This window comes from Cucumis melo, chromosome 7 (assembly GCF_025177605.1).
Source record: "Cucumis melo cultivar AY chromosome 7, USDA_Cmelo_AY_1.0, whole genome shotgun sequence".
In the NCBI taxonomy this organism is placed as follows: domain Eukaryota; kingdom Viridiplantae; phylum Streptophyta; class Magnoliopsida; order Cucurbitales; family Cucurbitaceae; genus Cucumis; species Cucumis melo.
In genome coordinates, this window is record NC_066863.1 from 25,404,160 (window position 1) to 25,516,679 (window position 112,520).

The 112,520-nt window shown below is 31.2% G+C and overlaps 9 protein-coding genes and 1 long non-coding RNA gene across 19 annotated transcripts; 6 read left to right on the plus strand and 4 right to left on the minus strand.

Moving 5' to 3' along the window:
- Nucleotides 1–3,576: 3,576 nt before the first annotated feature.
- LOC103493219 (D-2-hydroxyglutarate dehydrogenase, mitochondrial) lies at nucleotides 3,577–13,007 on the minus strand. 5 transcript variants are annotated; one of them, XR_007822198.1, is made up of 15 exons: nucleotides 12,651–13,005; nucleotides 12,233–12,552; nucleotides 10,847–10,948; nucleotides 10,453–10,500; nucleotides 9,163–9,233; nucleotides 8,553–8,671; nucleotides 8,195–8,290; nucleotides 7,998–8,107; nucleotides 7,267–7,347; nucleotides 5,596–5,696; nucleotides 4,883–4,991; nucleotides 4,552–4,657; nucleotides 4,432–4,473; nucleotides 4,179–4,304; nucleotides 3,577–4,071 (listed from the first exon to the last, which is right to left on the minus strand). XR_007822198.1 is itself a non-coding variant. In XM_008453893.3 (15 exons), exons 1-15 carry the CDS (start codon nucleotides 12,772–12,774, stop codon nucleotides 3,982–3,984), a joined length of 1,689 nt encoding a protein of 562 aa, XP_008452115.2. In that variant the 5' UTR covers nucleotides 12,775–13,007; the 3' UTR covers nucleotides 3,577–3,981. The 5 variants fall into 5 exon arrangements, 4 of the variants coding, with proteins under 4 accessions (XP_008452115.2, XP_016901179.2, XP_050943139.1 ...); XM_008453893.3 differs by having other exon boundaries at nucleotides 4,388–4,473; nucleotides 12,651–13,007; XM_017045690.2 differs by lacking the exon at nucleotides 10,453–10,500 and having other exon boundaries at nucleotides 4,388–4,473; nucleotides 12,651–13,001.
- An 8,702-nt stretch (nucleotides 13,008–21,709) lies between these two features.
- On the plus strand, nucleotides 21,710–28,853 carry LOC103493221 (beta-galactosidase 3-like). Its single transcript, XM_008453897.3, has 19 exons — nucleotides 21,710–22,296; nucleotides 22,393–22,488; nucleotides 22,586–22,698; nucleotides 22,816–22,882; nucleotides 23,305–23,397; nucleotides 24,953–25,096; nucleotides 25,220–25,308; nucleotides 25,439–25,544; nucleotides 25,618–25,705; nucleotides 25,854–25,972; nucleotides 26,072–26,236; nucleotides 26,328–26,506; nucleotides 26,662–26,771; nucleotides 26,840–26,949; nucleotides 27,137–27,247; nucleotides 27,326–27,439; nucleotides 27,531–27,733; nucleotides 27,846–28,167; nucleotides 28,280–28,853. Exons 1-19 carry the CDS (start codon nucleotides 22,129–22,131, stop codon nucleotides 28,421–28,423), a joined length of 2,541 nt encoding a protein of 846 aa, XP_008452119.2. The 5' UTR covers nucleotides 21,710–22,128; the 3' UTR covers nucleotides 28,424–28,853.
- A 494-nt stretch (nucleotides 28,854–29,347) lies between these two features.
- LOC103493222 (protein RTE1-HOMOLOG) lies at nucleotides 29,348–31,270 on the minus strand. Its single transcript, XM_008453898.3, has 3 exons — nucleotides 31,121–31,270; nucleotides 30,244–30,535; nucleotides 29,348–29,814 (listed from the first exon to the last, which is right to left on the minus strand). Exons 2-3 carry the CDS (start codon nucleotides 30,523–30,525, stop codon nucleotides 29,404–29,406), a joined length of 693 nt encoding a protein of 230 aa, XP_008452120.1. The 5' UTR covers nucleotides 30,526–30,535; nucleotides 31,121–31,270; the 3' UTR covers nucleotides 29,348–29,403.
- A 108-nt stretch (nucleotides 31,271–31,378) lies between these two features.
- Nucleotides 31,379–40,757, plus strand: LOC103493223 (protein MICRORCHIDIA 2-like). 2 transcript variants are annotated; one of them, XM_008453900.2, is made up of 18 exons: nucleotides 31,379–31,622; nucleotides 31,696–31,770; nucleotides 31,956–31,990; nucleotides 32,389–32,467; nucleotides 32,544–32,633; nucleotides 32,756–32,831; nucleotides 34,374–34,452; nucleotides 34,559–34,687; nucleotides 35,880–35,978; nucleotides 36,406–36,513; nucleotides 36,606–36,749; nucleotides 37,733–37,825; nucleotides 38,059–38,110; nucleotides 38,211–38,322; nucleotides 38,714–38,849; nucleotides 39,290–39,387; nucleotides 39,953–39,995; nucleotides 40,151–40,757. In XM_008453900.2, the coding sequence occupies exons 1-18, from the start codon at nucleotides 31,379–31,381 to the stop codon at nucleotides 40,247–40,249; spliced, it is 1,791 nt and encodes a 596-aa protein (XP_008452122.1). In that variant the 3' UTR covers nucleotides 40,250–40,757. The 2 variants fall into 2 exon arrangements, with proteins under 2 accessions (XP_008452122.1, XP_008452124.1); XM_008453902.3 differs by lacking the exon at nucleotides 39,953–39,995 and having other exon boundaries at nucleotides 40,151–40,357.
- Nucleotides 40,758–53,878: 13,121 nt separating this feature from the next.
- LOC103503109 (protein SHI RELATED SEQUENCE 1-like) lies at nucleotides 53,879–55,309 on the minus strand. Of its 2 annotated transcripts, XM_051087184.1 has the most exons (3): nucleotides 55,149–55,299; nucleotides 54,388–54,902; nucleotides 53,879–54,304 (listed from the first exon to the last, which is right to left on the minus strand). In XM_051087184.1, exons 2-3 carry the CDS (start codon nucleotides 54,893–54,895, stop codon nucleotides 54,015–54,017), a joined length of 798 nt encoding a protein of 265 aa, XP_050943141.1. In that variant the 5' UTR covers nucleotides 54,896–54,902; nucleotides 55,149–55,299; the 3' UTR covers nucleotides 53,879–54,014. The 2 variants fall into 2 exon arrangements, with proteins under 2 accessions (XP_050943141.1, XP_008465489.1); XM_008467267.3 differs by having other exon boundaries at nucleotides 54,388–55,309.
- Nucleotides 55,310–72,817: 17,508 nt separating this feature from the next.
- Nucleotides 72,818–75,593, plus strand: LOC103502900 (probable pectinesterase 53). The gene is made up of 4 exons (XM_008467022.3): nucleotides 72,818–73,200; nucleotides 73,283–73,472; nucleotides 74,785–75,227; nucleotides 75,308–75,593. Exons 1-4 carry the CDS (start codon nucleotides 72,884–72,886, stop codon nucleotides 75,483–75,485), a joined length of 1,128 nt encoding a protein of 375 aa, XP_008465244.1. The 5' UTR covers nucleotides 72,818–72,883; the 3' UTR covers nucleotides 75,486–75,593.
- Nucleotides 75,594–88,364: 12,771 nt separating this feature from the next.
- Nucleotides 88,365–88,928, minus strand: LOC127150168 (uncharacterized). The gene is made up of 2 exons (XR_007822200.1): nucleotides 88,793–88,928; nucleotides 88,365–88,709 (listed from the first exon to the last, which is right to left on the minus strand). It is a non-coding gene; the product is annotated as an uncharacterized LOC127150168 (long non-coding RNA).
- On the plus strand, nucleotides 88,778–96,939 carry LOC103494359 (zinc finger CCCH domain-containing protein 44). 2 transcript variants are annotated; one of them, XM_008455489.3, is made up of 11 exons: nucleotides 88,778–89,348; nucleotides 89,810–89,889; nucleotides 89,988–90,172; nucleotides 90,556–91,459; nucleotides 91,552–91,679; nucleotides 92,687–92,746; nucleotides 92,865–92,915; nucleotides 93,880–93,950; nucleotides 94,317–94,474; nucleotides 94,561–95,217; nucleotides 95,377–96,939. In XM_008455489.3, the coding sequence occupies exons 1-11, from the start codon at nucleotides 88,975–88,977 to the stop codon at nucleotides 96,327–96,329; spliced, it is 3,621 nt and encodes a 1,206-aa protein (XP_008453711.2). In that variant the 5' UTR covers nucleotides 88,778–88,974; the 3' UTR covers nucleotides 96,330–96,939. The 2 variants fall into 2 exon arrangements, with proteins under 2 accessions (XP_008453711.2, XP_008453710.2); XM_008455488.3 differs by having other exon boundaries at nucleotides 94,561–96,939.
- Nucleotides 96,940–97,716: 777 nt separating this feature from the next.
- On the plus strand, nucleotides 97,717–104,910 carry LOC103494360 (uncharacterized). 2 transcript variants are annotated; one of them, XM_051087185.1, is made up of 15 exons: nucleotides 97,718–98,180; nucleotides 98,793–98,874; nucleotides 99,101–99,577; nucleotides 100,156–100,324; nucleotides 100,440–100,592; nucleotides 100,929–101,026; nucleotides 101,156–101,247; nucleotides 101,421–101,491; nucleotides 101,588–101,723; nucleotides 102,585–102,644; nucleotides 102,724–102,806; nucleotides 102,885–102,961; nucleotides 103,079–103,149; nucleotides 103,523–103,580; nucleotides 104,349–104,910. In XM_051087185.1, the coding sequence occupies exons 1-15, from the start codon at nucleotides 97,948–97,950 to the stop codon at nucleotides 104,469–104,471; spliced, it is 1,983 nt and encodes a 660-aa protein (XP_050943142.1). In that variant the 5' UTR covers nucleotides 97,718–97,947; the 3' UTR covers nucleotides 104,472–104,910. The 2 variants fall into 2 exon arrangements, with proteins under 2 accessions (XP_050943143.1, XP_050943142.1); XM_051087186.1 differs by lacking the exons at nucleotides 103,079–103,149; nucleotides 103,523–103,580; nucleotides 104,349–104,910 and having other exon boundaries at nucleotides 97,717–98,180; nucleotides 102,590–102,644; nucleotides 102,885–102,934.
- A 1,538-nt stretch (nucleotides 104,911–106,448) lies between these two features.
- LOC103494361 (protein FMP32, mitochondrial-like) lies at nucleotides 106,449–110,134 on the plus strand. Of its 2 annotated transcripts, none has more exons than XM_008455491.3 (8): nucleotides 106,449–106,793; nucleotides 107,072–107,366; nucleotides 107,490–107,621; nucleotides 107,771–107,830; nucleotides 108,683–108,759; nucleotides 108,876–108,932; nucleotides 109,045–109,111; nucleotides 109,685–110,134. In XM_008455491.3, exons 2-8 carry the CDS (start codon nucleotides 107,103–107,105, stop codon nucleotides 109,802–109,804), a joined length of 777 nt encoding a protein of 258 aa, XP_008453713.1. In that variant the 5' UTR covers nucleotides 106,449–106,793; nucleotides 107,072–107,102; the 3' UTR covers nucleotides 109,805–110,134. The 2 variants fall into 2 exon arrangements, with proteins under 2 accessions (XP_008453713.1, XP_008453714.1); XM_008455492.2 differs by having other exon boundaries at nucleotides 106,450–106,793; nucleotides 107,124–107,366.
- Nucleotides 110,135–112,520: the final 2,386 nt, after the last annotated feature.

Below are 112,520 nucleotides of genomic sequence, written 5' to 3' on the forward strand. Positions count from 1 at the left end.
TAAATGTATTATGTACATTTGGGCAATCAATAATAATCAAAACTAGCAATGGATAAACTCTATAAATAGCTCTTCACATTTTTATTTGTTAAAATATGAGAATGAAAAGTGAATATCTTCTCTTTCTTTAAGTGACCCTCGTTTTAATTTATGGTTTTATATTATTCTTTGTCTTTGTCTTTGTCTTTGTCTTTGTCTTTGTCTTTGTCTTTCTTTTATAAGGGATTTTCTATTATTCCATACAATTTGGATATCTTGACTAGATTAGCATTGGATCCATGGCCTTGTAATCAAATTTCTTCTCAATTTTTATATAAAACTCCTCCTTTTAGTTAGCCCTTCGTTACATTTAGAAGTCAAATTCATTATATATATATATATATATATATTGAAGTAGTCAATGGACTCTTCAATGTGATCACTATGTCCTAAATTCCTAATTCATCCTTTTAACTTCTATATAAATAATTCATACCTTTATAAAATTTCTTTCTAATATGCATAGGAAGATCCAAACCATTTAGTTGAACACGAGGATTAAAATGGATATCATATCTCAATTTATCTCAATTTTATAAATATAACAACAAAGATATCGATATTGACAAATATTTTTGTAAATCATGAAATTTATAGAATTTATGTACATTAATTATAAATATTTTACTCCTTATACTCAATAGAATATTCCTATTTATATTAGATAAATGACGTTTTTATGTCTACAAAAGTAGATGTAAATAAATGATGTTTTTATCTCTAATATAATAAGTATTTTACAAAAATAAAATAAAATACATAATAAGATAAGAGATCAAGAAAGTAAACTTGTTTATATCATCTTTGATTCTTTACTTTTACTATTTTTATTATTTCTTACTTCAAGACTAATTTATATAAAATACCCTCTTCAAGCATCAAATCAAATTGTTTAATGGTTGTGAAGTTTTTGAATCTTACCTATCCGTTAAATCATCCTTGAGTTAACAAATTCTTCTAAATATAAAGTGAGAGATTGAACCTCAAATATTTTAATCGAAACTATATACGTAAAATTTTTCTTTGATTAGTAACAATAAACTTAAAATATTGTTCAACAAAGGGGAAAATAACAAATATATGAAAGTTGGAGCAAAAAAGAAATAAAATTATTGATGAAATGGTGTTTGCCCCTTAGACACATAATGGATTAAATAATATTTTGAGGAAGAATTTGAAGTGAGATTCACTCTTATCATTTAATTGGTAGCGGGTAAAGTTATATGCTGTAATGCAATAATTCAACTTTTTGGTGGGAGAATTTGATTCTATTTCAAAATATCACATTATCTCTTCAAGAAAGGAGTCAAAATTCCAAAATTTTCAATCATATTTGGTTGAAGAGGGACCTGTCAAATATATTGACTCAAAAAGAAAAGAAAAGAAAAATGAACCTATTTACTTATTTTGGTTATTTCCTTATACTATTCTTACTTTTCAATAATGTTTTAATTCCTTCCTACATTACTTGAAAAAAGGAAAACAAAACAGAAAAAACAAAAAACCTTTATACAGAGTTGTGTAGATCTCTTATGGGTCCGAACTTTCAAAATTTTTACGAGAATAAAAAAATAGCTATGGTTTGTAGGGATGAGGATGATGGACTAAAAAATCAAGAATTTTTATTTTCAAATGTTGAATCGATCCAATAAAAATCGACCGACCGATCCTTACTCATCGATGTCGAGGTCAATTTGACACTTTACTAAACTGACTATGGTTGGTTCGCGGTTGGTTTTGTCAAAAAAATTGACTCTGATCGACCAATGATCACCCATAATGATTTGTAAGATTTGAAGTTTTAATTTTGCATTTATTGTTTCAAAAGTTTAATTTTACCTCTTATCTTTTCTTTAATATTTGCGAGTGTCGGACTGTCTTAGTAACCATTCCATTTTGAACGAGGTGTCAATAAAATTTAAAAGAAAAGGAGATCGAAGAATCTTAGCACATTCAAAAGGTGTGTTGCCCGAACGAGCATGCTTACAACTATGAGAATTGTAATTCGAATTTCATACACATGTGGTACTATAGAAAAAAAATTTACGAAGATCATGTTGTATAATTTAAGAGGTGAGAATAAATTTGGAAAGTTGGGATAAAATGCAAAATTTCTTCTATCTCAATCATGAAAGCAAATTTTGTGAGAGTAGAGAAAGGACGGATGGAAATCGAGGTCTGTGCCCCACCATTATTAGGGAAAAAGAATTAAGGTAAGAGCATGGATGGAGCTAGAAGAGGAAGACGATGAAAAAGCCCTATGATAGTCAAACCTAGGGGCACTAGGGACTATTTATTTTCTTTACAATCATCTTCATTCATCTATCAATCATTTTCTTTCATGGTTTCTACCAGCCCCACTCTTCCGCAACTCTTTTCACAGACATATTCCTCTTGTACTCATTGAAACCCAGCTCAAATGTGATTAAAACCTTAAGCTCACCATCAAATCTGCCTATTGTATCCAATATTTTTTTCAAACAATTAGGGTACTTGAAGTAAATTGTGAAATAGTAAAAAAACACAAGTTAGAAAGTTAAAAAAGTTGTGGACTAAACAAGGAGTAGAGTTCACCGTTTCTACTCCTTTAAGGATCAAACATACCCTAATTGCCCTCTTTCCTCAAACTTCTAGAAGTGTGACCTTCTTGTTTTTTTTTTTTTTTTTTTTTTTGAGGCAGAGTGACAAAATTCTTTTGGAACTCCAAATTGGGATTGGCATATTCCAAGCTTGATTAGAGATGGACTTAGGTAAGCTGGTCCTCCAATAAACTAGAAAAAATTTATTCCCCTAATTTTGGTAATTTTCTAGAGTAAATTACAGTGCAAGGGAATACACATATGTGTACATACATATACATATATGTGTATATATGTATATATTCCTGATTTTAGTAATTTTCTTCGGGCTTCCAAGTTTCTTTTCTTCGTTGTTATATATTGCCTTTGTTTTAGTAAATTAAATAAATATATACAAATGTTTGAGACTTTTTAGTTTTCTTCTGGTTTATTACCTGAAATTCTTAAAAGGAAAATATCATATGTATATTATAAGGTCCCAAAACCCAGTTCGGAAAGATTCTAATACTAGGTTAGAAACTTTCCATAATGTTAAGTCCATAAAATATAAAACAAATTACTATATCATTTAATAATGTGTTAAAATTATAAATGAAAGGAGTATACAAATCTTAGATGGCTATCTACCTAGAGAGAGAAAGGAGAGAAAACCAGTTTACACACATGCAAACATGCGTCTATCCAAAGCTACACACAACTTGAAATTGGTGATCTGATTCCCTCTAGACTATTTGTAATGAAAAAAGATAGAATAAAATCCTACAGGCTTCCAAAAAGAGGATTTGGTGAACATCATTCCAATAAGATAATTTTCAAGCGTACAAAAAAACAAATTAGATATCAAAGGTGAAGTCCTTATAAAAGAAACAGGGTTTTGAAAGCTACGTTTTCTTAGTTCTCGAAGTTTTTGTTAAATTTTCAAAAATATGTTATTGAAGTTACACTAGAAAACAAAAAAGAAAGAATACTTGTCAAGTATGATTTTTCTCAAATCAATATTTCAACTACACATTTCAAGTTATTTTTACATATACGAAAGTCAACTGAGAGGCAGATTTCTCAAACATGACAGGTACTTAACTATAATGCAATGCAAGCATTTAATGTCTGATATATCAACGGAAGCTCTATACAACAGAATTGACATCTTACTTTTATGATTGACCGCCTACAACATCCCTTCAGAATTCTGAAGCAATATTTGTTAGATATGTGCATCTTTTTGAATTTGATTAGGCGTCAACATACGAACCCGTTTGTCGTTGGTTCTTTATTTCTCAAGCACCTATCTAATGCTTTGCTAAACTCAATCACTCGAGTACTTATTCATGATAAGAAGAATCGAGTCATGAACCTGGTCAGGTTAGGAATGAAGGGAGTGCGGCAGAACTTTATAGGGGTTGAGTATGCCACGAGGATCCAGCAATTTCTTAATAGAACCCATGATTTGTACCTATCAGAATTAGTGAGCGTTTAGAATGTAATAAAACTAAGACACATACTTCAATAAAATAATAATTAAAAAGTATGGAAAAATCATGAAGTTTTTAAAATACGAACAATTTCAGGTGACTTGCTGTAAGTAATCTTGTTGGCTTTCATCAATCCCAAGCCATGCTCTGCACTGATGCTTCCACGATGGTTAGAAGTCCACTCATAGACGAAGGGTTCAATTTGTGCAAAAACCTGAGAAGTTATCAGACATAATTAAAAACTGATACATAGTACCTAAAAGATTTCAGCTGGACAGGGTGAACAGATGAAATTACCGCATCATCATATTGCGGAGTTGAAATATTCAGATGCAAATTACCGTCTCCGAGGTGGCCGTAACCAATCACTTTAGCGGAGTTGCCTAAAGAGAGCAGATTTTGAAGTGCCTATAAGTCGTGGTCTTGAAAAATCACAAGTTCCTGCAAGGAATACCTCTTACCAAGTCTTGTTCGCATTTCTTCAACAAGATCGTACATCTTCTCAACAGGTAACGACAAATCATACTTGTAAACAGCCCCTGCTTTCATCAATGCCTCTGGAATGCCCTAATTCAAGACAATAGTCAAACTAGAGAAGATAAAGGATACAATCAATTGAAAATATAACGCAAGCCCTTTAGTTTCATATTGACGTTCAATGCCTTGGTATCTTGAAAATAATCAATAAGTGAGAATAGAGGTGCTCTAAGGTATTTGAGTGCCATCTAGCATTCGCTCCCTAAAACTGACAGCAATATTGATTGAAGGCCACTGTATAGCAGGGACAAATACCTCACGGATCTGCCAAAAAGAGGATATTTGGTTGATGTCTTGTGCAAGAACACCATCAGAGACTAAACCACCTTCCATTGAACGAAGAAGAAATGCTTCAAGCTTTTCCCTGGTAATCCAAGTAAAAGATAGAACCAAATAAAATTACCACAACATGTTAAAGCAGCAACATCTTTAATTTTCCAGCATGACAGGCTCTAAAATGATGAAGGTTCTGTTTAATTTGTGAATTATGTAGAAGAAAAGAAATTGTAGTCGCCTGTCATAGACGATGCATTTCTACTTGAGTTTTTGTTTGATTTCAGAACAATATTCAGGGCATGGAAATGATAAGTTTTACTTGCCATTTAAGGTTTCTAAGGCAAACAATAATATTTCAGTACGTCTTTGACTTTCTATGCCATTTTTTTTCAGTACTAAACTTCAAACACATTTCATAGTGTTATTTTAAAGACTTGAGAAGCAAACAGAGATGTGTTAACAAACCCAGCTACGAACAACAGCTTATGTATTTCCATTTTAATCTAGGTCGATTATGGATATCAAAGATTTCAGAACTCAACATTTTTATTTTGTCCATTTTCCTCTCTTTTTGAACTTATAGGTGATTCCCAATACATATAAGTATGACGAATTATCAAGGATATCTTTTATAACACCAATAAAGAACTGTCCAAGCAGATAAATGAATTAAAAGCTTGTAAAAGGGTTACTTGTCATATGATTCATCAGTGCCTGTTGTTTCGAGCAAAACATAAAAGTTGTGCATTGTCGGAGGCAATGGATTACGAATACCCTCTAAATGATTGAGAACCTATAGACATAGAGTGAAGTGAGTATCGCTTTGAAAGTACAAAAGGAGAAAATAGAAACATATCTCTTTTATAGATAACGAGCACAAAAATAGTTCCCTAAGAATGAGTATAAAAAGGTGAAATATGTAAATCAGTAAATTAAAACACTAGAGGCAAGCTAAGGAAAAGGGCCGCCTCCTTTAGGGGTTTTTGTCTATTCTTTCAATAATGAAACCCTAAAAGGAGAAAGGCCTAGGGTACTCATTCAGGGGAAGTCTAAATAAAAAACAAGCCAAATTTGCAACCAAAGCCAAGAGCGATCTCTTCCAGGAAGGATGCCTCGCAACTAAAGCTAGTGACCTCTAATGTACCATAACTAAAATTAAGCCGACACAGCTCTTCAAATGTCTTTACGATATTATAGAGATTGTCAAGATTTTCCTCAAGAAAAGAATGGTGTGATAGCAAGGGATTATTTCAACAAGTCCAGGAGCCAGCATAGATATTTCACAACAATATTAAAGAGAGAATAAGAGAGAGATCCAACGGGCGAATGACCCTTGTAGCTTGGATTTCGACTTATAGTGATAAAATGATCTTTTATGGGGATGCAAGCGCAAATCCAATTCCTCCACAAAGTACCAAAGCCTTTAGCAAGTAGAATAGCCCCCAGTAATTCACAAATTATTCTGGTAAAAGATGGTTCAGGATCAAACAAAACAACATTTTCTTTTCCATCAACAAGCTCATTTGCAATAAGACAGCATGCACAATTTATTTGTCTATCAGAAACAAAAGCAGATTGAAACTTGGTTAGAGTAGAAGATAGAACTGTCTGGAGAGAACTTTTACCACGATTTTGTGTCTACAAGGACACAGGCTGATAGGTTTAAAATTGTCAACAACTTTACATTTTATTTCTTAGGGACAAGGCAAACATAAGTAGTTGAGGCTAGCAAAAATACGTCTTTGAGGCTAGCATTAATTCACTTTCGGAAAAAAATCATAAAACATTCTCAATATTTGCTTAGGAATCTCAATCTATCAAGTTTTAGGCTGTTCCATTACTATGAATCCCGATGCAAGACAAGACCAGCTTACCGTGGTGCTTGTTAGATCCATAAGAGTTAATCGCATTAATAAATTCAGGAAAATAATTACACGCTCATAATAAATTCTTAAATCAATTAAGTCAAAGGATAACACTTTTATACAGCTACGAGTGGTTAATGATTAATATTTATTGAAATGAATTCTTGGAACATTCGAAGAACAAATAAAACAACCTTCTATTATTAAAATCCTTCAGCAATCTATAATTGTTTTAGAAACAATTTAACACAAATCAGATTCAATTTTGTCAAATGCATATTACTTGTGTTCAATGTTTTTATTGTCTCTAAAAATTAGGATAAATTGTTCATCAGATCATGCATCGTAAAGGCCCTTGACTTTTAACTGGTATTACCACATCCAAATGAGAAAACTATCCCCAAAGACTTCTTAAACTATTAAGTTTTTTTCTTAGAAAAAATAAACTATTAAGTTATCCACGATTTGAAGAAGAAAATAAGGATGAAGAAACCTCACCAAATCCATCGACATGTTATCCAGGAATTCAAATGCTGAAAGAATCTCCCCAAGTTTCCTCTTTGCATCCACTAGAAGTTTCTGTTTCATAGATGAGTACATAAATGTCAGGAAAAAAATATAAGTGCTTTTGCAAAGAAAGAAGCAAACAGGATTTTTTTTTCCTAATAAGAGAAAGGAGAAGCAAAAAGGATTCGTGAAGGCCAAAGGATTAGTTTACAATAACAATTTAGACTTGATAATTGAAGATTTTTTAAGTGGTGTTTGAGGCAGTGGATTAGTATTATACTTGATGATTTTTATAGTATGTGGATAATAGTCCGTAAGTTGTAATAGAATGTATTCAAGGTGCAGACTATGTTAGTCTGGATTGTAATAATTTGTGTTCAAGGTACATATTATTTTAGTTTGGATAGGATTTGAAATAGTAATATTGTGGTTAGTTGTATGTTAAAATAGTTGAAAACAACAACTATATAATTGGAGCCCTAAATATGGAGTGGACTTCAACCCACTCCACCCAATTGAAGTTGGTGGCCCAAACACTCCTTTGATGGTTTTACCAATTTGTTTTGAGTACTCATGGTCCAATTTTCAATTAACTTCCATCTAGCCATACACATTAAAGATTTTGAAAGTTGTGCTACTATTGGTTCATAATTCAACTGGATCAAAAAAATTATTGAGAAAAAGTACATTTATGCTGAACAGAAAAACCAAAGGTGGGATACCTGGCAGCTTGAGTAATCTTTACAGCCAAGAAATGCTACATTAATAGCAGGTAATTTAGGTGGGGTAAGAATTGAAATCTTGGTTATAATGCCCAACGTACCTTCACTACCTACAAGATAAAACATAATTGGTGCTGATACAACTTCTTATAGAGATCGTGGATTTATAGATTAAAGATAAAATAATAACTACACACCTATAAACAAATGCTTTAAATCATATCCAGTATTATCTTTTCTTAAAGTTCCCAGCATGTCGAGTACTCTACCATCTGCTAAAACAACTTCAAGTCCTGAAAGGTACAAAAACATACTGAGGATATAAGCTTGAGAAGATATTGCAAGCACCAAATTCAAATTCCCACATTTGCAACTGCAACTGAGTCAAAGCCACTTATCAGATCCCCCATCAAAGCTTTATCTCCTCTAGAATTCACTTCTTTAACAAGAACAGCTATATGCATCAAATGCTACTTTCTTTAGAGTATAAATTAAAAGAAGAGACGTAATTATGTATTTATATCATGAATCAGAACGACCATATACAGTCCTTACCAAGCACACTGCCATGAAGAGATCCATAACGAACAAGGCGCAGACCACCTGCATTGGTAGAAACATTTCCACCAATCTGGCAGCTTCCTTTAGCACCCAAGTCCAGTGGCATTATGAATCTGAATGAAGGCATAAAATATCATGAAAATAATTTGATGCTGAGCAGGAAAAAGAATTCTTCAGCTAGGCAGGGAAAATGTGCAGGAAAGTGAAAGAAACTAGTAAATTTGACATCATGTTATATTCATTGGCCCAATCATCAAGAGTGTTACATAGTTGTAGAGCCTAGAACAGACCAGTCATATTTAACTAAGGTCGTTGCATTAAGTGCATTACCATTATCGTGGTCATTACAATACTAATAGGTATCAGGTAGAAAATTGGAGAGTCATTTGTAAACACTTTTGCACTCTGTCCAATTGCCAATGCCAATAATGAAATTGATGTACATTTTTCATTTGACTTGTAGATTATATAGTTTATTTTCCAGGAGTGCCATGTGTTTATAACAGAATTATTTGCATTTGAATAAGGAAGATCAACATTTATATGTTATTTTTTAATTACCAAAAGGAAATTTTCCAGAAGTGTACGTTCGCAGGAGTCTTACCCTTGGTTATCCAGAAAAGAGGACAAGTTTTCTAAGATTCCACCGGCTTCACAAACAAGTATGCCGCTAACCTGAAGAACCAACAGAATAAATACCAAATAAGTATTGATGACATAATTACTAAAGAAGAATAGTTATGTTATGGTGAATCCATGATGACAAAGAAGGGATATCTAACCCAAACGATTTATGGTGGATTTAGTGGCAAATGATGTATTTTAAAAACTAAAAAGAATTTAACAAGAACTAGTAAAGTAACTCACTACATCAATTCCTCTCTCTCTCCCTCCCCCCCCCCCCCCCCCCCCCCCCCAAGTACAAAAAATAACCAAGATAGGAGGAAGCAACAGAAGCTTCCAAAGTTGCCATTGCCTTTTTTCTACGTTTATGACATGCTCCAACTGAAATGTCTTGAATTGATCAAAACACCGATAAAGCATTCAAATTTCACAAATCTTCTACTATTTATGCCAGGTAATTAGGACCCAATACCTCTGTCCGGCACATGACTGTTGATTGCAAATCATTGCTAAAAAAATTTATGAAATGCACACGAGTCAACTGGTCTAACCTCAAAAATCCCTCCAAATGCACATAAATCTTCACTAAAATAATTTCCGACTTCTTTCACAAAACTGCCATCTTGATTTGTCGACCCAAATTGGTAAGGAATTTGATTTCTTTTATTAAGAAACGTTTTTTCATTGAGAAAAAATGAAAGAATACAAGGCATCAAAAGATAAACCCATAAATATGAAGCCATCAAAGAAAAGGATTTATGGTTCTTATCCAAAAAAAGAAACAAGCAATCAAAGAAAAGACCTTCAGTCCTGTAACACAAGACCTAAGAGACCAATCCACTCCAGGATTTTTTTCCATCCCTCAAAATATTCTATTGTTCCACTCTCCCCACAAATCCCACAATAAAACACACCTCACCTAAGCAAGCCATAAGAATCGACCCTTGAAAGGTAAATGGAGGAGGAACTCCTCGATCATCCCTACAAACCTCCAAGACTAACAAGCGGAAGACCAAATGCATCCAAAGACTCCAAACAAAATATGCACAATCACAACTCCATAAGATATGATTTAGGGCTTCCTCGACCTTCCGGTAGAGGATATAATTGGCCAACCAACAAGTGCCACTTCCTTGAGGACCAACAATTTACAAGATCTTTCCCAAGAAAAGGTGAAAACGGTGCTTCCAACTTCTTGTTAAAACTTAAAGGAAATAGGGAGAGTAGATATAAAGGGGAACTTGGAAAAAAAATGAAAAGTGGTGTTTACCTTGTCAAAAGATACAATATCATTCATCAATCGAAGGTTAATTATTACCTGCAAAAAGGTACAAAAGAATCCCGTTTGATAAAATTTCAAAAAGAAAGCTATTCAGAGATGATGTTACTCAATGGATGAGTTTTCTGCACTTAATGATATTACTCACATAATATCATAATTATGCATCCCCACAAAATTTATCCATATAAGTAAAAAACAATCTGATTGTGCACATGTTGGTAGACGGGCGAGAGCAACCAGACTTTTACCCAATGGCCAATAGGATATCCCAACCTCCAAAACCAAAATAATTATCTAGATCATAAGTATGTAATGGGAGATATGTGCTTCATTGATCAGATGTTGTATAGAAACCAAATAAAAAACTAAACAAATATATTACTTCATCAAAAACTGGAACACTTCCGCCAACAAGACCAGTATTTCCACCTTGGGGTACAACAGGCAAATCTCTGGAGTTGCAATATTTAAGTATCTGAGAAACCTGAGAAAAGTAGTCAAACAAACACATCAATCCTTAGTTAACTAAAAATATGTGTCCAAAGGCATCTCATTAGAAGAGAAAAAATGGAAAATTAAAATATAAGCGAATTTTTTTTCCCAATTTGATTCCATTCTACGGCTTTGTCCTCCAGCAGAAAAACCAACAGTACAGATCAACAGAAAACTTCAACATACTAACGTCCAGCTTTTATAGTGAGCTTCCTTAACACACATCAATTTTAAGTTTAACCCAATCTAAGGCTAAACAACAAAAAATCTCCAAAAGATGAGAGAAAAATCTCTAAATTCATTCCATTTCAATCTATGATTAAGAAAAATCTCTAAATACGTCTACTTATAAGATTTAAGTTAACAGCAGAAGCAAATGCCAAGTTAGCATGTTAGTGATATCTATTGGCAATAAGCCCTACTTGAACCACGGGATAGTCGCTACAAAATGTCTTTGATTTTGAGTTCCCACTTACAAGTTCACCCATATATTTTCTTAAGGAGTTCAATAACCAAGCTCCATTCTTGGTTATTTAACAATGCCAGAATCAAATCCTTCATAGTCTTCTTCAACTTTCAAATTGTAAGAAAGATATAACTGAGCTAGGTTCCACATTCACTGCATCCCTTACAAGCATCACTTCTTGGTTTTGAATACCATTTTTTTCTCAGGTTACCATTAGATGAGTATTTAAAGTGATAAGACTGAACCTGAAGTAGCACAGTTAGTATATTGTAGGGGTGAAATTGTTACGAAATGGTTCCATGTCTTTTACAGTTAGAGACATGTTGGCCTAAATTTATATCAGTCGAGGATGTGGAAAAAGAGTCATTTAGCATAGATTGAATGCTATTGAAGAAATAAATGCTATTGCGGAAAAACAGAATCCATCAAGAGAAGAGATGAATGCTATTGAACCAAGCAAAGAAAGAAAAGCAAGCAAAGTAAGCAAAGAGAGGAAAGAAAGAAAGGGAGTTAGAGAGAAACTTTGAGTGAAAGTGAGCGAGTCTTTTAAGAGTAAAGAGTGTTCTCCAAAAATGTTCATTGTTTGTAAACTTTCGTAATAAAAGTTTCTTTTTACCAAGTCGGTGTCTATTTCTTTTGTGACAATTTCTTCAACATTCTACAAGATTAACATCATGGCCTCATTTTTCAATATATTTCAACATTCCATAATTCAAACCATTAGTCATTAGCTTCAAAACTTTGACTTAAACAAGCCATTGACTATAAAGAAAAACAACATAGCCTCAACTCAATGAAGAAGAATTAAACCTCTTCTGTGCTCCTAGGTTGTAGTAAAAGCTTACTCGACCCTCTATACTTCCGCAACCAATCAGTATTTGCATCCAAAAGCCTATCCTCATCCTGAACTACATTTTTCTCCCCCAAAATACTCCGGAAAAACTCGATGTCATCAGAATTCAGCCTCGAAAAGGAAGGATTTCTCTGAACCACTGACGATAATGAAGTAATGCATCTGAACCGAAATCCAGAAGGCACTTTAAAATGATTGATCGCAGAAGCCTGAAAAGCTTTTCTGCATTCCCGAATTGAACCAAAATATCGTGAAATTGGCGTGCAGAAAGAAGTTCCTAAATATGACGGAGAATGAAAGAAAACCAAGTTAACAAACTAGTAATGCATATCAATGGATCAGATTGCAGTGAAATCAGCGAGAGGTGAAAGAAACCTGAACGGAGAAGCGAGTTGTTGTGATGAAGATTCAAAGGCTGATGTGAATGAAAAATTCGAGAGTATACGAAGAGAAAACCGGGAGATTTCTTCCTCATCGTAGCCATCATCATCATCATCATCCAAAGTTTCTCTGTAAACTGGTTTTAATTTCGGGAACTGATAATATCGAATTACAAATGTGAGTTGAAATAATTTCTTTTAATCTTGTAGTTTACGTTTCAACGAAGGTGAGCGAAATCTAAAACTGGAAAGCCAAATGTTTACGCATGCTTGTAAGGCGACGTGGATGGATCAGCTCGGACAAACCAATCAAAAGGAGTTCTCCGAGTATCGTTAGAACGAAATAGTTTCAATACTTTCTAGTTCATGCCATTTTAACGAATACCAACTATTTATACATCGTCAAAAATTGTAAATAGTTGGTTCATTCTTTCATTTTTACTATTCTCTTAAAATGAATTTCACTTTTGTTTGTAATAATATTTGAAGTTTCATAGTCGATTTCTAATATATAACTATGGTTGTGGTTTTTGTACCGTCTTATAATTATCTTCAAGATAGCACTTATCGGAAGTGTCTTATGATTACTTATTCATCTTTTCGTAGTATTTGAATTCTTATTCATTCTTTTTCCCAACAATTTTCTCCATAGGTTGGGACATGGTATCGTGGGAGTTGTCTCATGCAAGAAGAGCCAAACTCCACCTCAAACTTTTATGTGCATAAATCAACTCTCACGAGTGAGGTATACACAATCTTAACTCGTGCTCCACTGCCATGTATCTAAACCTAATTCAATTATCAAGGTTTGTGGAGAAAACATTATCATTTTTTATGCATTTTCAAAAATAGCAGAATATTGAAACTATTTACAAAATGCAACAAGATTCATCAAACTCTTTCAAGTTTATTTAAGTTTTTTAATTATATTTTGTAAATAATTTCATTTTTCTAACGTCCATAATAATTCTCCATGTTTTTTTTAGTTAAAATTTCTTCTTTTAAGAGAAAAACTGGACTACTTTTCTTAATACATGTTGTTAATAGATTAATAAGAGTATTGTTCTGATATATAACTCTTCTATAGAGTTCATTAATATCCGAACTCATTAGTTTACCCCCATCTATATGAATGATCGGTCTCAACTCAAGAGGAAGATCAGGTAATAAACATAAAACTATCCAGTCTAGTTTTATATTTGTTCGAATAAAATGCTTAGCTAATTCCATATGTCTAACCAAAAAATCCTTTCTTCTTCCAACTTTTCGATCTTCCCATTCATTACCTGCGAGTCCTTCTTCCCCTGATTCTTTCCATTCTACCAACGAATAATCTATAATAAGTCGCAAATCCAGATCGGCTAATTGTTCTCGTATAGCCCTTGCTCCGGTAGAAATTTCTCGATTTTGAAATGTATCGAAACCTTCGGTAGTAAAAAAAGTGGAATGTTGTATTACCAGGATTGGATTAACTCAAATAAAACAATTAGTCCAAGTAGAAAAATCTATTCGTAACCAAAGTAATTTACTTAATTGATTTATTTGAGTAAAAAAGAGTTCATATTTAGGGTTTAAATCTAAGGTAATTATTGTCACACCCCCACCTAAAACACGTCCCTCATGTTCCACGTGTAGACGCGACTTAGGCAACTCCAATGCCTCTAAGTGAAGCGTCGAAACGCCCCAAACTTAATCTTAGACTTGAAATTTACTTAATGAGATCTTGCTTTTAAGTTTTTTCTTAATAAGAACTTGCTCTATGATATGAAAGCGTAACGCCTTTAAGCTTAAAAGAATTCAACAATTTTATTTTCCCTTTGATACACGTGATACAAATACAAGACAACATTTAAGTAAAAACAAAAATTAAACTCCTAAACTCCAATGCCTTGCAATGATCCTTATCGCGTAGTAGCTCGCCTTCTCTATGTGGCTTCCTTGCTTCGCTTACATGAAGAAGGGGAACTTAAAATGTAAGCCTTATGCTCAGTGAGTGACAATCTAGGAAAACCTTTTCAGGAATACAAGTACATGTATATCATTTTACAAATAAACTCCTTAACGCCTCAACATGCGTTGAGGACAAGAGATATCACATTAGCCTCTATTTATTTCATTCATCTAGGCATTGGACATCCTCAACGCATAGATCACTATGAAGATTCTCATTTCACTACTAGTATCTTTGTGGACCCTCGTTTAATTCCAGTTGCAGGGTGGTTAGCTCGAATGCGAACCTCTCAACACATCCAGTCACTTTCTCGCCATGCGGACCACTCAACGCATGGTTGCTTTGATTCTTTATATGCACATAACAACTAGCTCATATAGGAATAAAGCTAATGGCTTACTCGCATACAAGCATTACATACAAATTACAATCATAAGAACCACACATTAACTTATCAATATACTTTCAAACCGTCATGCTTTTCATATAAAACATAAACAAGATTATAATATGCATTATATTACATTATAAAGAAAAGCTTAGAAAACTTCAGAAATTTGTGCTCTTTCTTTATCACTCACGAAGTCAAACGCTTCCTCCTAAATCCTTCTTAACACCTAACTTACTCCTTGCTCGATATTCTCTTGACAGAGCTTTAACACTTAGAACTTTCTTATAACTTCATTTGAACTCACAAGGTCTATTTATACTAACTCAAAACTGGATTAGTCATTCTTGAATTCATCTTAGCTCGCCAGCTCTTACTTAGTGCCTTACATGTGGTAGTTTAGTATCTCTCTTAATCCATGCTTAACTTAAACTTAGCACGTGTTTAGCTGACTAATCATTTAGGTTTAACACTTAATCAACTCATCCTCGCCTAACTCGTCACCTGATAATTAGTTGTGTTTGTTGTCACCTTCCTTTTTCACGATATCTTGTCTTAGCGTGTTACCTAGCTTTATTACGCGTACTATCCTTCCTCGTTTCGCCTAGCCAAAATGCATACTTCTTCAAAATGCATAGTACTTATACTTAGTATTTTTTTTTATAACTCCCCTCCTTACAACCTCCTTACTCTGCAACGAAAATTTCACAATTAAGTATATAACAAAAAAAAATTAAAAAATTGAAAATATAACAAAGTTTACTAGTGATAGAGACTTCTATCACAGATAGATTTTGACAGATTTTGTTATATTTGCACATTTTTTAAAATGTTGCTGTATATACTAATATTTTAAATCTAATAATTATATTTGTAATTATCCCTCTAATCTAATTAAACCCAAGAATAAACTTAATAAGGATGTCAACCAAATCCAAAATCTAATTAGTTGAGCTGGATCATGTCCATGAATCAATCAAACTCAATCCCAAAAGCCCAAAATGAGAATTCTATAAATAGAAAAATTCTCCTTCATTTGAAAGATCAAAGAATTTTAGAATTCATAGAGCCTAAAGTAAATTGTCTCAACAATTAAAAAAAAAAAACACATTAAGCTCTTAAAAAATAGTAACATTCTTCCAAGATTTTATCTTCAATAACATTAACATGCTTCATCCCCTCAAATCAAGCACACAAATTTAACATAAAGAATTAAAGAATCAAAATCACAAATCGAATCACTCCAACATAAATTAATACAAACACACATTTTACTTTACAAAAACACGTTTATATCGGTAAACCTGGTTCGAATAATGACATTTCAACGTTGCTGGTTATTATTTGGAATGTATGAGTCATTATTATTCTTATCCACACCAAGCAATATGCTACCACATATGGTCTCTCTTATTGAGTGTTATCTCAATAATAATGATATATGGTCGTTTACCTTCTTTTTATCAAACTGTATAAACGGCATTGGGCAAAATGATGAAATCAAAGGGGTCCGGCATGGCATCATTTCATAACACCCCGCCAAATGAGGACTAAGATAAAAGCGTGTAACTTTTAATCATTTTTCTTCCAAGAAAAAACTAAACAAATAATTTTACCTCTTAACTAACAAATACCCTTACCCTATTTTAAAAAAAAAAAAACCAAAATAAGGGTGTGATTTAAAATTAGAGTTATAGATGAAAATTGAAGCTTTGAATAGGAGTGGTAGCGTTCGAGATAGATCTTCAATATGTTTTTTCAAGATGATATCTCTTTGAAGTGTGGAATTCACACGATCTTTGTCACCATATTAGATAAAGAGTAATACTTACATGCAACTTATGTAACATTGCACACCCTTCTTCCGTCTATTCCTTTAATAAAAAAATTGTCTTGTGGTAACTTGTGATTGAACACATATGAATTTAGTTGACATAAAAATAAGACACTTTAAAAAGTTAAACCGAGTAATTTAATAATATGTTCTTATATAAATTAGTATCTTACCTAAAGTAAGCATTATTATTGAATCTAATTAATTTTTCTTAAAGTACGTTTGGATTGACTTTCTAAATATTTATAAATACTTATCCTTTTGTACTTATAAACACTTAAAAAGTCAATCCAAGTAATATGTACCTAATCATCCTTATTTTTAGCAAACTCAGAAGAGAATGATAATGCATATTTTACAATTCCAAAAACTTGTGACACAAGATATCATATCAATGCATAATTGCATTAGCATGTGTTTGATCTACTTTGGAAGTGTTTATAAAAGAACTCAAAGTCTTTGTATATGCATGTATATAAATTGTTAGTGTTTGGTTAATGTTTCACTTTATTTATTTTTCCATTTAAAAGGACATTAATCTCACTCTTTGCATAATTGAATTTGATCTTTTATGAAAGTCATAAACTTGATCATTAACTTACATCTTAGGTTCAGTAAAAAAAATCAAATTTTTTTAGTTATGCTTACAATATTTTACAGTGAGTTGATCAATACAAAAATAGTGATGTGCATTCAAACAAACACTACTTGAGAGTTAATGGTGGAACAATTAATCCTCACCCCCATTGACTTTATGCAAGTTTTGATTCTAATTTAGCATTTGAAGTGTGCATTTGCTTGTTAATAATTACTCGGTTATATATCAAAACTTTTGTTATATATACTGTTTCCATTGAATTGGAAAGACTATATTAATTTTTCTAATTTTGACCTTAGTGTGTTTTTGTTGATAATATGACCTTAGTGTTTTTTTTAATCACTATTTGAAAGAAAGAAGAAAAAAACTCTTTCATAGTTCGTCGCTACTACTCATCTAACCTAACATTGAAAATTTTAAAAAGTGCTTTTAATTGGAAATAACGACTTTTTTTTTTATCTTTTCAAAAAGTCATTTAAAACATAGTGCAGAATTACTTTATAGTTTCTATTAGTAGCACGTTATACACCATAAAGGAACAAAAAAGAAAAAGGAGTGAAAAGGAAAAGCTTCATGCTTCAATTCCCAACGCCTAATTGCATTACAAGGGGGAGATATGATCACGTTGGGGACTTGGTGAATGCCATTTTATGGGACAGTTGGTATCATAATCAACTTACATCTTTTGATTTTATACCTAATAAACTCCTATTTTATTTTGGAGGAAACATCATGAATGAATGAATAGATCTTATTTAACTACGTTTGTTTTTATTTATTTGTATTTCCTTATCATTAATGAAATGTCAAATCTACTAATCAACAAACGTAATTCGATTGTGGTGCTTGAAAATTACGAGGAACCCACTAAAAAATAATATTACTCTATGTTTTTGTTATTGTTAAGAATTATGAATATGTGTCATTTATTGTTACCATTACAAACTAACCCTAAATGGTACTGTAGAAAGACAATGATACCAAAAATATAAAATAAACAAAGGGAAGACTACATTTTTAGTCTCCAAGTTTTAATGAGTATGTGCGATTGGTTCTTAATTTTTAAATTGTATCTTTTTAGTCTTATGTTTATAAAAATAGATTTGCTATGTAATCCACTATCTTCGGAATGAATTTTTTTTAGTTATTTGGTTTTTAAAAAATAAGTTTAAAAAGTCTTGTAAGTATTTTTTTATTCAATTTTTTAAAATAATTATATGATATTTAAAATTAGAAAAATAGTTCCAGAGATGACAATATTTTTAGAAATTATTTTTAAATTTTAAAATGTCATATAATTATAAAATTATTTACGAGACATTTTGAACCTATTTTTAAAAACTTAGGTATAGTTTGAAAATTCATCGACCCTTATTCTTAAAAACTTAGACTAAAAAGATACCGTATTAAAACTCAGAGACCAAAACTCGCATATTCTTCAAATTTTGAAGACTAAAAATATAATATTTGTCAGTAAACAACTTCAATCATAATCCTTAAATAAATGCGATTAAAAAACAAATCAATTATGTTTATGACTGAAACACATAACAATTGATTAATCGATCATTAAAATTTCATTTCGAATGCGGATATTTAAGCATGGCTTACGGATCAATAATATGTATAAACATTATAAACAAAATTAGAAGATTAAGAGACACAAAGAACTAAAATTTAGGAGTAAATTTGTGATTAAATCATGTCGTTAAAACGTGTGATCTGCACTAACCCTAAAAACTAAAAAGGGAGAAAAGGAAAAAGAATGGGTGGGAATTTGACTATAAAAGAAGAAGAAAGGAGAGGAAAGGGATGAGTCGGTAGGTGGGGTTGGGTTTGGTGATGGTTTAATTAATTAATGCCGCCTTTTCCCTTCCGTCCTTCGCGCCGCTAAAGGCTGTGCTGTGCCAATTCAATTTTACTTAAAACACCGCAACATACCATTCATAAATCATAATTCCATTTCCCCATCACGTGCCACTCCCTACTTCCTTCCTACCATCTTAAATAAATATACCATCATAAATACTCCCAATAATATACCTTCTTTTTTTTTTTTTCATTCTTTTAATTTTTTTATCTCATTCTATTTTGATTTATAGACTTCTAAAAATATAGTTCGAACTTTAAAACTGACTTTGGTTTTTGTCGTAAAGATAATGTTAACTTTTTAATAGAATGTTGATGTAATTTTTTTATATTTCGACTATTAAGCTCTACCGATATCATATTTGTATTTTTATTTTAATTCGGAAGGGGGACTGAGATATGTAATTTATGGACAAGTTTAGTATTGGAGAAGGAATATTGAATGTACAATAATTGTTGATGAAGGGTACACATTTTAGATATTAAGTTATTATTTGGTTTTTAAAAATAATGAGAAAATATCCCCCTTATACATTTAAATTTTAGGGGTTGTGTTTATTTAAATCCGAGTAAGTAGGATGAGTAAGAATGTTTGAGATAATAATAAAGACTATTAAAATGTTTTAAAAAGGAGTATTTTCAAAAATATAAAAATATTAAAATTATTTATAAAATATAGTAAAATCCATCCAACTCTTTCTAATTCATTTAAGTTTGTTTTGTTATATTTTGTAAATAGTTTCATCTTTTTGCTATTCATAACAAATATCCTTAAAAAATTACAGATAAAGCAAAATTTTTCAAAGTCTACGAGTGATAGAGATTATATTGCAAATATTGGTTTATTACTGACCACCATAAGAGTTCTATCAATTTTATAAGTCTATTATTGATAGACTTTAGTCTATAGATTTTACGACATTCACAAAAAAATTTAAATATTGTTATATAAACTAATACTTTAAATTTAATTGCTATATTTATAATCGTTTTTTATTTACCATAGTGTTATATTTGGAAAAAAATAATGTGAAATTTATAACATAGTTATATTATTTTCTATTTAGGCAAAAATTTTAAGTTTTGTTTTAATTAGAAAAGATTGTGTGGATTTTTACCAGTGAAGAAAATGTTAATTAATGTCTTAGAAGGTTGTGACATCTAAAAATTTAAAATAAAATTTATAGTATAATTTACAAAAATGTATTTAAAAGATACCACTAAAAACTAATTGTAAATACACTAAAATCAAACTATGCAAATAGATTAATTAGTAGGAAGATTGTAGATAATAGATATAGAAAATAAATAATTATAAATATACCAATTAAATTTAAAATATTAACATATATAATAATATTTAAGAAAATTATAAATATAACCCAACCTGGTAGATTCCCTCACTAATAAACTTTATTATATTTACGTATATATAATAGATGACTTGCTCACTTTGCGAAAGTGTAACTTGGCTGGAGGAGCGCACCAAAGCCTCCAATAGACTGCAGACACGAATTCATTTGGTGGGGTAGGAAAGGTTTTCCTTTTCATATATTCTTTTAATTTTTAAGAGAATATATTACATCATACATATTATACTTCATCACTTTTTTCAGTTTATTTCGTAGTCAAATTATTCTTTAGTAATTTTTTTCTAAAGGAAATGATAAAGACATCTTAAAAAGAATTAAGCAAAATTGTCAAATTAACAATGTTAACTAATTTACATCACAACAAAATATTATAAACATAAAATAATATCTTTAATTTTATATGAATTTTCAACAAAATGGATCTTGTAAAGTTGTAACGAAGGGATAATTATATTATATTTAATTATTTCCATCCAAATATTCCCAAATAAACGTTTGACTTATGAAATGTCTTTTTCTTACATACAAATCCAACTAGAAAGCATTCGTGTCGATTTCGAGTTTTTGTACTTTTCAATAATCTCTTATTGTGGGAAGTGCTTGTTTATTATTATTATTATTACTTCTATATATGTAATAATAATAATAGAAAAAACAGCTACCATTACTTCTAGATTATGAAATATCTTTTTCACATTGTTATTTCAAGGTCCATTTTCTAATTATTGGTTGAAAATAGGTAGTGTTATCTATTTATATCTTAGATTAAAAAGAAGAATAATTTCTTAAAAAAAAATAAAATAAATAAGAAATCAAAAAGAGATAAGAAGAAGAGATTACTACCACAATTACTCGATGGTTTTCTGAATAATAATAAAAAAATATTCTATCAAAAAATAAACAAATAAATATTTATCGTAGTGTATTGAAGAGATTTTGGATATATTCTACCATATCTCTACCTTTATTGAAAAAAAAAAATCTCTTACTTCACATGTATTTATTTATTCATACAAATAAAAGAAATTGGGAAAAGAATTACGGTCCTAAGTTGAATGTTGATTTTTATATTTGAGTTTTAGTTGCTTATTGTACGTAAGTTTTTAAATTATACATCTGAATTTGTAGTAGAAAAAACAAAGAATTGAATAGTAGGGAAACATTTTCATAGTAAGCAATACTAGGATTGAGTGTGTACCTATCTTTATTCATAAGACCAAAAAGGGGGAAAGTGTTTGTGTAATTGTGTTGTATTTAGTGTGTGTGCGTGTAGTGTGTGTTTTGGAATTAGGCAGCCAATGCAGTTTTCATTCAACTCTCTCTGTAGCCCACTCTCTTAGCCAACGCACTCTTTTCCTCTACCCCTCTCGACATTTGTTTCATTTCTCCCACTTTCTCATTCCCTATATCTCTTTAAACATCAACAAATCTTCAATTCAAGGAGCTTAATTTGATCACCAATGGCGGCCCATTATTACTATTTCCCTCTGTTTCTAATAGCCTTTCTCTTGGCTAATTCTCACTTCATTCACTCCACTGTCACATACGATCGGAAGGCCATTCTCATCAATGGCCAAAGAAGAATCCTCTTTTCCGGCTCCATTCACTACCCCAGAAGCACCCCTGAAGTATGTATATTGTAATTCATTCATTTCTTCTTCTTCTCTCTATTAATCAATTCATTCTCTGATTTCACCTCTGTTTTGATTTCTGTCTTTTTTCAGATGTGGGAAGATCTGATTCTGAAAGCCAAAAATGGAGGCTTAGACGTTGTTGAAACCTACGTTTTCTGGAATGTTCATGAGCCTTATCCCGGCATTGTAAACTCTTTTCTTAATTACTTTCTTCATTCTTCAATCTTCAATCTTCATTTCACTGATTTTAATTAATGCATTCTTTTTTTCTTTTGGGTTTCAGTACAATTTTGAAGGAAGATTTGATCTAGTGAGGTTTATTAAGACGATACAGAGAGCAGGGCTGTATGTCAATCTTCGCATTGGACCTTACGTTTGTGCTGAGTGGAACTTTGGGTCAATTTTCTTTCTCTCTACACAACTCTTGTCTTAGAAACTTTGTTATATCTTTGTAAATACTTTCAAACCATTTGTCTCATTTACAATAATTTTTTTTTTTTTTTTTTTATACAGAGGATTCCCTGTTTGGTTGAAGTATGTTCCAGGGATTAGCTTCAGAACAGACAATGAAGCTTTTAAGGTTTTAATATCTAAATCATTCTTTATACATCGAATAATATTGGTTTTCTTTGTATTTTTTTTTTTAAAAGAATTAACACAAAATAATATTGTGTTCTCACGTGACAAAGTTTTCTTATTTAAGAAAAAGAAGGAAAGATTATTATTTTATTATTTTATATTTTTCTTTGGCTACATATAGAAATATATTTAGTAGCTACATATAGAAATATCACGCTGGCCTTATTGTCCTTGTCTTAACAAAATTTAGAGATGAGAGAGTAAGATGGTGGTTCACTTGAGGAATCTATCTAGATCCTTGAATTAAAGAGGAGAGTAAGGAGATGATTAGGTTACATGCACAATAATTAGTGTATTGATATTGCAATGTATAGAATATAGATAGTAACTTTGAAAAGGATGTGTTTGGTTATGGTGATATAGAAGGCAATGCAAGGTTTCACGGAGAAGATAGTGGCGATGATGAAGAGCGAAAACCTTTTCGAATCACAGGGTGGTCCCATCATCCTTGCTCAAGTAAGATTTTCTTTTTCTTCTTTCTTTCTTTACTTTAATTTTCAAACTAAATTATAGAATCTAATATTTTGTTATATTTTATAAATATTTTGTCAAAATTGTCATTTTTTACTATTTTCGTATTATTTAATTAGTTGTTTCCTTCTTTATTTCTGCTTTTTCTTTTTGGGAAAAAGTATACATATTTACCAACTCTTAGTCAAACCAAGTAGTTCTTAGGCGTTGTATAAATATATATAGGATATTATAATTTATAACAAAGTATTTTGACTCTTCTTTTTGTAGAAAAAGAAAAGTGTTAGTGTAAAAAGTTTAATTTGTTTTGTAATTTTTCTTCAGAACTATGTATTGTCTTTCATATTTTATTGATGTTTTCACCAACATTATATAGAATTGAAATCTCAATATTTATTAAAAATTGAGAGCTGGATATTTTTATTTGTTTACTACGACATTTTAAACATTTTCTAAAAGATTAAAATCTTTTGCTATTTTCTTTTTGGAATTCTAATATGTTTTCACATGTATTGTTGTTTTTTCTGATGTATAATATGAGACTAAAAAAATGAATATTTTAACGTATAGTAAAATAAATCAAAGTATTATAAAATATAACAAAAATTATTATTATTAAAAAACTAAAATAATGAAATTTTGTTGTATTTTGCAAATATTTTAAACAATTTTGTCATTTACAATAATTTTTTATTAAAAATTTAATTTAATTTTCTGTTTGTGGCGTTTCTCCTTTCGTTTGAATCAGTTGAAACTAGTAACAAAATTTACAGTTTCTAAATATAATGTCGATTGTTCGGGAACAACAAATCTGTGACTCAAATTCCCTTTCACCTTTAAGATAGAGTCTTACTTTCTTGATATGATAGATATCGTTGAACTAAGCGCACTTTAACAAATCTACCTATCTTTTATTGTATTTTAAAAATGATATACACTTGGAACCAAGAATTTCAAATGCGGAACATTTTGGTTTAGTCTTTTTATTTTTTTAATCTATTTACTATACACTTTCAAATGGTTTTTCCTTTTGAAAACTATAAGAAATTTCATTGGTGAATAAGTTTTGCTCGACCCTAAAATCGAATAAATATGAAACTTTACCTTGTAATAAAATTTTGTTTGAAAATAGTTAAGAACAGTATTTCTGATGTCTATTTAATGAATTATAAAATTGAAACAATTTTCTAGAAAAACAATATCAAAGTTCAACTTTTGTTGAGATTAGTGAATTTTGGTCTAGCATTGACTTTGCAAATGGATCAAATTAAGTTTGAGCAAAACTCAATTTCATTGAAATTAGTGTTTTTTTCTTAAATTACTAGGTGAATTAACAGGGTAAAATTGCCAATATAACTTGTATAGTTTACTTATAAAAATTGACCCCTCTCTACATTTTCTTAGTTTGTTCCTTCTATATTTTTAATATTTCAAACATTCCCTTACTTCAAGATTGATTATCTTCAAACTCCATTTCTTATGGTTAGAAACTAGTTTAGTGAAATATGAGAAAAAGAACATGGTGTATGTGCTACTGCAGATTGAGAATGAGTATGGAACAGAAAGCAAGTTATTTGGGGAAGCTGGTCATAACTACATGACTTGGGCAGCAAACATGGCTGTTGGACTACAAACAGGAGTTCCATGGGTTATGTGCAAGGAAGAAGATGCCCCTGATCCAGTGGTAAGTAACTCATTCCACTCTCTTTTATTATTTCTTCTTCAAAATTCTAAAATGAAATCCACAAATAGTAAAATAAAATCATGATATTACATTTATAGCTCCACTTGATTTTTTTTCTGATAGATAAACACATGCAATGGATTTTACTGTGATACATTTTCTCCCAACAAACCTTACAAACCTACAATGTGGACAGAAGCTTGGACTGGTTGGTACGTAAGATCTCTACATAGACAGCAATAATGAATGAGAATAACTTCTTACTTCACAGTCACTCTATTCCCTATACTTTTGATTGTTATTCTGGTGTTTGATTCTTTTCTCTTGCAATCAAACATGAAGGTTTTCTGAATTTGGTGGTCCGCTGCATCAACGACCGGTTCAAGACTTGGCATTTGCAGTGGCTAGATTCATTCAGAGAGGAGGATCCTTAGTGAACTATTATATGGTTAGTTGTCTATATTGCTGGAATCTAAGAGTTTCAGAATGTGTGAATATTGATCCTCTGTTGTTTCATTCAGTACCATGGTGGGACAAACTTTGGACGCACCGCTGGTGGTCCTTTCATTACTACCAGCTATGACTATGATGCTCCGATCGACGAGTATGGTGAGAGTTTGACATCATATGCTTATTTCCACATGAATTTTTTTGTCATGAAACGAATAAACTCAGCATAAGAGCTATCAGCTTTAGCAGCATTCCAGCATGTTGTCATATTGAACAAGAAAGATTTTCTCACTCAACTGCTTCACAGGGTTATTGAGGCAACCAAAATATGGTCATCTGAAGGAGCTTCACAGGGCTATTAAAATGTGTGAGCCAGCTTTGGTTTCAGCTGATCCTATCGTTACTTCATTAGGGGACTATCAACAGGTTATCCAAATTTGCATATCTTTTCACAATCCATATTTTTTGTATATTTTTTAGGCTGAAAGTTGAAGATTTTAAGTTTTATTCTTCTGTCTGCATCAGGCTCATGTATACTCTTCTGAATCTGGAGGATGTGCAGCTTTTCTATCAAACTATGACACAAAATCATTTGCAAGAGTTCTGTTTAACAACAGGCACTACAATTTACCCCCATGGTCAATCAGCATCCTTCCTGACTGCAAAAATGCAGTTTTCAATACAGCAAAGGTTTGAGCATTAGAGAAACATAGTATAACTTGATAGGATCTGCAATTAAGGTTGAACTTATCGGCAACTACATTTTTAAACATTCCTCTAGGTTGGAGTTCAAACTGCACAGATGGGAATGCTGCCAGCAGAATCTAATACTCTTTCCTGGGAAAGTTATTTCGAAGATATCTCTGCATTAGATGATAGGTCAATGATGACTTCTCCTGGTTTATTGGAGCAGATAAATGTCACTCGGGACACTAGTGACTACTTGTGGTACATAACCAGGTGACACATGTTTTCTTTCATCCTTATTCCTTATAAATGTAATTTACACAAGCTTTGTTAGCATTTTATATTTCATGGCCAATCAGATAAAACTTAGCAAGGAAAAGTCATCAAACGTTTGATTCAATTAACCAGACGTCTCAACATTTTTACAGCATAGATATCAGTTCATCTGAACCCTTCCTGCATGGAGGAGAATTGCCCACTCTGCTTGTTCAATCGACAGGCCATGCCGTACATGTCTTTATTAATGGGCAGCTTTCAGGTACTTTCGCCTGCCAAATGCCTGCTTAGCATTTATGATTGATAAAACTCAACATCTGCTCTTATTAGGCTCTGTCTCCGGGTCAAGAAAGAGCAGAAGGTTCACATATTCTGGGAAGGTTAATTTACATGCTGGAACAAACAAAATTGGTTTGCTTAGTGTTGCTGTTGGATTGCCCGTAAGTTTTCTTTCCTTAAACATACTTCAAGTTATTTCCCTCTTAACATGCTTTAGTATTTGGATCTCTAGGCCTTGGTCTAGGAGGGAGGTGTTTCCCACCCATATGCACAAAACATTAAGATAAACCTGAACATTGAGTATAAAGTCTTTTCTTAGTTTGCTAATCTTTGTTGTTCTCCATGAAGAATGTGGGAGGACATTTTGAGACATGGAACACAGGAATCCTTGGTCCAGTTGTTCTTTATGGACTTCGCCAGGGAAAATGGGACCTATCTTCACAGAAGTGGACTTACCAGGTACCTAAACTTCTCTTTTTGGGTTTACATTGGTTCAAAAGAAATATTCTTAGTCATTTGAATGCCTCTTTTCAACAGGTTGGGCTAAAAGGAGAAGCCATGAATCTCATATCTCCCAGTGGATTTTCTCCTGTTGAATGGATGCAAGCATCATTGGCTGCTCAAACACCACAGCCGTTAACTTGGCACAAGGTAACAATATAAGAAAACATGGGATTCAAGGCTTACACAGGAATGCAAAGTCTGGTAGAAAATATTGATATTGCATCTCTGGACTATGTAGGCTTATTTTGATGCACCTGAAGGAGAGGAGCCATTGGCCTTGGACATGGAGGGAATGGGAAAAGGTCAGATATGGATTAATGGGCAGAGTATCGGAAGATACTGGACAGCATATGCTCGTGGTAATTGCAGTCGCTGCAACTATGCTACAGCATTTAGGCCTCCAAAGTGTCAGCTAGGCTGTGGCCAACCAACCCAAAGATGGTAATTGTCCAACAACTAATAAAAGTAGAAATAGAATGGAAGAATACGATCCCGAACACCCCTAATTTAGACTTAACTGGTGCTTCATTAAACGATCAAAATTTTGTTTTAGGTACCATGTTCCTCGGTCTTGGCTAAGGCCAGAGCAGAACCTGTTGGTTGTTTTCGAGGAAGTTGGAGGAAATCCCTCAAGAATCTCTATTGTGAAGAGATTAGTGACAAGCGTTTGTGGTGATGTTTCTGAATTTCACCCAACTTTCAAGAACTGGCACATTACAGCAAAATTTCACGCACCCAAAGTTCACCTCAGCTGTGATCCAGGCCAGTATATTTCTTCCATTAAGTTCGCAAGCTTTGGAACGCCATTGGGAACTTGCGGGAGCTACCAGCAAGGAACTTGCCATGCCCCTAGCTCACGTGGCATTCTAGAGAAGGTTCTAAGAACTAATTTCTGTGGATAATCAAGCACTTAGTATTTAAATAGCAAGAAGATCTACATCCTTGGCCAAAATGCAGTTACTTATGCTTTTCCTTATTTTTATACAGAAATGCGTGGGAAAGCAGAGATGTGCTATTACTGTATCCAACAGCAACTTCGAAGACCCATGTCCAAATATGATGAAGAGATTATCGGTTGAAGCTGTTTGTAATCCCACAACTTCTACGTTTCAATCCAACTGGGGGGGTTAACTTGATAAAAATAAAAAGGCGATTTTAGCTACTTATTCGAGCGTGGATTCAGTAATATGACTATACACACAGCACTAGCAAGACTAAGCAAGTAAAGGAAGGGTAAAAGAAAGGTATAGAACAAACAAGAACAGTAGGGTTCAGTCTTCATCCTGGTTACCTGTACAGTAAAAGGAAATTAGTTTCAAATGGTTCAGCAGCTTTTATACAATAGTGTTCATTAGGGAAAAAAAAAGTAATTTGTGTTTTGTGTGGGGGTGATTTGTTCCTTCTAGGGCACTAAGTTGAATCTGCAGCTACCTCCCGTTCCATTTTAGAGGGAGGCAAAAGCTTTTATTTATTCGACTTCATGCTAGGAGGAGATCCTGATGTAACAATGTGATTTCGTTTAATGAACAGAAAAAAAATGTTATTTATCTAGGGGACAAAAGGGAGCAAATAATACTCTACTTACTTTTGCAATGATAATTTCATTCAGACTTGCCTTTAAAATGAAATTGTTTATTCAGCAGACAGGATAAAAATTCTGATTTGAAATTGTACAAACGATTTCATTAGCAACTGTACGAAATTCAAACTAGGATTATAGTATATTATCCATCAAACTTCGATAAAACTGCCATTTTCCCCCAAATACTTCACAAACAAATCTTTAATTCTAAACCTTTTTTTTCAAAACATCAACAAACCAGCACAAACCCCCAAAGTTCACCTAATCACAAAATGAGTCGAATTATTTAGATATTTTGATGTATCATAATCTCTTATCTAATCAGCAATTCATGAACTCTATTGAATAATGGCCTAAACAAGCTGCCAGTAATCACGGTCGTGAGTTATATCAAATGATTTGCCTCCTATCTATACGGTATTAATACGCCATACGAACTGCACGGCACAATAACATAGATTTGGACAAATACATCAAAGAAAACCAATTGACCTTCACTTAACTCGCAGAATCCAATGTGTAATACATTTTACAACTGAACCAAATTTTTGAAGACGTAAGTACCGAGAATGAACCAACCAACCAAGAAGAAAGTGAAGAATGCCAAGAAGGTAAGAAACGTAGTATCCCCCAGTGCGAGTCCAATACTGAATACCACAACAAATGGTAAGAACGTTCGGATAACAGCTCCTTTACTGACCCAGCGACCCTTGAGAAAGATCAGAGCTGCAAGGTTCACCACATTCCATCCACCTGTGCGAAAGCCAAGTCTGTTCAGATTATTAGCCACAAAGGAATGACAATTGCATGTCAAGAGATTGTAGGATCGGTGTTGGAACTCTTGAGTGCTCCTGCGCAATGCATCATCCCATGTTGAAATTTCTCTGCTACGATCAACTTCCCTCAATTCTTCTTCACTTCTATGAGCCGAAATGCAACACTGCACGTCAAGTACATTTGTTAAATCAACAATTAAACAAAAAACTTGAGCTAATGGGTCAAACAAATTTAATATTATATTACTAACGCTCCTCACTTTGAGCTTGAAATATGTAGAAGACCCAAATCAAGCTTAGAAGAAATAAGCTTGTAGGTTTTGAACACAAAACCTTCTGGACTACGTACTTTGATACTACTTTAAATCATCGATTGATCCAAAAACTTAAATTGATAGATGAAAGCAGATCTAATATTATATCACAAACATATGATAAAATCAGTTGGGTAGAAAATGAGCTAAAAAACTAACTAATGGGAAATTAGTTCCTATCACAATACCATGTCATGAATTTTGGTCACACAGCAAAATTGAGGGAAAGATGATTGTAAGGGATTGATCTTTAGTTCAATTGAGGAAACTAGCTTATACCTTATCTCTGTTGATTTGAAGATACCGTGCGACAGCTCCAAATGTGAAGTTGTCCACACACACAAAATTGGGGCCAGCAAAGTCCAAGATTACTCCGTCCTCTCTACCAATACCAATGTGACCAATGAAAGGAACAAGCCAAGAAATAACAGGAAGAGGTGTCCACACAATGCAACATGGAAACCGAGCTCTCTCCGGATCGATCTTCATATGCTGAGCAATATTTCCTTCAATCATGAGCTGATTCTCAGGATCCTTATTTGATTCCATTTCCAAACTCATAAAATGCTGCCTGAAATGAAATGAATACACTTAATTTAACAGAGCTTCAAGAAAAAATTTGACCTAACATTAAACGATCCCAATGTCCTTCCGTCAATTTCATAATCTCAGCAAATCTTATTACCGTTTTGGGAGGATGGTCGCAGAAAGCGAGAATGTAATAGAAAAAGTTTAGACAGAGGCCAAAATTTCATCTTGAAGAATGAAATTAGAGTGTTCAACCAAACTTTCAAACGAATTCATGCAAAGGACGAAGGAAGAAAGAAGAGAGAAAGACATTGTATGAAGTTGAGTAGTAACTTCCAGTATTCATTAGAGAAGCAGCCATAGGCTGGAATTGCAAGCACCCATTAACCCGTATATTCATTCTCGATCACAGAAAACACAAGTGAAAAAATAGGTTAAAAGAAAATCCCTCGGCTACCTACAATCAAATTACGAGATGAAGTTCCCAAATCTCCTCAACTTTAGGGATAGTCAAACACCAAGTGCATAGAACACAAATCAAACAGGTAAAACGAACAAGTTACGCGAAGAATTTGAAGTACAAATAAACAATTTTCTGAAGAGAAGTGTGAAATAAAGTTGAAGTTACCAATCAGAACAATTTTGGTGAAGAATCCAAGAACGCAACTTCTGATCACCGATCAATTTGATCGGTTTCTACAGTTGAGACGAGGGGGGGTTTAAAATTGACTTTGGTATATGTTATATCCAAGACGACCGAAACGACGCCGTTTTCGGCTTTTGCGCTTTTTTCTCAAACGAACTGAGACGAGAAAAGCATCGAGTTCAGAATTCAGAACGTATTTCTAAATAGTTTCTGATCGGGGGAAACTCCGGCGAAGTTCTGATGCCTCGGAAGACGGGAAGCACGCCTCCTGCTGTGGTGGTTTTAACAAGCAGCGACGATGACGAAACTGCAGTAAACACAATGTCAAACAAAAAAACGAAATCTGTTACGAGACTTCAAGAGCAACGAGGCAGTTCTACGCCGATTGTATCATCGTCGGACAATAAAGCCCTTGATTGGCGCAGTTTTTGGAAAGCCGGAAATTTTGATTTCGGCCTTACCGGAAACCCTCTTCCTGATGATGGTTTTACTTTGTTCTACGTTTAATGTTTGTATTCATTTATTTGGTTCCGAGATTGATTATGAAAACAATACAGGAGATTTGGAGCATGCCCGTGTTCATCCGAAGTTTCTTCATTCCAATGCCACTTCTCACAAATGGGCGTTTGGCGGTAATGCTTTTATTTACTCGAAAACTTTGATTCTTCAAAGGCTGATCAATAACTTGAATCTGTTCGGCTCTCTAAAATTTTCTTCTCCCCCTCTTATTACTATAATTACGGCAGTGTATTGGAGTGTTTTGATTCATCTCATCTTTGTCCTATTTAATCTGCATTTTTTTTTTCATTTAATGCAGCAATTGCTGAGCTTCTGGATAATGCGGTGGACGAGGTATATTCTAGTTTTTATAACTTCTAAAGTTTCTTGTACTCGAACACAGTTAAGTTATTAACTATAGTATTAACGAGTCAGTTTTAGCCGGTTCGATACAAAAAGTTCAATTTTGTTTGCATCTTGTCTGAGTGTTGTGGTTCTACAATCAAGATACTTGAATTTATGATTCAAGCAGGATGATTAATAGAATACTAGTTGATCATGTAAAAGGAGAGGTGCAAAGTTCTTAAGTTATTTTAGATGGGCAATAGGTTAAAGTAGTGATGAAAAGGAAAGGCCAAAAGAAGGAAGTCATATAGATGATGTATTATAAAATTACTCATATAGATGATGTATTATAAAATTACTCGACTGTGGTGTGGCCTCCTATAAAGACATCCGTTCATCAATTTCAGATACACAATGGGGCAACGTTTGTGAAGGTTGATAAAGTTGATATAATGAAGGATAATTCTCCAGCTTTGCTTTTCCATGGTATTCTGTTATTCTCGTTAATTTTATTGCATGCAGTTTTAGTTCTGGATCTAATGACAAGTCATATTTTATGCAGATGATGGTGGGGGAATGGATCCTGCTGGCATTCGGAAATGTATGAGTTTAGGTTACTCTTCAAAGAAGTCAAACACAACGATTGGACAATGTAATTTCTTTCTTTGCAAATCCAGAAACTGTTACGATTTCATGATTTATCTTACTTACTTCAGAATCTTGTTAGTGTTTTCGTTTGTTGTTTTCATGACATCCAACTCGCGTGTGTTCCAGATGGGAATGGATTTAAAACAAGCACCATGCGACTTGGAGCTGATGCAATTGTTTTCACTCGTGCGGTTCGTGGAGGGTACTTCTTGTTCTACTTCTAGAACATCTAATAAAATCTTAATTGTGCATTTTCTTTTCGTTGTCTCCTTTCAGTTACATTTACCATTCTTTATCTGGTTGCGTCATTTATTTTGCTTAGGAAACCTGTATGTACAATTTGAATTTAATGTTTTGTCGTGACGTTAGATTCTGAATGAGCAATGGAATGGATTTTTCAGATTCTTTCCCATCACTAAAAAGATGGGAGAGGCTATCCCAAAGTCGATAATTTGATGTATTAGAACCTCAATTTTGTAGAACTGCAGTGTTTCTTATTAAAGAGGAACGGTGAAAAATTATAGCCTTGTTCCAGGGTTTAAATCGATAAGAATAGCATCTCATGCCTTAAGGCTCAATAACTTAATCTAAGCTATCTTCTTCAGAACAGCCTAAAGGCGAGGGTTGATCGAGATAACCCCTCAAAATACTAGTGAATAAGGGTCTTCCAGTTGTTAAAGATCATCAAAAGGCTGTAATTACAAAATCAATTGGTGTAATTTGTACACCACCAAGAAGCTGTATGTTGAACAACAGTCCAAAAGATATTCAAAAGAATCAGACTTATCTTCAAATATTCTGCTATTCCTCTTGTTCCAAATAAACTAGAAAAGAGACTGAGTAGCACATCTCCAAAGGATATTCCTCTATGTCCAAAAGCTCGCTATCAAGCCCATCAATCATCCAACCAGCAAACTTGCTTGGGAGGCAGCACTCCAAACCGAAATTTCTAAACAAGAGAATCCACCTCCTCATGGCGAAGTCACAATGCAGAAACAAGTGGTCTATGGCCTCCTCATTTTTAAGGCAGATGAAGCAAACTGAAGGACTAAGAGAAGAGTATCGAAGTTTCCTTGGGAGCTTGTCTTGAGTATCAATGCTTCTATAGGCAAGGGACCAAAGGAAGGACTTCATCTTTTTTGGAATTTTAAGTTTCCAAACGATACACACCAAGCAAGGAACCAAAAGTCCGAAAGAAATCCCTTCACCCGATTCTTGTGGACTCACATCTCCTAAGAATGTGATCCAAGTCGTCTTCAGTCTTCTGACAAAGAATACAACAAAACAAAACAGACCAACTAACTAGGGTGTCTTCTTCACAAAGTGATCCAAAGTGTAAAGTTTTCCGTGTAAAACCTACCAGTAAAGAACTTGACTTTTTTAGGGATCTTAATGCGGCAAAGTACAGAGAATAGAAAACCAACTCACCTAAGGGAGAAGGATCAATAGGCCTGCAAAAAGAGGAGTTGCACGACAATCCCTCTGAAGGGTTGGGATTCCACACCCTAAAACCCTCTCTCCCCTATCTAAAGAATCATGTGCTAGAGTTTTGATGTCTGAGTTGTTTTGAGTTCATTGATGGGAAGTGATAACATATCTTGGCTGAATATTTAAACTCAAATTTTCATCATCAATCTAATTCATTTTTTATTCCCTTTTGTGATAAGTGCAATGAGTTTTGAAGTTTTGTTTTCAATGCTGAATTAATCCTCATATTTTTCCCTTGTGTTCTTATATCATTTAGGATTGCAACTCAGAGTGTTGGCCTTTTGTCCTACACCTTTCTACGGATGACCAGCCAGGATGATGTTATTGTTCCAATGGTAATATTCTGTCTTTACTATGCTAGTTGCCTCCACTGCCCTCTGCATTTACCATCACCTCCCTAACAGCGAAGTCTTCTTACTTTCTGTCTGGGCTGCATTGCAGATTGACTTCGATATTTCGGGACACTGGGCAGAACCTATAGTAAATGGCTCTCAAGATGATTGGTCTTCTAATTTGAAAACTATCCTTGAATGGTCTCCTTTTTCATCAAAGGAGGACCTCCTGATACAGGTTTGTTTGAATCCATTCAATTTATTGAACTTCCAAGTTCCAAAGTGATTAAATAATGTAATTGTAAGGGACAAAAGTCCAAGAAACATAGTTTCACTATGTAATACTACTTTATCATGCGTAGTGTATGTGGTGTTAGTTTAGACTTCAGATGCAATATATTCTAAATGAATTCGATCAAATATTCACCATTTCTTATATATTAACCTTTGTATGCACAAGTGGTGTAGACTTGTTGAAGTGTTACTAGTGGCATGATATGTGTCACGGTCATGCTTGTCTAGATTGTGTTGTCTGTCCATGCATGCTCATGTTAACAACCATTTCATCATGCTTTTGTCTTATGTATGTCATTATACATATTATTTTACTTTTCATGCATTTTTGTTAGTGAGTGATTCTTTGCCATTTTCATAGGCAAGAGTGACATTCACATCGATTTGTAATATACTATAGGTTGTAAGACTAGTTTTAAATTTTTTCTACACGTAGTTGTATGGTATCTAAGCTGTTGTTCTCTCTTGGTCGCTACTTGCTAGCCTACAACATTCGTTTTCTCAAACATTCTATCATTTGCGAAAATCTTTTGATGTAAGAAGTCTAAGGGTTAATTGCGTAATTAGGTAATATTCTAGGTTAATTCCCTTTTTACCCCCATTGTAATAGGACTCTATAAATAGGAGTTTTCTCCTCTTGTATGAAACAAATTAATCATTCTAATAAAAGATCTACATTCTTGGTTCTTGGAGGATTTCTCCTTGAAGTTACTTAGGCTACATCACCTTTTCTCTAACCCTATCTTCTCGAAAAATGGGGTGGAGGTTGTTATATGCGCATGTTATGCCATTGGCCATTCGAATTCAAATTGATTGACAAGTTCAAAGGTGAGAAGTAGCACACAATTGCTCCAGGAGTCTTAAGAAATTGCAGTTGTTACACTATGAACCCTGTGTTGGCATGTGCCATTACTGATATACTTGAAAGTTTGATTGCCTCATGGTTCTATTCTATTTCAGTTTAATAGTTATTTCATTTCAAATAAAAATGTAGATATAAATTAAATAATGATAAAAAAGCTCCCCTTACTGTTACTGATCTCATATGCAATTTCAAATGAGGGTACCTCTCTCTCTGTCTCTATTATTTTATTTTATTTATTTTATTTTTTGTCTTTTTTGTATTTCATCTGCAGTTTGAGGATATTGGACGTCATGGAACAAAAGTTATCATATTCAATCTCTGGTTGAATGATGAAGGCATTTATGAATTGAATTTTGACGATGACGACGAGGTATTTCTTCCTGCATCATTCATTAAACTTTCATTTTCTTAATTACCATTGTTTGTTTGTAATACAAAAACTGTGGGGATGGAAGATCAAACTTCAAACATCACTTTGGCATAATTACCATTATTTAGTGGATTAATTTTTCTGAATGGTAATTGTGTATTCTGAAAAATGACTATACTCTCCCATTGTTGGGATACAAAATTTTGATTCCTTTTAAGTCATAAGTTTTTTCTTTGTCTAGGAATTTAGTTTTACATTCGTTTATTCTTTTATAAAAAGAAAAGCTAGTTGTGTATTCTAACTTAACAAATGTGCAAAGCTTTCTTAAAAGTTGCCTTAAGAATTTTATCTAAGATACCTTCCGTGTACACTTAAATTGGTTTGCGCGAAAAGCATCCCTAATTTTTTTTTCGATCTTTGATGATAGGATATACGGTTGAGGGATGAAGCTAATCAAGGAGGTTTGAGAAAACTGCGTAAGAGCGTTGCTGAATTGCAAGCACATATTTCTTATCGAATTCGCTATTCGTTAAGGGTAACTTTTCATTTAAATTCTCCAAATTGGTTGTATATTTCATAATAATTTCTTTTGCCTGAAAACTTTTGGATTTGGTCACTGTTCAATAGGCATATATTTCAATGTTATATCTGAAAAGATTTACAAACTTCAACATCATCCTGAGGGGAAAACCAGTTGAGCAGCATAGTATTGCAGATAACTTGAAGTACTCAAAAGTAGTTAAATATAAGCCTCAACTACACGCAGTTCAGGTTAGCCTTTATTTGCTCCGCCATAAAAAATGGTTGTTATAGTTCTCGATCTGTGTTGAAGCATCAAATAAGATTGCCAATATTTTATCACTAAATCATTGCACAATAATCTTCTCTTACAGAAAAATGGAGGCATTGGTGCTAGTGTAATTTTATTATCATTGCATATAGTGTTTTGAAACCTGGGCACTTCGGTGATATTTTTCTTATAAAAACCTATGGTAGAGAGGAAATGGAGGAATCAGATGGAAATTCTTTTGTGTTACAATTTACATCTTTCTCCTTTGTCTCTCTTTCCTTTGTTTGTTTGTTTTTGTTTTTATAATAATTCTATAATGTTATAAGCAATTTCACCATTTGTTCCAGGAGGTCTATTTCTCCCTAATTCATTGATAGCCTTCCAAATTCTAGTCGTTCACTTTCAGCAATAATTGGCCTCCATCCAACCCTTTAAAATGATCAATGTTTGTTTCTCTTCCTTTTTTTTCTATAACTTGCTTAGAATTCAATGATCTCTTTCGCAATACCGCTTCACTGATTGACTTCCCCATTTTCAGATATAACTTCTGAAAAAAGTACTTTCCAAAAGCCTATCAAAAATTTAGTTTGAACATTACCTTCTTTCAGGCACGAGCTCTACATTTTTCTGTGTTATGCTCAATTATGAAATCTAAGAAACTTTCTTTTCAATCTTTTTCTATCTATTGTGTTGTTTTTGAAGAAGCTGCCTTCCCTTTTCTGTCAATGGCTACTAAAGAAAATGTGAAATCTTCCTTTCGTTTCTCTTACACACATAAGTCTGATTGGTTATAGTTCTTTGCTTCTCTTGTTCTTTGTTTTTTTTTTCAATGAGAAACATAGTTCTCTAATGTTTTGAATAACGAGGTTTTTAGAGTTGAATTATCCAATTGCAGAAAGTGTCAAGTTTGTTTTCATTATATATTGTTTATTTATTTATTTATTTATTGACTGTGTGGATTAAGGCCTCGGTGGATACAACCATTGGCTTTATAAAAGAGGCACCAGCTCTTGGAGTTTGTGGTTTCAACGTGTATCACAAAAACAGACTTATTTTGGTAAGTTAAAAAAGACTTAACCATGAAACTTTTGGGTATCCAGACTTGTATTGCTATTTCACTTGGAAAATATTCTGCTGGGCAATTAGCCCGTATGCTCATTATGGGGGAAAACTCAGTCTATCATATTGAACATTCCAGCTTTCTAAAGGGGGTTTCTAGTATTTTGATGTATCTTTTGTAATAGTGTACAAACAGCCATTTTACTAACCAGAATATCACGTCATTTACAGCCCTTCTGGAAAGTTACTGGTGATGGTTCTTCAAAAGGGCTTGGTGTTGTGGGTATTGCAAATTTTCGATTTCTTCTTATTCTCTCTGATCATTCATCAAATTTTTCTCTGAAGTCTAACTATGATTTTTTGATACTGCCTATTTTCTATAGGAGTTCTTGAAGCAAACTTCTTAGAGCCAGTGCATGATAAACAGGGATTTGAGAGATCATCTGCATTTATCCGGCTTGAAACTAAACTGAAGCAAATGGTAATGGAGTACTGGTATGTTAAGTTTCTTGCGTTTCTCAGTCCTCTTTCCAAATACATATGGGTTAGTAGCAGGGTCATCTACCAAATTGTTTCAACTTTTTTGTCTACCTTACAACTTTAACTTTAACTTGGTAATGATTTTCTTCTCAACTTATAGCCTAAATGCTCAAAGATACAAATAGGAGGTCTTGTGCCTAACAGTTTGTGTTTATAACTGGATGCTAACTGGCTAAACTGGAATCTGCTTAGTTGTCCATTCGTGTCCATTTTGTATGGTATCATTGCATAAAGTGCGTTACTGTTCTCTTCTCTAATCAACCAACAGTTTTTGTTGTTGACCATTCCTCTTGATGAAAGTGGAATTGTGGAACTTGACGGGTGTACTTTGTATCATTTGTTGCAGGAAATCCTGCTGTCATTTAGTGGGATATAAGCCCCCGGGTTTATATTATCTGGAGAAGACTAATCAAGTTCCTATTGGACCTGCAGCTAACATTCAGAATAAATTGGCCAAGGAACAATATGATGGTCCTCCCGAAGTTAGTATCCTTGAATAAATGCATTACACTAATTCATTCTATACGGCATTTGAGAATTACCGTTCTTACCATGTTTTGAGAAATTAAGAGGTCTTTCATGATAGTACTCAAAAGGTGTTTGTCTGTATGTTTCACGTTTTTTAGAGAACTCTTGTGTGGACAAAAACAAAGTCACGAAGACTTGTCCAAAATAGACAATAAAATAGACAATATCATACTCTTATGGAGATATGTAGAGTGACGATAATTAGTTGGACATATTAGAGAGATTGATTAGGCAGAAAGCTGCTGTATGAGTATACCTATCTACCACCTGTTAAATTTCATCGATAGTCTATGCTTAAATGTTTTGATGACTAGCCTTGCAGCTCTTGCTTTAGTGAACTAACGTTGATACCGAAGAAGTAACACATTTTTCTTACTTTTGTATACCGTTCCAGGGTTCAAACAACAAACGGAAAACTACCCTGGATTTTGATGTCTCAGGGAAGTCATTTGTTGATCGTATCTGTGAAGAGAATATTGAACTATTTATGAGGTTTTTTTTATCCTAACCCTTTCGTTCATTGTTTTTTGCATTATTTAAATATTAGATACCTTCAAAATTATCCAATTACATGGAGGTACATCTATTTACATTCTTTGCAATAGCTAGACAAACATTGTTAATTCAATCCTCTTTGGGGCTTTAGTGGAATTTAATTGTTGGAGCTCCAATTAATTGGTCAGAGTCTTACAAAGAAATGACCTTCCTTCATTTCTCATATACAATCAATGTTAGAACCCTAGATGTAAGGAGAGGCTATGAAGAAGAAAGGAAAGAAAAACTATTGATAACCAAAAACTAAATGTAGGGAATGAACATAGTCCAGAAGGAAAGAAAGCATATGGGTACATACAACATATAAGAAATTGACTCTCTCTATCTCCACCTTGTGCATTGCCTGAGTGGTATAATTTCTCGCAATTAGCAAGTTATATGTTCACGGATATTGTTCACTTGTTGTGCTCATTCCTTACCTGGTTTGAAGTCTACCTCGATGCCTGTTTCTAGCATTATTTCTCATCTATTTTACAATTAGAATAAAGGCTCTGTTCCACAGGTGCGAAGAACATGCGAGCAAAGAAATTAAATTGCAAGAACTGGTGGGTATATTATATAGTTTACGTTCAAAATAAGGACCTTTTTTTTCATAACCGGTAGAGGTGATCAAATTTGAGGCCATGTTTATTCTTTTAAGTTTTATCAATAATGTGACTTGTAATTTTAGTGAAGCTTCTATCTGCTTGTGATAAATCAGGTTAACAGTTTAGAGAAGAAGCTAAAAGAAACAAAAAAGAAGCATGCTCAACTACTACTACTTGTGGAGGCCAAGAGGAAGCTACAGAATGCGAAATAGCTGATTCATGTCGATGCGATTCTCGATCCAACAATTGTGATGCACCACTGTTAATACATCTAACCTCTCACTTACTTTGCCTCCTACATTCCAGTTTTTATGAAAGCTTCATGTTATGAACCATTTCTCCATGGAGAGTAGAAACCGACTTACTTATATTCTCGATTTGCAATGTATAAAAGATGAAAGAAGTCGTGGATCTGCGCCTGTTTTGAAGTAAATGATCAATCTTTTGAATGCATGAAGCTCCAAGCAACATGGAAGAAGGGTCTGGCAGCTGATGAACCAGATGATTGGTTTTAGATACTTGATAACTAATCCGTAGGCAACTTAAAAAAAAGGTTGTGTTTTCTTTTCCAATATATGTGTGTATGAAATCAAAATGTAGTATTTTGAGTATTGAGAACCCATCGATTGAGAATCAGCTTTACCATTTGGTCCCGCAGAATCACAATCAATTGACGAAACTACCTTATCAAATCAGATATCAGCATAACATTATTTTTAATTTGTTTTTGTTATAGTACTAATATTAGGGTTATTTTATTAGGTGTCTTTTCAAATATAATAAAATATCTTTATTATATTGTCCTTTATGGTATTTTTTTTTTCACTCTCCTACTAAGGTCACTCTTGTACACTTGTATTCATATATTTCTTTTAGTGACTGGAATAACAATTTAAATTCTTTCAAACCCAAGGGGTTGTTTGTCCTCGAGAGAAGTGACGTGGGCTATTTTAGCCTATTCAATGTTTGGCTCTAGTATTATGATAATATTTTGTTCTCACTCCCGTTTCTTCTCTTCTTCACACCCCTCTCTCATTAAGCTTCAAATCTTTACCAGTTGCAGCCATCACAAAAAAAAAAGCAATGGCGACAAAAACTGAAATAATAATCTACATCCCAAACGCAGACTATTATAATTCTCAAATTATTATAAGTTACTCTTCGTTCCAAACGCTTCCTAAGAGTTTTATGGTTTTAATTTCAATTGAAAATATTGTGTCAAAGCAAACATATACCATAGATAATATAGGAATATGATAGCCATTAAGAGGTTTGAAATTTGAATCCTCATACTCCTATTGGATTAAGAAAATGGACGATGTTATCGAGAGCTCGAAACATATATATAAATGTTGTTTATTTTCTATTTCTTTTATTCTAAAACTAGTTGACAGTTATCTACATATTGTCAGTTTTTTTAATCAAAATTAGAAACGAAAGTAAAATTTAGAAATCAAAACTATAAATATTTGTTGAGAAAGTGTTTGATTTTGTCTTCAAAACATGTTTGTTTTGGAAAAGTTGATCAAACTCTTTGAATTTTTGGGGAGCAGGATCTCACAACGTTTCAAACATGATAACTTCATTCTTCCTAAAATATCCCTAAAGTAAAGCAGTCCTCAAAATTTTCACACATGCACTGCCACGACGTGGATTTGGATGGGAAAAGGCAAAAAGATGTGTGTATTTAGCTTCCTAATCCAATCTCCTCTTCATTTTTTTTCCCTTCCCCAAGAACATAGTGATTTGACATAAACCCTAAAAATGTGTTTGTAAGACCAAGAATGTACGTTTGACTGAGGGAAAAGCAGTGCAAATTGTTGAATGGTTTTGATTTGGTATTAGCTTTGAAATGGCATTGCCACATGGCAAAGTGAGAGAGCTAAAACGAATTGGCCCCCAAACAAACAAACAAACAATATCAAATTGATTCTCCAAGTTTCACCAAATGCAAACACATCTCATTCAACCAAATAGTATCTTCGCACTTACTCAAACTAACCCTATATCTCACTAAACCCAAAAAGCCATTTCTTTTGGGAGCTTTGGCTTTGTCCTCAATTATTATATCAACTCTAGCAGTGCTGTCAACTCAAATTGCTTGGGAAAGTTTTAAACTTTCTAATAAATTATTGTTTAAAACCTCAAACAAAGCATGCCTTTTTTTCTAGAAAATTATGATAGGAGGAACAAAGTTTAACTAACAGTGAGTTTTGTAACCATCCCATGATAGAATTAGGGTAGGTATATTGGTCAAACCGACCATAGTCCAAATGAGTTAGGCACACACACACACACACACATATATATGCATCAAAGGTAGGAATTACACCTATTCATTAAAAAAATTATTAGCATAATTTTTATAGCTGAGAAAATTGTACTCTTCTATTAATTGAGTTAAGAATTCTATATGGTGATGAATTTAAGTAACAAAACTAGTTGAAAAATAAAGAGGTAGCTTTCAATATCATGAGCTTCATGGCTGATAAGAAGAAAGAAAAAGACATATTTAAAAATAGAATAAAACGTACGTAAGGGATTTGGGGAAGAGAAGGGAAGAGAGACGAAGTTTTGGTATTGCGAAATAAAAATATATATGTGTGTGTGTGAAAGAGATCTATTGATATTAGGAAAAAGAATTGTCTTTTCTTAAAAGTAAAACCATGTAATTAAAGTGTATGATCCAACCATTAAACTTTGAAAATATAATTGGTGGGGCAAAACATATCAAATGAAAGGGAAAATTAAACGTAACTCAATTGGTGCTAGAAACTATAAGATTCATGGTTCGAATTCTCTATCCAATAGTACTGATAGAATTAAACTTATAAATAGATATCAAAAGATTAATTCAAAGGTATGCTTCTCTTAATTAAAATGACGTAATTTTAATTTTAAGGTTAAGTCAATTTGATTTATGGCTATGCAAAAAATTAATTTTTTTTTTGCATATTGTGCTAAATTATAAAAATATTATTGTCTATTGCTAATAGATAGTGGAATTTTACCATATTTTTGAAAATATTTTGATTTATTTTGTCGTATTTAAAATTATCTCAATTAAAATTAAACACATCACGAATTGTCTTCAAATTGATATGAATCAATTTAGGATAAGATAGCTTCAACAAAATTCAAGTATTTAAGAAGAGGGTGAAAGAATGAGAAATGAACCTAATGGTTTTCATCTATATAGTAACGAATACAAATATATTTTAATTTTTTTTTATCCAAGGTATATATATTTGAAACAAAGTACTAATGGTTTTTTTTTAGAATTAATTCTTTAAATAAAATAAAATATTTTAAATATATATAATAGATTAATCAAATATCATCCATGTCAAATTGTCAAGAATAAGTTACATACTATATTCTATTGTCAAAAATAAATTACATACTAGAATCCAAGATGATTATAAGTTGATGACTGTAAAATGACTATTGTCTTCTTCAACAAAAACCTCGAATGCCTTTAGTGGATCTATCGAGATAAAATAAAGCTTATTATTTCGGTATATTGAGGACCATAACCCTAAGGTTCTTTATATATTAGTTTAACTAAGATTTCATTAAATCCTATTTCTATCCATTTAGTTCATACTCAATTAATAATCATCAACCTTAATTAAATAGATCACATAATAGGTCCACTTAAATAAAATCATCAAATACGATAAATTATTAATTTTCATACATATTTCGCACCTTAATTATCTACATATTATTTAAATATTTATGAAAGGTAGTAGTTAATTTTAAAATAAAATTACCCAAGTTTAAGATGTATTTTATGTAAGCCACACCATTGATAAAAGAGATGGAATTAAAGCCTTCCTTTGGTTTGATATACTAATCCTCCAATTTGACCCTTACAAACTACAAATCACAATCAAATCAATGAAATTTTGCTTTATATAGACTACTATGTTAAATTCAAATAGTACTCTATCTACATTCATGAATTAAATTATGATACATTTTTGCTTCTTTTTTATTAAAATAAAAAGAAAACATTATCACTTGTTGCCGAAAATTTGTTAACCTATAATTTAAAATCACTTTCTAAAGTTTGGAATAATCAAATAATCACTCCAAAACGTAACGAATCCTAAAACTAAAAAGAAAAAGTGATGTTGTAACTATATGTCGTCATTCGCTTTCAACCCTGATAGGTTTTTAAATCTTGTAACTTCGGTAGATTTTTCTACCTATTTGATATATTTACTAATATTATTCATAAGATACCTAATTACTAGACATAAATTATTGGGCTAAACTTTCATTTAATAAATTGATTAACATCTTAAATTTTTTAAAGGTTTGTTTTCGAATATAGCAACATGAACTAACATTTCTTCGAATGTAGCAAAATATCACTTGTCCTTTATCTAATATTAATATAGACTGTGATAACTTATTATATGTATTCGTATGTACAAACGATGATATTTTACTATAACAACAAATATATACGACAACTTTTATCATTTAAAATATTTCCATTTCTAAAGAGGTCAAAAAGCCACTGCAAATCCTTAATAATGGATGGAAAGGAATTTAGCTATTTTTAGGTTTAAATACTTTGTGTGTTGTAATGATTATGAACCCAATTGTCATTGTAAGACTTTTTGTAATGGTGCCATCATAATCTATGATAATTAGAAAGTCCTTAGACTGATGGACCTATCTATTTCAAAATGTTCCAATCCAAACCGTCAATATCATTTGATTTAATTTATGTATCAAACTTTAAAATAGAAACCACTAATATATGGAATAATTTAGTTGTAGTCATTCTATTGCTTCAAAATTGATTAACATACAACTTCGCTATTTAAAAATTTTATTCGGGTATATCTAATAAGTATCTATACATTAAAATATATATGTTCGTCGTTCTCGCATTACTTCCATCATCATCGTAGACGTGTTGTGTAGGCTTGATCTTTTGCCCGCTTTTCATAGAGTTGTCTTAATTTCTGAACAAGATGCATAAAAGTTCATCGCATAATTAAGTAAACATATAAAAAAATAAGGGGCTCAGTTCTCATCTAAAGATTACTTACGCTTTTCCTTTGAAATAATTATCAAATAAAGCTATTTATAATACCTCTTCCATATATATAATTACATGTATAAAACTCAAGTAACATCAAGATAGTTTATAACGTTGAGGTTGCAAAACGCCAAACTAAGCTTGACTAATTGATTATTTATCGATCGATCATACCTAATTGGCTTGACTTGTCCTCTAGAATCAAAAGTTTTAACTTTTTTCTTGTTGAGACTCCCATTTTTTTCCATGTTGCATTTTAGTTTTCTTTGGCTTTGTGCTGGTTCATGGATTTTTTTTTGTCTTACTTAGAACAACCATCAACAAAATGTATCTAATAGGAAACTACCGATTTTTATTTAATAGATCTTAAAAAAAAAAATCTCAAACAAAGTTCTAAACTTTTAATTTATTGTATTTGGAAATTTTAACATGTCTAAGGCAATGAATTTACGAAAGTTTAAGTTGGATATTATGCCTAATAAAATCAATTCTATAGCAAATAAGTGTTTACAGATAGCTTAATAGCACACAAAATTAAAATTTAAAAAAGGAATAATTTCTAACTCTTATATAATTCATAATTAATCTTTATTATTTTAAATCTTCTTTATGGTATTTAGTTGTTAATATTTTTCTTCAACCTATAACATTTTAAATTTTCAAGACAAGGTATTATTATTTGAATTAACATATTATGCTACCTCCAATAAAAATTATTATTTGAATTTGAGATTTTTTGTCTTCAAGTATCTACGAATATGTCAATATAACGGAATTATGTTTTCATAATAACCATTTATTTGAATAATCTATTCGATTTTATTAGACTAATTTTAATAATAAATAATCAAGACTTATTAGAAAACAAAAATTTAAAAGATTATCTGCCTACTAAATAGAAATAGAAAAATTGAAAGATTTGGTACAAACCTAATAAAAACAAAAAGCCTACAAATCACTATTATGATTTAGAAAGAAAAGATCATAAAAAAATTCCAACAAAACGATCTATAATTGTATGAATTTATTAAACGGAGTCAAAATTTTGCCTTCATGAGCCCAAAATTAAAAGAATTTTCCCCTTCATAAATATCTATATTTTTAAAAATTAAGAAGAACATGACGTTGTTATGTTGAGTGACCATATTAAAAAGAAGTCAGCATTATTTGTATTATAATAATTATGAGAAAGATAAGAACATTATTATAATTGAAAGGCAAAATAAAAAGGCCTATACTTTGTAGATCTCATTGAATTGGTTACCCAAAGATTCAGTGAAATCCTTAGCACATCCCCCCACTACTTTTATAACCCTTTTCCTTCCACAACACATTTTTCAGTTGTTTTTTCTTTTTTTCTTATATATATACTAATAATATTTCAATTAGGTTTATTTATTTTTGTATTTATTTCATTCAATTAGTATATTTGTGTGCAGGTGATAAATTTTAACCCACTTTTGATATGCTATAGGACTATTCAAGTTCAAATATATAAATAAATTACACCCCTAAAAACTAATTTAAAACCATATTATATTAATTCATACCCCTTGATGTGAAACATATAATTAAGTGAATAAATTTAAATTATTTATTAATCTTATATTTAAAAAAATCAACGATCATTTCGATTCTTATTTGTCTATCTTATTACGTAGATTAATAAAATTTAAAGGTATAAATTGATATATTTTTAAATATAATAATAATAATAAACTCATGTCATGACCTAAAAGGTAGACAAAGTCAATTATTTTAAGAGGTTAGATTACATATGAAACTGAAGAAAAACTAAAAAATTATACCAACACAACCACGTGTATTCATGTTTGGGAAAATCACTTTAAAAGCAAATCGTTTATACTTAATTGAAATCAATTTAATATTTAATATATTATACACTTTTAAATAAGTTTTTTCACAATTTTAAGTAAAGCAATTGAAATTACTTTTCAGTAATTTAAGCCCTTTTTAGTATAATCACTTTCAAACATTTGCTGTGTTTGTCTTTATTACTACGAATCAATGGTATAGAGAGGATTACGATGCATTTTTAAGTTAAGCTAAGCACAAAAAATAAAACCCTAATCGTGGGTATTACGTTTTCTCAACCTCTCTCTATCCAATAATCCACATTTAAAGATGACCTAAATTAAACTTTAACTAATACAAAATTATGAGTTTCATTATTCACTCCTTATTTCTCAACCACTTTCAGCCAATGGCAACTATATTTTATCATCCAATCCATTCATCAGATACAAATTTGATAAGCACAAAAAATGCACTCAAAATCACAAAAACAAGAAGAAGAACCCTAGCTGCACAAGAACCTCACTTAAGAATAACTTAAAATTAAAATAAACCCCATCTGTATAGTATTAAACAAAAAGAGAAAAATTGAGAATGGCCATAAAAAGTATCAACAACTTTTTTTCTTTTTATTCAAAAGTATCCCCTCATGGCTCACGAGATTGTCTCACGTGTATGGAAATTTCGAACGTTGTTGATTTGGCTTTAAGACCATTTTTCGTAGGTTGAACTCTTTTAGTTATTGTTGATCGTTTGTCTTGTTTAGTTTTATTTGTTTTCTCTATATATTCTTAGAAAGAAGAGAAAATCTTTCAAACTATCTTAATTGAAATTTCAGTCAAAATTTAGAAGAATAACCTAAAGTGGAATGAAGATTAAATTTTGGTTCTAGGTTATTGTACGAATCATCCTCTTTAAGTTTCAATTCATATCTGAAATTCTAAATTAAAAGATCCCTATTCAAATGGTAGTTTGGAAATGTTTAGAAATAAATATTGATATCTAAGAGAGTACAATCATTCCTTTCTAAACATATGATGTATATCATTAGTATCATTACTTATTATTGTTTAAACTAATTCAGGTTTAACACACACATATATATATTCCATACTTTTAAATGTTATCGTTGATTTATTTTGTTTAAATGAAGCAAAATTACTTAACATTGTAGAGTCATTTTCTTCTCTAAAAATTATTGTTTTTAAGTTTTACTGAAAATTGGGCTTTTCTCTAGCCCTTCATTAATAATATTCTAGTTTGGTCTTAGGTTTTGTCCTAAGGCCTAACTAACTGTTTCCTTAAAAAAAAAAAGTTTTACTGAAAATTAAATACATTATTACTGAAATTAATTAAATAAAAATAATAATTTTAAAGTATACATAAACTAAAATTAAATAAACTTTAAAGAATATGTAAGGACTAAAATAGTATTTAAATTTTTTTAACTAATGAGATAGGAAGGAAGGAAGGAAGGAAGGAAGTTGCAAAAAAGGGTAATATATAATTATAGAACTGAAAATGCTATATAGCCCTATTGAATATGATTGAGTATACAAATATAACACATTATTATTATTATTATTATTATTATTATTATTATTATTATTATTATTATTATTATTATAAGAGAGGAAGCATTATTAATTATTAAATAAAGTAATAAAGTCCACTGTTGTGGTGCCACCACCCTAATGCCCTAAACCCAAAACCCTATTCTCTTCTCTTTTCTTTTCTTTTTTTTTTCTTTCTTCTTTTTCTTTTTTCTATTTTCTAATTTTCATTCACGTGATCCCTAAAACCTACTCTTTTATCACTTCCATTCTATACAACTATTTTCATCTTTTCCAACTTTTTAGGGTTTTCTTAATTACTTCTCTTTTTTTCTTTTTTCATAAAATTTTACTTTCTTCCCCCCTTTTTTTATTTCTATTTTCATGATTATTTTTCCTTCATGGGTAACTTTTCTTTTTAGTGTTTTTGTGATATGGGGTGAAAATCAAATCACTTTTCAATACTTTTGTTATATTTAGGGCACATTACATTTTTAGTATTATGTGCTTCTTTTTTCTTTTTCAAAATAATAATAATTTTTATTTTGGTTGTTAATTAATATGAAATCATAATTTTTTTATTTGAAAATCTTTTTAGTCTCATGGTATGCAAAGTATTTAATTAAATATTACACCTCTATTTTTTTTTTTTTTTATCAATTAAGGAATATGTTCCATGATAAAATTTAATGATCAGTAACAAAAGTCAATTTGATTGGTTAAAAGATGAAGAAGCTTTGGTTTAAAATTATGTTTTTAGAAGAGGATTTATATAAAAATCCATGTAAGTATTACAAGCTACTCTTTAAGTTTAGAAAAATGTATATTGATTAATTAGTGATTAGAAGAACTAAAACTTCTATCTAATAATTGTTTTATTTTTAAAAATTCAAACTCAATTATCATTTATTTTTAAAAACAAAAAAACAATAAATAATTTATTAATAAGCAAGAGGAGAGTATTAATCTCACACACACACACACACTCTCTCTCTCTCTCTCTCTCTCTCTCTCTCTCTCTATATATATATATATATATATATATATATATATTAAAATTCAATCTAAAATTTAAAAATTTTCACCAATTTAAAAGGAGGGAACAAAGAACTCATGATTGCTTTGCTTATGATTCAAAGCGAGAAAATAAGATCTTAAAATTTGGAAATTTAAAGAAACCCTTACAAAGTCTTTGCCGTCTTCGTCAATCTCACCATTTTCTATTTCTCTTCATTGCTCCAATCCACCGGCGCCGGCGTCGTCACAATCGCCGGTTGTTTTAATCCAGATCCTCTTGACAAATCATTTCCATATCTGTTTTATCACAGGTTCGTTTTTCTCTTCACTTCTTTGTTCTCCATTACTTTTTCTGCTATGGGAAGACTTTCATATATCTTTAATTTGTTTGATTAAATATTTTGCTTTGGTTTATTTTGTGTATATAAAAAGTTGATTTTATTTTTAATGAATAAGATATATGAGTGTGTGTTAAATAACATAGTAGTAAAAATCGATGAAAATGACATCAAATAGTTCATGAATTAAAATGGAATAAATATAAAATGTTATAGCACATGAAATTAGGATTTTATGTTTATATTACGTTGTATTTTGGAATCAAATATTTGACCTCGAAAATGATAATATCTAGAATGAAATTAGAATTTAAAGTTCGATATTACTGGAAAGCTGCATGGGAGTCGAGACTTTTTGTCCCTAGCTTTTTATGAGTTTATTTATTGTATCTTTTAAAATTACGATGGATTGATTCGGTGACGTTTAAAAAATAATTGGTAATCATTTTTTATACCTAAATATCATATCGTCTCTACTTTAGAAAGATTTTCAAAAAAGTATTATAAACAAAGACATTTTTATTAGTAATGGACATATATCTTCGAAGTTAAAAAAAAAACAATTTAGGACATGTTTTAGTAAGAAATAAGAGTTGGATGAGAGGAGAGTATCCTCCTTGTTTGACCGATGAAATTTTTAATGGTTAAACTTCTCTTAATATCTTTTCGTGACTCTAACGACTGAACAACCTCACTTGATCTTCTCCTAACGTTTATTTAAAACCACTAAAGTAAGACCGTAAAAGTACGACAAAAGATCACAAGTAAGAACCTGCTATACAACTTTTAAAACACAAGCCCTAGAATTATTGAATTAGGACCACACTCATTCACCAACTAGAAGAAAGTTATAAACCAATGTTATATATTAAAAATAATAACAATTATATCGTTGTTATAATAAAGTATATAATTATTGTTAACCTAATTGACATATAATTTTTCTTTACGAGATCAAAAAGATTCAAAATTCTTTACTTTACCTTTGGCTGTACTAAAAATAATACATAATAATTTAAAAAAAGAACTAAGAATTCACACACCCAATTGAGAATTAACTTTGTTATTTTCAATGGCATAGGATAAAGATATGTATAATTTAATTAATGAATAAATTCCAATCTCATGAGTTATTTGTTTATTTAATGTTGGGTTTACCTCTACTGTTAACTATATGGCTGACCATTTTCATATATATATACATAGTTATAAGATTTGTTGTTTAATTAATATATGTTTTTCCTCGATTAAATTCTACAAAAGAATATCTAAGCGTTACTCTCGCCAATTTTGAAAAATTTTCAATTTTATCCACTCTTCTAAATTTATTTCAAAGGAAACATTTTATAGTATTATTTTTCGTTATAACAAAATAAAATGATATAATTAATCAATTTATAAATTGTTGTCGATATTTTTTAAGATGACAATAGATTTATTCTTCAAAGTTCGTGAGTATTCAAGTACTCTTTTATTTGCGTAAGTTGGTTGGTATGCAATGAAACTCCTAAAGAAACCAATGGATGTATGGAAGAAGAGGTTTTCTTCTTCTTCTTTGTATGGTTAATAATTCAAATCTTAAAAGCAGCTCAATTAATTAAAAGATGGAAAACTTAGTTAACTTGGATAAGATAATTAGTTTCTTCTTCATCATAAAGATTCATTGTAATCGGCTAGGGTATATATAGAAAACAAGAAAAGAGTAACTAGATAGATTGACCTAAAAAGTTGTGCCAAAATGTTATTTGATCCGTTTTTCAAAATAAGGTTTCATAACTTTTCTTAAACTTTTTTATTTAATGTCTTCTTCTTCTTTTCCTCTCTTTTAACCATAGTTATATTTCTTTTTCTTCCCTCGTCTTCTCCCCTTACACATCTTCCATGTATTTCACCTCTGCTACAACGATCAACAATAATGTGCAAAGTTTATCCAGATGCCAAACAAATTGAGTGCAAAGGGCAAGAGCGAAAGATGAGCCAGCAAAAGAAAAGAAGTTGTAGATAGGCTTAGAGAAAACTTTGTTTTGAAAGAGTCGATCAAAGTTTCAATTTCTTCAAAAAAAAAAAAAAAAGAAAAAAAGGGTTTTAGATCATTCGTACAAAAACTTGAAAGAAATTAAGACTCGAACAGAAGGAAAAACATATGCAGATGTATATATATGTGTGTGTACATAAAATAATAAATCAAAATCTTGGAGTGATGTAACGTACTAAATTATGGATAATATATACAAGCTACAAGGGTATAAGATTATAATTAAGTAGCATAGGTAGGCATCAATGGAGTGGGTGAACATGCTTATAAATTTGAGAGAACTTTCAAAGTAATTATGCAGCTTTTTCTTCTTTAAAATATATATTGTTTATCAACTTTATTCTTGTATTTGGGATTGTGTATTTAGGTAATAATTATTATTATTATTATGATATAGATACCTACACATGAATTTGTAAGCCCTCCCATTTTATAAATTAAAACGAAATTACATTTAATTAGAACAATTATGTCTTTAATCCTATACAAAACTAAGTTTAATGAAAATCCAACTTAGATGAGAATTTTTTTTCCTTTTTTTTGGACTCTCCAATTCATGCATTCATCATTTTGTAATCTATTTCTATATCTTAACTTAATTTCTCATTATGGCTTGGGGGAGAAATCATTATTCTCAATAATTTAATCAAAGATTAATTACTAAACACTGTTTTAGAAAGAGAGAACATAAATCTAACATATGGTAAGCAACTAATAGTAATTGTTAGCCCTAGAGGTGTGTGTGTTGTGTCTTCTCATTTCACAGTTCCATAATGAGATAATTTCATCACCAATGATCACACGAACCTATTTCAATTACTTCCAATTAAATTGATAAATATGAGAAGCACAAAAAAAATGTTTTTTTTTTATTGGAATATAGCACAAATGAATTAATTAGTTTGAGTGAGTCATTAGGGCTGGAACTAATTAATTAATCCTATGGGAGAAGTTATTGAAGTTTAAACAAAGTTATAAATAATATATATATATATATATATATACATTTTCCTATTGTATACTTCATAAGTAAAAACTAAACAAATTACATATGTATAAACTATAATGTCAAAATATATAATAAGATATCAGGAAATCAAATTGAATGTTAGTTCTACAAATCTAACATCATCAGCTTCTTTTAAAGGTGATAGATTTAAATTCAAATGCATATTAGAAAGGAAATATTAATAGAAAAAGAAAAGAAAACACAAAATCAATAAAAAATTGAACTATTAAAGTAATATTTTTCGAGTAATAAATAACTTGATAGATGCAAACTGTAGAGTAGCTGAAAAAGAAATAAAAACTCAAGAATATGATACGAAGTTATTGAAATAACAAGAATAATAGCTACTCATTTCCTTTATCATCTTTTGTTATAAAAACAAAAAACAGAAAACAGAAATTGTTGATGATGAGAGGTAAAAAGAATATTAATAATAAATAAATAAATAAATAAATAAAATCAGTAATTGAAATAATATAAACATGTCACATTCATAGTTGACTAACTACAGCATTTCACATTTTTTTCTTCATAAAAACATTAATGGCGATTATTGATTGGAATGCTGGATTGCTGATTACATTTATAAAATAAAAATTAACATACTAATTTTTTTTTTTTTTTTTGTTAGTTCATCAATGTTTTGTAATTTCTAATTAATTTAAAAAAAAAACTAAACACATACCAAAAAAATACATCAAATAGAACATTGAAATGAATTATATATTTTTTAGAAAAATTGAAAACTCAAACAAAAATTATGTATTATTGGATGTTTAGATACAAACCCCCAAAAGGTTGAAATTCATTGAAATAATTATATGAAGAAAAATCAAAACCATATGATTTAGATTAAAATAATTAATACAAAAGGGTTATGATAATTTGCCCAACCAAGTACGAAACCAAGAGAAATAATTCAAACCAGGACAAGGAAAAGAAATTGAAAAAAAAAATAGAAAAAAGAGCATCGAAATTCCAACAATGGCGGCAAATTAATGCAAACTCTCCCTTGAAAAATTACAAGCTTAAAAATTTATTCTTAAAAAAAAAATTATATACTTTTAATACAAACTCGAAACTTCAATTCCTTCACTCACTTAATTAATTAATTTTCTTTTTTTCATTTCAATTTCACCTATTCATTGCTAAGATGATGGAGGAAGAAAAAATTGCGTACCGGCGGTGATATAGGTGGAGAGAGGAGTCGGGTAGGGCGGAGTTGAATCGAGCAATGCGGCGGCGGAGGAGGAGGAGGGCGGGGGAGGTGGTTGTTCAGGGCCGTGATCGTAAAGAATGCCTTTAAAAATATGGCCTCCGATATTGACAGCTGTTTGATACGCATATTGGTCGTCGGTTTCGTCCAAGGTTGTCATTCGTACACACCGAAAGACAGCCGGTGTGGTCACTTCCATCGGAAAATTCGCCATGTCCAACCCTAAATTAAAAAGAAAGAAGAATTAATTGAGGGTTTTGTTAAAAGTACCCAAATTTTAAAAGAAAAGAAGAAGAATTGTTAACCTGAAGAAGTGGGGTGGTAGTGGGTGTCTTTAGGGCGTTTGGAGTTGAGGCCGTCGGAACGGAGGAGGCGGTCACGGCGTTTAGAGGCAGGAACCCACGTGCTTTTCACGTGGGTTTCACACTCAAACCCACGGCTTTTACAACAAGTTCTACATCGCATGTGAGCACAATCTTTTTTGGCTTGATTTCCACAGTCTTGGCAACTCGTTACCGGCCCTCCTCCGCTGCCCCCGCCTCTCCCCGATCTCACCATCACCAACGACGATCTTGCTGGCGATTCATCGCCGGAGTAAACAAACCCTTCTCCCCCTTGTTCTTGCGCCGGTTGCTGCTGCTGTTGATGTTCTTCTTCTCCTTCCCATGTTTCCAATCTCTCATAATTCTTGTACCAAAATAACCCCTCGGTTGTCGGATGAATAATTTCGCCGCCGGTGGTTGGAGTGGGAAAATGATAATTGGGTACTCTTCCCCCGCTTCCGCCGCCGTCTAGTGGGAAAAAACCGGCCATATTCTTCCTGATTTTGAATCAAAATCCATATCAGAAAAAAAAAACAACAACAACACAATCTCTGAACGATGATCGGAAAGCAGTTTTGAGAAGAAAAAAAAGGGTTGAAGAATTGGGAATCAGATTCGGAGAGGGTAATTTTTTTTTTATTTTTTTTAATATTTTTTTATTTGATATGCAAAAGTGAAGTGGTCTGCAACGCCGCCATGGGAAACGGCGGTGCTAACTTAAATAGAGAACAAAATAAATTAACTTCTTTCTTCTTTGTTGTTGTGGTTGTTCTTCTTCTCTGTCTTTCTCTGAGGTCTTTCCCTTTCTCTATGCTCTGATTTTGTTGCAGTTTTGCAGAGATGATTGATTACCTTTTTTTTTTTTTTCTTTCTTTCTCTTTCTCTCTCTTCTTTTTTTTAAATAATTATTATGCCATTTCATCTAATTAATTCTTCAGTTTCATCCACGGTTGTCATTTATTTACGTGTCATTTTGTGATTAGCTTTCTTTTTTCTTTCGATGGATATTTGTTTTGTTTGCTTTATGTGAAATTGAATCAAATATCGTCTCCAAATTGTATAAAACAAAATATGGGCTTTGTTGTTGTGTTAATTTACCTTGGATTGATGTTTTTTTTCAAAATTCTTTTTAATAACAATTATAAACTTATTGAGCACCTACCAAACATGGAAATAGTAACAATTATAATTTTTAATATTGTTATTGTTCATCTTGGAATAGTATTCGCACAAACTAACATAAGTTTTAGATATGTGTTTGTTCTCTCTTGCATGTTTTCTAAAAAAAATTCTCAAGGAGATCATCGAATATAAGATTGCTCAAAGCTAAACATGTTTTAACTTTGGAATTCCTTTAGTAACTTTCAATTTTTAAAGTATTTTTCAATTATATTTTTATATCATTATGATTCCTATCATTTGGATGTTATCTAAGTTTATTATTCATGTTCTCTCCTAAATTTAAGATGTTACAAAAATGACCAAGCAAATAAGACAACAAGATTCGAGCTCAATGTGACATCTTGTGACCAAAATTAGCCTCGAGAAGGGAGCCTAACAAAGTACTTAATGGGGCATGTCTCTCACACTTGTCCCCACTCAATGAATTGTCTTAGGCCTTAAATAGAGTCAAGGGAAAATGCTCAGCCTCGATCTTGGTTGAGGCCGACCGTAGCAAATACCAAACAGAGCACACTCCTCACATGCTCAATCTCGACCTTGGTGAGTTAAAGGTTAATACCAATATCGCACTTTCGAAATCCCACTAGAGAGAAGACTTAGGTCAACCACACAAATTATACAATATTATAGCTTTGGTAAAAGTAAGTCTAATCTAAGACTCAAACTCTTTACTTGTTGTACGTGTACACTTTTTTTACTTAAGAATGAGTGATTGTTTGACAAACATCATATACACATATGTCCACAACTTTTTATTCATCTTATAAGTCGTTTTTTTTCTGAAAATACAAACTTATCATTGTTGTCATGTGAAACTCACATGCATATTTTCTTATTTAAATTTTGGTATTAAAAATCATAGGTAATTTTACAACCGTTGTATAATTTATTTTTCTTTGAAACGTTGAGTTATGCTAGGTTCCAGTATAATCACAAGAATTGTTTTATTTTGAGTGATGATATTTTTAAGCGTTAATGGAGATATTATAACTTCAAATAATAATAATAATAATAATAATAATAAAAGATTTGATTTGAAAAAGGTTGACATTTTCTCCGGCCATGAAATTTGTTTTTAATTTCCTTCTCCCATGTGGAAAAAATGTTGCATATAAATTGACAAATGAAACTTCCAAACCTTCCATCTCTTTGTCCATTGCTTTCCTCTTTTTCTTATTCGGTTTTTTTGTGAAGTCAAAAGAAGAAGAATTTTCGTTTGTTGCCCAATTGACAATTAAATTATTTTTCTAAACTTTTATATTTTATATATTATTTTCTTCAATAAATGAAGCTACCTATTCACAAAATTTTCAAATATATATAATAAATAGGATCGTAAAATTCTTGTTTTCTTTTTCACCTCGTTCTCTCAAGTACTTTGTACTATAAGAACATGTCGAGTTGTTATTTTCTTCACAGCATGAGCTATGAATTCATTCAAGTATTCGAGTTTTTTATAGACTCTTAATATATATATTGTAATTTATAATGCTTTCTTTTTTAAAAAAAATAAAAATATAGGTAATTTCAAAAGAAAAAGAAAATAAAATAAAAATTAAACCAAAAACTTAACCTAGAATCAATCAATTAAACATATGGTATACATCTTTTGAATTTTTGTCGACGTAAACATAGTTTAATCTTGTTGGTTGATAAAGTTTAGACAAATATCAATTCATACCACTAGAATTTGAGGATAACATGTCAATTAACTCACCGTTTCAAATTAAATAATTCACTAGAACTCGAGCATAACATAAAAACCTAAATTAATTTACTCACAGCCAGTGTTTTTCAATTAATGTCCTTGTTAGTGTATTTTTTTTAGTTATTTTCACTTAATTGATTTTATTTAAAATTAGCTCCAAATAACTCATAAATAAGCTGAAGAACAGAGAAAGGTAATATGTAGAAATAAATCAATACATTCAAATTAAATGAAGGATTTATCCACTCTCTCTGTGGTTTCTCAAATTTCTTAAGATAACATTAATTTTTACATTTAAACTAAGTCTTATACACTTTTATATGTACTCACTAATAACTCGAAACAAAATTCTATCAGAAAATTTTACTTAATTTATTCACTAACAAATGTTTAGAGTTTAAATTTGATGTATAATTTCTATTAATAGTTAGATATTTAAAAGAGAATGAAATATTTTTTAAGAAAAGTTAATTAATTATTGTTGAGTGATATGTACCCAATAATATAATAATGCAATGCCTAATTTGTAATTTACGTACTTTTAAGTTTTTAACATACCTTTTATTTTCTTTTCTTTTTGGGGCATTAACGTATTAATTTTAGTTTGGCAATAAGATTGATACTTTTTGTATTCAAAAGCAAATATTGACCATTACAATTTTGCTATTTTCAATTAGAGGGGACACTACATTAATTAAGGATTCATCTATACACATTAGGCAAAATTATCTAATGATTATTGGATACAAACTTGAATGATGTTTTTAATTACATTTATTCATGAACTGTATAGTAACATTTTATGTTTTATTTGGATGTACAATAAGAACTTTTTTTTTCTTTTTAATTTAAGGATAGGAAACTCCCAATTCATATATCCTTTCGCAACTGCAAAATGCCTTAATAGCCATTTGCATGCAATGTTAAGACTTATTTACTGCTTTTGGTAATTTAAAAAAAAAATTACATAATTCAATTAACATTAAGTATGAATTATTAATTTTCCCTAAAAAAAAGTGCATTAAATGTAAATGTATGTTCTTCCACCAATTTTATCTATTTCAAATTTGTTTTCGAGGCCTATCAATTTCAATTATCTTCGAAGCAAATGGATTATAAATTTGTTGACTACATCAATCAACATCGCATAAGTCTAAATCGATGTGGTTTATTTCTTTTGTTACCATTCTCGGATAGCAACCCTTGTTTTAAGTATCAAATTAGGTTAAAACACTTTATTCAATTTCCTCTTTTAATTACAATGTTTCTAATAAATATTATAAACTCATTCCTTTCAAATTGATTACATAATAATAAATTCTCAATAAAAATATAGAGGATTTTCCAAATAGTTATATTTATTGTTTGTTACAATATTTACTATTTTTTTTTCTTCATCTTTTCTTTTTTTACTAAATTTACTACTTCTTATTTAAATAAAAATGATTTACCCATCAAACACAAACTATGATAACCTAAAATAAATAGTTTTCACATCTAAATACTTGGTATTATAATTAATTAAATTAAATTAACCAACTCACCGCTAGACACCCTTGTTGTGTAGGCATCTAGTGTAACACTATAGTTTTATTTGTTGAAAAAAAAGTCAATAACACTAAAATAAGGACCAAATTTAAAATTTATTTAAAGTAATATGATGTCTTGAACTTAATTTAAAAAAAAAAAAAAGAAACGAAAAGAAAAACATCAATGTATAAGAATACAAATGGAATTTTCCAAGCGTAGACAGAACAATGTGAAAGTGATTATGAAAACAAAGTTTACGTATTTAATGTAAAAGATCGAGATCACCTCCAAATTATTTGAAAACTAAGTTTTCATTGAGAAAAATAAATCAATTTTAATTTCATAGAAAAGTGATATATATCTATATATATAATTTCATGCAAAAATGTAAGGATAATGAAAACTAAGTCAATGAATCAATCCCTCCAAGTGATTTAGTTTGCTTTTTCTTAATTTTTGATCTTTTTGTAAGTGGACACTTTTCTATGATCAACAGCACACACACATATATAGATATTACTATTTGGGCTCAATAATATTTTGTTTGAAGGCTTATATATATATATATATATATATATATATATATTATCATGTTTAAGTAGTTAAAGATTTTAATTTGACAAGTAATTTTATCCTTAAGTAAGTAACCGTACAGAAAAAAGTTAATAAAATAATTTTGACTTTTATGATATGAAAATTTAAAATTATTATTATTATTATTATTATTAAATGAAATTGTGTGGATATGTGTCACAATAAAGGTCATTCAAATATAACTTTGGAGGGAGATTTTTTTTTGGAGCTATTAATTGAAAGTAATCCGTCAACTTTCAAACTTTTAATTAAATTTTGTAATAAATGAACAGGACCACTCCCTTCTTTTCCATGATCGTAGAAATAAAAGTAACATCTGATTAACTATATTTGATTTTGGAATATATCTTCAAATCTTTAATTTAAAAAAATATACTATATCTAATAAATGTTATAAATAATTTTTTAAATATATTTTAAATAGTTTTTATCAAAAGAGTTTAAATAAAAATAAGAAAAATACTGTTTTCTTAAGTGAATTCAAGCATAATCATGTAAATATTATTATGTTAATAATTTGAAAAATAATCCATTAAAACTTACAACTAACTCTAAAAAAATAAATAGATAAAACGTACAATTAATAATAATATTAATTAAAATTCTAAACTTTTTATGATTTTTACGTAGACATAAAAAGACTTTTTAAATACAAGCAGTAATGTACTTTGTAAAGAAGACTATCGCAAAAAATAATATCAATCAACCGAATGCTCATATGACTTAGTTACTTCTTTAAAGTTTCAAAATCTCACTTCATGATAATAAGATAATCAATTGGATCAAAAAGCATGTCTAGTTTCATGTTTGGCTACAGTTGGACTCAACCTTGGTTGAAGCCGAGCATCTTTCTCAAGTCATATGCCGGGTCTAAAATGATTTCTTGGATGCATTTTCTGTTAGTCATTTGGCAAGGCTTGATCTCAATTTTAGCCGATACGAGCACCACCAATTCGGAACAAGACCAAGCTAAACCTTTTTGTTAGGTCTATGGTTTAAAGTTACTACTCTCGATCCATATTATACTATTTTATTGACTATTAATTTTGTCAGCGTTAGATGTTAATTATTATATCATTTGAACAAAAAAAAAAACCACCCATAAGACGTGTATTAATAAATCCAAGTCTCAAAATTCAAATGCTCCCAAATTGAGTTTTAAATTTAAAAATTTATATAAATATTTAAAGTAAACTTTAATATGTTTAGTGGGACATTATTCGTAAGAAGATAGAAGAAAAAAGAAAAAGAAAGAAAAGTTGTGGTGGGACAATCTTTTATGCAACCATGCACATTTTCCATTTCCATTATACTACGCTATTAATTTTCTTCTTTTCTTTTCTTTTCCTTTTTTTTTTTTTTTTTGTATTTCTCATGATCAATCAATAGTTAACAACTTAATTAGACATATAATTAAATGGTTAGAAACTTGGTTAAGATATAAAATTTAATATTTAGAGGTTTATGTTTGACTGTTTAATAATTGATTGCATACACAACAAAAAGTTTATGGAATCATTACTGTTTTTAAAGTATTTTTTTTATATCACTTAACTATCATACATATATACTTTTGAAACTTGAACATAAACTTAAATTTTATAATTTAACCCATATTTATGTCAAATGAAATTTTGAGTTAGTAATGTTGTAGTAAAGACTTATAGTCAATAAATGTAATCTTATTACATATGAGACAATCATCAATCCAGTTGTGTTTTATTCTAATTACGTGGGATTTGCTAGTTTTACCATATTACTTTTACTGTTATTGCTATCATCATGGTTCAACGATAATGACGACAGTAAATGTGTAAGATTTATAATTCTAAGTAAACGTGGTAAAAAAAACAATACAATTATGTTTGCCATAGATATCTATTACAATCGATTTATTAACAAAGTTCTATTATATGATTATACCAATTTTCTTTATAGATCGATAAACAGATCCGTTCATAAAACTAAGATTAAAGTTGTAAGAAGTTTTAGTCATTCATATTTATGTTAATAGTTTTTCGATTAGATAAGAGATAGGACATGAACTGTGAGATCTTAAAGATAGAAATTCTCTCATTTCACATGTATTGAGCTAACAATAGAGTTGGGAAATAATGCAAAATGTACTTTTTTTTTTTCTTTCTTCCTATTTCCTATCCTTTATTTTTATTGAAGAACAATCAATGAAATGTCTCAATCTAAAAGCCAGCATAGAGAACTTGGCAGACATTTGTTTTCATCTATTTAATTTGATGATGTCACCACAGAGACCAACATCTCATACATATATAAACCCATTTAACTCAAATTAAATCTATGGTGTTCTTTGTATATAGCATAAAAAAAACTCGAAAAATAAATGCTGTTCAACCATGTTGATCCAGTTTAAAATAAATTACAAACCAATGTGTCTTCGAAGATATATGATTATTTTACCTAGGGTTCATTTCAAACCAATGTGTATTAATTTCATATGAAGCAATGACATAAGAAGAAAGATCAATATATTAGTCTTATTATTTTAGAATCTTAACATATTCTAATTAAATATGAAATGTGTAATGAATTATCCAATGATTGAGCTAAATTCAATTTGATAATTTCATTCTAATATTCCTAACATATATTAGACACAACATTACGAGTCATTAACTTAAATTTAACATTTTAATACTCGAGATGAATTCTTAATCAAATTTTATAAAGAAAAGAAAAGAGAGAGAGAAAAAAAATAGAAGGTTAAATAAAATTAAGATGATGGTAAGTTTGAAAGAAAGTAAAAAGGGAAAATGGGTGAGGTTAAGGTGTCATTTTCAACTTTTGGGTTAATAATACAATAGCTGGCTTACAATATTATTATTTGCGCATGCTCTTACCTTTTCTCCATTAGTTTTTTATATGGCCCCTAATCTATAAAAATATATATATATATATTATTCCTTTTTTTTCTTTTTTTTTTCTTTATTTGTAAAAAAAATCTTTTTATTTATTTATAATAATTATTGTTATTAGTTTTTGTTAGTATTATTGCATTATATGTGTATGATTTGTCACTCTCATCTACTTTTCAATAGTTGCAATTTTGTGGCAATTGGTAATCGTTTGTTTTCATTCACGGTTGTTTTCAATTTTGAAACACTATAAAAGTTGTGAATGCAATAGAAAGAGAGTTTTGGAGATACATCAATTTCACTGAATTTAATACAACAATATAAAATGCACAAAGTATTATAACATTTAAATTTGGATTCTCATATTTATTTATTTGATATCCTAATTAGTTTTATCGGTGAATTTGGGTGATCGTTTTTTGTTTTGCATTTCTCGTCAAACCAAATACGAAATAAATAAATAAATAAACGTGTGAAAATATAAATGATACTTGAGCCACCAACTTGAATTCGGTACAATATATCCGAGAGGCTAAAATAACCAACTTAGTTTTACTCGCATGTTTTGTAAACCTAAATATTTTAACGTAATATAAAATTATATATATCTAGATTTGAAAATGAATTTTATTATATGCATGTTTCATTCCAAATGGTTAAATACGAGTGAAATGGAAGAATATCAAGACTACATGATGAAAGAAATTTTGGAATCAAAATGGCAATTATTGAATTCATCTATGGAAATACGGATCTAATTGTATGGTATACATAAATCAAAAAATATATAAAAAAAAACATTCTTTAAATTAAAGTTTGTAATACTATTTTAGACAATTCTACTCTACATCTCAAATACAAATTATATGAATTTACTCTAATCTACTTTTCACTGATTGCAGACTAGATTGTATGTAATCATAAATAATACAGATTAGGTGCACCTCTAGGGTTTTAGAAAATTTATCTAGTGCATTTTTCTAAATTGTAAGGTAAAATTTGTAAATAGGATAAACATTGCAATACAATTCAAGAGAGCATTACCTCCATCAAATCACCCAAGGCCCCAATTTGAGACCCCTAACTTGGTTGTCCATAATACTAGATATCAAATTCAAGACATTCCAAAAATCTACTATGTACAATAGTGCTTTCTTGTTCGAGCTTCTCCTTTGCTCTCATTCCTCGTGTTTGCCCTCCTTCTTATTCTCTCATTGATCTATCCATGCTTGCTCTTGTCGCTTTGAATCCTCGTGGAGGACAATATTGATAATTAACACTTCCGGTAAGCAAAAATAGTAGAGGTTATTGAAATTCATTATTTTCAAAATTTGGACAAATATATTGAAACTTGGATCATCCATAAAAAAAAAAAAAAAAAAAAAAAAAAAAAAAAACTCACTCTCTCTCTCATTTTTCCATTGTTTCCAAAACATGTAATTTCTTTTCCTTTTCTTCCTCTTTCTCTCACATTTTTTGCTTTACGATCTTTTATATTAGAAAGTGGTAGGATACATATATTAAAAGTATTTTGCTTCATTTTTATAATATATTAGAATGTCCTGGTTTTGACCCCTTTATATTTGAACTTTTGATTTTAGATGGTAAAGTCAAAAGTTTCAAACTCATGGGATCTTTTTCGAAAAATCCAACTTTGGAGGAAAAAAAAAAAACAAATTATTTAAGCTAATTACGTTTCTTTTATATTTAAAAATGGAAGCTTATAAACACTATCCGTACTATGATTTTTTTACATTTTATACTTTTCTATTTTAACAGGATTTTAATAACTAAAGACCATAGTTGTTTCATTTTTATAAGAAAATAAGAAAAAAAAGATTGATCAAGTGGCTGTTTGGTTGATTTTTTGTTTTTGTTTCTTAATATAGTCATTAGTCGCGTTTTCAATTGGAAAGATGACAATTTCCTTTTATTTAGTTTCTTAATTGTTTTTAAGACGGAACACTATTGGATCAAATGACAAAAACATTGTTGAGAAAAAGATGGCTTTTCCCGTTATTAATGTGGAATGTGTTATTGCATTGTGTTTTTCTATCTTTTTTAGGAGAGAGATGTTGTCGAGCATGTTCTTCTACAACTTACGTGAGTTTCATTCTTTTGAGATTTTTTTTGGGATTACTTTCTTCTTTTGTTTATATGTGCTACTTTAATTTATTATACATCATTTTTCTTTCTCTATGCCTGTTTAATACTTTAATTTTTTGATTAACTTTCTACCCTTGATCAAAAATCAATCAAGATCAACCATTTAAATAAACTAAAAAAATATGGTTACTTTCTTTATTACTTTCTCGATTTCTTTGCACTTTTTGATCTTTTGTATATAGCCGTTTTGTATAGAAATGAATTCATCTAAAGTTAGAGAAATGTGACGATTTTGATCTTATCCTCAAATAAAGATGTTATTGTTGAAGGGATTTAGGCATTCATGGGCAAATAAAAAAAGTACTTCATATCGCTTAAAAGGTGAAAAAAAACTCTCTAAAAAACATATACTCCATCATAAGTTTTTTTTTTTTTTTTTATTTTTTTTTTTTTATTACAACCCTAGAGTGTGGTTTATAGTCATTCAATGAAATAAGATAATCGTCAAACAAATACTTTTAAAATAATTAAACATTAAACAGATATTAACTAAAATATACTAATTATCTAATAATTGAACTCGAGGAGGGACCATATCCAACCCTTGGGGCAGAGGTATCCAGTAGTAACTGAAGGCTTGAATTTTTCTCATCAAATACAAAGTCGTGATCTAAAGCTAGTCATGTCGATAAAATCTTCAAAGTCGTTGGACCAAATAAATAGCAAGTCATATAGTTATATATACAAGCTCATGGATAAATTCGTAAACGTTGGATGAAAATTACCACTTTGTAAATTAGCTCTATTAGGTTGGTCATACGAATAGAATGTGAGTTGAGAATATTGAGTTGATTATGTTGCTGTCTTCCCTTCCATATGTGTTAAAAAGAAATATTAGTTAATGATTAATTTTGTTGTATGGTTGCTATGTTTTGAATGTGAGTTTGGACAATTATGTGTTATTATTGCATTGTGCTTTTGCATGGTGTTCTTATTTTTATTTTAAATAATTAATATTGAAATGAGAATTATGGGTTAATGATGTCTGCATTGTTCATATTTTGTGGAGAAATGTGGGATAAACAAAAAGTACTTTTGTTTTCTTTTTCAATGGTTCTGTACGAATGTATTTAGATATACATATAAGTACAAGTTAAACTTTATTATCAATGTTATCGTCTCAAGTATTTTTTTGTTATCGATATTTACGTGGGTCTATTGTTTTATTTTAAAAACATCTCGAGACTAATGTGTTTTCCTATTCTTAGCTAATTAGGTTAGTTTGTTTTGGGACTTTTGGAAAGAAGCTTGATTAATATGACTATTTAAATGAATTCTAAAGTGTTCTATCTTTTTAAATATTTTGTTTTATATAGAATATTTGAATATCTTATCAAAATATTTAGCTAAGAGCTGCGAAGCTAACAGAAATATATTACTTCTAAAACTAAAATAATTTCTTTAAAAAATGAAGGTAATGTCGACGTCTGTCTATATATCTTGACGCCATGAGCACAGAGCGTCGAAAAAATTTTCATGTACGTGAAATACGATATCCCACCGCCTAAAGATACAACTGTTGGAAAAGCCTGTTGCTGATGTCATTAATAACGTATCGGCATAGGGGTGTTTTGTTGACGCCACCTCAAAGACATCGGCACAATATCCGTCTATTCTTCAAGAGTCGGTATGGAGCGGTCTATGCTGATGCGTACAAAAAAAAGAGTCGAGATAGGCTATCCCAATGGCTCCAGGCTGACGGATTTTGCCGAAGCTTTTAAGGGCTATGCCGATGCTTTTTAATATCCACAAAAACCTTCTTTCTTGTAGCGTATTCTTATTATGCTATATTAGTTTACTAATTTGATTTTTCATTTTTGTATCCACTCCACTTTATAATAAACAATTTACGATTAATTTATATGTAAACATTTCTTCTCCTTTAATTTTGTAATTAAATTTCAAAATATGATATTATTTTGGAGTTATCTTTTTACTTTTTTTAATTTATGCTCTCCCATCATTTAGTATACATTTAATATTTTCTTACTTTACATAAATGACGAAAATGATCGATTACAATTCAATTCGGTTACGATTAAAGTTCTATTGATTAATTATTATTTCAAAAAATTTCATCAATTTTCATAAAAGTTTTAAAAAATTTCCATCAATATTGATATTTCCATAAAATTAGGATTTTATATTTTCATCGACATCGATAATTATGAACTTTGGCTATACTATAATTATAGGTAACTCCATAATAACTTTAAGTTGGGGACGCAAACATCCCTCTAAATATTAAAACTTTATTAGACACTCTTCTACGATAAAGTTTATCATCAAAAGTTAGGATATAAAATTTAGAATATCTACAAATTTTTTATGATGTCAGTGCTATATTACCTCCATTACCCAGTTAAAACAAACCATATTATATTTATTGGGAAAGTATGAAAAGCTAATATAAGTTAAAAAAATGATGAAAAGCCCAAGTGGAAAATGAATGTCCATTGAATATGAATGGAGAAGAAGGGAAGTGGGGGTGAGTGTTGGGAAGAAACGAAAAATGGTGGCAGAAACAGAAAGAAAGGATGAAATGATTGAGAAGAAAAAAAAAGAGTTGAATAGGAAAAAGAGAGAAATGAAAATGAAAAGGTTAGTTTTAGAGATATATTTGTGGTTTGGGGTTCTGGGAGTGCCAATAATTGAGTACTACAACTACTTACCAATCGATATTCGATCCATCCATTTCTTTCTGTCACTCTCTCTCGAGCCCTGTGTTCATTGTTCCCATAGTTGACTCCCTTCTTTCTACTACATTGTCCTTTCTTCATTTTTTGTTTTTGAAAAACATAAAAAACACTTGTCAAATAGGTATGACTTCTTTAAAAAAAATTGAAAATAAAAAATCGAGGAAAATCAAATAGTTACCGAACGTAGTTTTAAATTAAAAAGATTGACGGTTGGTAGTAAAAGTAGTGACTGGTTTGGGTAAAAGTGTTGAAGCTAAGGTAGGTAGTAAAAATGGTGATTGGTTTGGTAATATGTGAAGGTGTGCTGTGGGATGAGAATGGGATGACATAATAAAATAGAAAATAGAGAGGAAATGAAGTTGAAGTTGAAGTTGATGTTGGCATATCTCAACTTCCACTTTTGTAAAAAACAAACACAAAACACATATCTATGAGTATGAGTGGTCACCATTTCACATGCTTGTTTCCCAGTTGCACCACACCACTACCAACAAACTCAAACTATGCCCTCCATTTCCCCACCCTATATTTCCACCCACTACACTTAGCTTTTAGGGTATCTTTCATTATTGTTGTTGTGCTTCTTCTTAGATCATATAATCTAACTTTATATATTCCTGATACCAATTTGATTTAGTGTCCTTTTGGAGTGTTTAGTCATTGATTGACTTACAAGTTTAGATTAATTGGATCGTGGAGGGAAATAATATTGCAAGGGGATTGAATTCAATACTTTTTTAGTACATTCTTGCTCTAATGCCATATTTAAGTTAAAATTAATTATCACTCTAATCAAGAAGTGAAAGTTAAAATATTAACCATTAACTTGACTAAGCTTTAGCAGAAACTTTGGTCCAAGGTGAAGCCCTAGGTTACACGTATTTACCCTAATAGGGACCGGGTGCTTAGAGCTTGGTCCAAGTGTGATTAAAGCATCTGACTCATAAGTGAGAGTTTGGTGGGTCAATGAGATCGGATTGGTTAACAATATGAGTACTTATATGTGTGATAAAGCCAATATTTGAAAATGTCAAATAAATGTTCTTTTATGTTTGTAGGGTTCGTTCTACCACGCAAATATCAATATCATCTAGTTGAAATCATAAGATGATAATTAAATGATATATTTGATGTGATCTTTTCTCTCGGATCTCGACCTTGTTCTACATGAAACTCTTGGATGGTTTTTAGATTCTCTTTCATGCCAATGATATCAATGAAAAATCAAAAAGAGGAAAAGTGTTGCTAGCGACATTAATATATCACCCGACATCTGACTAAGTAATGTCAAAAACTATATCAAAGCAATACACTCACAAATCACATAGATTTTCTCTGTTATTATAACAATATATCAATTAACACATCCCAACATATATATATATATACACTACTGAACGTTGAAGATCATAATGAATACACTATGACCAGAAGTTCATTAATGAAGTTAAAAAAGAGAATGATTTATTCCAAAAGTCCATTGGTTAGAAATGGATGAAAGTGGTTAAAAGGGAAGAACACAAATGTTTGAAATTGAGAGGGGGAGAATTAATGAAGTAAAAGGGGAAAAAAGAGAGAGAGGGTAAGTCAATGTCAAAAGGCAATTAATTAAGAATGTGAAGGTAAGAAACATGTGATGAAAATTAGAAAAAGACATAAGGTTGCCTCCTCCCAAGTTGCCAAACCAAACCCCATTTTTCACTACATTCCCCCTTTTTAATTCCTACCTCACCACAGGCACCATTTTTTTTTTTTTCTCTCTTTATCATTGGGGTTTATGACACTGAAAATGATATCTTATGGGAATCACATGCCAATGTGATTATTAATTTTCTTGGGTCCACACCACCCCCTTCTTGTCTCATCTCTCTGGCTTCTATTTCCAATTTAGATCCTTAATCTTCTAAATTTTATTTACAAAGGATATATAACTTACCCTCCTCTTAGGTTGTTTAAATATTTGCATATTTCAAGTAATAATTATTATATTAGACTGATCTTGTGAAGCCAAAATGATGTTGTAAAGTCATAAGAGTTAGGAAGATTACGTCAAAATTGTTAGAGAATGGTGAGACGTTATCATAAGTGATGAACAAAAGAAGTACTATAGTATTTGTACTCAACCTTAGCTTATTCTATATATATCATTTCACCAATGCTAATTCAATGTTGAAGATGTTTTAAGGTCCACACTCAATTGAAATAAACTAAGTTTCTTCTCCTTTTGTTTTGTGGTCTCATGTGACATTGCATTGTGTGATTATTTATTTGCTATTTTATTTTATTTTTGTAACTCTAAGATATCGTTGAACCTTCCAACTCTACAACAAGACTAATAAGCAAAAAAAAAAAAAAACAATAGAGAAATTAAAGAAAGCAATAAAAGCTGAAAATACAAGAATTTACATGAAATTTTCATAACTTAAAAAAAAAACCACGAACAAAACAGAAATCCATTATATGTGAAAACTTACGGCAATATCACACATAATAATTTTCTCTCCTAGCTCCAATTACAAAAACATCCTCTCAAAGCTTTTGGCCACACATATCTTTTACCCACACTTCAACTAGGGAATACAAAACAAATTTAATTAGAGTTAGCACACTAAAGCTTAAAGTGCTTCAAACTGAGACGATTGAAAAACTAAAGGCGTAGGCTCCTTAATTTATAGCTTATGACTACTTTTCTAAACCTTCTTAGTGTAGAACAAGCTCATGACTTTTCTAAACCTTTATGTTGGACAACTCTACTTTTAATATTTTGTCAAAAATCCCAAACATTTATATAAAGCTAATTAGACATATAAAGTAGCTAAGCAATTGTTCTAGCTTACTGGGAATGATTTGTACTATGAAAGTGAGGGGCATCATTTATGTAGTCTTCACACATATATGGTAGAATATGATGTTGATTGAACATAGTTTCAATTAGTTTGGGGTGAATTGATATATTTAAGTTCTGTATTCTCTTATACTTAATATGAAAGTATTATACATATATAATCTACAAGACAATACGTATGTAGGGATTAATTTGATTATATATATATATATATAATTAAAAAGTTTAGGGTAATTTTGTTGATTAAGAGAAATAAGAAGTAAGAGTATAGTATAAGATGAAAAATTAAGGAGGAAAAAAGAGTGTTATATAGTTAGAAATAATATAAGAGCCCATTATTTGAGAGTGTGGGTGTGGTGGTTAATTGTGACTAAGTTGCGTCGGATTTACGGGCTCTCTTTAAAAGGAATGGGCCTCCTTTTTATGATCCCCCTCTCCCACTTATTCCCATTCTTTCCCTTTTCCTTTTCCTTTCCTTTCTTTTCTTTTCTTTTCTTTTCTTTTCTTTTCTTTTCTTTTTATATAATTATAATATATATATATAGTAATTTTATAGACAAATAATTTGGAAGATTTAGGTAAATATTTTATGATATTTTTAAATATTGTAAAATAAATTAAAATATTTACAACCTATAGCAATTTTGTTATATTTTGTAAATATTTTGTTAAATTTATCATTTTTTACAATTCTTCTAAATATTTATAATAATTTTTCTAGTAATTAATTTTATAGCAATATTTTTATAAAAAAGTTACAAATATATATCGTCTATTCGTAAGTAGTAGACTTCTTAAATGTTAGACATATTTTACTTATTTTTTTAATTTTTAAAAATATTTGTACATGTACTAAACTATCATTTATCAAAACTACTTTATAAAACCCTATAACTCCTTTTTTTTTTTTCTACGTAGCTTTATTAGTATTGCTTTAATATTTTCGATATTTTCTTACACACAAATTTTCAAGAAGAACGTAGAGAAAAGTCCTCACCTTTTTGACACAAAGTGAGATTCAAACAAATATAAGAAAGAAAGTCTTTAACTTTTTATTCTTTCTAACACATGGTGTAGGGCCAATTTTGAATAACTTTTAAAAATATGTTAAAAAGAAAGAAAAAGGTTTTAAATGTATCTTTACGAAATTCCTCAAATTGAATGAAATTATGTCGCATGAAAAGATTTTAATTAAATTGCTTTGTAAGGTTTTATAAATATATAAAAGCTTACTTGGATTTCTTTTCAAAAAGTGTAGTTTGTTTATAATGGGATGTTGTGTTTGTGTTAATCGGTTGGGCGAACATCCGATATTGTGGGTATGCGTAAAAGTAAAAGATTTTTCATTCTTCTTCTTCTTCTACTTCTTTTTCAAAAATTACGATTAAAAGTCCCCGTAGGACTATTAATTAAGGGTTAGAAACCTTAGCTTACTGCTTTGTAATTATGAAACCAATTGATTTGGTAAAACTACTTTGTAATTAGCAGGATCAAGTGAGACGATTAGCATACAAGGATTGTGTCGATAAAAGTGCCTTCAAGAAGTGATCTTTTTACCTACATTAATCGACCTCTTTGACACCAAATTCTTACATTAAATGCTTAGTAGAACCATGTTCACATCATATGTATAAATATACCAACATAAGTACATATTCACTCTCAACCAAATTGAAAATCTAGTGTGTTTTCATGTCACAATTTTAACATAATGATAACAATAATCTGATGTTGTTACACAGATTTAATTCAAACCAAACCAAAGGGCAGCTTGATAGCATTGAACCCACTGAAAAGTATGCAAAAAGGACAAATATAATATAATATATATATATATATATATATATATATATATATATATGTTACACAAGTATTCCAAATGTTATCTTTTTTATTTGCCCATGACTGTGTTTCTTAAGATTAGTGTTCAACTCTCCATGATGAGGGTGCATGCAAAGTCAAATCACTGCCCAATGTTGTATTGTCATGTTGTAGAACCCCACTTGTCTAAAACAAGAAAACCTTCATCTGCCCTTTCCTTTAGCAGCTTATCCATTGTTAGGACTTATTATAAAGCTTTAGCAAAACAACAATATGAAATTTAATTGCTTTCATCGCTGTCATCCTCCATCCCCCAATATCAAATTTAATTAAGGCTTCAATTTTAAGAGTGTTACAAGTTTATAACTGTTCAATTTAAACACTTCACTACTTTTATTTGAGAGTAGTTTTTGAGAAATGTATTAGGAATGTAACAAGTTTTAACTTTTTATTTTCTATCATATGTCTAGTTTTAAGTTTTAACTTTAAATATTTTTTAGAATTTTCTTTTCTATCATACATCTATATTACACTAAATCACTTAGAATTTAAAAGTTTGCAGTTTTCCATTTCTATATTTAAGTAAATACTCAGTTAACCTTTATGCAAAAAAGAAAAAAAAAAGTTTGTCACTAGCAACTTATGATCTACATATATATATTGTTTAAGCTTCATTTTTTTTTAAATGTGAGAAAATAAATGAAACTATTGATTTTATATCGATGTAAAAATATAAATAAACATGAGCAATATGTGATGAAAATTTAATAGCATTATTGTGTGTATGTGTGTGTGTATATATATGGAATTAAAGTGTTGTGTCCGAATACCTTCCAAGGAAAAGACAATGGAAAATAACATATAAGCAGAAAAGACAGATGATGGGTCTGAAATTTTAATGGCAAAACAGACAATTTGAATACAAACACACACACACACCCTATCTCCAAGATTCCCCAATATTTTTCAAAGCCTCTCATTCCCTCAAAATCACTTCCTTTTATCTACACACGAAACTTTCATTTCATTTCTTGAGCAAAACATGAGGCCGTTGATATTTAACCTTCTCTTTCTCCTCATCGCCATCATCCTCCCGGCCGCCGCCCAAAACTGGACGGCTGGTGGCGGCCGGGGAATGAGAACAGTGCAAGATGAATACTTGAAGTGGATAAGACATATGGGTTCTTTCAAGCACTCTCTTTTCCAAAACACTAAGAACAAGTTCAAGCCTTGTTTGACGTTGAAGGTTTCCAAGAACGCCAAGAATGGTGGTTTCCGCTCGCTTCAGAAGGCAGTGAACTCTTTGCCGATAATCAACCGGTGTCGGGTCCGTATCCATGTTGCTGCTGGAATCTACAGGTCAGTTTCTTTAACTTTCTTGTATGAGAATGTCCATCTCAAGTTGTACTTATTTTTAACTATTGTTGTATATTTTTTATAGAGAGAAAGTTGAGATTCCAGCGACGATGAGTTACATATGGGTGGAAGGTGAAGGGGCGGAGAAGACAATCATTGAATGGGGCGATACGGCAGACCATATGGGAGAAAATGGCCGTCCTATGGGCACTTTTGCTTCTGCAACTTTTGCTGTTAATTCTCCATTCTTCATTGCTACAAACATCACCTTCAAGGTATTAACTTTTTCTTCATTCTTTCTTTCATCCCTTTTGCCTTTGAAATTTTGTCTTTTAATCTAATTTTTGAAAAAGTTTTGATATTATCTTTTACTTTTTATGACTACATATTTAGAAAGTTAAAATAATGGTTAGAATGTCTAATGAAATTTAGAATCTGAAATGGGGTGATACAGTAATTATGACAAACTAAAATTGAGACTTGAATATCCTCTAGTTGGTCTCAATTTCAATTCCATCCTCATCTTTTTTTCGATTAATTGGCATTTAAATTCTAATGAATTTTTGTTTTAACAAATGTATTCTTGCAAAATTTTAGATTTTTGTCGTTGAATTTGGAAATGTCATTTTAATATATATATATATATATATGTATATGTTACTTTTTAAAGTTACTTTGTAACTTGCTTGTACTTTTTAGATTTAGATTCTATTTTTACTAGGATGTATTTAACTTCAACTTGTCATATTTTATTTTTAAAAAAAAAACAAAAAGAAGTTAATCATATTTTACTACGATGTTGAAATAAATTCATTTTCTTAAAAGCACATACTTTTTTAATATGTATGATTAATCAACTTGTATGTGAAAAATTGGATCAATGTTTCATATTATAATTAATTACTACTGCCATTGCTATTTTGAATTTTTAGGATTTAAAAAAAATGATTTTAAAAAAACAAATAATATTGTGGATTTGAAAATTTTCAACCTTTAATTTTTTTTTTTAGTAGAATGAGATAAGTTCAAGAACAATTTAAAAACCTTTGTGAGTTTTTTTAGAAAGTATCTTATATCATAATCCATTGAAAACTTCCAAAATATAAGATTAGTTAAATTAATTAGAGTGTACATATATTTTATTGATGCTAAAAATTCAAATGAAGAATATATAGAAGGAATAAAGTTTAAGTGTCGTATGTAAATGGCAATTTGCTTGTGTGTTTCGATTGACCAAACTGACATCTTTGTTTTGTTTTGTTTTTTTTTTTTCTTTTTTTAATACAAAGACCGAACCGACATGTAGTTCTTGGAAGGACTTGAACCATAATTAAAAAAATATCATTAATAATTAAGATTTAATTTAAGAATAAGAATAAGAATAAATTAATATTTATTGTTCTCAATCGATCTTTATATTTTAATATCCGTACTAAAAATTGACACTTCCCTTCTCTCTCATCTAATTACATTTTAGTCCTCTCATCTTCTTAAATTTTCAAGCTTCTTGTTAAAAACAAATTTAATATAATATGTAACAAATATATTGTTTGCCTTCGTTAAAAAAAAAAAAAAAAAAAAAAAAAGAACAAGGCGAGACTTCCACCATCAGGAGCACTGGGAAAGCAAGCAGTGGCATTCAGAATATCAGGAGATGCAGCAGCATTTATAAGTTGTAGATTCATCGGTGCACAAGACACATTATACGATCACATGGGCCGACACTACTTTAAGGATTGCTACATTGAAGGGTCAGTGGACTTCGTGTTCGGTGATGGCCTCTCCATCTATGATAGTTGCCATTTGCATGCCATCACCAACAGTTACGGTGCTCTCACTGCCCAAAAGAGGAATAGCATGCTCGAAGAAACTGGCTTCTCTTTCCTTCATTGTAAGGTTTCTGGCTCAGGCGCCTTGTACTTGGGTAGGGCATGGGGCAGCTTCTCCAGAGTTGTGTTTGCTTATACATTTATGGATAAAATCATCACTCCTACTGGTTGGTACAATTGGGGAGACAAAAATCGTGAATTGTAAGTCTTTCCTTCGGATACTATTGCAAAATTTCAAAATATATCAACTGTAGATAACTGATAAACTTTTATTACTGTAGGACGGTGTTTTATGGACAATATCGATGCTCGGGACCAGGAGCTGATTATGGAGGAAGGGTTTCATGGTCTAGAGAACTTACTCAGTCAGAAGCCAACCCATTTCTTTCTCTTGATTTTATCAATGCAAAGCAATGGCTTCCAAATTACCACACTCATCTCTCCCATAAACCACATTGATTTTGTCCTTTTCTCATTTTAAATGATTCACTTTTTTCTTTAAATTATGTATCATGACCTCAATATTTTTTGACAAAACAAGTTCAAATTTTTTTTTTCTGTCCAAAATATATTGGTAGGTTCTTTTGATTTTTTTTAATCATTTTTTAAAAATAAGATCCATTTATCCAAATTTAATTTTCTCCTTCCAATAACCAATTCCATTCATTCTAGCTTTACTCAAATAATAACCCTAACAAGAAATAATAATATAACTTCTCTCATTTTTCTAATTAAAAAGAAATTAAATAACCTTTTCCTGACAACCGTATAGGATTTCTTGACGTGATTACTTCTAAATTTAGATAATTAGTTAAGTGAATATGTTTATACAATGATGTAATCAAGTGTGATACGTGGATAATACGAAATATATTTTGACACTAACACTCGTCTTTATCTCTAGAACAATAGTTTACAGTGTAAACTTATGGTAAAGTATTAAATTTTTGCTCAACCACTTTTAAAGCTACAACAAATTACATATGTAATGTACAACTACACCTTGATGCTAACTTGAAATATTTCAGTCTTTTTTTATTTATTAAAATTCTATAGATCCAACAAAATATTATAACAGTGATTCACAGTTTGATTGCGAATAACAGAGTGGTCAATTTGATTACTATTTATAATTACATGTGATTTAAATATTAAATTCTTTTCTTTTTTAACCTTTGAGAATTCATAATCACACGTTTCCATTCGAATGTTCATACATTTTTTTTGTTAGTTGTGTCTTTAAAATCAATATCGGTATGCATAAATAAATGGTTGTGTATCTATGTATTATATTGACATTCGTATATAAATGGGTACTATCGATAACGATTATTGTTGTTAATACTACCTCCATATACATTATTTAGTACTAATATCAATATTTCATTTATTGTGTTTGATAAGTTCTTGCTTTGTATAGACCTTATTTTATTTCACTTATTCGATAGACACAAAGGAAGAGTTTGAGTTTTTAGACATATATATATATCAAATATAATTGTAAGTAGATCAACTTAAGGTTTGAAAAATGAAAATGGTCAAAAGATTAGATACATAAATTGAAAGTTGGTTCGTAGTGTGTTTTATATACAGATTTGAAAGTTTAGACAATATAAATGAGTATTTTAAAAGGGGTGGGGGGGGGAGGGGGAGAGAGAAGACAAAAGTTAGAAGAAAGTACCAAAAAAGAAAAGAAAGAAAGAGTGATGATAATAGAAGGAAAGAGACACAAAAAGAGTGGGGACAAAGGGATTTTTCAGAAAAGGGGAACATGGGACATGTGAAAAGGGCATGGATTAGGGCTAAATGTTCAAAACATGCCTACCCCACAAATGTACATGTGACACCTCATTGGAAAATGAACTTAGGCTCATGTATATTCTAAGCTTTTCGGGTCTACCATACTTATTTTTGTTCTCACTATAAATTTGTTTTCATAAATACTTGTGAACACCACGTGAAGTTTAACTAATCTCATTTCTCATGAAAACTTATTCTACCAAAGCTTCGTTCTACTATTTGTACAATCTTCTATTCTAGATATTGAAAGTTTGATCAATTTTTCGTGTCGTTATTGTACTTAGTAAAAGAATGTTTCCTATGTATTCCAACTTTACCCATTTTTCCTAAATTAAATAGAAAACCTTGTTGGTTGGACTTTTTCCTTCTTTAGTGGTCTCCTTCATTAAATTGTTTTTATGTTAAAGTCATTATTTTCCCTTTCTCCTTTCTCTTTTGGTTCCACGTAATTCTTAAGAATAAAAAGTTTCATTTCTATACTACTCTCTTGTGTGTTTACATTGTTTTGTTGATGTCCCATTCAATTTTGTATACAAATTTCGGTTCAACTTTTGTTGGACACATTGAATATATGATCTCTACATTTACATTATTGAAAAGTAGTTGAAGCTATACCTATTTAATTTCAAATTAGATAGATATATTTCTTTAAAATAATTCATGAAAAATGTTGTATTTGGAGATTACTAAAACAAAACATTTAAAAAAGATTATGTATGGAAATAGAATATTTGTAAGTTAAAAAACTAAAGTAGATCGGTATGTATATAAAATTTAAGAATTAAAATAGTAAGAATAACCTAAGAATAAAACCATGTTAGTTTAGTGTAGTAAAGCAAATATGGATTTAATATTTGAATATAATATATATGCTAGTCTAGTAGTCCAACAATTTTTGATATATTATCCCAAAAAATATATATGGATATAATATATTTGAATTTAATCAAATTAAAAAAATCTATAATAAAAAAATTTGCGTTCAACGTCACCTTACCAAAAAATCGAAATTGATACTGATTTCTCAACATAAACTTAACTTAACTGACATTTGTATGTTCTCAAGAATAAAAAGTATCGAGTTCTAATCTCCACTCCCAAGTTGTATTTGAAAAGATCTTTTTAAAAAAATGTTACTGATTTTAATTTTTCAAATTGAGTTTGTATATCGTTTATTAGGGAAATTGTCAATAATAGAACATTTGACAAAATATTTACACTTCATAGAAAAATCAAGTGTAATAAATTTTTTCTTTTTAGTGGTTTTATTTTATGAAGCGTAAATAGTTTATCAATTTTTTCTATTTTTGAAAAAAAACCATGTTGTTGTTGTTGTTATTTAGTTAAATTATTAAAAAATGTCTATAGTTTGTGTAACGCTCACCGATTCTTAAAAGTTTTAAAATTCTTTAGACTTTCAAAAATGGTTAAAAAGATATTCTTAACATTGATTTTAGATGAAACGGTTTTTTTATTAAAAAAATACCTTTGAACTATCGAAAAGTTTCATAAATATTTTTAAACTTAAAAAAGTTTTTAAAAAAATGCTTTTATTGATCTAAATTTTACACCAATTTACTCACCAACCAAAATTTGAAGTTAGAACATAAAAGCTTACAAAATTTTAAAATAAAATTTCTCCTTTAAAACATACTAAGTAATCAATTTTTTCTTTTAAAAAAATATATTTAACTATTAATTAACGCACACTAAACTATTAATATACAACTTCGTTAAAATATTTAAGTCTTAAAATCACACCTGTTGCTTTCATTATTTTCTTCATTCTTTCTTAGAGTCTATATATACTTTACTAAAGTATGCAATTTTGTTTATGTACCTAATTTGTATCGAAGAAGAAAAAATAGAGAAGTAAAGATGGTCTTAACAACTTATTTAAGATAACAAGACTCTTATTTTCGAAAAAAAAAAGTTTAAAAATATTTTTTAAACATTTAAAAATTTAAAGATATTTTTAAAAGTTCCATGTTAATAGTCAAATATATATTTTCTTTATTCGACTCGTTATAGTTTTAATATGTTTTTTTAAGGAGAAAATTTTATTTTAAAATTGTGTGAGACTTTGTAAAATTTGATCGTGGTCGGTGAAAATTCTATCCAAAAATAATTTTTTCTTTTCTTTTTTTACTTTTTCGAGTTTGATATTTATGAAACTTTTCCATAGTTTTAATTTTTTTTAAAACAAAATTTTAACCGTAAGCATATTTTAGGGTGTAAGGATATTTTCTTATAATTTAATTAGATTGTTGTTGTTGTTATTATTATTATTATGGCATTTGAGATTTTAGGGTAGAAAAAAAACAGGAGGCGGCCCACATACTTTGGGTGTCGGAATTCATAGGACCATCATGTTTCTTCACCTCCAAACATTTCTCAATTTTGAACTTCTTCAATTTTGATTCACCAAATTGGAACTTAAAATAGGTCAATTTTACTTTTGTCCTAATATTCAAATCGATTGAAACATATATATATATATATATATATATATATATATATATATATATATATATATATATATATATATCTTTATTCATTCAATACCAATTTAATGTTATTTTACATTTTTACACATTATTTTCATGTTATCATATTTAATTTGGTTTTGAATTTGAAACCATGTTTTGGAGTTCCTTTTGAATCTAACAAAAAAAAAAAATATTTTGAGTTTTGACCTATTTGAAAACTAAATATCAATCTCCTCTATTCAAAGTATATATCTTACGATTTATATATCATTATTGATCAATATCATGTGTTTTCAAACTTTATAAAATAGTGTATTAAGTAATTATCACAAGAAATTATTTTCCTGTGTTAAAATAGACATTATGAATTTTATTATTTGTACAATTCTTATTGAAGATATTTAATAAACAAAATGAGTGTACATAACAAAAAGTTTGATTTTTTTTTTTAACCCAAAGTAAATGAATGTGTTTAAGTCAAACGCTCAAATTCAAGTGTAATATAGATCGACAAGTCATTTGTAAAATAGAATTAAAATTAAAATTAATATATTCCATTGGTTAGGACTTGATCTCTTTTTTTAATATAATGACATACAACTGTAAATATATTGTATGACTTTGATGCTGAAAAATAACATGCAAATTAGTACAATTTATAATAGCTTTTTCACATGATTATTCTTCCTCGACAATAGATCTATATCTACCTTGCTGTCAATTTCAATAAGGGAATATAATTTATGATGTCATTATGTTAATTTCTTGAAGTATAATTGAAATTCTCAATGATATGTAAAAAAATTATTGAAAATTAGTTTTAGAGAGATAAGAGTTAAAAACAATGCAATTCCAACGTTACAATATAAATAAATTTGTAAATATAATAAAATGTAGATCAAATTCTTAAACATGATAGATTATATCACGAATAGAAATGTATCATGAACAAAGTTTATCACTAATATATTTTATTATATTTACATATACTTAACTATTAATTTTAAAAATAAATAAATAAATAATGATGTTGTTGTAATAATTACGGTTAGAATTTAGTTCGTAACAATGCAACTATATAACAATTCCAATGATTATCATTGTGCGTCATGCATGAATAAATTAGGGTCGATTTTGAATTAAATGCATTTTTTTCAAATGATTAATTTAACAATTAGGTCATTTTGAGGGGAAAAATCACTTATTTGGCAACCACTTAAAAAGGAATTTTAAAAATAAAGTTAGGAAATAAGTTCGTTTAGAATAAATCTTGACATAAATTTTTAGAAAAATGAATTTTGAATGTAATGATTAATATTATACAAGAACTTTAACCAGTCAGCTAATTTTGATGATCACCTCTGACAACTTCTATTAACTAACTTATATCCACTCCCTTGAAGAGCATCATCGACTAACATTCACGCTGATCGACATCTGAACACCACTCTAGATGATCATTGTTGACCAACTTCAACCACTCCTCCAGCAATCGCCTCTGACTACAACTTCTTGTGGCCTTTTCTAACCACTGTCAATTGGTTCTCTAGCTACCACAATCCACTAATAAATTCTTTTTCAGTAATTCGTAATTAATAAAAACATTTGAAAAACTCCAAACAAATATTTTACCTTAAAAAAGTTGTGGTCAAACACATATTTTTTAATTTAAAGAGTTTGTATTATTCAAAGTTCTTAAATGAAAATAATTTTTAAAAACATTTTTCAAGTCATTCTAATTAAATAGGCGTTTGGTTACGTAGCGCAACCCGTAAGTCGTTGCTATTAGTATTACAGTAACCTTGCTTTCCTTTTTCCAAGTATTATAAGCTTAAGGTTAAATAATGACAAAGAAATAGATTAAATTAAAAGTTTGATTAGTTAATTTAATACCAACATCTAATAAATTCCCTTTACCTACATCATAGTTTACTATGCAAATGCATATATTTTTTTTTTCCTTTCCGAGTGAGTAGGCAAATGCATTCAATTCATTGTAAACTATTTAATAGCGTTGATTAATGAACAAATATAGATTCGGTTGACTGCTTGATTAATTAATGATTAAATAATATTGAATCATTGATTATGTACTTTATGCTCTTTGCAAAGATATTTATTGGGATTTCTTTTAATCAATAATAAATTAAACTTTGTTATTAGTTAATTACAAACCATTAAATATATCTAACAGACTAATTTTAGTAGATCCATACATATTAAATGAACGAGAGAAACTCAGTAAGATTGTATTCTAATCAAAACGTGTCAGAGTTTCGAATATTTTACTTTTGTTTGATTTTCTTTGATAATGATACAACGTATTAACAAATAACTACAGCAAATCGTGTTACAATGAAACAACTTTTGAATTACCTTAATTTATAAATGAGGTTGAACTTTAATTTTACTTTGACTTAACAAGTTCTCGAGCAAAATATGTATTAAAATTATAATTATTATATTGATCGGTTACAAATTTAAGCTTTTGTGGTTTATAGGTGTATAAGTTCATGGTTTTTCTCTAAATTTATTTAATAAACGATTTCAAAATAACATTTGAATTAACTTGTGTTAAAGGGTATAGATACACCTATCTTCTTTTTCGCATTGATAGGGCTTTTTAAAATGTCACAAAATCAAGCCGTTAGATCTAACCGTTCTTCAACTAACTCTTTAACAAGTGAGATAATTTGAATCACTAATTTTGTACTAAATTATAAACTTTATTAGATAATATATTTTTCTCTTATTTTTTATTTTTTTGTTCAGATACTTGGTTCATGTTTGATAGTCAATCTCATTTTCTTAATATTTCAAAAATTGTTGTCGGATTTGAAAAAGTAAAAATTAAAACAAAAAAAAATAGTTTTACCTATATATACTCTTTTAGCTACAAGTTCTCCTATATACCAAATTAAATTATGCTTTGTTGGACAATAAAGTATGAATGTTTAATTTAGATTAATGAGTAAACAAAGAAAGTAAGATATCAAGAAGGAAACAAAATCTTACCCAAAGTTTTCAATATTTGAAGGTATAGTCTCATCCAATTAGTTATTTCCGTAGACACATATAGACGCATGCACACATAGAAAAACATGTTGAGTGGACTCTATTTTAATACATTTAAAGATTCGTTTGTCCGTATATCATATATAAAAGGTTCGACACAAATATTACGAATATAAATTGATATCTAACAATTAAACATAAATTCTTTTGAAAAATGTATCAATTGATCTCAACATGAATATTGATATATCCGTAATCCATTTTGAATTTGTACCACCTAGAAGACATCTATGGAGATAATTATCCATACCTATAATCCTTCCCTTCTTTAACCATCGTCAGACTCTTTTTGCACTTAACAGATATCAATACACATCAATATTTTAGTGCTTTAAGCTTATCCAATTATTAACAATAAGATATTCTACTCACGACCTTCAACTATAAATTTTTTTAAGGTTTATCTTGCAAAATGAGTTTGAACAATTATTTCATTGCTAGAAGGTGAATGCATCACTAACATATAGAGAAAAACAATGAGAAATTGGTTTCAATAGCAAAATTATTAAAAATAATGTATCAACTTTTACAAACATTTATACCAGTAATAGATAATAGTAGTCTATTAAAGATATTTTGCTATATTTATAAATGTTTTATTCGTGTTTTTAATGTTTAAAAAAGGTCAATAGTTGAAGGGAAAATGGGAATATAAATGAAATAAATACACACCATGCTACAATTTATATATCAAATAAAAAAAAAATAAGAACATGGTTGCAAAACTTGCACAAACCAACATAATTCCCAAGCAATTTTATTTTTTAAGAAAAGAGAGGCATGCCAAGAAGTTGGTGGAAGCAAATTTATGATGCCTAAATTCCTCTTGCCTCTCCAAAAAAAGAAATCACTATAAAATAATAATCATCCAAGACTAAGATGGCTTTAGTACTATGAAATAATGTGACCTTAAAAAAAAGTTTGGGATCTTTTTTTCTTGAACTTCTAACAAACCAAAGTTCATTTGATACAAGTACTTCGCTCCCCATTTTAATCAATTATTTTCAAATCATACAACAAAACCAAAGACGGAGAAATGGAGGGCTAATTAGTGTTTATATGAGGATAGCGAGACAACCATTAAATAAATGATATGTTCAAAGAATTAACCTCTTAAACTAAAGTTGGATAAATTATATTATTATGCAATCTATAAAACACATTTAATTCTCTTTTTCTATCGAGGAAACTCTAGATAACGCTATATATGAATGTTGTTAGAGTCACTCCAACCCGTTTGAATAAAATCCTACATAGTCACTTTAGATTTCTACTAATTATAAAGAGATATTAACCTAAATTTAATCGTGCTAAAGAATAAACTCTCATCCCACATTATATTTAAGCATATTAAACAAATTTAATTTCAAAACTATATAGCTATCATCATTAAATAGAATAAAGGAACACCTTGACGATGTTGAATAAAGGATTCAAATATCGATGATAAGAACTTATATCAATTCACAACTCTTTGCAAATTAATATCCTTTATTAAACTTTGTTGTCGACATTGAATTTTCTGATTTACCGTACATATTGATCTATTGATGAATATTTTGACTATGTTGTATATATGCACTCAAAATTGTATAAATATTCCCACGTGTAGTTGAAATGTATTTGTTTAAGAAAAAATGTTATAAAATTAAATTTATATTTATATAAAGTTGACTAAAGAATATAGCAAAAGAAAATCTATAAATCCAAACTAAAACTCTGTTATCTAATTGTACAAAACTTGAAAACACAAAACATATGCAGAAAAGGAATTATTTATAAATTGATTGTAATAATTAAGGCTTCAATTAAACACTATTTTTCATTTTTATTTTATTATTTACTTTTTTCTAAAAAAAATAAAAATCAAGTTAAAATTTGAAAATAAAAAAAAGACAGCTTTTTTAAATTGAACTAACAATTTAATTCTTTTATTTAAATAGAGGGAAAAAGAAGATTAAAAAGAACTAGACTTAATTTTTAAATCAATTAAATAAAAATTTATCAAAAAGGATAGTCTCTAATTAGACAATAAAATAACATTGTCAAATCTGAACATATTTACAATAAGAGGTCTTCTTTTCTTTTTTTTTTTTTAATGGTTAATTAAACTTAAAAACACTCAAAACAACACACAATTACAAGAAAAAACAATATTAAAATATTAAAAAACAGTGAGAAGAAAAAAACATGGAAATTTTGGGGTATTGATCTTTTGTTGTTGAATTAATTAATTCTACCAATATTTGATGGTTGAATTAATTGAGATATTGATCTTGAACAAAGTCAGTTTCCCATGTTTTTCTTTTTCTTTTACATTTAGGTACCATATACTAACTTATCTATATATGTATAAACCTCCAACTTTTGAACAAGAAACATATATTATATGTTTCAAGAGATAAGATATGTGATCTCATCCTATTTTCCCACGTAGAAATATCTCATCTTCTTCAAAACCAAACTAATATATATATATATAATCCAAATGGTGAAGAGGGAAGTCATGGGAAGTAGTAAAGTCTGCTTTTGTTGATTGACAATTGTAGGAAGCTTATTCCCTTGGCTTGAGTGGCCCATTTCGCAGGGAATGAAGTTAGTTGGTTTGTAATTTAGACGTAGAATCGTAAGATGAGGTTGTTCATAAATGGGGAAAAAAAAAGTAGAACTAGTAGCTTGATAAAATTATTTGATAAATATGCAAAGTTCAATAGTACTTATTATTGTAGTACTTATTATTGGAGTTGAGTAAATGAAATGTCCTTGAACTTGAAATCAAGCTAAAACAAAGCTCAACTTTTAATGATGATCGTAACAACTTGAAATTATTCGATTAAACCGAGAATCTAGTCTAAAAAACTTAGGACTAAAATATTTATTAACATCTTGAAATCTAGAGAACAAGTAAAAACTAGACCTAAAATTTAGACATTGAAATTATTTTTTTTCCCTCCAAAAATAATTTGAGGTTGAAATATCATTTTGATCTATATATTTTGAAATTGATTTAATTTTAGTTCATGCACTTGTAGCAAAGGTTTTTTTTTTTTAAATATAAAAAATTGGTAAAATTCTCCGATCAATGCACAATTAAATCGGCCACACAATTGTGTAGTTTTTTTTTTAAGAATGAGAAAATGACTTTAAATCTAAACAATTGTGTATTTCTTTTTAAATGATAAAAAAAACTTTTAAATTTGAACAATTGTATCGGTCATGCTAAACGATCACGTTAACTAGGTAAGTGATCGTTTAAATCATATCAAAATGATATTTAAACGATTTTGATATTTTGAAAAAAGAACAAGAAGGAAGAAAGAAAGAGAAGATAAAAAAAGAAAAATAAATACAGAAGAGAAAATAAATAAATCTAGGAGAAACTTGTAAAAGGTAAATGTGAAATTTAGGAAAAGTAATAATTTTATAAAAAAAAAAAAAGAGAGAGAGAAAATAATTGAGTAAATTAGTAAATGGGAGAGGGGGATAGGAGAAGTGGATTAACGGGGAAGGGGGAACATGTTTTAAGCGTTTATAAGGTTTACCAAAGGGAAAGTTTGAAAAGGACCCCACAGGCACATATTTGTTTTGGCTTTGGAGTGTTTGACAGCGTGTTTTGCACCCACGTGGTGCTCGACGCCCCGCTCGCCACCTCACCACCAAACCAGCCGCGTTTGACCATTACCTTCGACCATTTTCAACCCCTCACATTTCCCCACCCCTTTTTATTTATTCATTCGGCTGCCGCGTCTCTCCCTCCATTTCACCCCATATCCTTCAAACAAAACCAATTCATTTTCTTTTTTAACAGTAAAAATATTCCTTTTCTTTTCTTTTCTTTTCTTTTTCTTTCTTTCCGGCACATTGTATTAATGATGGAATCGAGGCCTAATTAATTATTTCTTCTTTTTTTTTTTTCTACTTGTTGAGTTTTGTGGATTTCATTTTATTCAATTTTTGGGCACATTTGTAGTTAAATGTGAACATTTCTTTTTGGGAAAATGGGACTGTTGTTGTTGAAGGTTCGCCTTTTTGTGGTTGGACTTACCGATACACATTTATTTTTCTTATTGACTTAAACTCAATGCTTTCCAATCAATTTCTTTCTACCTTCTTCTTTTTCCTTTTGTGCTTACGCTTCCTTTTCTTTTTTTAACGTAAGTTTTTAAGGTTCAATTGAAATTACCAATGTCCACTATTTTTGTTATTGTTAATCTATCTATCCATATATTTATAATCTCCTTTTTCAATCTTTGTGAAATTTCTGATTTCAAATTTCCTCAATTTTTAAGTCCACGCTCTCAAATTTTAGGTTTTTTAGTATAAACATTTCTGAACTTTGTTGGTGTATGATCTTGACAAGTTGTGTTCGAGGGCCTTTTGCAAATGAAGTGTTTAATACAATTAAGGGTGTAACGTTTGGTGTTATTGGCCTGTGTATAAGTTTTGTAGTTTGATATGTATTCGGCGTTCATGCATGTAATGTTTACAATGTTAGGATGGGAGAGTATTGAGATGGTTTGATAAGGGTGATAATTGTCTTGATCGATTAACCCACTACCCATTTTGTGAAGTAGGGGATGACTCAACTTGATCGTCATGACAATCAAAACTTTTACTCTTTGCTTTCCAACAATGTGTGTATTTCTAGGAGCTTATTTAAAGGTGATCCCTACCAAACTTTGAGAAGTGTTATTTAATAGTTCTTTTTTAGTCCAAGATTCGAACCATATGCCTCATTATTACCCTGACACTTATATATTTGCCAGTCGAGATATCCTTGCTTTAACAAATGTTTAACAGTTCATATATTTTAACTTTTGCATCTCTAATAGATCGCTAGACGTTTTAATACATGTTTAGTAAAGTCTTTATACTCTTGACTTTATGCCTAATAAATTCACGTACTTGTTAGATAACGATAATGAAATTTTAGGAACTTATAAAAGTTATACACAAACCATCAAAAATATAGTAACATTGAACTTAGTAATTCAACTCAAGCATATTCTATTGCAAACATTCTACTTCCATAAATGAATAGTTTTAGCAAATCCATATTGTTAGGTTGTGTTTAAAAATTTGGTTGGGAAGCTTTAGATTTGATACATGGACTTCAAATGACTTTGGATTTAAACTTCAATAATATTTGGACTAAATCTTGTTCCCAAATTTTAATTAAGTTCATCCATTCTGGAGGTTTGTGTAACTTTTCCACCAGAGGAATTTTAGATAAGATTCATGCGCTATCAGGGAATATCGATAAATGTGAATCAATGGGTTTTCCATCTCGTGAATGGTTGATATTAATGTAAGAGATTGTAATCTCAAATTGTGGTTCTTTTTTCTTTTATTGAAAATGTTTTTCTTATAAAAAAAACATTTTCAATTAAATTGAGTTTACAAATAGTCAAATATAATTAGGTTGTGGCTAACTTTTGCCATTAAAACTTAGTCTCTATACACAAGACTTTATTAAATTCTAGAAGTTGAGAAATAACATTTACATTAACTATAATTATAATGTGTATCGAAAATTTCTAAGATCAACGAGGACTACTCATTTATAAATTTGATAAAGAGTACCTATATAAACTTAAATGAGAGTTAAACCTAAAACTTAATAAATAAATAAATAAAAAAAATAAGTAACATACATTTTTGTTTTTTACTAAATTAAAAAATTAAGTATATATCTTTATAATAAAATTAATTTTTCTAACCTTATAAGGTTGATGAAAGTTTATAAAATATAACCCCACTTAAAGTTTAGAAGTGTCTCTTTTCCTTTTTCTTTTATCCTTTATAAAAGAATTAAAAACAATTCAGATAGAAAATCATGAAAATGTTGAAACAATCCCTAATTGATTGCTGTTGTAATTAATTACAAAGGTTGCAATGTAAAACTCATTTGGAATGTCATCATCCCAATATAGAAAGAAAGACTGGTAATAATAATAATACGTCAGCTCCTACGAGACCTTAAGATGCTTTTGCAATTAAGAATTGAGGATGTACAAAATTGTAATAAAGAAAAGGGTAAGTAGATGATTTAGATAAAAATCTGTGCATAGAATATAAATGAAGTTACATTCGGGTAGATTTGGTATAGAATTTTTTTTACCCAATGGTCAAAAAGAAAATGAAGACTAACATAAAAATGAATTTAGAAGGAAAAGAAGAAAAAAGAAAAAGAATTTTGATGAGGCGGGAGTCGGTCCCTCCCCTTTCCTAACTTTACGTACTCAATCTTCTCTCTACCATCTCTCTCTCTCTCTCTCTCTCTCTCTCTCTCTCTCTATGGAGTCAAGACTATCTCACTCTACAATAGTAAAGAAAAAAGAAAAAAAATTAATAAATAATAATAAAAAAAGGAATAAAGAAAATGGGGTGTCACATCCTCACCCAGTCCATTTCCAAGTGCCCTCTCGCCAGACCAGACCGACCACGCAAAAGCCTTCTTCCCCCATTCCCCCACCTTCCTTCTCCACAACCATCAACTTAGGGTTGTCAACTCATCTTCCCCAATTCCCAATTCCCCAATTTCCTCAATTCCCGATCTTTCTTTCTTTCTTTCGTTCTTTCCCATGGACAAACCCCACGATCCCTCTCTCGATTTCAACAAACCCCGTCTTCAATCTCATGAGCCTGACCCACCTCCTCCCCCGCTTTCCGCCAATTCTATTCCTCCTCCTCCTCCTCCTCTTCCTCCTCCTCCTGACCTTATGGACCTCGATCCTTCCCCAGCTAACCCACGTATTCTTGATTCCCAACTCTCGGCTGATTCTGCCCTTAATGCTAAATTGAAAGACAAAGTTGTTGTTGTTGGGACTCGGCGACGAGGTCGTCCTCCTCGTGCTCAACTTAACCTACCTCCGCCTCCCTTGAGACAGAAGAAGGATGAGGAGGATGTTTGTTTTATTTGCTTTGATGGTGGAAGCCTTGTTCTCTGTGATCGTCGGTGAGTGAGTGGGTTTTGTTTTTCTTTCATTTCTTGTGGTTCGCCGTGTGTTTCGGGGACGTGGGGTTGATTCAAAATAATTCCTTTTTTTTTTTTTGAAAAAAAAAAATTTATGGAATCTTTGCTTTGTGTCTGCCTTCGTCTTTTTATTTAGGGAATTCCGTCTTGATTACACTTGAATTTGTTGATTAGTTGTAGCTATTTAAGCGGGGATTTTGTTGTTAATATATATCATACGTTTGCTCGATTGAATTTATCTTGAGGTGAAGGATACGGAAATAGTAATTCTTTAATTATTTTTTTTGCGTACCTAAGGTGAGAGAAAATTTTTCCTTATTTGAGCATAGTATTATGATTTCTCGGCTCAATTGTTTCCCGTTTCGTTGTTTGTAGTTCTTTGCATGTGTTGGGTTGTGTTATAATTTGTTAAGAAATGGTTTACATTTATTGTTATTTGACAGAGGGTGTCCAAAGGCTTATCATCCATCATGCATTAAGCGAGATGAATCATTCTTTCGATCTAAGGCTAAATGGAATTGTGGTACGTAGCTGTTGATGTCATTGTTATATAAACATTGCCTACTCAATATTCAATATCTTCTTGAATTCAAGATGCTATCTTTTTTCATCATTGTGCAGGATGGCACATATGCACAAGTTGCCAGAAGGCTTCCTATTATATGTGCTATACATGCCCCTTTTCTCTGTGCAAGGGATGTATTAAAGGTGCTGATTATCAATGTGTTAGGGGAAGCAAAGGCTTCTGTGGAACTTGTATGAAAATAATAATGCTAATTGAGAAAAGAGCACCTGATGGAGAATCGGTATGCAATAAAAATTCTATATCGTCTTACTGTCTATGCATTATAATAATCTATTTTTTTATTTCTCGAGTCTACTTATTCTTCAAACATGATAGTGGATAATATGAAGAAATAGATTCATCTTGTGGCACATGCATTCACACTCAAAAAAATCCATCTTTGCTGTCTGTTTCACTTAAGTTATTCCTGCTTGGTTTAGTATGAGATTAACATTCAATCTTTTTATTTTCCTGGCGGTAAATTCATCTAGATGTTCAGAGTATTATTCTTTTATTTCGACCTGGTTATGAAATGCATATGTGAGCCATTTTCTGTAAGACAGTTCCTAACTTAAATTATCTATCTTGTTGTTGACACCCAATAAATTTCTGTAAAATATGCAGGTCCAAGTTGATTTTGACGACAAAAGTAGCTGGGAGTATCTTTTTAAAGTGTATTGGATTTATTTGAAAGAGAAACTTTCTTTAACTGTGGATGAGCTAGTTCGAGCTAAAAATTCTTGGCAAGGAAGCACTATCATGGACCATAGGGTGGGTCCTAATGAGCTTCTCAATGGCAGTATTGATAAAAGCCAAGGAGCACATAATTCATATAGAAACCCAAAATCACAGAGGAAAAGGCCTAACAGGCAACAAGGGTCTCTGAATAAATTCAGTTCCTTAGTGGACAGGCCAAGTAGTAATGAGCAACTTTCTGGAAGCACAAAATGGGGAACTACAGAGCTCATGGACTTAGTTGCACATATGAGAAATGGTGATACAACCAGGCTTTCACCATTAGATGTACAAGCTTTACTGCTGGAATATGTGAAGAAAAATAATCTTCGTGACCCTCAACAGCAATCCCAAATTATTTGTGATTTCAGGCTTACCAATCTATTTGGGAAATCACGGATAGGTCACTTTGAGATGCTAAATCTTCTTCAGTCTCATGTTCACGGAAAAGAAACTGCAGCTGATAATGTAACCAGCTCAGGAGCTGGTATAGTGATCAATCCAGTTGAAAGCAAAGAGAAGCATGATGCTGAATCAGTGGATGACTGTGAAAGAAAGCGTAAAACGCACAAGAAAGCTGATGAGAGTAGGGAGCAATTACATGCTATTGCAGATGGATATGCTGCAATTGACGCTCAGAACATTAACTTGATTTACTTGCAGCGTGATTTGATAATGAGCCTAATTGATGATGAGAAAAAATTTAATGACATGGTTGTAGGCTCTATTGTGAGAATACAGATTCCAAATAATGATGAAAAGCATGATTTTCATAGGCTTGTCCAAGTTGTAGGTATTAACATCTAATATTAATGCTTGATTTGACGTTGAATGGTATGAATATATTTTTTTACTCATGATTTTAACATTATGCTTGTGTGACAGGCACAAGCAAGATCTCTACACCATACACAGTGGGTGAAAAAACAATTGATGCAATGCTTGATATATTGAACTTGGACAAGAGAGAGTCCGTGTCCATTGAGGGGATTTCTAACCAAGAATTTACTGAGGTTATTAAACTTAGCTTATTGCTATTTGTCAGTTGATTGGTTTTCTAATTGCCGTGACATAGTTCCTACTAGTTCTAGCATTTTATACTACATAGATTCAGTGAACTTGCGTAAATTTGCATCTTGTACTACATAGATTCAGTTAACTTGCGTAAATTTGCATTTTATACTACATAGATTCAGTTAACTTGCGTAAACACGTCCATCACAAACGCGAACAATCTGTCTATCGAGTCTCACTGGCTAATTTTGTAGTGGATTTGTTTCTGACTATTTAGATTCTTTGAAGACGTGGTACACTTACAGTATCACAGTTTTGCTTCTGGTTTAGGCCATTTAAGTAGATGATGTTTCGTTATTACAAAAAATGTTGATAACGTTTCCAAGCATTCTAAGTTGGACCTTTGCCTCATTCTCAGGATCCTCACATCTTGTAGTACGGTTCTGCTTCTAGTTTAGGCCATTTAAAGTTAGATAACGTTTCCCCACATTCTAAGTTGAACCCTTTCCTCATTCTCAGGATTCTCACATATTGTTTCTAAAATATATTGACTTGGGGAGGAAAAGCCCATGTTTAGTATTTCCACATGTTTTGTTTCCACACATTAAAGATTGGCTTCTTTTTTGATTTACAAAGAGAGACTTATTATTTCTGTTGGAGGGGAATGGGATGTTGATGTTGGGTTAGAGAACTTTTTATGTACAGCTAATTTCTTGGAAATGGGACTACATGTTTCTGGCTCAAGAGTAGGAACAAGGAAAAAAGAAACCAACTAAAGGAAATTTTGTTATAGAAGTCATCTCCTGAATCTTTCTGCAGTATGATTGTGGTTATGAAGTTTGTGTATCATCTTTTTATTGGCTTCTTTTAAGCGTAAGAGTGTTATTGATTGTATATAGTACCCTCTTTCACATGATATGCGAATGCAATGGACATGCTCTAGGTATCATTATTGATTGTATGCATTTTACTCCTCCTGTGTATTGATGTATTAGTATGTACTCAGGAAGAATGTAGGCGTCTACGCCGGAGCATAAAGTGTGGACTCGTCAAACGATTCAGTGTTGTAAGATTGCATATCCATTGTTTATTTTTTTAATAAATATTTCAACTTATTTAGTGGTTGTGCCGTTAACTTTTATACAGATTGGGTTGTCCATTGAGATTTTTGTTTATGACTGCAGAGTGAAATTCTGGACAAAGGAAGGGAACTTCATGCATTGAAGATTAATGATGTGAGTTCAATCCCACTTTTTTCAATTATGAGACGTAATTGCATACTGCTTTGTTGAAAGTTAAGAGTCTGTCCATCTAGTAAGTAATCAGATAGAACAGATACCAGATTCCAAAAATTGTTCTCTAACCAATGATAATTCCAAATTTAAGTCATGAGTAGGATGCAGTAGTATCTTACAAGCTAAGATGTTGAAGTAGTTCTTTAATGGATTTTTTTGTATTAGAAAGGTCAAACCAAGGCCACAAAAAAACAGCCCAAGGGCTGATAAAGCACCCCCCCCCCCCCCCCCCCCCCCAAAAAAAAAAAAAAAAAAAAGAACAGTTATGTATATGTTCTTCCACTCGAAATAAAATTAAATTGTTTTCATTTTAATAATATTACCACAATCTGAGTTCTCTTCTCTATAGGTGCGTGTGTGGGTGTCTTTATTTCTTCTAGTATGGGGTTTGCTATGAAGTGAAGTTGACATCACTAAATGGTTGATTCCTAGCCTAGACATTGTTGCAAAGATTATGCTATGGTTAATCTTCATATAAATTGGTGTTATAAACTGTGATGTGACAGAGTTTCAGTGCAGGTGGTAAGAGGGAGATTGAAATATTTAGTTGGGAAAGGTGGGGGAAACAATAATTTTGATTTTATATATGTTCTCTTTTTTAAAAGACATGACCTTCAATAGTCGATGGGTTGGTCTATTTTCAGGGTTTGACTATGCCAGAAACATGGCAGGGTAGAGATGTTCTAGACAGTGCCTAGCTTTGGCCTACACACTTAAATAGTGTGGGGAATTTTTTTGAGCCTGTGGATCAGTTATATTTTAGAGTATTATACAGCTAGTTACATTTAAGACAACTTTGATTGTTTTCATATGTGGTCTTGTGATTAATTTCTTTCCTCACTGTTTTGTTTTTTGATGTGCTTGGTTTGATCTTTTGTTGTATCTGTGTCTTATTTCTGTCCAGATGCTCCAGAAAGAGATCTCTCGACTCACTCAACTCCAAGTTCAAGCAAGTGAGAAGGGCAACGTAGATGAATATCCTTTTATGAGAATAGTATTTTGAGCTCACTCTATCAGTTGCTTTTATGCTATCTTGCTTCTTCTCATATTGTTGAATAACATTTGTGGTCCACCTCTATTTTCAACATGCACTTTTTTGTTTCCTGAATATTGAATAATTGATTAGTGACTATTCCCACAAACGTTAACTCTTGAATTTATCCATGGTAGTTGGAGGTTCTCTTTAATTGTTAGTTTCATGCCTATATTTTAAATTTAACTTTTGCTATGCCTTCTCAAACGACAAGTTCTCTGGATTCCTGGTTTTGTTAACTACACTACACATATGTGCACAATTTGAAAGTGGTTGAACTTTTTTGGTATTCCTTGACTCTGCCATACACTAAGAGATGTTGCAGAGAGGTTACATCGTCTAAAGTCACCTGGTGAAGAACACCAACATAGGCTTCTTGAAAATCTTGAAGTACGTTCTGATCCAACTATGGATCCAAATTATGAGTCTGAAGAAGATAAGGATGAATCAAACAAGAAAAGACAAGGTCTGTTAACTGTCTTACGTAATTATGAAACTATTTTTCAAGTTTTTCCTTGAGGAAGCATTCTGTAAATTTATGTGTATTTGCAGGAAGTCTCAAGAGATCTAGAAATTGTGACTTTGATGAAAAAGAGGTGGAGCTTACCTCACCACGAAGAGGAGCAAATTCAAATGTTTGTGCAATTGATGTACAGAAAGATTCTACTAGCACTTCAGAGCAAAGTATAAATATTAGCTTAACTGCTCACGTAAATAAAGAAGGGGATTGCTTGCCCAGTGACAGGATTTGCGAAACGTCGTGGGCTGGAAGAGGTCTTGTACCAAATAACTGGAATGTACCTAGCCAGGCTAAAACTGCCACTCCTGTGTCCTCTGATGGGAATTATCAAGTGGTCTTACCTGAAGCCTCAATTCCACCACTTTCTATTGGGTTAGGAAGTTCTTCCAATGACGCAGAAGTGGAAAGGATATGGCAATACCAGGAACCGACTGGAAAAGTTTGTGGTCCATTTTCTATGACGCAGTTACGTAATTGGAACAATAGTGGACAGTTCACTCCTGATCTTAGAGTATGGAGGATAACAGAATCACAAAACGACTCTGTACTGTTAACCAATGCTTTAAATGGATGTTACAACAAAGCATCTTCCATTTGGCAGCACAACAATCATCTTCTGAGTCTAGGGCGAGGAAGCGGACTTTCTTTGGGTGGTTCAGATAATCATCATAATGGCCAAAGCAATGGAGGTACTAATTCTAGTACAAATTTTGTTCGGTTTGGCATTGATTCTACCAAGAATAGAAACTCTGAGCAGAAAGATCATATTGCAGTTTGTGATGCTGAAAATGAGCCCATGATCAGCACTGGTTCAAGTTCACCTTCTAAAGATTTTTGTGCTCCTGCAGATACAGTCAACTCTATTCAGTCTCCTAGGAATCTTGAGGTAGCACACGAACCGTTGAAGAACAGTAGTTCGTGGTCCTACCCATCCCTTATGAATTTACTTTCCTCTGCTACATTATCTTTACAACCGCCAGTGACTGAAGTGCCTGAGACCAAAGAAAACCACAGCCCCAATAACGAGGATCAGAATTCACAGACCATTAGCTTGGGAGGAATACATAGTCAATCCGGTCGCAAGAAACGGTCTAGTAGTGAAGATTGTTCTAGTCAATCTTCTGGACAAAACTGGATTGCTCCACCTGCAACAGATGCTTCCTCTAGGGAATGGAACTCTAATTGTAGTGGACTTTCTTTGATGGGTTCATTCAATCCATCAGAGAAAATCCGAGAAATTTTACCCAATATTCCTCATTCTACCCCGAAACCAATAACTGGAGATGTTGACATTAAACATTCTGCATCTTCAAGTGTTCTTGTTCAGAATTCTGGCCCTAGCTGGAGTAGTGCCTCAAGTTTACCGGGTGGACGACAGCTTCCTAATCATCTAGCGCCAGGTGGATGGGGGGATGGTTATATGGCTGCACCAGGTAGACCTATTGAGGACTTGAACTCGAGTTTTGGTCTGAAATCATCCGATATAATTGATGATCATGAAACAACTGCGGCTACAATAAATTGGGGGGCAATTGATGATGATTCCAATGACTTCAATTCCTTGGTTGATGAATCTGTTTCAGATTTGTTAGCAGAAGTCGAAGCAATGGAATGCTTGAGTGGTTTGGCTTCCTCAGCATCAATGATGAATTGTAGCGAGGGATTAACTCGGGACTCTAGTTTTTTCTCGGTGGACGACGGTTTCAATCCTGCAGCTGAGATGGGGAAGGTGGATGCATTAAGCTCCACGGCCAATATGCAGTTTCCATATCACATCAGAGTGAAAGATGAGCAACCTTGACACGTGATGATTCTTCAACTGATAATCAAGTCGAGGGACAAGAATCCTTGTACTATATCACGAAACCAATCTGAAACTTTGACAAAAAAAAAAAACCTACGGGAACTTCCCTAGAACTTTGGCTTTATGCAGGAATATTGTGGAAATAAGATTGGCAACATTTATACAAGTCAAAAGCTCGGTAGACATTTCTACAACAGATCCTGGAATGGCCAAATGAGCAATTGTTTTAACACATCGTCTAGTTCGAGAAATCAAGGTTCAGTGTAGTTGTAGATCTCTCATGTGGAACAGCCAGCTGCCACGCCGAACAAGGGCGAAAATAGATGATCTTTTTTCCAGCCGCCACCCAAAGGGGAGCGGAGTCTGTAAATATAATTATGGAGGAAATGGGTAATATGTGATAGAGGGAGGTCCATGCATTTTTTTTAGCATCTGTAATAGATAGTTCCATTGCTATACACTGCACATTTGGTTTTTACATTCATTATTGGAACTGGAAAATCAGCTGTTTAACATTGTTGTAATTTTAACATGAAAAAAACTTGCACAATTTAGAAGGCCTGTGGAATAATATGCATATCAATAATACCCGATTGTTTAGACTTCACATTTTTCAGGGTATTTTCCTACACACTTTTCTTAATCTTTGTTTAGTTATGAGTTTTGTTGGAAAAATCATTTGCTTGTCATGCAAGAAAATTATAGTTTTATTATAATATGAGTTTGTATTATTATTTATTAACAAAGGTTAGGGCGGAAATGGTTATTTTTCAAGAAGTTTAGAGAGTTTGGGATTTATTTATTTATCTTTTCTTGAAAAAGTTTGGATACTCCTCTCTTTTTTGTTTTAATACTCATTTCTCATGGTCTATTATCAACGTGTATATATTCTTTTACGCTACTTGAAAAATCATATACAATTACACATATCAAATCTAGAAAAGGGCTTGTTAAGAAATATTACTAATAAATGATATGTGTAAGGTAGAACATAATTTAACAGACAAATCATAGTATCAAAAGTTTGGTGGTCTAAAATTATCATATTTATTGTATTAAGAAATAAAGAATGATGTCAATTACTATTTTGCTTTCTTTTAATTACATTTCAAAATTCAAAATGATTTCACATTTTATGTTAATTATTGTATTATGTAAAAGTTGATAAGACTCAAAAGTAAATTTCGTAACAGATTTCATCCTTTTCTAATTTTCAATTAATAAGTGGTAGATAAAAGTGTATATAGGTAAATTTTAAACTTTCTTACGAACATGAAATTTAGAAGATGTTAATGAGTCCAGCTGATGTCAACAACTAATTTTGCTTGCTTCCTAAGGGGAAAAAAAAAAAAAAAAGACCTTATATAAATAAAAGAAACAACAAGAAAAACGACGGTAAACGTTGTGTTGTGAGACCGAGTAAACGACAACTCCGCGATGGAAGCGATTGAGAGAAGACAGCCTCAGCCAATTTAGATTCAAATATTATTACATCTTTAATCCTCATTGTCTCTGATCAGTCCCCAGCCTTCCGGCGATGTTAATTCAGGGGAATTCATTGATCATCTTCGCTTGAATGTTCCGCCGTCTCATTTCGAGTTCTTCTTCTTAACCCATGCAGATGACGTCCTTGTTGGCGCCCACTCAGCGCTATGCCTCCGGTGCATTGTTTGCACTTGCTCTTCATCAGGCTCAGATCCATCAGACGCGTCCTCTAGGTTTTCCCGACGATGACGCTCGTGCGGAGGAGCGAACCAGTAGTTGTAGCGGTAGTAGCAGTGATTCCGTCTCTGAAGACCCTGAGCTTTGGGTCCATGAATCCTCCGGCCTGCTTCGTCCTGTATTCAGGTTCCTTCTTACCTTGTTTATTCATTTCGTGCTGGAATTTTCTAATTATCATACCTTGTTCATGTTTACAATTGGGTTTCCCGTTGTTAGAGGATATATGATTATGAATTAATTAATTCAATAGGGATGGTCCTGGAATCAGTTTTTAATTGTCCTTGATATTTAGAAACTAGCTTTGACTGGCCCTTGGGATGATTGAATGTATGAAAGGAAAAGAAAAAGGCCAAGAATGGAACTAAAAGGTTACAGGCGAAGAAAAGGAATTCGGTATTGCAAAAGTCAACTTGTCCAAAGACTCCCAACCATTCTTAATCCAAGTATTTTCTCTTAGGAAGAGTAAAATAAAAATGGAGTCTGAGATATTATTTTACCAAAATTAACGTAGCTCAACTAGCATAATGATTGTACTATCAACCTTAAGGCTAGAGGGTCAATTCTCCACCTTGCATGTTAATCCAATACCTTTGCAAAAAGGAAAAGAAAGATGTTTAAAGCTTAAGAATTTGAAATATTTTATTTCAATGTTTTCCCGGTTACTTACTTATGTATTTGGCAAGAATTTGTCGGTTGATCTTCTGAGGACTGTTTCAATGTTGATTTTCGTCCAATCAGGTTTTTAGAGATCGACTCTTCTGCTTGGTCTGGACTTGAGGAAACTGCAGGATCTGGTACAGCTAAGCATCACATTGGAGCAGTATGTTAACTTTCATTCTTTCTCAATGAAAGTTGTTGTTTCCATTAGAAAAAAAACTAAGATACTATCACTTTGTCTTTTGCTGTGATTTAGCTTATTAGACTTATCTATTTTATGTTTCGGTGTGTAATATGTTATAGTTATTGTATGTGTTTAGGTTTCTCTCTTCATTTTACTCCATTGTGTAATTTTATCTGTAACAGTCTTTGTATATCTGCTGTCTCAGTTCTTGCGGTTACTATCAGAGGACAATGACAACTCTTCTGAGATGATAGAACAGGAACTCGCTCTATCTAAATCTGTTGATGGTATAGCAGAAAACATGGAGAAGAATATTATATCTTCTCAGTCTAAGGAAAAATATCGTGAATATGAAGATGAATGGCGAGAGAAGTGCTTGCCTGCTGAAGCAAAATCAAAATTTGAAGAATTTGACAAGCAAACAGAAAGCGCTGATGGTAATTTGGTTGTTAAACAGCCAGATGATGGGGCATGGAATGAGGCTATTGAGCAACCTATCGAAGAGGAAAAAATGCTTAGCCACCAAAGAAAAGTGGTCATTCTCTATGAGCTTCTATCTGCTTGTCTGGCAGACATAAGTGTAGATAAGAAACAAAGCCGCCAAAGAAAGGGTTATGATGCCCGACACCGTTTGGCTTTGAGGTTATTATCAACCTGGATTGATATCAAGTGGATAAAAATGGTTTGCACGCACATCTTGTAACTTATTTATTTGTTACTATTACAGAGTATCACACCTCTATCTACACTACTTATCGCCCTCTATGGTACAAAAATAAAGAGAAAAAAAATGCATCATCTTTCTAATAGAACCCCCCCCCCCCCCCCCCCCCCCCCACTGTTCCTCACCAGCCGTAACTTCCACCCCATAATTAATTGCACGTATACATAGAACCTTTGTCATCCCTCTAGATGTATAACCATATAGCTGTGTTGTGTTCAACACTATTTTTCCAATTCTTCCAGCAAGTGAGGCCAGGAGTTGTTGCTAAAAGGACTAGAAATAAAAGATTTACCCACTCTTCATTTTTACACAAGTGGCACCTATTAGACTCATTGTAGAACATCATTTTTTAATTTTATTAGCAGTATTTGGCCCTTCATGCCACAAAATCACTTAGGGTTTTTGATACTTTGCCCTTCAAATGGCTGAAGGGAAGCTTTTTCTCAATTTTTTTTTCCACGTTGCATAGGAGAAGCAATCCTTTTGAACTCCATACCATTTTAGCCTTTTTATGTGTGGTATTTTCTGCTTTGCAGGAAGCAATTGAGACGATGGTTGCTTGCTCAGCTATGGCTCTAGCTAAAAGCGTGGCAGAGATGGGAGATGAAAGCCCTACAAAGGAGAGTAACTGGAACAAGTGGAAACGTGGTGGCATTATTGGTGCAGCTGCATTAACTGGAGGGACCTTGATGGCAATTACGGGAGGTACTTGGTCCCTTAATTCCACTATTCTACCTTGCCTGTTTACAACAAAAAATTTCTAAGAAAATATGTTCTAGTTAAATTATTTCTATTTTTAGCAATGAGATTTTTTTTTCAGGATTAGCTGCACCTGCAATTGCTGCTGGTTTTAGTGCTTTAGCTCCAACATTAGGTACCATCATCCCTGTCATTGGTGCAAGTGGATTTGCTGCAGCTGCCAGTGCTGCAGGGACTGTTGCCGGTTCTGTGGCTGTTGCTGCATCTTTTGGTGGTACGATAATACATGAACAGCTGGAAGTAATTACATCATATAGAGTGGAAATCAGAGTTCTGATTTTAAACAAATTTCTGTTTATTCAAATGTTAATCTTTTGTTTTTCGTTTTCTGAATTCCTACTTAATAACTATGGTAGTGATGCCAATTATCATTTCAGGGGCGCCTGGTTGTTGTTATGCATGCTAGTTCTATGGTGTATTTAAAGTTACTATCGAACATAACATTACCAATCTGAAAATAATTGAAGGCTTTTTGGGCAAGCTTGAGATTTTGAATATAATCTATTGAGAGCTATGCTAATACCTCTGTATAAATATTGGTCCAATTCAGCTGCCGGAGCAGGGCTTACAGGAACCAAAATGGCTAGGAGAATTGGGAGCATTGATGAGTTTGAATTTAAAGCAATTGGAGAAAATCATAACCAAGGCGTGAGTATCTTGCTTGTACTTGGTGCATTTCGTATCTCTATTAGAAGCATTTGTGTGATTTCTTTAACTCTATCACAACTTATAATTTGTTTACTGAAGTGGAAATTGATAACATTCTACCTATTTCAGAGATTAGCAGTTGAGATAACAGTGTCAGGTTTTGCCTTTGATGACAAAGATTTCATAAGGCCATGGGAAGGACTTACTGATAACTTGGAAAGGTACACCTTGGTCTTAAACATGCTCAATTAGGTTAACTGGACTGTGTGAGAATATAGTTGAAACATAGTTTGGTTTTACTCACATGAAAATGCTTATCCTATTAAAGATCTTGGTCTGCTAGAACTACCTCTATCAATTGCAAGTTCATTTTCTTTCCTCTGGTAATGTTTAGGTATGCACTGCAGTGGGAGTCTAAAAATATAATTGCAGTGAGCACTGCAATTCAGGATTGGCTTACTTCAAGTAATTTTTCTTGGAATCAATGCTGTTGTGACTATTAGTCATTATGATCTCAAATTCTATCTCCCTTATTGATGATTTTCTTTTGCTTGATAATAGGACTTGCAATGGAGTTGATGAAGCGAGGTGCCATGATGACTGTTCTGAGCTCTCTTTTAGTAGCACTGGCTTGGCCAGCTACCTTACTTGCGGCTACTGATTTCATTGACAGCAAATGGACAATTGCTGTCGACAGGTTGTAATTTCTTTAATTGAAGGAGATACCTTCAGATTCAAAACTTGTTATGAGCGCCAGATATTTTTAGAAAAAAGTTGTAGGCATGCACGTTCATCAATCTGGTTTCTGAAATACTAGTGCCTTAAGTTTTTCCTTGAGTACAATCCTGGGATTTCTAGTTTAGGGTTGGAAACATGTCTGATGAAGCTAGTTACTAGTTGGAAGTAGTAGTTTATAAAGGAGTGACGGCAAGTTGGAAATGATGGAAGTTTTCTGTTGTTTCATGAGTGGGTTCTTCACATGATTGCTTTCCTTAATTACAGACTACATAAAATTTGAAGCAATCATTGCCTTTTTTCAAGGGTCTTAGTGCAGTATTACAATCATTAAAAGATTGAAGCATTGAAGCATTTAATCAAATTCTATTATAAAGAAAAACAGTTTACAGAGCTTGATCCTACATGATCTCTTGCAACTCCAGCATGACTATCGGTCATGGGAGATAACCCTTGACCAGGATGGTGAAAGTGATAAAAGATTAGACAAGTCTTTTTGCGTTTATGTCATAGCCTAGGCTTTTTAATGAAGGTTAGATGCATGCCAGGAATCCTGTTCCTTTCAATCAACTGCTTTGCCTTCATGTTATCGCCTAGCTTATTAATAGTTCTTGCACCAGATACGTAGATGTTTCCTTTTTCCTTTTTCTCGTATTCATTTAGTGTAAAAATATTCATATACCTGAGAGGCTTAAAAGCCTTTCACAGGGACATATCTCAGTTAATAGGGTCTCACTGTTCTGACACTTGATTCTTACTCTATTTCCAAATTATACTTGGCCAATTTCTAAATTGTATTTTCTGCCTTTGATTTTCTGTATAGATCAGACAAAGCTGGTCGAATACTGGCGGATGTGCTGTTAAAAGGTTTACAAGGGAACAGGTGCAACATTCTTACCTTCAAGTTAGAAGTTAGTTCTATTTTTGAAAAAGGATGATAGCTTCTCCCACTATATTTCCAGGCCCGTAACACTTGTGGGGTACTCGCTGGGTGCACGTGTAATATTCAAGTGTCTCCAATATTTGGCAGAGACTGAAAAAAATGGTAACCATCATTTCTCAATTATCTTCTTTTTTAAAAAATATATATATAAATTATCTTACTCTATGTAAATATTATCAGCTGAGCTTGTGGAAAGAGTTGTTCTTCTTGGAGCACCGATATCAATTAAAGATCAGAACTGGGAGGCTGCTAGAAAGGTAACCAGATGTTACTACGCTAAAAAGCATTTTCCTCAACTTGATTTTTTTTCCTCTGTGCAAATACTTCACTGATAACTACACATTTTATATCTTACAACTGCTGCTGTTCTACAGATGGTAGCAGGAAGATTTGTGAACGTATACTCAACAAATGATTGGATGCTTGGAATTGCTTTTCGTGCCAGGTACTGATAGAGAATTTGATTTTGTTGGTAAGGGAGAGGTATGTTTTTGGTAATCTAATGACTCGCATTTTGAGTTTCTGGGGAGTGTTGGGAAGCTCTCGTAATCTGATATTGAAATCATTTTAAAAGAAGACATTAACTATTACAAGTCTATTTTAGACTATGAGTATATATGTTACTGCAGATGACAATATATCCTTGCATTCAGTTGGTGCCTCATCTTTAATCATAATTCATAAGTGATCCAGTTAGCATAATTTAATGTTAATATAATTTGGTAACTCAGTCATATGTGTGAATTACGAAATATGATATGCAAATTTCTCTCCTGTGCATTGGGAAACATTCGAACTCACTAATGTTTTCTCTACAGTCTACTTACTCAAGGGTTAGCTGGAATTCAACCTATCGACGTCCCTGGCATTGAGAATGTAATATTATTATTCTAGTTTCCTCTTTGTTCATTTCCCCCATGATGATCATAAAAACTATAGTTTACTTTTACATTTGGTAAAATTGCAAAAGTTACATCAGAAGTGAATAAGTTAGAAGTTGTTACAATTGCATCTTCTTCTTACTTTCAATTTAAATAACTTCCTTCCATACACGCAAAATTGTTGCCATTAATTAGCGTAGTTGGAACTCTCATTGTGGTATGATTTAATTGCCACAATCCTGTAAGTTTGGAATCGGTTGTAGCATACTTCTATAGGCGTTCTTTCTATTTTATATTGTGAAAGTACCGTAATTACTTCCTGTAAACAAAAGAAAGGCCAGTAGTTCGTGGCCAGGTACTTCAACTTTATCATCATACTTCCTACTTCTAGAGTTCATAGAAGCCTTGACGTGGTTCGATTAAAGGTTTACTTTTAAAAAATTTCTAGTGTGATTATTTCTTATTTTCATTTTCTTGTTATTATTGCTTCTATAGAACGATAATGTGGAATCCTGCCCATCTTTAAATTCTCAGCAACTTGTGCAGTGAGCTACAAAGGATTTAGGCTACAATGGTTTTTATAAGTTAGGATAATTGTTCATATTAGAAATTCAGCTATGATAGTAGAGTAATAATCTTTTTAGTTGGAAGCCATATTTTGCATTTTTTTTTTATATATTTTCAGAACTTAAACTTCTATGCTATTCATTTTTCATTCGATTTCCACACCCAGTTCTTTTATGTTTATTGACCGGATTTGCAGGTTGATGTGACAGATGTGATCGAAGGTCACTCCTCGTATCTATGGGCGACTCGCCAAATCTTGGAGCAGCTTGAACTGGAAACCTATTATCCAGTTTTTAGAAGTAGTTCTCACAAGCAATAGAGGGAGATAATATCAATCCATATTCTATTCTTCGTTTGATGCTTTATAGGCGTGTTGCTCTGTGTTCCTAGTGGTCGTAGCGGCTGATGCCGAGATCTGTGTTGAGTTAGGGAGCATGATGGAAAACCAAGTGCATCCTTATATCTTAATGTTCTATGCCTCAAAGCCAAAAGGAAAAATGAGAGAGAGACAAGGTTTGCTGATTGATTTGGGATGAAAGAAAATTAAGTCATGTAACCAATGTTATATATATTGGGAGCCAGAGTTGGTGCCCTTTTACTGTCCTTGAACAATTTGAGATAAACTTCTATTGTTGAAGGTCAAAATTCCCTTTATGTTAAAGAAGGCAATGTAGAATTTGTTCTGATGTAAAATAACATAAAGGAAACTTTTTAAAGCTGACAAAATCACTATTGAGAAGTTACTTTTTTCTTTTGAATTGTTCAATGTTGATATTGGCTGTTTGAACATGTAAGCCTAATTTCCTGGAAATCCATCTAAAATGAGTTTTATACTCCATTTGGCCTGAAACTCTAATGTTTAATTGATAATAAGTAGTATGAAATTGAGTAGTCATATTTGACGTGACCTTTCATCTTTAAGATGAGAGATTTGATCATTCTCCATCCATATGGTCGACATCTGACAAGTGTATGAAATATATTAGGATTGACTATTTTTTTTAAAGATTGGTTCAAAAGAGTGATTTCCTATAATTCATGACCTACAATGTTGCCATCATATAAAGATCAAATGGTGCTTAACTAACAGTAATTAGTACAATTTTCGTACTTAAAAGTAGGAAGTAAAAAAAGAGAGTTTTAAAGTATAATTGACTGTTTTTAATCGTTATATTATAAATAAACGTGTAACGGTTGATACAAGAGCAAAAATGTAAAGAAAATCGAAAAATAATTACAAAATAATTGTCGATAAAATTAAAGAGACATGAAAACACATAATAATCATAAATTGTTTATTATAAAACGTTCCTATCTAATACCACAAAGTTGACCTTGGAGCTTTTAATTTAGAATCTTACTAATTTTGATAGAAACTACAAATATTATTCCTAGATTCATTCTATATTTAAAATGTTGAAGAATTAGAGATAGCAACTTCTTTAAATGGAGTTGAAACTAAAATATGTTGTTTCTTGAAAAAAATAGATTGGATGGTGAAAAAAAAAAAAAGAAGAAAACCTCGTACTATATAATAGCATATGAAACTATATAAAACCAAACAACTTTCAATGAGCTAAGCTAACATAAAAATTTTTGGAATTTTGATTGATAATTTTCAAAGGCATACGAAGGAGTCAAAATGGAGTAATGAAAAAGTTTTGGGAATGTTTGAATGTGTAAAAATCATATTACTTTTGAGTCTCCTCTCTTAACTTAACAAACACTCAACACATTTAGACTCTGACTTTATTATGTTCAATCCTTTATAATAATCCACTTTAAATCTATTAAATTTAAATCAAACAAAATGATCGAATAAATATTATTCTAAATAATAAATATCAAAAGAGAAAAAAAAGGTATTTCTTGCAAGGTTGGTTCTACTTTTGCCTAGCCACCACTAATAATTATTTTATCCCATACTTTGGATGTATGGTTTGATTTTGGTTCCAACAAAGAAAGAAATAAAAGATAAAAACTAAAATTGAAGGTTAGTTTGAAATTTGAAGAAATGTTTTGGATAAAAAAAAAAGAGTTGTTTAGTTTTAAAAGTTATTAAGGTTTGAAGTCATTTATAGGTCATTATACTGTTGTTTGTTAGTCGAGGAGTTCAATGAGTTCTCATACCTCCATCTCTCGACTCTTATTTCTAAACCAACCATGTTCTAATTTTACACCGTATTTTGAAAAATAAGAAAAATAAAAAGCTCTTTTTTTAAGAAAAAATTGGAAATTAATCAATAATCCAAAACAAAGAATAAAAATGTAATTTTTATAAGATGAAATTACAATTTTCCATCTCCGTGTGAAAGAAAGGTAAGAAGAAGGTTTGTGTGTTTGAACCGTCCGTTTTTTAGTTGTTTGTATCATCGTCGGAGGAAAAGCTCAACAATTTGAGGCGTCTTCTTCCTTTCCAATTCTTCCCAATTTCTTTGTTTCCTCGCGAAGCAACCGCGAAATTTCCACGCCGTTCCTCCTTTTTCACTATTGGTGGCTGGGATCATCTTCATCGCTGTTCTTCCCTACAAAAAGGGTTCTTTTCCTTCATAATTTTTCCCCAATCCATTCAGAAATTCCAACACGTTAGTTCCTCAATCGATTTTCAACCCATTTTGGACCGACTTTTCTCCGTATACAGGTCAGTTTGTTGGCTATCTTCCTCCCTCTACAATTGTCTTACTTTTCGTTCTGTTCTGTATGGAGAATGGTACAAAATGGTAGAATGAAATGGGGGTTATCTAATTTCTTTTGCTTGGGGGGTTTGTTGGGTGGTTGGTTTTGGAGTCAAATGGATGAAACCCAGAACGGGTTGATGATTCGGGGATTGTTTTTATTAGGTCTTCTGAATTTTATTGGTTTCTTGCAATTTTCTTTGTTTTTTCAACCAAAATTTCTGAAGTAAGATGGAATTGTTAGGGTTTCGTGAATCGAGTTTCGTTAAAAAAAAATGTTCGGAATGTTGCCGCAGAGTCGAATGGCCGCTGGTGCGGCTTGTAAACGGGTGGGACAATTGGTGGCCAATTCAGGTTTACGAAGGCTTGGAGTTTCGAATGTGTCTTCATTTGAAAGCTCAATCTTCGACCATTCTGCAAATAATTTTTCGGCATCCATCTCCTTGATTTCTCGGTACAGACACTATGAATGTAGGCAGATCTCTCAGCTTGTGAAATCTAACGGAAAGCGATTGTTTCTAGTCGACACATTAGCCCTAGTAATTTCGCTCTCTTTGTTCATTGCTTCTTCTCAGTATTGTTGCATTTTTCTTTTATTTGAGAATCTCTTCTGCACGTTTTTTTAGGGGTTTTGGTAAGTGATTTGATTTCTTTTCTTCCAGGTTAGAAAATTGGAAGGTCAAGGGGTGCCCTCAAATCAAGCTGAGGCAATTACAGCTGCCATTACTGAAGTGCTCAATGACAGCTTGGAAAATATATCTCACTCGTTTGTTTCAAAGGGGGAGATGCAGAAAGTGAGTTCCTATATACTCTACTTTTACACACTTTCAATTCTGCTTATGTTGGTATAGTTCAATGATGACAATATTCGATAACATCTATTTTTTTTTTAATTGTTTGCAATCTAACCAACCGTTGAATGGATATCGTCATCTGTTTGTAGATTGAAATGATCCAGGATTCAAATTTGTCAAAATTCAAATCTGAAGTTCAAAGTTCACAGGTACCAACTTCTATCGCTTATCTAACTAGTATACTTTTTATACACCAATAGCTTGCACGATGGTCAAATAAAGAATAATATTTGAATTTCTCGTCTTGCTGTACTTTGCAGACTTGTTCTATGACTCTATCCTAGTTTTAATTTTTTAGTCTGGTCAGATGACTTAGATGATAGTATCTATTTATAATACTCTATAATTTGTTTGGTTTAACAACAAAATAGAGGGAGAATCCTTACATTGAAAATGTCTGACAATATATACTCGAGAATGTTGTTTTTGAACAGAATAGAAATACTCCAGACTTACGTGATGATATACATTCCTAATTTCCTGTTTCTTTCAATACGTGAAATAATTAATGGTGTGTATTTTGAATAATGGGAATGGGGTGGGTGGGGTGGGGTAAAGCTTCTTGGGGCGTGGGAACTTTTGACAGCCAGTTTATGTCATGTTGAAGAGGCTATCTGGCTGAGTTCTTGATAACTGAACTTGCTAATGGAAGTAAGATGGTTATTGCCCTGAAAACTTCACATTTCTTGTAGCCTATGAAATTTGTTTTTTGCCATTGTTTACTTTGAGTGGTTTTTTTCGAGATACTATGGTGTTTGCACTGCTAAGAACTTAATATTTTTGAACACCATGGGCGTGAATCTCCCATATGCTACTGGTAGGAGTTTTACGTGATTTGACTATCAAGGAGTTTTCAAGAAAAACAAGTACAAAGGAATCCTATTTCGTCTTTCGATTTGCTTACTGCTTCTCCTGCTAGTTTACTTTGCAACAAGTTTCTTTACGATGTTGGATTGTTTGTTTATGTTATTGACCATTGAATTGAACACACGGGCTTGTAGGGGCACCATTTTTCTTTATTGGGACATGAGACTGAAAAACTCCGAAATGATATTGAGAAGATGCGCAGTGAGCTGAGGTCTGTTTTACTGAACCTCAGTTTATAGTAAATGTATACTAGCTTCAAATTTAGACATTAACTTGTACTCTCTTAAATTAATCTTATTTGTGCAAAGACCTTTGACTACGATGTAGGTATGAAATTGACAAAGTCACTGCTGGACAGCGATTAGACTTGAATCTTGAAAGAGGGTAAGTATTACTTTTCCATGAAAAAGAAGCATGTCACGTCAGTTTGTTAGTGTAGAGTACATTTTGGTTTAATTTTTCATTTTCTTACAAGTTCTATTGCTCATAAATGCAGGAGGATTCGGGATGAGCTAGCTAATCAGAATGCTGAAACAACCAACCTAACTAACAAACTTGATCGGGTAAGACCAACCACTTGAAGAGGATGTTGGACAATTTAAATAAAATGTTTTTTTTTTAATAAGTTGCGGAAAAACGAGTTTATGGAATACATATTTATTTTGTAGGTATATTAGTTTATAGAGGTTAACCTGCAGTTTCAAAGATGGTTTTAAAAGTTAGAGCTTATCTGACATGAGTTATGTTGCTCATATAACTCATCAAACTCTTAGGAGGTGTTTAGTCCTCCAACTTCATAAGTTGGTGTTAAAATACACCCAACTCCACTAACTTCAACCGTTTTCCTCTTAATCTTTACACATTTATTAAGGAACTTCATCTTCTCCTTTTTCTCTCTACTTTTTCCTTGCTTTCCAAACACTAACTGCTTAATTCCCAACATATTAACTCCAAACTTAAGAATCCAACTTAACACGAACTAAGTATAGACTTTGACATGTGAAGTACTAACAAGAGCCAAGTTACATCATAATACTAATTTGCAAGCTGCAAGTTCCTTGAAACTATGTTATATTTTAGTTGACAGAACTAAAACTAATCACATTCCAAACTTTAATTGTTCATCAACATTTCAGGAAATTCATGGTCTGAGGGCACAGCTAGAAGCGGCAAAATACGACGTAATAAAATACTGCATCGGAACGCTTGTTTCCATTTCTGCTGTTGGTCTAGCTGTACTTCGCATCTTAATGTAAACATTTGAAGTCAGCTGAAGTTCTGATAGAGATTCAAAATCATAACTGGTTTAGGATTCATCCCGAATTCAACAAGGTGACATTTATTTCTATTTTTTTCTTTGACCATATTTTAGAGAGAATTCTTGGAAGTTCAGCTACTTTCTCCGAGAGAGTTTCCATTTATTATTTTGATTTCTCATGGAAATGGATCTCGACGTAGCCATTTGAATTGTACTTAATACTTGTTTTTCAGATGATGATAGTGATAATAAACATTGTTGTAAAGACTTTCTTTTGATTTGATGATGATTTGTTCAAAAGTTAAAAACACCCATATTATTGTATTTATTTTCTACGTTCTCTTCCATTTTTATAATTATAGTCCCATTGTAATTCCTTGTCTACCAATTTCTTTCTACTTTTATTATGTTACATTTTTTGTTTGAAATTTATTTTAACTCTAACATCCCAATGTTTTTTTTCTTTTTTTTAATCTATCTCGAAAATCCAGATTAATTCTCACATTTTGCTTTGTTTCTATACCAACGTATATTTGACGATATATTTTGATTTAGAAATGGTATCAAATTCACTCAACTTAGAAGGATATTTTAAAAAGATAATTAGTTTTTATTCATAATTTTCATCATATTTTCTTAATTCTGAGCTTACAAAAATACCCTTATTACATATGTTATTATTTGGATATTATTATTGAATCGAAATCTTTAAATATTTTTACTACGTATTTATTTTCTAAATTAGTAGGTTTCTTAAGTTTTGGTTTATGTAGTTGATCAGGAAAAGGGAATGTTCCCCTCCGTTTATATAACTTAGGAAGGATTTTTTACTATTTAAAATAATGTCAGATGATAATATTACATTAAATAAGAAATTTATAATTTGGGATTTGTAAATATCGGAGGTTTCTACGGGTCTGTGTATGAGTGAAATACTCGTTTTTTTAGTAGGTGGAGAATTAAACCCTAATTGGTATGTTTGATGGTACAAATATTCGATTAAAGCAATCCTCATTTTCGTCCACTAAGCATATTGCTAAACTCAAGAAGGGAAATGATATATTTATACCCCTAAGTCATACCATTACTGGTCAAACATGACGATTTAATTTGGCATATTGATAGGATGAAAGAAAGTGATATTTAGACCCAAGTAAACTAATAAACTCAACCATTTATTATAAGATATGTCGAGTTAACCCTACATAAAAGACATCGTACTATTATGGTGCAAGTTTTACATTCTAATGCTTAAGTCAATATATAGAATACCTAAGTGGTATTTTTTAACGACTACTTATTAGTAGGTCCTTTTTTAACATAAGACCTTTGATCGTGTATAACATCGACAGTGTTAGGGACCTTTCTTGACTCTCTAGGTTGAGGGTGGCAATTCGAGTCTAGCTTGATTATTTCTTGATTGGTATATACTCACAAACTCAACTGATCTCCCAGATGTTGGTGTTTTTCTTTTGGGATACATGAACGTCTATGTCTTCATCTTAGTATCCTATATTTTAGTGTTAGTATGTGGTCGATCTTTGAGGCCTAGCCTTTAGCAACCTTAAAAAATATTTAAACATTTATGAAGAAAAATGTAGTGTGCTACGTCACAAGTCACAACATCCCCCCACCAAGAAACACACTCCATGAGTCCATATATATATCCCATGGCTCAGCCAATTAATCTATCGAACAATTGACCTTTCCTTGTATCAGTCACATTAATAATTTGGGTCAATTAAACCTTTGTAGCCTTTTTAAGTTTATGGGGTATGCTTTATAGGTTTAGTTTGAAGTTGTTTATATCTTAATGATAGCTTTTAAAATAATGGTTTTAGTAAAAGTGTGTGTCGTAGAAAAATCAGTAATAGAATAAAGCAAATTAGTTTTTGGCAAATTTCTGCAAACTTCAGCTTTAAACATGAAAATGTAGGTTATAGTGTTTTGAAAATGTTAAGCTGTTAAATTGGTGTGATTAACTATAATAATGGCTAAATATAAGCATAATCTTTACTCATTCCTAAATCGAATTAATTATAATAGTCTTCTTTTCTAAATATAGAAGTAACAAGAACCTTTTGTTAGTGTGAATGTTATAGAATACAAGACGATGATGATGCGACACTATGGCTAGAGAATTTGGTATAATACACTTTTCTAAACTCTAGAATAGTAATCGTAAATAATCATAGAGTTTATATAATGCACTTTTTTTAAATCATATGATTAAAAGACCCTTTTACATTCAATTATTTTAGTACAAAATAACATATTTAATATTTATGTGAGATTAATATCTTTACATTTAATTTTAGTTATATTTGTCGAGTAATTTATATGTGATAAAAATCTTATTTTTCATAAATCTCATTTTTAAAGTTTATAGTTATAAATTTATGTCATTTCGAACTAAGACTCTGTTTGGTATTATAAACTTTCATAATATAACATACCATCAAAATATGAAAAAAAAATGAAGAATATTCATAACAAACTTAGTTTACTTCTTTTTTCTTTTATTACTAAAGTAGTGATCACAAACAAACAATAATTAATGTATAGAGGCCAAAAATGTCATTTTAATTTTTATATATTTCGGAGTTTGGTTCAATTTTAGCTCTGATAATTTAAATGTCTATTTTAGTTTTTTTTAAAAAAAGATTTTGTTTATTAACATGTTGTCTCTAAATCTATTACATCTTCACTCATTT

What these genes read in the sequence shown, in the direction of transcription:
- LOC103493219 (XM_008453893.3), bottom strand. Translation starts at nt 12,774, where the DNA reads ATGATGATGATGATGATGGCTACGATGAGGAAGAAATCTCCCGGTTTT. An exon ending in GTGTTCCAGTTTTTGATGAA is followed by an intron (nt 10,501 to 10,846) that starts GTAATATATTTG and finishes ACCTTTTTGCAG; the next exon opens with GTAATAATTAACCTTCGATT. An exon ending in ATAACATGTCGATGGATTTG is followed by an intron (nt 5,697 to 7,266) that starts GTGAGGTTTCTT and finishes CTATGTCTATAG; the next exon opens with GTTCTCAATCATTTAGAGGG.
- LOC103493221 (XM_008453897.3), top strand. Translation starts at nt 22,129, where the DNA reads ATGGCGGCCCATTATTACTATTTCCCTCTGTTTCTAATAGCCTTTCTC. An exon ending in TGCTCCGATCGACGAGTATG is followed by an intron (nt 25,706 to 25,853) that starts GTGAGAGTTTGA and finishes ACTGCTTCACAG; the next exon opens with GGTTATTGAGGCAACCAAAA. An exon ending in TATTAATGGGCAGCTTTCAG is followed by an intron (nt 26,772 to 26,839) that starts GTACTTTCGCCT and finishes TGCTCTTATTAG; the next exon opens with GCTCTGTCTCCGGGTCAAGA.
- LOC103493222 (XM_008453898.3), bottom strand. Translation starts at nt 30,525, where the DNA reads ATGAGTTTGGAAATGGAATCAAATAAGGATCCTGAGAATCAGCTCATG. An exon ending in TTCAAATCAACAGAGATAAG is followed by an intron (nt 29,815 to 30,243) that starts GTATAAGCTAGT and finishes CTTGACGTGCAG; the next exon opens with TGTTGCATTTCGGCTCATAG.
- LOC103493223 (XM_008453900.2), top strand. Translation starts at nt 31,379, where the DNA reads ATGCCTCGGAAGACGGGAAGCACGCCTCCTGCTGTGGTGGTTTTAACA. An exon ending in ATTTTGACGATGACGACGAG is followed by an intron (nt 35,979 to 36,405) that starts GTATTTCTTCCT and finishes CTTTGATGATAG; the next exon opens with GATATACGGTTGAGGGATGA. An exon ending in GAATTCGCTATTCGTTAAGG is followed by an intron (nt 36,514 to 36,605) that starts GTAACTTTTCAT and finishes ACTGTTCAATAG; the next exon opens with GCATATATTTCAATGTTATA.
- LOC103503109 (XM_008467267.3), bottom strand. Translation starts at nt 54,895, where the DNA reads ATGGCCGGTTTTTTCCCACTAGACGGCGGCGGAAGCGGGGGAAGAGTA. An exon ending in CTACCACCCCACTTCTTCAG is followed by an intron (nt 54,305 to 54,387) that starts GTTAACAATTCT and finishes TTTTTAATTTAG; the next exon opens with GGTTGGACATGGCGAATTTT.
- LOC103502900 (XM_008467022.3), top strand. Translation starts at nt 72,884, where the DNA reads ATGAGGCCGTTGATATTTAACCTTCTCTTTCTCCTCATCGCCATCATC. An exon ending in CTACAAACATCACCTTCAAG is followed by an intron (nt 73,473 to 74,784) that starts GTATTAACTTTT and finishes AAAAAAAAAAAG; the next exon opens with AACAAGGCGAGACTTCCACC. An exon ending in GGAGACAAAAATCGTGAATT is followed by an intron (nt 75,228 to 75,307) that starts GTAAGTCTTTCC and finishes TTATTACTGTAG; the next exon opens with GACGGTGTTTTATGGACAAT.
- LOC103494359 (XM_008455488.3), top strand. Translation starts at nt 88,975, where the DNA reads ATGGACAAACCCCACGATCCCTCTCTCGATTTCAACAAACCCCGTCTT. An exon ending in CTTGTTCTCTGTGATCGTCG is followed by an intron (nt 89,349 to 89,809) that starts GTGAGTGAGTGG and finishes GTTATTTGACAG; the next exon opens with AGGGTGTCCAAAGGCTTATC. An exon ending in TCGTCAAACGATTCAGTGTT is followed by an intron (nt 92,747 to 92,864) that starts GTAAGATTGCAT and finishes TTATGACTGCAG; the next exon opens with AGTGAAATTCTGGACAAAGG.
- LOC103494360 (XM_051087185.1), top strand. Translation starts at nt 97,948, where the DNA reads ATGCAGATGACGTCCTTGTTGGCGCCCACTCAGCGCTATGCCTCCGGT. An exon ending in CTAAGCATCACATTGGAGCA is followed by an intron (nt 98,875 to 99,100) that starts GTATGTTAACTT and finishes CTGCTGTCTCAG; the next exon opens with TTCTTGCGGTTACTATCAGA. An exon ending in TGGACAATTGCTGTCGACAG is followed by an intron (nt 101,724 to 102,584) that starts GTTGTAATTTCT and finishes TTTTCTGTATAG; the next exon opens with ATCAGACAAAGCTGGTCGAA.
- LOC103494361 (XM_008455491.3), top strand. Translation starts at nt 107,103, where the DNA reads ATGTTCGGAATGTTGCCGCAGAGTCGAATGGCCGCTGGTGCGGCTTGT. An exon ending in TAGTCGACACATTAGCCCTA is followed by an intron (nt 107,367 to 107,489) that starts GTAATTTCGCTC and finishes CTTTTCTTCCAG; the next exon opens with GTTAGAAAATTGGAAGGTCA. An exon ending in GACTTGAATCTTGAAAGAGG is followed by an intron (nt 108,933 to 109,044) that starts GTAAGTATTACT and finishes TCATAAATGCAG; the next exon opens with GAGGATTCGGGATGAGCTAG.